We start from the raw sequence: 144,179 nt of genomic DNA on the forward strand, positions 1-144,179 counted from the left end.
ACTACATTGCCTCCTACTTCAGGTATTACCTGTTTCCAGGGAATTATATGTGTGAGTGTTTCTATTGCCTCTAGTTAGCAGTACTATTTAAATTCAGAAGTATGATATATTACTTAATAATTTACAGTCAGTGTGGAAGACTGCATCATATATTATTTATCGTGGCAAATGCTCAGGGACACAATACAGAATATAGTCATATTTCTTAAGCTCCCATTATTGCCTTTTAGGTTACTTCAGAGTAAAAACTATTTGAGTTCCTACTTAAGGAGTTCATACCAGACATCAAAAGAAACATTACTGATTCATTGCAATCTCTGGAATAAAGCAAAGAGCAAAAGTAGTGGGGTATGGGGCTGAGTGAAGATAGCCATTGATCTCATTAGCACTACTCTTGAGTCACTCAGATCTAAAAATACTTTTCAAGCATGGCTGAACATGAACCATTAAAAACCTAAGCCATCCATCTAGAGGCCAAGAAGCCAACCTCCCCCCCTCCCTGAAAAAAAATAAAATAAAAACAAAACAAAACAAAACTCTCATTCACTAATGATGTGGGGGAAGGTTCTACAAGCAGATCTTCATATGTTGGTTTACATATGTTGTGGGATGTTGTGAAGTGCTGCAGAGATGCCACTCCCCACTATAGAACTGAGATGCTCTTTCTCCAAGCATTTGCAAGTGTTGGCAACATAAAAATATCAACAAAGTCTTTGTTCAAATTGCCTTCTGCAGAAGAGAACTTGCCCAAAGTTTTGCCCCTTTTATGACATGCAGAGTACATCTGCCAAAAGAACAATACGGGGTTGAAGGGCTTTGTCCCTTGCTTTAGTGAATGATCAGGAAGAGTTCTACTCCAGAATTCCTGCGGAACTGGCTGAAGTCCTGGTGGTGATTGCATAGTAGTTCAGCAATGCCTCTGTCCCTCCTTCAACCTTCTACTTTTGTTGATCCCGGAGGGGCTCCTCATTTACACTTCTGTCCTCAAATCTCAGCATCAGATCTTTTTTTGAGGACATTGGCTTAAATAGTTGATGTTAAGAATGGTTGGAGGAGCCTACTTGAAAGTGAAAATTTAAAGCTGACTCACACACCAGCCAGGTGACTGTAAGCACTGCGTGAATGGTAGAAGGAAGAGCACTGTCCTGTATGTTCTGGCAGTGCAATTATTGAGATCTTTATCATCGTAAGCCAGAATTGGGTAAATATACTAGGGAGGACATACAGCCGAAGTTCAAGGAGTTCTGTGGAAGTAATGATTACTAAGACTGTAAGGTTTAATGGTTCTTACTAGGAGCTATGATGAAAAGGACAAAGAAAATGAAAATATATGTATAATCCCTGAATGAAAATTGAGAGTGAAATCTCTAAGTTCCTGTTGGTAGCATACAGTGCCATTCTCTTTCTGGAGCTACAGGGCAGAAAAACAGCATCAAGCATGTGATATCACTAAGAAGAATAGTAGTGGTGGCAAAACTATTGAGAACATTGAACTCTTAAACTAGAGTATCTGTTGTACTAAGGCCAGTGCCCTGATTAGGAGGAGTATGACTCAGGGGTGTGTAATAGTGGATGAATGCAATGTGAATATTAAATGCTGAAGTTCTCCTTAAGGATCTGTGTCTTTATAAATGGACCACTACTTACTGTTAATTGCTAGAGTGCCTCCCTTGCTTGATATCACTTCAGGGTAACTGCTTTACAAGCTAACGTGAAATACAATCAGCATTTATCCATACCACACCAGAAACCAGAAGATATGGGGGTACTTTCCAATAATACAGGACTTCTCATCTTGGCAAACTGCTGGGGAAAATGATGCTGACATACTGCTAAGACAGGCTTCTGAAGCTTGGAAAAGGTGATGGCCCACGCTGAGTGACAGAAAAATGCCAAAATGGATATGACAAAAATGGAAACACTGCATGTAGCCATGCTGGCATGGATAAACAACATGACTTACACTCACAAGCTGAGTACCTTCCAACAGAGGAACTAGAGAAGACTCACTTTACCCAAATGCTGGTGACAGAACACAACCACTGCTAAGAAATCAGTGGTCATCATCTGCATACCAGTGCTGCTGTTAAGTATTTGGATTGTAGCTAACAACAGAGATAATCGCATCAGAATAGGAAACCAGTGATGTATAGAAGACACAGTGATTCTAATTGTATATATGCTGTCTGAAACCATTTAGAGTTACTATCTTCTCTGGATTTGGACACATGTCTCAATAAAAACATGTTTCAAAAAGGGAAAATAAATATGAAAAATAAAAAATAATTATCTCTATTTGGCATCAACAGAACAACAAATTTTGCCTCTCATTATTTATACTTTTTTGGATGCCATCGTGTCATAACAATCTTACAGGTTGTTAAGAATTGTGGGGCCTGCACTGTGGTGCAGTGGGTTAAAGCCCTGGCTTGAAGCGCCGGCATCGCATATGGGCACGGGTTCTAGTCCTGGCTGCTCCTCTTGCAATCCAGCTCTCTACTATGGCCCAGGAAAGCAGTAGAAAATGGCTCAAGTCCTTGGGCCCTGCACCCATGTGGAGGACCTGGAAGAACCTCCTGGCTCCTGCCTTTGGATCAGTGCAGCTCCGGCTGTTGCAGCCATTTGGGGAGTGAACCAGCGGATGGAAGACCTCTCTCTCTCTCTCTCTCTCTGCCTCTGCCTCTCTGTCTTTCAAATAAATAAAATAAACCTTTAAGAAAAAGAACTGTGAAGTGCTGAGGATATGAACATACAAACAGACATACAAGCACACAAACTTATACACATCCTACTGTAAGGTTAAAAATTCAGAATTTAGGGCCTGACATTATGGGGCAGCAAGTAAAATTGTCACTTGCCATGCAGACAATCCCATAAGGGCACTAGTTCATGTCCCGCATACTTTACTTCCAATTCAGCTCTCTGCTAATGGATTGGGAAAAGCAGCATCCTGCCCTACACTGGCTCACTCTCTCGGGTTCCTGAGTATATGGAAGTTTTCAATTTATCTTGAATTTACTGTTTATTCCTTTCATTTCATTGACTACTAAATTTACCGGAAAAGTGATCAAACATCCTATCTAGTTTTGCTTTCCTTCTCTTACCATTCTCAACCTTCCTTAGCTAAAATCATCCAAAATCAAAATTTGAAGTGTCAACAACGGTTATTGCTCCAATAATTTTTTCTAGACATTTTCTGTCACTGCTTCTGACCTTGATTATTTTCTTTAATGTTTCCTTTCTTCCACCTACAATCATTTAACCCTCTTCTTCCTGCTGTGCCTAAAATTAATGTATTACTGAATAAGTCATGCTTTCCTGCTTGACAAAGTAGATACAAACATCTCATTCAGTAACAAGTACTGCAGGAGTTGACATCCTTTGTAGAGGCCAGGAGAGTACCTAGAATCCATATTAATGAAACACAAAGGGCAAATAATTGGGAATGAATACTTTAATCAATTTTCAACAAACTATTTCACTTTGAAGAGAACTAGAGTGTGGATGATGCAATATTAACTAACAGATCTTTCTCAACTATTGGAAAAATTGTTTCTGACAATGCTCTGTTGGTAAGACATCCTAATATAAAGAGCCTAAACAAATTTGTGAGCCACTTGATTAACAAAATGGTGACAATCTCTTTTATCTGCTACTTGGGGACTGAGAAATCTCAATATCCAGTGGTAAGTGGTATCCTCGCAGGTTCAATGACCATTCTCAGCAAAGTGGAATGGGGATGAAATTGCCTCCACACTTTGGGAGGCAAAGGTATGGATAAATTTACCCTGAAAGTAGAAATATTGGAGAGACAATAGGTGACTTTAATATACTTTGAAAGAGAAGGTAAATCTGTTCTATGGGACTTCTGTTATTAGCCTTTGATGCAATCAAAGGCAATAAAAAGGGGATAGGATGGTTCATGTACCAAATATATTGTTACCATTGCAGAAGATGTTATAAAGCACATCTGGATGAATGGAATGGGAGAGGGAGCAGGAGATGGGAGGGTTGTGGGTGGGAGGGAAGTTATGGGGGGGGAAAAGCCATTGTAATCCATAAACTGTACTTTGGAAATTTATATTTACTAAATAAAAGTTAAAAAATAAAGCACATCTGGAAAGGTATTATAAATTGAAAACTTCCATATACTCAGGAACCCGAGAGAGTGAGCCAGTGTAGGGAAGGATGCTGCTTTTCCCAATCCATTAGCAGAGAGCTGAATTGGAAGTAAAGCCTTTTTAAAATGTTCAATTATGTATCAATGTAATGTAATGCAGAAATTAAGATTTGGGGTTCTGATATCTAGAGCTTACGTTTAAATCTTTGATCCACTACTTTTATGTAGCTTTGAGCAAGTTGCTTGACCCAAACTCAACTTTCTTTGCTACAAAATTATAATCAAGAAAGAGTCTTTCACACAGAGCTGAGGTGGGGACTGCCTGAACATGTAAAATTACTGGCACACAAAAATGTGCAATAATTTTTCCAATTATCTATAATTAGTTTACTCCCCTCTTCCTTGGCTTTTCCCTGAGGAGCTTAGATTTACAGTCTTTAATGTAGACGCTGTCAATGTGTTTGTTTCTGATGCTATTATGAAAAGTGGTAACTAAGGAGATTATCTTTAACTCTGCCACCAGAATGTGTTCTGTTAAGGAAGTGGAAAGAAGACTAAATATGGGATGGTACCTTGCACCACAGAAGAGGGGCTGGCATTTGGCTTAGTGGTTAGGATACTAGTTGAGACACTGTGTACCACATCAGAGCGGCTGGGTTCAACAGTGGCCTCCAGTTTCTGAGGCCAGTTTCTTGCTAGTGCAGACCCAGGAAGTCCGTGATTATATTTTAGGTAGTTTTATCCCTGCCACCCACGTGAGAAATATGCCTTAGTGGTGGCTCAGGCTGTTGTAACCATTTAGGGAGTGAACCATGGGATGGGGGCACTCCCTCTGCTTTTCTCTCTCTCTCTTCCTCTCTCCCTATCTGTGTGACTCTGTGTCTCTGTATCTCTATCTCACTAACCTAGAAAGAGAGAAAAAGAGAGAGAGAGAGAGCGCGAGAGAAAGGAAGGGATGGAGGGAAGGAGGGAAGGGGGAAGGAAGAAAGAGACAGAGAAACCTGAGTAAACATCACTAAGTTGAAACACTATGAGATTTAGGGGCTTTTTTGAAATGGTAAAAAGGGTTAAGAGTAGTATCCTTTCTAACACTAGAACTGCAGAATCATGAATAATGAGCAAATGCTTTAAAAGTACTAAAGCTGTGTCATGTGATAACTAAACTGTTTAAACTATAACTCAATTTTTCATGCCAATGTATCTGATCTAAATCTTAGTTTTTGCTTTAGTTAGCTAACCTCTTAAACCTTAGCTACATATTCAATATGAAATTTGAATCTTCAAATTAAAAAAAATGCAAGTAACAATGCACATGAACTGTATAGAGCTCTAAAGCTTTTTGTCATTTTTTTTTCTGTTTTCAAACCTAATTTTGGCCTTGGCATGCAATATTTGTGAAAAATAATGCTTACATTTTTATGTTAATATACAGCTGGAAGAGAGTACATAGCAATTATGTGATGACTAAAAGGCCCAAAAGCATAATAGTGATGTTTTGAACAATTTAATCCATTAAAAGCTCAGTTAAGCGAATAAAGAAAATATTTTTAACATATGGTTGTAGTAAAGGAAACTGGTAAACATTTTAGCATAATGGGATATTTTGCGTAATTTCACCTCCTAAACCAATGTGTTTAGTAAATTGAATGAAAGGTTTTTTAATCATAATTAGTATTTTAACAGAATTTCATCTATTTTACATCATATAGTTTTTAAAAGTCTTGCTTCGTCTGACCTTCATATGCATATTATCTTCTACTCTCTCAAGCAATCTAGAAGGGCGTTATATCTATAATGTCTGTTATTATCATTTTTAAAATTTATTTATTTGACAGAGCTAGACAGTGAGAGCGAAAGACAGAGAGAAAGGTCTTCCTTCCGTTGGTTCACCTCCCAAATGGCCGCTGCGGCTGGCGCTGCCCAATCTGAAGCCAGGAGCCAGGTGCTTCCTCCTGGTCTCCCATGTGGGTGCAGGGGCCCAAGCACCTGGGCCATCCTCCACTGCCTTCCCGGGCCACAGCAGAGAGCTGGACTGGAAGAAGAGCAACCAGGACTAGAACCTGGCACCCATATGGGATGCTGGCGCCGCAAGGCGAAGGATTAACCAAGTGAGCCATGGAGCCGGCTCCCCGTTATTATCTTTCAAACCCAAAACTCGCACCTCTGCTTCCCTGTTTTTTTTTTTTTTTTTTTTTTTCAAGATTGCCCACTGGATGCTGCTTCTCTCTTCAAATCAAGCCTTCTTTCCCCTATTATCCAACTCCATCCTCGCTCACTCTTAATGCAAATTTATTAACTTCTCTGTTTAATATAATACCAAATATATAAATCCATGACAAAGATGTTGAGATTAATCTAATAATCTTGTAGGACAGTATTTTAAATGAGTAATTGAAATAAATTATGTTTGGAAATACATGCCTTTTAAAATATGTGTATAAAGGAAAGAATGATCTATGTGTAGGTCAAAGGATGTTGAAATTCCTGAAGTTAAAGTTTGACACTAGGGGTGACTGTGTGGAAAGTGGACCTCGATTCCCCAGAGAGAGGAAGATGGATATCAGAAAGCAGAAACAAGCTGAGCAATACCATGGAGGACTGAAGCAACCAAACAGAAATAGAAGCTAATATTCCATAGTACACGAAGGATAATGCATCAACTGGTATCTATTCAAACATGATTTGCTGAGCATTTCACAATGGCAGCAGAAAGGAATGGGGCACTTGTTAGAAAGTGTGGTTGGGGCCACATCATGAAGATCTGTGTCATCTACTGTCCATGGTAGAACGCTCGAATTTTATCCTATTATTGGCAGCTACTGCAGTCTGAGAAATGATTCTGTTTTGTGAAGGTCACTTCATAGTTCTCTGTCATATATGCAGTTTTGGGGTGAATAGTTGGGCTAAGAAGTGATCGAAGTGCCACATTTCTCTAGCAAACAGCTGATCTTGGATGAAGGCAACAAGCTGGATTCTCTACTTTATAACTAGGCGTCTGAGTATTTTATAAAACATCATTGTAGGGTTAATCTTATGTGTATAAAATTAATAGAACATAGATCTTAGAAAAAATGAGAATGGGGGGGCACTGTGGCATAGTAGGTTAAGCATCCACCTTTGGTGCTGGCATCCCATATGGGCACCCATTAGAGTCCCTGCTGCTCCACTTCCAAACCAGCTACCTGTTGATGGCCTGGGAAAGCAGTAGAAGATGGCCCAGGTGCTTGTGTCCCTGCAACCCTGTGGAAGACCCTGAAAAAGATCCTAGCCCCTGGTTTCAGACCAGCCCAGCTCTGGCTGTCGAGATCATTTGGGAAGTGAACCAGGGGATGGAAGACCTTTCTCTTTGTCTCTAGCTCGACCTCTCAAATAAATACATAATTCCCCAGCACCACAGCTCACTTGGCTAATTCTCCGCCTGTGGCGCCGGCACCCCGGTTCTAGTCCTGGTTGGGGTGCCGGATTCTGTCCCAGTTGCTCCTGTTCCAGTCCAGCTCTCTGCTGTGCCTGGTAAGGCAGTGGAAGATGGCCCAAACACTTGGGCCCTGCACCCACTTGGGAGACCAGGAGGAAGCACCTGGCTCCTGGCTTCAGATACGTGCAGTGTACCGGCTGCAGCGCGCCGGCCGTGGCGGCCATTTTGGGGGTGAACAAATGGAAAAAGGAAGACATTTCTCTCTGTCTCTGTCTCTCTCTCTCAGTGCCTAACTCTGCCTGTCAAAAAAAAAAAAAAAAAAAAAAAAAAAAAAAAAAAAACGGAATAGGAAAAGGAGGAGAAAGAAGGGTAGGAGTGTGGGTGGAAGGGAGGGAGGATGGGAAGAATCACTATGTTCCTAAATTTGTATTTATGAAATGCATGGTTTGTATACTTAAATAAAAGGTTTCTAGGTAAAAAAAAATATTTTGATTGATTATTGTAGAGATTTCAACACCACCTGCCAATTACTTTGTTTCCCTCTCTGAGCTCCTATTTGGAACTTATTCTCTTAAAGCCTCTTGTTTAAGCACATTCCCTACTTCTCAGAAGACAATCTTCTTTTTATTCCTTGTAGGGAGTTGGAGTTGGAGAACCCATGAATAATTTGTATAAACACTCTTCCCTCCACCAAGATAAAAACAGTTCTATATCCTTAACTATTTTTCTCTTTTTTTCTCAAAACTTAGAGAAAACACTATCCATTTCTCCTTTGTGCTTTTACAAAGCAGCTGTTTACTTACTTACTTTAATTTTATTTGAAAGAGGAGCAGAGAGAAATAGACACAGAGAGGACTTCTTTCCATTGATTCACTCCCCAAATGCTCACAACAGGTAGGGCTAGGCCATGGCCAAGGCAGGATCCGGGAACTAAGCCCAGGTATCTCGTGTTGATGATGGGGATCCAGGTACTTGAGCTATCCTCTGCTGCTTCTCAAGGCTCGCATCAGCAGAAGCTGAATCAGAAGAAGAGCAGCCAAGCTGTGAAGCCTGCACTGCAATGTGGTTTGTCGGAATCCCAGCAGGCAGTTAACTGCTGCACCGACACCCTACTCATCCACTCCTTTGTGAGGGCATCCCAGCCAGCTGTGTCCTGACCCACTCCCCTACCTCTTCAGGGCGTTTCTCTCACTCTCACTGTGTTGTCCACTATATTACTTTTTGTCTTTCTTTTTTACTTTAAAATACACTGTATATTATTTTCTCCAATTAGAAAAATAATACATGATCAAAACAAATAACTTGGAAATATAAACATCCACTAAGGAAAACACAAAAAAAATCCCCTGAATTGCACCTCTAAAGGAGAACCTCTATTGATCTTCAGGCTCTGAAGACACTATAAGTCAAATTGCCAGAGACTTCCTGAGATGTTGAGTGAAGTTGCAAATGAGGAACATACAACAGTCATACACATACTTACCACGGTTTTGGAGGATAAAGCCTTATTCATGTCCTTCAAAATCAAAAAGCCATTTTTCTCTTCCTCAGGGAGCTCTTGGGATGGACTATATGAGAGGTAGGAAAATGCCCATCATTGCAGTTCAAACAGCAATTCTTATTTCTTTCTCAACCACCAACTTCAGCAGTGTGGCACAATTCACCAAGATGTTTGAAAATGCTTTTGAAAGCTACAGCCGATTTGTGATAATTCCCTTAATAATTTCAGTCATTATTTTCAGATTTGCTGTCTTGAGGTGAAAGAGTGAGGAGAAACAGGCTGTGGGAACTTCAGGTCACCTTGGGGACAAACGGCCATCAGAAGGGGCACTAGCACATGCCCTCACTGTATCCACCTCAGTCACATAGGACTGATGGAACAATCTGCTTCACTCGTCTGCATCTCCTTGCACACAGATATGTATGATGCCTTTGAAGTACTGACAGAACACAAAAGAGCCCAGCACAGAAGGAAGACGGCAGTGTCTCAAACAAAAGGCTTCAAGAAATTTTGAACTTACAAAATAACAACACTAAATTTTGCTACAATTTTTTTTTCTTCCTTAAACATGTTTAATTCTGCTGCAAAGCTCATGTCCTACTTGGGGACAATATGAGGGACATGTCCGGATTCCCTTGGGATCCCACTGGCCTTTGCCTGAACTCAGATGCCCAGCAAACTGGCTACAGTGTGCCCCATGCAATTTGGAATGGAGGCAGGGATTCCCAGCTCCATAGGTGCCAAACTGCTCAATTCAGAGGAGGCATTACTTTGTGGTGTTGAGAGACATGGGCTTTGGAGCAGAAGTCTTAGCTCTGCTGCTCGACGCCTTTGGACCAGGCAATTCCTATGGGTCCCAGTTTCCCCTTCTGTAAATGGGAAAAATATTTACCATCTGGGCTATGAAGGAGATTAAATAAAGCACAGGAAGCACACAATGCAGAACCCAATGCATAATAAGGCTCACAAATGTCAAAGTATGCGACAGGAGGTTAGTGTGGCGGTCAAGACACTGATGAAGGTGACTGCATACCTGGAGTAAAACAAGAACCTGACTTCTGGCCACACATACCATGGGACACAGAGTGATGGCTCAAGTAGCTGGGTTCCTGACACCAATCTGGAGACCCACAGTGAGTTTCCAGCTCCTCCTTCAGCCTGCCCTGCCCTGGCCATTGTGAGCATTTGGGGAGTAAATCAACAGGTGGGAGTTCTCTATTTCTTTGCTTCTCAAATAAGAAATTAAAAATATATGTTAAAAATTCTGGCATGCCTTTCCATCAACCTGTTTCTCTTTTCTCTCATAAAAAATGCAATAAAAATTATCCTTCTGAACCTGGGCTGGGGTGGGGGATTGATCTCACCCAGAGGTTACCTCAGCCACAGTCTCAGGCCTGCATAGCCAGAGATCAACAGATACCACACTCCGCACCTGGAGCGACAGCCTGATGAGGGCTATGCTGAGGACTCAGATGGCAAAGCTGACAAGGCTCAAACAACCGGCTGGCTGTGTGTGTGTGGAGACCCTATGAAGGGCATTGAGGTTACACAGCCAGCAAAGTTCAGGAGGAAGAAAACCCTTATACTGGCCACACTGGAACCATCTTTTTTTTTTTTTTTTTTTTTTTTTTTTTTTTTTTTTTTTTTTTTTGACAGGCAGAGTGGACAGTGAGAGAGAGAGACAGAGAGAAAGGTCTTCCTTTTGCCATTGGTTCACCCTCCAATGGCCACCACGGCTGGCGCACTGCGGCCGTTGCACCGCGCTAATCTGATGGCAGGAGCCAGGTGCTTCTCCTGGTCTCCCATGGGGTGCAGGGCCCAAGTACTTGGGCCATCCTCCACTGCACTCCCTGGCCACAGCAGAGAGCTGGCCTGGAAGAGGGGCAACCAGGACAGAATCTGGCGCCCAGAACGGGACTAGAACCCGGTGTGCCGGCGCCGCAAGGCGGAGGATTAGCCTAGTGAGCCTAGGAACCATCCTTAAAAAGCAATGACAACCACGGCACTGTTTTGCCTTTAATCACATTTTAAAATGCTCGACACAGAGGCAGACAATGTCCTTTTTATATTTCATCTTTACTCATCTGCTAGTCTCAAAATGAAAGTGCAGAACTTTCTGGACCAACTTTAAAGTCTGGTTGAACACTGGGTATTGAGCAAAGCTGTTCAAACTTTCCTTTAATTTTTTTCTAAATCTTCAAGGCAAGTATCATAAACATGGTCATTGTTAAGGAATTTCCAAATCAACGATGCTGAGACCTTTATCTTTTTGCTGTATTTCTCAGTAGCACAACTGTGTAGGAATCATTTCCAAGCTAAAGGAAAACCCTGGGAGCATTCAATCTCAGATCAAGTCTTGGATCCATATAATGTAGCATACTGCCTTCCTTTTTTTGGAAAAAAAATCATTTTATTGATTTGAAAGGCAGGGTTACAGAGAGAGAGAGGGAGAGAGACAGAGAGAGATCCTGGCCTACTCCCCAAGTTGTCACAATGGCCAGGGCTGGGAAAGGCCAAAGGCACAAGCCAGGAACTTCTCCTGGGTCTGCCAGGTGGAGGCAAGGTCCGAAGCCCCTGAGCCATCATCCTCCACTGCTTCTCCCAGGCCATTAGCAGGGAGCTGGATTGGAAGTGGAGCATCCGGGACTTGAACTGGCACCCACATGGGACACCAGCATTGCTGGCAGAGGCTTAACCAACTATGCCACAGCACTGGCCTCAGCTTTCCTTTAATTATACTTAAATTTCTGCTTCTTCATGGTTGTCCTGATATTCTTCCACAGGAAAGTTCACATCTGCCATCACAATGGCATTGTTAAACCGAAACTCTTGGAAACAAAGGAACTCTGTAATGAAGAGTTTTATTGAGCCATTATAGATGCTAGCCAGAAAGAGAAAGGACGAGATCCGGAGACAAATTCTGCAACTAACAGAAGTAGGCCTAGGTAACAGGTGCAAAATATTCATGAAACTAGAGTTAACACAAACTTTTATGAACTTTGGGGAAGGAAAGTACTGTGATATATGTTAACTACAGGCCAGAGGTGAGGGATACCTCAAAGCAGGCAGAGGATTTGGGGTAAGGGAATAGTTTATAAGAAGTAGGTGTTGCTTCGGATTGGCTGAACCTCTGATTTGATGGCTGCACTTCAGGAGTTTTGAGTTAAGGATTTTATCATACACTTAGGGAGGTGAAACAATTTCTTGTTATTATTTAGCTTCATTTTTTATTGTTGGATTGGTCCAAAGTTATTAGCTGAATAGCTTCTCTTATCTCTTTTCTCCATTTTCTGGCATTGTAACTGAATTTAGGATAGCTCGGAATTTTCCTCTTACCAACATTGAAGATTTCCTGACTTCCAGCCATGGGGCAACCCAGCCTGCTCCTGCCCCTTGGGGTTCGTGCCACCCTGCAGACCCTCAGATAGCATCCTGACCATGTACTTACTCTTTTTACTCTCTAATACAATGAAGTTATGTTATACGGTATTTGATTAGTCAAAAGCCAACTTAAAAACATCTAACGTAGATCATGAATGATTCCACTTCACTCATTTTTACTGATTTACTAATTTTGATCAAGTCTTTTTCTTGAGTATGCGGGTTTGGTGGGGGCAGTGCTGTGGCATAGTAGGATAAGCCTCCACCTGCAACACAGGCATCCCATTCATGTCCCAGCTGCTCCTCTTCCCATTAAGCTCTCTGCTCATGGACTTGGAAAACAGTGGAATATATAAGATACTTATATATTGATAAAAATGTGTTTTGAGAGTATAGATTTTTCTAACTTATTTTTAAGATAAGTCAGGAGCATCCCTATTATATTAGAAATTTCGCATATGTTAAGGTAACTATCATTTCCAAATTTGAAGTATATTAACAGACTTTCTTAAAGTGTACTCTTATTTTATTAAATTAATATCATACTAAATTACTTTTTATCTTTTCTTTATGATTTTATGTTTTAAATCATTGTTCAATAATTTTGTCAACTGTTTTTAATATTTGTCATTTTTCAAGATTTTTATTTAACTGTCTGAGAGAGTCAGAGGGAGAGAAAGAATGAGATAAACAGAGAGAGAGAGGGAGAGCTCTTACCTACTCTTCCACTTCCCAAATGCCTCCAATGGTCAGAGCTACCCAGGCCAAGGCCAGGAGTCGGGGACTCAATTAAATTGTCTTATGTGAATGGACAAGGACCTAATTATTTCATTCATCACGACTGCCTTCCAGATTTGCAATGCTGTGAGACTGGAATCAGGAGTCAGACTCAAGAGCTGAAGCCAGGCACGCTGACGAAGTGCCGATGCCTCCCTGCACATCATAACTGCTAGACCAAACCATATATATATCTCCAAACGTAACATCAGATTAAAAATAGAAAAGTCCTGCCTCAGAAGGTAAATAGAGTATAAATTATTGGTGTCTTAAAATTAATTTCAAGACTTACTTGGGGAAATGGCTGATTTTAGGAGTAGATCATGTACTATATCAGATGAGCCTGGAGAAAACTTTTAATTCCAGAAAGAAAGTAAATGCTTGAAAAACTGAAGTGGGGGAGGATGCTTTTAGACGTGAAGTAACGTGGATCCATTGTTGTTTATTATACTTCAGACTTAGGGCCCTGGGTCTGGGTCAGCTTCCTCTCCTGACTCAGCTTCATGTTTACTTGTACCCGGGAGGCAGTGGTGATGGTTCAGGTGGTTGGCTGTCTGCATCCAGGTGAGAGACACCTGTATGTGAGTTCCTGGTTCCCAGCTTTGATCCTGACCAGCAGCCATTACAGGCATCTGAGGAAGAATCAGCACAGGGTAGCTTGCTCTCTCTCTCTCAAATAAATAATTCTTAAACATTAGACTTAGTGAATTGAGGTCACAGAACTTGGCCTTTAATATGTTTACATTTAAAAAGATATTTTTCCCTTTGAGACTTCTTTATTTTCTGTAAATACTCAACTGTTTCATATTATGTAATACTCTGTATTGAAGTTTTCTTAGAAGTCAAAGTTATACTTCTCCTTAATTAGTTCACTGATACTTTGAAAGATGAAGTTTTTGAAACATTACCAAAAAAACTGATATTTCAGTACTTTTGCAAAAATTTCTAGCTGCAGGAATTTAACAGTAAGTCCCCTTCCTTCTGGATATACATATTCACCACTGGTTTTATGCCTATTTTCCATATTAACTGTTTTCTCAGAGTTTTTTTCTCTTAATCGACTATAAAGGTAATGCTATTTGTAGGGTAATAAGTCCAAAATCACCATCCACAGAGAATAAGTAAGGCCAGTTAACTTTCAGATTTCAAGAGATGCAGGGATAGCTGGTGGGTGGAAAATATATGAAAGGCCTTCAAAAAGGCCATGGAAACGCATATTATAAAAACCTATGCAACGATTTCAAAATGTTTTCACACCATGGTAAACCTAGCTTTTATTTAATTTCTCCACAAACTTTTTGTAGTCCTCTCACATATTTGGAGTGATACAAGAATGTTACTCTCTTATTATGAGAGCAGTCTGAGCAGGCCAGGAGGTGACAGCTGAGCAAATTCATAATGGTTGTCATTACTGCAAACTGCTTCCATTTTTCTGTGTATTCCTGGGTGCCCTGGAAGGTCCCAGGGCTCAAATGATACTTCAAAGAGAATACTACTTCCGCTTGCTTAAAGTTGAATGCCTCTGATTTTTAACTTTTGCAATTAACATACTTGTATCATGAAATAAAGGGATCTTTGTGTCTACTCTCTGATAGTTTGGTAATTAGTTGCCTGAAAGAAATACTTCAATAAAAGAAAAGTCTTACAAATTTATGAACTTGCAAGCTCATGGGAGTTGCACAAAGTATGAATCTCAAAGGACGGTCTAACGGTTGAAACTTAAATAACTTCTTCCTAGGGACAAAGAAAGTGGAGTACTTAGGCAATTATAGAGGAACAGTGTTTTTGGGGGAGATGAATGGTCCCAAAGAACAGCCAAGAACCTGAAACAAAGTTTTTTCTAGGTTCTGGACATGGTGTTAATTCTGGTTTTCTCTTGCTAGTTCATCTTCCCTTCTTGATAGAATTATGATTGAGGGTGTTTCCAAGACAATTACATTCCTTCTGGGGGAATCTTCCTTTGGTCAGATAATGGGACTTTAGAAATATACTCTCCTTGCACTTTAGGAGAGTATCTCGGGGCCAGCGCTGTGGCATAGTGGGTAAAGCTACAACCTGCAGTGCCAGCTTCCCATATGGGCACCGGTTCAAGTCTTGGCTGCTCCACTTTGATCCAGCTCTGTGCTATGGCCTGGAAAAGCAATAGAGGATAGCTGAAGTGCTTGGACCCCTGGGTTTAGAACAATCTCCTAGCTCGTGGCTTCAGATGAGCACAGATGTGGCCGCTGTGGCCATCTGTGGAGTGAACTAGCATATGGAAGACCAATTCTCTCTCTCTCTCTTCCAAAAAAAAATCTTTAAAAAGAGAGAAATAAAAAGAGTGTATCCAGGGACAGAAGTTTGAAGGAAAGTCAACTGACTCTTTAAATATTCATCATGTCAAGTGCCATACTTTGGGAATTTACCTTCTACATGTGTTATTGCACTCTACATGTGTTATTGAAAATCATAAAGTCAATCTCACAGGTCTGGAAGGCCATTTGCATTTGTGTGTGGTATATATATGTGTACCTGTGAGTTCTGGTAACAATTAATTCCATATAGATCTTCATTTAGTTTTTTTTTTATGTGCACATTCAAAAAGAGACCTGCCTACCTGCTCTCCTACATCAATTACTAAACTTTTGCCTTACATTGTAATAGGTTTTAAAAGAAAAAAAAAAGAAGAGAAAATAGGAATATTAGCATAAACAGGTTCTATCATTCTTGTTACTCTATTTCTTAAGCATAGTTTTCTTTAGATGTTTGTTATTTTATTTTGCCTCTATTGCTCAAAGCTAATCTTGAACTTTAGCAAGACTGGACTCCTTAAAGCTAATCTTGAACTTTAGCAAGACTGGGTTCTTCTCTTTGCCAACAAACTAATGCAGAATCATTGCTAACCTCTACTTAGTAGTCCTAATCCTTAAATGTAGGAAAAACAAACATAAGCTTGTATTAGTGAATTCCAAATCAAAATGAAATACTACAGAAATTTAACTTCACCCTAAGTGTTTAGCGTCTCTTGTTCACAATAAAAATCTGAGAAGGAAGTCCCAAAGATAAACTTTTGAGCTTTAAAGTCATAGGCAAGGGATTGCCAAAACAGGAAAACTAAACTATAAGGAAGAATTTGGGTATAGAGTCAGACTGAAAGCTAGAAGTCAGATGTGAGAAATATTTACAAAAGAGTACAGTACTTAGAGACTCAGCAGTTTCTAAAGTAACAATGGAAACTGTCCGAAGATTGTTCATGACCTTAGAAGTGAATGGAAAGCCAACATTAGTTCATATAATAAAGTGAATCCTGTCTTTTTTCATAGCTGCTGAAAGCTAAAACTGTATAGCCACATTAAACTTCTTTATAAAACATTACTCAACTCGATCATAAATTCTGTAAAATAATGTGCAGTAAAGAGACAAAGACTTACAGCTTTCAAGAACTCATCTGAAGAATAAAGCACCTTGGAGATTTCTTCCTGACTGCTCACCAGCAAAAATAAATACCTATAAAAAAGAAGATGCAGAGAGTCTCAAAGAAACTCCAATATAAGGCTTCAGAATATGGCCATAATTGTTTTCATTGAAATGCTGACTCAGGAAAATGTGAACATAAATCTGCATAATTTATAGCATGTGTGAAAATGATTCCCAGCATTCAACTGGCAAGCACTCACTTCCACAAACACTCTATTACCCCAGTCTTGGGAATACTACCTTCTAAATGCTTTTCCCCATTGCTATCACCATTACAGTCCAAATCACCACCATTCCTCCCAAGATTTTTGCAATACTCTAGCTTGTCTTTTCAAGTCCTCATTTGTTCCAAATACATCTTAAGAATGAAGTCAGAATATAATAAATGTGACATCTTACTAACCTACTGAAACCTCTTCAATTATTTCGTGTTTTATTATCATGAAGTTTAATTTCTTGGATGTGCATGAGAAGCCTCTCCTTTATCTATCCCTAGTGTATATTTCTTGTGTCATTATTAATTTCATCAATCCATTCTGCTTTTAGATCTTTGCTTATTTTTATCGAGTCCATCATTGTTTACCAATAATTAGTGCAAAACTGATTTCTAAATAATTTATAAACAGGTGAAAGTAGCTTAAATTCTATTTGATGCATAGAAACTTCACATTAATACTAGCTATACTAATCAAGATGAAAATTTTTCTTTTGTTTTATTTGAAAGGTAAGGAGCAGAGAGAGTTCGTCTATCCTCTGGAACACCACCCAAATGCCAACAAGAGTCAGGACTGGGCCAAGAAAAAATCAGGAGCCAAGAACCTAATCCATGTCAACAATATGTGTGCCAGGGAGCATCCACAGTGGGAATTAACACAGGGATCTAGAATGGGAAGTAGCACAGAGATTCGAACATAGGTACTCGGATCCATATCCAGGCAGCTCAAGTATTGTCTTAATTTCTGTGCTAAATGCCTGCCTTAAGATGAGAAGTTTTACTTAAGAGGCAAGTAAGATATCTGCAGGCAGACTTTTGTGAATTATTTGTGACTTGATATCCAGAGACTGAAGCTTATGGCAAAAGAAAAGTGACTACATGCCGCTCTTTGAAAATAATCTTGATGTTCAAGTAGGACTTGAAGGATAAAAGCTTTTCAGTACACATAACTCAAAGAGTTATGAAAAGACATGCTCTGATGAGAAAGTATAAGACATTGGCTGTATTTTAACAACTATGACAGGAGTCACGGTGGAGAATAATTTGAAGAAAGGTTGCAGCCGTGCCATCAGAGATCCCGAGTGAACAGTGATTACTGGAGTCTGGGGCAGGTAGATGAAGGTTGGATAGAGTCTGGGGGATAGAGAAAGGCTGGATAACTGACACCAAAATATAGTTACACAGAAGGGACAAGCTGTAGTGCTCCTTAGCACAATGGAGTGAATGTAAATCACAGTATCCTATTAAGTATTTTATAAATAAATAGAAGAGCCCAAATACTACAAACATAAAGTAATGACGAGCCGGAAATTTAATTATCCTGAGTGGATCAGTACATATTGAAATATTTATTGAAATATCACACTGTATCCTATAAACACATGCAATTCTTATTTTAATCAAAAAATTTTAAATGGTCAGAGATGAGTAGGCAACCAATTAGAGGTAAAGAAAGATGATGACTGATATGAACGAATGGATTAGATTGCAATAGGTTATAATGTCTTAGAATTGATAAACAGTCTTACAGGGCTTTCTTATCAGCAGGTGTTAGCCACTGTAGTTCTCAGCACTCACCAGATAGCCACTCTTTCAGACCCCTCAACATATCTTGAGAAATCAACGTGCATGGTTTACTGTCAATGACAGTAGTCACATAATTACACATACTGAACAGAAAATCAATTTTATCAAAAAATTTGATAAAGACACATTAACCTGTTTCTAAATATATATATTTCTTACTTTAGATTGCAGCCACCAAGTTTATAATTTGATACAACTTTAACATTTGTAGTGGGAGTCATTATTTTGAAGTTTAAACCTTTCTCAAAAAAAAAAAAAAACGCAGTGTTTGTCTCACTAAGTGGGATTCTTTTACAACTCTAACTCATTATAATCTAAAGTTTATGTAAATGTATAATCCTATACTTGAAGCATAACTAATAATAACAACTAACATTTATAGATTCAATTACCATTCTAAGGGTTTTAAGTATGTTAATATATTTAGTCCTTGAAAAATCTTATAAAGGAGATTCTATTCTGATACTCATATCAAAGTTAAGAAAACTGAATCAGACAGGGGTGAGTAACCAGCTCAAAACACACAGCTGGGGAGCCAGTGTGTGGCACAGCAGATTAAGACATCCCACCGTGACAACAGCTGTGCCACTTCCAATCCAGCTCCCTGTTAATCAGCCTGAGAAGGCAGCAGAAGATGACCCAAGCACTTGGGTCCCTGCACCCACATGGGAGACCCTGATGAAGTTCCTTGCTCCTGGCTTCGGCCTGACCCAGCACTGGCCATTACAGCCATTTGGGAAGTGAACCAGCAGATAGAAGATAGTCTCTTTCGCTCTCCCTCTCGCTCTCCCCTTCTCCCTCTCCCTCTCCCTCTTTTCCTCCCTCCTCTTTCTGTAACTCTGTCTTTTATATAAATAAATAAACCTTAAAAAAAAAAAAAAAACTTCACACCTGGTGAATTGGAACCTTTAAAGTAAGGTTCCACAACTGAGACTCTTAAAGCTATATGACTTTTTTTTTTTTTTTTTTTTTTGACAGGCAGAGTGGACAGTGAGAGAAAGAGACAGAGAGAGAAAGGTCTTCCTTTTCTGTTGGTTCACCCCCCAATGGCCGCTGCGGCCGGTGTGCTGCGGTCAGCGCACTGCACTGATCTGAAGCCAGGAGCCAGGGGCTTCTCCTGGTCTCCCATGCAGGTGCAGGGCCCAAGGACTTGGGCCATCCTCCACTGCACTCCCGGGCCACAGCAGAGAGCTGGACTGGAAGAGGAGCAACCAGGACAGAATCCGGCACCCCGACCAGGACTAGAAACCAGGGTGCTGATGCCACAGGCGGAGGATTAGCCTAGTGAGCCGCAGCACCAGCCGCTATATGACATTTTAGTCTTGTTATCTGCCTTTGCAACAAAGAAATTTCAAAGTTCCCACGTGGCTAATACTTACCCAAATATACAATTCATATATTGAAAAGATCTTAAAAATTCAGAACTTATGACTTTGGGCTAGGGTTTTAGTTTATTTCTTTAGGTTCTTGTTGGTTATTTTTCCTTTTTTAAAAAAAAATTACCTTGTACCTTATTGCCTCATAACTTAAACTAGAGAGAAAAGCTGGGAGGTCAGAGTAGGTTGTTTATTCTCCATAAATTAATCAGCTGGTACCTCCTAATAAGCTGGATGTACAAAGAATAAAAGAGACAAAATTGACCTCTGCCTTGTGCAGCTTTACGCCCAGGAGCAGTGTCAAATGACTGTATATGCAAAGTGTAGGCTAATGCCTTGCCATCTCCCTTCTCTTGGTCAAGAACTAGTTTTCCCCATTTGAGACTAGGCTGGTGAGAGAGACTCAGTGACTCTCTTTCAAACAATAAAATTATGAAGTATAAATAGCAATCCCTCAAAATCTCAGCCTGGTAATCCCTACATTAGCCAAGAAATGCAGCGTATCATGAGCAGTCACAAACCCTAATATTCCATGCCTCTCAATGCAGGATGACAAGAGGGGACTTCACTTCAGTGGCAGTCTTCCCTCAAATCCCCCTCACATCCAGTTTAACCATGAGAAAACACGAAGGCCAAAAAGCCAAATGACATGTAAAATTAGATCAGTTCTCCGAGAAATATCAAGGTTATGAAAAATAAAGACTGAGAAAAAAAAATCACAAATTGGGGGAGACAAAGCAGCTATGATAACCAAATCGAATGTTTTGTTCTAGATGGATCCTGGAACTGAGAAAAAGACAGTCAGAGGCAAACTGCTCAATGGTGGATTGCAAATAAACTTTATAGTCTAGGGATCAATGCATTGCAGTGGGTTAAACTGCCACCTGTAGACACTAGCATCCCACATCAGAGCTCTGGTTCAAGTTCCTGGCTGCTCTGCTTCTGATCCAGCTCCCTACTAATGTACTTGAGGAAGTAGCGGAAGATGGCCCACGTACTTGGGCTCCTGCCACCCACCTGGGAGACTGAGATGGAGTTCCAGGCTCCTGGCTATGGACTGACCCAGCCCCAGCTATTTTGGGCATTTGGGGAATGAACCAATATACAGTGTTCTCTCTCTCTCTCTCTCTCTTTCTGCTTCCCTCCCTCTCTCTATCCCTCCTTCCCTGTCTCTGCCTCTCTGTCACTCTGCCCTTCAATATATAAAATGAATCTCTAAAATAATTTTATAGTCTAATTATTAGTGTTGTGCCAATTTGAATTTCTTAGTCTTAATAAATAAAGTATGGTTATAGAAGGTGTTAACATAAGGAAAAAATAGTAGCATTTGCACTATCTTTACAACTCTTATGTAATATAAAATCGCCTAAAGCAGGTTTTAAAAAATTTCAATGTTGATATGTGCTTTTTTAGAGAAAGGGCAAGCTGCTCTTGAGAACACATTATGAAGTAGTGTCAATGGCACATCAAATTATAGTCAAATCCTGCCCTGGCCAGATTTTGAATGTGTGAAAGTTAAGAATGCTTTTGGGACTTTTAAAGAGTTTTAGAAAAACAAAACAAAATGAAGATCATGTAACAGAAACATGGCCTTCTACTGAAAAATACTGCTGCCCCCTCACTGGGGAGATCCAAAAACAGCACCTGAAAGGGACAACTACTAATCTACAAACTGAAGAGTGGGAAAAAGTCAGACAAGGGAAGTAGGGAAGAGGCAGAATGGAAGGAAAAAAAAAATGCTAAAGGCAGGCAAACCTTCCAGTTCAGTAATGAAGCATGTGCAAAGGGTGGAAGGAATTTGAGATTCCAATTGGCTTAAAACTGGACAAGGAGGTAATGGCCACGTGATTGTAGTGCATGGTGCACATGGGGGCAGCAGATGCTGGAGACTTACACAAGGGCTGCCATCTGTGTGACAAATAAACGAATCATGAGTTTATTTAAAGTAACCCTAAACTTGTTGATGATATTAACCACCTTGTATTTTTTTAAGATGTATTTATTTGAAAGGCAGACTTACAGAGAGACAGAGGCAGAGACAGAGAGAGAGAGAAGTCTTCCATCTGCTGGTTCACTCTCCAAATGGCCACTATGGCCAGAGTTGGGCCAATCTGAAGCCAGGAGCCAGGAACCTCTTCTGGGTCTCCCACATGGGTGTAGGGACCCAAGAACTTGTGTCATCTTCTACTGCTTTCCCAGGCCATAGTAGAGAGCTGGATGGGAAGAGGAGCAGCCAGGACTAGAACCGGCACCCATATGGGACACCGACACTGCAGGCAGCTTTACCCGCTACCCACAGTACCAGTGCCACACCTCGTATTTCTTAACTGCAGAGAAAGGAAGAAAGAACAAGACTGGAGACAGATCACTTAGGTGTTTGTAGGATTCCATTAAAAAAAAAAGACTATTTGTCCTGAGATAGTGACCATGAGCTGAAGCCAGTTGAAAGAAATTCAATTTATGAGGTGGAATTGACAGTGTTGGGTATATACAGAAAAAGAGAGAGTTGACAAAAAAGGAGCACATGTTGCTCTCCTTCACCAGGAATATGAATATATGTGAGTGAGCACCTTTTGGAGAAAGAGAAGGAACAGGATTCAAAGACATTCAGTGCTGATAACCACTGGTGTCCTGAAGTTTAGGTTTTCAGTTGCATGGGCACTGAACCTTCAATGGGAAAACTGGCCCATGGTGCCCAAACTCCTCAAGTCACAAAAGCTGGGAGCATCTTGTAAATGTAAAAACTATCCAGTCAGATCCCAAACCTACCAGAGAACCGTCCTCAAAATCTGAAATAACTTCCACCCTTACTCCAAATAAACAGAGTCCCCTGACTTCAAAATGAGAGTGCAACATGGTGGGAAGTTTAATCAGCAAAGGGTCCCTAATGGCTCTGTTGCTTACAGCTCTGCTGCACCAAGAATTATTGAAAGCAGGCTGCCTGCAGGCTCTGCCCCCAGCCTCACCCTGCAATGTGGCTCCTTGCAGTGAGAATGATGACCAGCAACTGCCACAGGAGGCACACTCCTGCGTTATTGTGCTTTTCCCTGCCTCAAAGTGCTCCTCCTAGACACAGGTCATAGCTATTACCCAGGGCATCTATTCCAAAATAATACACCCCTAACTCTGGACAACTTTTCACCTCCAGGCCCAAACTGCAAATCAAGAGCTTACTGGGAAGCAGAGGAGAGATGTTAGTATAGTTCAACCATTCAACCTCAAACTTCGTTAAATTACACTGTTGATTACTTTTCAGCGAAACCTGTTATAACTCCAACCCAGACATTATTTTTAGTACCTCACACAGGGGTATCTGAAGTATTGTTTCAAATAAGAATACCCTATCATTCCAACTAAAATAGAATATTCATGAAAGCATGTAACTTAAAATTTTTCTTTTCTTTTGGACTTCATTCCTAATCTATCACGTGAAAAAGCATGACTTATTTAACTCAGCTAATCAACTGCGAGAGGCCTCATTTTGCATTAAAAAGTCATGAACAAGTTGCTACCACTCACCTGATGACTTTTACTTTAAGCATCACACTAATGGCATGAGGACTCAATAGGCAGCATGCAGCAGTCTCCGTGGCTGGCGAGAGCTCGCCTTTCCACCCCATACTTAAAAACAAAAGCCAACACTAAAACTCATAGCATGTAAAGGGATTTGCATATGAAGTCATGCTTTTAAAATGCTTTTTACTAAGGAATAAGTGGAAAATGTGAAAGGTTAAATAATTTACCTTAGTAATTTAATTTATAAATTTATATAAATTATATAATTATATAATTATAAATATATAAATTAATTTATATAATTGGTCCAGTTTCCATTTTTTTTTATCTCAAAAGCAGATTTCAAGTAACTTTAGGTGTATATATATATATACACACACATACATTTATATATACACATAGTTGAAGCTTACATGTATGTTGTTAACATATATTATAATAATAATATAATAATTATGAAATGATGAAACAGCCAACAAAATTAATTCTCTCAGCCATCAAAGGGTGATCAGAAAAAAATCAGACTTCATTGTAGGAAATTGTTCTAATCCCAGCAGAGGCAAATTATTGACAGTTCTGTTACGAATCTGACCAAACTTGAGTCCAGCAAGACCTCCATGTTAGCATTCTGAACACAAATTGTGAACACCCATTTATTGTAGAGTTAGGACGTAGCAAGAAGTTTTGTGAGATATTGTTCTTAGTAGGTCAAAATATTTTGTCTGAATTCATTAATGCATTGCCTTATTTTATTTATTTTCATCTATTTGAAAGGCAGAGCAAGATAGTCAGAGAGAAAGCTCTTCAACCCAATGGCTCATAACCAAATGCCCACAAGAACCAGAGATGGGCCAGGCCAAAGCCAGGAGACAGCAACTGCATCCAGGTCTCCACCCTGGGAAGCAGCATCCCAAGCACATTCTTGAGCCGTCATCTGCTGCTTCCCAGAATACATTAGCCAGAAGCTGGATTGGAAGCTGAAATGCCCGGACTCAAACCAGCATTCCAGATGTGGGGTACGCTACAATGCTGCGCCAATATTCTTTAATGTGAGTTAGTTTCAATCCAATGCTAATAAACATTTATCAAGCATTACTATTTTGTAAAGGATTTATTGTTACAGAGAAAATATTATGTGGTTTGATAAATATCACTGACCCAGGTAGTTTCAATAGTATTTTTTGCTTACATGAGAAATTTTGATGTATTTCATCTCTTGAAATTTGAGATCTAAAATAAAACTCCAAGACTAATGCATTCATGATCTAGCTATGACTGCACTCTTTTGAAGTTTATAGTGATAAAGGAACAGGAGGTTCAGCTATGTTTGATAAACTTTTGGAAAACAGATTTTTTTCATATAATGTGTAGCTGAGATTCAATTACCAAAAATCTACAGATAGGAATACAATGCACAATTAATTGGCACACAAAGTCACAACACATGACCACAATGATCTAAAAATAAAAATGAATTAAATTACAGTCACTTAAAATGCATAGGAAGCAAGCCCCAAAATTCAGAATTTTGATACTTCCCTGTCCATCCCTCTCTCCCTTCATCTCTTTCTTTCTCTCTGTTTATTTGAGAGGCATAAAGAGAAAGAGAGAAAGACTCTCCCATTCACTGATCACTCCCTGAGTACCCCCAGTGATTCATACTGGGGCAAGACAGAGCCAGAAGCTAGGAACTCAACCCAGGTCTCCTACATCAGTGGTATGATTCAGTTACTGAGTTGTCAGCATTGCCTCCCAGAATTCACATTTGCAGATGGCTGGAATTAGAAGCCATATCTAGTAATTGAACACATATACTCTTAGGTAGGACATGGACATCTTACATGTTATGTCAAACACCCACCTCTCTTTTTCTTTTTAAGAATAAGAGGTTAGAAGATATATAAAAGGGAACCTTGCTTCTCTATAAGGCACATCTTCCAGGACCCCAAGTAGCTGCCTGAATTCTTGTACAGCAAAAAAATCCAATATATACTATGTTTTTCCTATACATATGTACCTTGTAAAGTTTAATATATATTAGACACATTAAGAGCTTAATAACTAATAATAAAATATAACAATATTATACTATAATAAAATTTAGATACAGTCTCTCTCTCAAAATTTGCTACTGTGTTATACTCACCCTTGTTTTGATGATGTGAGATAAAATGCCTACACAATGGGAAAAAAAAATGAGATGAATGGCATAAACATTGTGACCTCAGTACACTAATTTCTTTCTCTAGGCTGATAATATGTACCTTTTCACTAAAAAAAGGCATTTTACAGCTTCTCTTTGGAACATCCAAATTGCCAGCATCACTGCTGTTTCACTTTGGGACATAATTAAGTAAAATCAGGGTTAGTTGAATGTGTTCACTCAATGGATCTGAATAATTCACATGGCTACTAAGTAACTAACACAATGCAGGGTCTCTGGCATCAATACATAGACAAAAGGAAAGCTCACATCCAGTGATGGATTATATGAGACAGTATAAGACTATATGCTGTTAAGAATGATATCAGGTCAGCGCTGCGGCTCACTAGGCTAATCCTCTGCCTGCTGCGCTGGCACCCCGGTTCTAGTCCCTGTTGGGGCGCCAGTTCTGTCTTGGTTGCTCCTCTTCCAGTCCACCTCTCTGCTGTGGCCTGGGAAGGTAGTGGAGGATGGCCCAAGTGCTTGGGCCCTGCACCTTCATGGGAGACCAGGAGGAAGCACCTGGCTCCTGGCTTTGGATTGGCACAGCACACTGGCCGTGGTGGCCATTTGGGGAGTGAACCAACAGAAGGAAGACCTTTCTCTCTGTTTCTCTCACTAACTCTGCCTGTCAAAAAAAAAAGAATATATATATATATATATATATATATATATAGTATCCTATTTAAAATACATGAGTTGTTTATTTCTGGAAGTTCCCATTTAATATTTTTGGGCTGTGGTTGACTGCTGGTAACTGAAATCACAGGAAGGTGAAATAGAGTCCCTACCCTTAATGTCTTTGATATAAAATTCATTAGGCCTCAGTATCTCTCCTACAGCTTGGCATTCCTCTGTCTTCCTCTGAAAAATTCCTTGCTAAAGATGAAATAAAGAAGAAATTAGAAAACTAAAAAACAGTATTAGAGATTTGTGGGATACTATCAAACTACCCAACATACAAGTTTGGGTAGTTTCTGAAGGTGTAGAGTGAGAGAATGGATTAGAAGGCATTTTGGGGAAATAATAACAGAAAACTTATGTAATTTATAGAAAGAAAGGGACGTACAGTAGAGGAAGCACATAGAACTCCTAATAGATATAACCAGAAAAGATCTTCACCGTGACACATTGTAGTCAAGCTTTCCACAGTAAAACAAAAAGAAAAGATTATAAAATGTACATGAGAGAAACTCCAGATTTCTTTCAGAGGATCTCCAATTAGACTAACAGCTGACTTCTCATCAGAAACTCTACAGGCTAAGAGAAAATGATGAGATATATTCTAAGTCTTAAGAGAAAAAAAAAAAAACATCAATCCAGAATACTGTACTCTGCAAAGCTCTCATATATGAAGGAAGCTGAAATAAAAACCTTCCATAACAAACAGAAATTAAAAGAATTTGTCACCACTAGTCCAGTCTTAAAACAAGATGCATCAGGATGTGCTACACACACAAACACAGAAACATGGTCATCACTGAGATAGAAAGTCAAGGCAGAAAATCTCCCAGTAAAAGTACAATGGAAATCCAAAGTAAACAATAGGAATATTTATGGAAAAATGGCAGGGCCATGTCATTACTTATCAATAGTCACCTTGAATGTAAATGGCCTCAAGTCTCCAGTTAAAAGATACAGATTGGCTGAATGGATTAAAAAATAAAACCCAGTTATTTGCTGCCTACAAGAAACATTTCACAATAAAGATATACACAGACTGAAAGTTTAAGCATGGAAAAAGATATTCCATGCTAACAGAAACCATAAAAGAGCTAGTGTGGTCATCCTAATATCAGGTAAAATAGACTTTAACACAAAAGTTATTAAAAGAGGCAAAAATGGCACTATGTGATGATTAAGAGATCAATTCAACAGAAAGATGTTACAATAACAAATGTATATGTACCCAATTCCAGGACTCCTGGCTATTTAACAGAAATCTTATTGTATCTAAAGGGAGACATAGACTCCCATACAATTATAATGGGGGATTTTAATACCACACTTTCAACAATGGACCTATCAACCAGACAGAAAATCAACAAAGAGACAATAGTTAATCAACACTATAGTTAATCAACAAAAGACCTAATGGATAGCAACAGAACTTTTTATCCTACACATTCTTCTCATCAGTCCATAGAACTTTCTCTAGGATAGACCACAGGCCAGGTCATAAAGGAAGTCTCATCAAATTCAAAAAAAAATTGAAATCATACCATGCATCTTCTTAGATCACAATGGAATGAAGCTGGAAATCAACAACTCAAGAATCTCTAGAACATATGCAAACACATGGAGACTGAACAACATGCTCCTGAATGAACAGTGGGTCATAGAAGAAATCAAAAGAGAAATCAAAAAACTGATCAGAAACAGTTTTTTATTTATTCTATTTGTTGAACTTTACTTAGTATACAGTTAGTCTTCTCTGCATTAAGTTAACCAAAAATATATTTTAGTAAACAATAGGAATGTGAATAGGAGAGGGAGGAGGAAGAAGGGTGGAGTGGCATAGAGGGTACAGTGGGAAGAATCACTCTCACTATGTTCATAAAATTGTATTTATGAAATGCATGGAGTTTGTATACCTTAAATAATAGGTTTCTGGTGGGAAAAGATGTCCCCAGCCATCAGACTTAAATCATAAAGAGTCACAATTATCGCCTCTGTAGTTAATATCCCAATGCTAGACAATATTATGAGTGTTGCAGGATCTCTTAGACCCTTATCAAACAACCTGATACCCAATCAACATGTAGACTCCAGACAAACAGGAGCCCCACTTTGTCATTATAACAGAAACACACTGGCCTCCATTGCTGACCAAAGGCAACCATCAGAACTGTGGCCAAACCAGGGACCTGCATGTGAGATAATCGGGTACTGCTCAATTTCAAGTTTTGCCTTGCTTTGTATTTTTTAAGATTTGGTTATTTAAATGGTATAATTGCCAAGAGAAAGGTAAAGAAAGAGAGAAAGAGGTCTTCTGTCTTCTGGTTCATTCTCCAAGTAGCCGCAACAGCCAGGGGTTGTGCCAGACTGAAGCAAGGAGCCTGGAACTCCATCTGAGCCTCCCACATGAATAGAGAGGCCCAAGTATATGGTTCATGTTTTATTTTCTTGGGCCTATCAGCAGGGACTAAATCACCCATGGAGCAGCTAGGGCTCAAACCAGAGCTCCTATGAGAGGTCAGCATTGTAAGCAGTGACTTAATAGGTGAACCACAATACTGATCCCAACTTCCAGTTTAAACTGATTGACCACCTTTAATCTCTCGGAGATCTTGGATATTGAGTGAGGGATAGCTGCCTTCCTCTTTGCTGCATACACTGAAAAATAAACTATATACATTCCCGCCACTCCAGTGTCCGTGACTGGCTTGCTACACCTTGGGCAAATAGATTCAGGTGTTGGAGGGTCTAGGACGAATACTTCCAAAGAGGATGTTCTATCACAACATGAAGCATCAAGTAAGGCAAGGCTACTGTATAGAACAAGAATAAGAAAGAGTGACCAAACTGTAGAAGAATATTGTATGGATGATATGCACAAAGACTAGGCTGTGGCTCATAGGGTATTTACATGTTAGGAAAGTGCTTCTTCAGGCAATGTTTTCAGTGGGAAGATAAATGGTAAAGAAGGTCAAAACTGCTCAAGGCACACACTATTATTTTATAGAAGTCAAAGAGAAATAAGCCTACTCCATTATAATTTTTCTTCTATTACTACCAGCAAGTAGAAAGCTTCTCCTTAATCTTAAGAGAAGGATAAAAAATATAAAGGATAAAAAATATAAAATATAAATGCTTGAGTCAGGTATTACAAACTTTAATGCCTTTAGGCACTAGACAGATAACATATATTAGAAATGCAGTTGAGATATAAAAAATAATGGGGAGAGCATAGAACAAAAAAAAATAAGCACATCCTTAACTGAAAAAATGTATATTCCTAAAAAATAATATTTCCTTATGTGGAAAAAATGCTATTTAGCTACTTCTTCCTTTTCTGCTATTTGTTACACCAAAATACCTAAAACGTTTGTCTAGACTTTCACATTTTAAAAAATGCAAGATTCATATACTTGTTTGAAAGATAGAATTACAGAGAGAGGGAGAGACAGAGCAAGAGAGATTTTCTATTCACTGCTTCAGTCACCAAATGGCTGCAATGGCCAGGGCTATGCCTGGCCAATCCCAGGAGCTTCTTCTGGGTCTTCCACATGGGTAGCAGGGGCCCAAGCACTAGGGCCATCTTTCAATGCCTTCCCAGGTGCCTTAGCAGGGAGCTGGATTGGATGTGAAGCCAGGACTTAAATAGGCTCCCAAGAGGGATACTGCTGCTGCAAACAGAGGTTTAACCCACTGTACCACAGTGTAGGCATCCTGCCTATTCTTTCAATTATGGTATCAGAGCATACAAAGTACTGCAGCAGAAGATCTTCCAAATACGTAATATCTATGAATTCTGAATATATTAAGTCAATATCTGATTTTGTTGGCTGGTTAGTTACAGTTTGTTAATTAGGATTGGCTTGGTTTTATCTTGAATTGCTCCTCAGTGCACAAGAAAATAAGGGAAATCTCCTTGTCACAGGTGAAAAAGGGAGAAACCTGAGAGAGGGGCTGGCATCCTGGCATAGCAGCTTAAGTTGCAACTTCCAATACTGGTGTCCAATCACAGAGCACCTCTTCAAGTTTTAGCAGCTCCGTTTCTAGTCCAGTTCCCCTGGCAAAGCAGCAGAATATGTCCCAGGTAGTTGGTCCCCTGCCAGTCATGTGGAGAAGGGGAGAGACCTCTGGGCTTCAGGCTTTGGCTTGACCTATAGCTGGCTATTGTGGACATTTGGTGAGTGAACCTGCGAATGGAAGATCTCTCTTGCTCTGTCTCTCCCTTTCTTTGTGTCACTCTACTTTTCAAATAAGTAAGTAAATCTTTTTTAAATAAGAAAACTAGAGAAATGAACCAGCGTGGATTTTAAGAACTCTGGAATCCATGTTGATGCTTAGAAATTAAGATTACTTAAGTGGTTGTTGGGGCATCAGGAAATGTGGCTGTGTGACCTGCAAAGGGAGAATTGGTTGGGATACATACCTGAAACTGGAACCCATAATATGAATTCATCAGGGAAAGAATAGGTGGAAAAGCCATTGTGTGGTCTAAGGAGACAATATTAATTTTTCTAAAATGGTTTTGATTTGCAAAAATTATCTTTTGAGAATTAAAAAGCACTTATCCATCTTCAAATATAATAGAAGGTGTTCTTATCCTCTTTGTGTAGTCACAGATGATCCCAGACAAATGCCAACTTGATGGGAGCAACAAAAAGAACATGAAGATCACTAAAAGCTTGAATCAAAGTGACTTAATAAAGATATTAGAAACAGACTCACATGATATTCTCTGACATTAGGGACCATGGGAAGTGAGATATACAGTAGACAGATAGAATAGCAGATGACCTAAACAGCACTCTGGCCTCAGAATCAGCCCTTAAGTCATGTGGATCCAGCTGAAAAGCCCATGAGAGTATTTCAGGCATGGAAAGCCAAGACACTCTAGGAAAAAAAAAAAAAAAAACAACTAAATGAAATATCTCCGCGAGTGAGATCCCAGCGGAAAGAACAGGTCATCAAAGAAGGAGGTACCTTTCTCTGCAGGGAGGAGAGAACTTCCACTTTGACCCTGGCCTTGTCTAAATATGATCAGAGTCGGTGAACTCAGGCGGCTTCAATAGCCTTGGCAGCTCATGACAAGAGCCTAGGGTGATTACTGATGCCATTAACAAGAGTGTCAATTTGTTAAGTCAACAACAGGAGTCACTGTGCACTTACTTCTCATGTAGGATCTCTGTCCTTAGTGTGCTGTACATTGAGATTTAATGCTATAACTAGTACTCAAACAGTATTTTTCACTTTATGTTTCTGTGTGGGAGCAAACTGTTGAAATCTTTACTTAATGTATGCTAAACTGATCTTCTGTATATAAAGAGAAATGAAAATGAATCTTGATGTGAATGGAATGGGAGAGGGAGTGGGTAAGGGGAGGGTTGCAGGTGGGAGGGCCGTTATGGGGGGGAAGCCATTGTAATCCATAAGCTGTACTTTGGAAATTTATATTCATTAAATAAAAGTTAAAAAAAGAATAACTTTCCCAAAAGGAATGCTTAGGTAATTAGAAAGGATTAAATATTAATAAAGTATATAATGCTGCTATATAATATGAGAATAGATACACTCTAAATCATAGGTATCAATATATTTGTTGACCAAGCTTTTCTTAATTAAAAAGGGTTTGCTGCTTCTGAATCAAATAAATTTGTAAACCTCTTGAGCAAGGTTTTCATTTAATTTCACTCTGATTTTGATGGTTCTCAGATGAAAGATACTGACACTATGAGAAACAGTGATTTGATCAGCTCTTGTGCAGACTGTTGATGTACAATGTAATATTTTATCCATTTTAGTATTTTTTTGTTCTAGTACTATTGGTTGAACTCTGTAATTAACACACAATTATTCTTAGGTATTTAAATTTTAACTGAAAAGTGATTCCTTTTAAATATAAAAGTGGGAATAAGAGAGGGAGGAGATGTACAATTTGGGACATGCTGAATCGGGCTTGCCACAAAGGGTGGAGTTAGAAACGTGCCAGGGGATTCCAATTCAATCCCATCAAGGTTGCATGTACCAATGCCATCTTACTAGTCCAAGTGATCAATTTCAGTTCACAACTGATCACACTGATAGGTCTAAGAATCAAAGGGATCACACAAACAAGACTAGTGTCTGCTAATACTAACTGATAGAATCAAAAAGGGAGAGAACGATCCAACATGGGAAGCGGGATACACAGCAGACTCATAGAAGGGCAGATGTCCTAAATAACACTCTGGCCTCAGAATCAGCCCTTAAGGCATTCAGATATGGCTGAAGAGCCCATGAGAGTATTTCAGGCATGGAAAGCCAAGACACTCTAGAAAAAAAAAAAAAAAAAAAAACCTAAATGAAAGATCTCTGCAAGTGAGATCACAGTGGAAAGACCGGGGCCATCAAAGAAGGAGGTACCTTTCTCTCAAGGGAGGAGAGAACTTCCACTTTGACTATGACCCTGTTGGAATAAGATCGAAGTTGGCAAACTCAAAAGACTTCCATAGCCTTGGCAACTCATGACTAGAGCCTAGGGAGATTTCTGACGCCATAAACAAGAGTGTCAATTTGTTAAGTCAACAACAGGAGTCACTGTGTACTTACTTCTCATGTGGGATCTGTCCTTACTGTGTTGTCCAATGTGAAGTAATGCTATAACTAGTACTGAAACAGTATTTTACACTTTGTGTTTCTGTGTGGGTTCAAACTGATGAAATCTTTACTTAATATATACTGAATTGATCTTCTGTATATAAAGATAATTGAAAATGAATCTTGATGTGAATGGAATGGGAGAGGGAGCAGGAGGTGGGAGCTGTGCGAGTGGGAGGGAAGTTATGGGGGGGAAGCCATTGTAATCCATAAACTGCACTTTGGAAATTTATATTTACTAAATAAAAAATGTGAAAAAGAAAAAAAAATTAGCGACTCTCACCTAAAAAAATAAATGCAAGGTACTGATACCATTGAGAAACCCCATAAGATTTTAGCAAGTAATATGCAGTATGAAGCTTACTTTTCAATTTTTAATTGATAGTTTAAAGAGTATTTAATTTTCTAAATTATTATTCAAAAATTTCATCACTAGGACTTGTTTTTTATCATAAGACTGATATTATAAATTTAACTGGATAATACCAGAAGATAGGTGATGAATAAGAAAGTATAGATTCAGGTTCCAGCAGTGTGGCACAGTTGGTTAAGCCACTGCCTTTCATGTTGGCATCCCATATCAGAACCCACGTTCAAGCCCTGGTTGCTGTGCTTCCACGCAGCTTCCTGCTAGTGTGCCTGGGAAAGGAGCAGAGGTGACCCAAGTACTTAGCCCCCCGCTACCCATGGGGGAGACATGAATGGCGTTCTGGGCTCCTAGCTTCATCCTGAATGTGTCTCGGCCACTGCAGCCATCTAGGGTAGTGAACCAGCAGATTGAAGCTCATGCTTTCTCTCTCTCTCTCTCTCTCTCACTCTCACTCTCACTCTCACTCTCACTCTCTCTGTTTCAAATGAATAGAGAGTTAAATACCAAAAGGAAGTATATACTCAAACTTGAACAAGGCTATAAATGTACTTCTCTTTAATGATGAAAATCACAACTAATGTTTATTGTAGCCCTGGATATGCCAGGAACTCTTCTCAGTCATTCACATGTTTGTGTTTTAATCCTTAAAACTTACCTTTGAAACAGTGCCTGTTTACAGATGTATTTTATTGGTGATGGAAAGAGATTCAGAAAGATTAATGATTTTTTCCCAAATAGGTGAAAAATCAGGATTGAAACCCGATAAGTTTCAAATGAGATGTTTTTAATAAACTAATTATCATCCTTCAACCACCACAACAGGAAGATTTTTATGAAATTTACCCTGATACCTTGTGCTTATATTCCCTATCAATAAATGAAGACTAGAGTAAACAAGGATGTCTACTCTTTTAGAAACAAATGCACAATCCAATGATCACATTTGGACTTCTTTTGTTTGATTTCAAAGTGAAGTCTTACTGTATTACATGGATGACAATTTAGGAATTTGCACTAGTTGCCCAGTATACTTATATTGTTTTTTGTGGATCTTAGAGGAAAAGGATATAATAAAGTCTTCAACTATGGTGGCAGTAGATTATAGAAATTTAAATGCATGTACTTTACTCATGCAAACAATTTGACCAAGTTTTTTTTCTTTATTTGAAAGACAGAATGACAGAGGGAGAGAAAGAGACAGACAGAGACAAGAGAGAGGATCTTTCATCCACTGGTTCAATTATTTCCAAATGGCTCCAACAGTCAAGGGGCTGTGCCAAGCAGGAGCCAGGAGCCAGGAACTCCATCTGAGTGGCAGGGATCCATGTTCTTGGGCCATCTTCTGCTGCCTTCCCTTTTGTATTACCAGGGAACTGACTCCCAACAAGCATTCCAAGACAATATGGGGGCTGCAGCTTAACTTGCTGTATAATAACATCAGCCCCTAAAGTGTTAAGAACTGATAATCTTTCCATTTGTAAGTATACTTTAAAGAGGGTATACAAAAATAAAATAAAATCATTCAAGATAAAAACATTTAGCCATGATAGTGAGCATCTAGATGAGCGAAATGATAACTATCAAACAATATTATTTGTCTATTTGGCAAATATATGAGATCTTTTATCATGCTAAAATCATTCATGCTTATTCTGCTCATTACTGGAGGTTCTATCATCCTTAAATACATATTTTTGAAGGTAATATTCTTATATTTATATTCTTATATAAATATTATATAAATATTCTTATATGTAAATGTTTATATATAATCATATATAAATATACAAATATATTTATATTTAGTACACTAGCATCTTAACATTTAGTATATTAGAATTGTTTTTCTTTAATTGATTGATAAAAACAATCAGGCTCTAGAATACTCATTCTGGGAAGATATTTAATGACAACTTTTTGTTCTTCAATACATATAAAGTATTCTCTTGCTCCCTCTCTTCCAGAGAAGTCTGGTCAGAGTCTTACCAATATTTGCAAAGTACAAACCTTTGTCTGGTTAGCTTTTCTTTATCATTTGTATTTTATTAATTCATAATTTGTTCTTCATTATTTAATTTCTCCTTATAATTTTATATTTAATTTCCTCCTTTTAAATTTATCCCAGTGGGAATTTAGGCCATAAGTTTGAGATTTTCTATGTTTATTCTAAAATAGGTTTTACAGCCATAGACTTTCCTCAAAGCATTGCTTTCCTTCCATGAATTTTTATATGTCTAGCCTTATTTGTGCCTTATTTACAGTTATTTCTAGTTCTCTTTTAAAATCTTATTATTAGAAGCATGCTGTTTAGTTTCTAAATAGTTTGGATTTTTTAATATCTATTATTAATCTGTAATTTAATTTCAACCCCATGTGATAATACTTAGGATATTATTTAATTCTTTTGAAATTTTTGAGGATTACTTTACAGTTTAATTTAGTGGTTTTCATGTCTTCTTCAGTACAATTACTAATATTCTCTCTACTTGTATCAATTATTGACAATAAAATATAAGAAGCTTGGATGAAATTGTAGATTTTTAAATTTCTTCATTTACTTCCCTCAATCAACAAATTTTTCTTTCATTTTTAAAAGATTTATTTAGTTATTTTGAAAGTCAAAGTTACAGAGAGAGAGAGAGAGAGAGAGAGAATGAGAGATCATAAATCTACTGGTTCACTCTTCAGATGGCCACAACAGCCAGTGCTGGGCCAGGTTGAAGCCAGGAGCCAGGAGATTCATGTGGGTCTCCCACATGGGAATCAGGGGCCCAAGCACTTAGGCCATTTTCCACTGCTTTTACCAGGCCATAGCAGGGATCAGGAAGTGGAGCAGCTGAGTAATGCATGAACCGGCATTAGAGGAGGCAGGATTATCCTCTACACTGTAACACTAGCCCCATGCTTTACATATTTTTAAGTGATGATAGTGTATAAATAAACTTTTGGGATTACTATATCTTCTCAATGCTATGATTCTATTATCAATTAGGAAAATTCCTCAACCCCAGGTTTGCTTCAATAGTTCATGTAAAGTTAAATTAAAATAATTATATTTGGCCGGCGCCACGGCTCACTAGGCTAATCCTCCACCTGCGGCGCCGGCATCCCAGGTTCTAGTCCCGATTGGGGTGCCGGATTCTGTCCTGGTTGCTCCTCTTCCAGTCCAGCTCTCTGCTGTGGCCCGGGAAGGAAGTGGAGGATGGCCCAAGTGCTTGGGCCCTGAACCCACATGGGAGACCAGGAGGAAACACCTGGCTCCTAGCTTCAGTTCGGCGCAGTACTCCCACCCTAGCGGCCATTTGGGGGGTGAATCAACGAAGGAAGACCTTTCTCTTTGTCTGTCTGTCTGTCTCTCTCTGTCTCTCTCACTGTTTAACTCTGCCTGTCAAAAAAAAAAATTGTATTTTGGGGCTGGTGCTATGGTGCAGTAGGTTAAAGCCCTGGCCTGCATTGCTTGCATCCCATATAAGCACCAGTTTGAGTCCCAGCTGCTCCACTTCTGATACAGCTCCCTGCTAATGTGCTTGGGAAAGCAGCAGAGTATGGCCCCAAGTGCTTAGGTCCCTGCTCTGCGTGGGAGACTAGGAAGCAGCTCCTGACTCCTGGCTTCAGATCAGCTCACCTCTGGCCATTGCAGACATCTGGGGAATGAACCAACAGACAGAATGCCTCTCTCTCTCTCTCTCTATTTCTCTATGCAACTTTGTCTTTCAAATAAATAACATAAATCAAAAAAAGCCCTGTATTTTGAGGCCAAAAATGTAAATCCATGCATGGGATTCCATGTCATAGAAAATGTGCGTTATGGCATAGCTATCTATGGATTTCAAACTATAGTTTGCTATGAAAATACATTTGTCTGACATATTTTAAGGCACCCTGTCTACCTTTTTATTCATATTTGTGTGGTATATATTTTTTCTACCTATTTCTGTTCTAATTGTAATATTATAACTAAGTAGACTGAATTTAAAAAGAATCTTGCATTTTATTTTGTCTAGTTATGATTTCATCTGAGTGTTTGAAGACATCTATTGATATGAAGGGACTTCAAAACATTCAAGAAAAAAGAATTAGAAGATAAGGATTTAAAAATTATGAACTTAATTTCTCAACATAAGCTCTCTGAACTTCAACATACTTTTGGAAATATTGAATCCCAAAAATAGTTTAAAGAACTGAGGGCATGGGGAATTTTGCAATGTGATTATAATCTTTATTAAAGTATTAGCTGAAGAAAAATGAGTGCCTTTTAAATATTTTTTATGTTTAGGAAACAAAATGAATTCAGAAGGAGCCAAATGAGTACCACAAAGTGAATGCCTAATATTTCCCATCAAAACTCTTGCAAAGGTGCCCTTGTTTGATGAGGGGAATGGGAAGGAGCATGGGCATGGTGGAGAAAGACTTTCTGGTGCAGGTTTACCAGGTTCTTCTTCAGCTCAGGCTTTGTCTCATTTTCTCACTCTCACCAGATCAGATGCTATTGTTCTTTGGCCCTCCAGAAAACAAACAAGAAGAATGCCTTGAGCATCACCAAAAACTTTTGCCATGAGCTTTGCTTTTGCTTTGACACACTTCTATCTCCTGGTATTCATGGCTTTGATTGTGCTGTGTCCTCCAGACAGCACAGGTAAAGTCATGCTTCCTCTCTTATCATAATTTTTCCAACAATGCTTCAGGTTTGGGATCCTACTCTGAGGTTGGGGCCAGCACTGTGGCACAGTGGGTAATGCCTTGGCCTGAAGTGCCGGCATCCCATATGGGCCCAGGTTCAAGACCCAGCTTCTCCACTTCCGATGCAGCTCTCTGCTATGACCTGGGAAAGCAGTAGAAGATGGCCCAAGTCCTTCGACCCCTGCACCTGCATGGGAGACCCAGAAGAAGCTCCTGGCTCCTGGCTTCGGATCGCCGCAGCTGTGGCCAATGAGGCCAACTGGGGAGTGACCCATCGGATGGAAGTCCACTCTCTCTGCCTCTCCTCTCTGTAACTCTAACTTTCAAATAAATAAATAAATCTTTAAAAAAATTTTAAAAAAGAAAGCTCTGAGGTTGATCTGAGTTCAATAGTTTTATCATCCATCAAACAGAGAGTTTTCTCCACTGGCTATTATATTTTAGTCAGAATCATTTAAATTGAAACAATTGAGATAAATGTGATGTTGGCTATTATTTTGGATGTTGTCAATTCTCTTCAATTAAAAAATGAAGAATTTTTTTTCTTACAAGTTTATGTAGATGGCTTGCCGCAGCAGGTTACATCCTTAACATCATCTCATCTCTTGTTAAAATAGGGCTTTGTCCCCATAAACTTTTCATAATGCATTAATTATTTTGCTATGCTTTCACTCAAGCTTCACTGTAAGTCTGATGTCCATTCTTTTTTTTTAAGATTTAGTTTATTTATTTGAAAAAGAGTTACAGAAAGAAGTAGAGCCAGAGAGAAAGAGAGAAGTCTTCCATCCGCTGGTTCATTCCCCAAATGCTGCAAATACAAGGCCAGAGTTGGGCTGATCTGAAGCCAGGAACTAGGAGCTTCTGCCACGTCTTCCACACAGGTGCAGGGGCTCAAGCACTTGGGCCATCTTCTACTGCTTTCCCAGGTGCATTAGTTGGGGGCTGGATTGGAAATGGAGCAGCTGGAACTAGAAACAGTACCCATATAGGATTCTGGTACTGCAGGCTGGGGCTTTACCTCACTGCACCACACCACCAGCCCCTGATGTCATTCTTGCTCAGTTTTAGCAAAATTCATGTTGCTGTGCTAAGGACTCTTTCAAAATAAAATGTTATGTTATCCTTCTTAGTGCTTCAAATTAGATACTACTTGAGCAGCCAGGACTCAACCAACATTCATATGGGATGCTGGCATTGAAGGCAGTGGCTTAACCCACTGTTCTACAATACCAAGACCTTTTTCAAGAATAATGACATACTATTGACATCTATTGGTTTCATATGCCATTGCCTATATATTTTTCTTTCTGCCATCAATAACTATATTTTATTTCCTTAGGAAATTTATAGCTGTAATTCATTTTATTAAATGGATACTTTACAATGTTTAGAATACACCTCTGTTATCGGAGTCTACTTTTAAGTAATGATATACTATTTCATGAGCAATGTAACCTCCTAACATCAGTGCAGTTCTCCTTTCTATCCCTTCATTTACTGTTGTTATGCACTTTACTGAAATTTACAACGCATTGTTACTTTTCTTGTTTCAAATAGTAATTTTATTGACATTCACAAACCAAGATCTAAGATATTGTATTTTGCCAGCGCCGTGGCTCACTTGGTTAATCCTCCGCCTGCGGTGCCAGCATCCCATATAGGCGCCGGGTTCTAGTCCCGGTTGCTCCTCTTCCAGTCCAGCTCTCTGCTGTGGCCCTGGAGGGCAGTGGAGGATGGCCCAAGTCCTTGGCCCCCTGCACCCTCATGGGAGACCAGGAGGAAGCACCTGGCTCCTGGCTTTGGATCGGTGCAGCACTGGCCGTAGCGGCCACCTGGGGGGTGAACCAATGGAAAAAGGAAGACCTTTCTCTCTGTCTCTCTCTCTCTCACTATCTACTCTGCCTGTCAAAAAAACAAACAAACAAACAAACAAACAAAAAACTAAGTGTGTTTTCTTTTTCATCCACTACTATATGAGATTTTTTTTTTTTTTTTTTTTTTTGGACAGGCTGAGTTAGACAGTGAGAGAGAGAGAGACAGAGAGAAAGGTCTTCCTTCTGTTGGTTCACCCCCAAAATGGCCGCTATGGCTGGTGCTCTGCACCGATTCAAAGCCAGGAGCCAGGCGCTTCCTCCTGGTCTCCCATGTGGGTGCAGGGCCCAAGCACTTGAGCCATTCTCCACTGCCTTCCCAGGCCACAGCAGAGAGCTGGACTGGAAGAGGAGCAGCTGGGACAGAATCCGTTGCCCCATCTGGGACTAAAACATGGGGTGCTGGTGCCACAGGCGGAGGATTAGCCTAGTGGGCCGCGGCACCAGCCTACAATATGAGATTTTGATGGTGAGGAAGAGAGAATAAAAATTGGTTGGCTGTTAGAGTCAATAGACTTTATTTTTCTATTCTTTCCTTTTTTTACTCTTTATTCTTACTGTTGTCTATATAGCTTTTACTTGAAGACTGCTTATGTAGATTGAGGACTTTTTTTAAAATATTAAACACGAGAACATGTAAAGTATAAGAAAACTCACTATTCTGAAATTTGTTAATATGCCTGACATGTTACAAAGATGGGTTAAAAAAACATGCAGAGAGATGTGAGCAGTTTCATAAAATAACTTTTGAAACAAAAAGTGGTTCTTTTGATAAACATTAAGTAGAGAGAGGAAGGAGAGAATAATTGAGGCACAGTGAAATCAGCAAAAGAAGTGAGATGGGGATAGGAAAGGATGTAAATGTGTGACAACAAACTCAGGTTGCTGTAGTGGAGCACCACAGTCAGCACATGCAACTTGACGGAAAGGCAGAAAACCAAACACCATGAAATCAGATTATTCAGATTGCAAGTCCTTAAGGATCTGAAACCAGCTTAATTAGTGCATTTAAAGCAATAATAGCATTTTTTATCCCAAGTGAAAAACAAAGCTAATGATGTTATTTTCTGTCTCTTGTTAGCAAGTTGGGTTTCATATCTTCAAACTGTCTATGAATATTACATGATTTTTTAAAAAAAGTCAGGGTAATTATAAAATAATTGGGCAAAGATAAATCTCTGAGAAAACAAATAATATGATGAAAAATTTGTTCAGGAACAAAGAAAATAGTAAAAAAAAAACACTAATTGGAGCTAAACAAGATAAAATAAAATCTGCAATTGTGATGTACTACACTTTATGTAGACTCTGTCCTGATGGTTAATTAACTGCCTACGAACTTTCAATGCAATTATCTGCACTGCTTCATAAAAAGACTTGGAATACTTACAGTTAATGTTTCATGTGCATAAGTACACACACACTTGAATATAAATTGCATGACCTAAAATTAATTGTGTGCTTGTGATATGAAAAAGACTACTTTCTTCTCTTTATAATTCCAGTATGATAGTTCACATTCATATTCAACATAGCACATTATGAACTATAAAAGATAAGGTTTTATTTAATATAAAAGCAAACACATTTGTGATTGATTCAAGCCTCTAGTAAGTGGATCCTTCTCTTTCTTTCTTCTTTTTTTCTTAAGATTCATTTATTTATCTGAAAATCAGAGAGAGAGAGAGAGAGAGAGAGTTCTCCATCTGCTGGTTTACATCCTAAGTGGCCATAACAGTCAGGACAGAGCCAGGACAAAGCCAGGAGCCAGGAGTTTAATTTGGATCTTCCAAATGTGTAGCAGGGGCCCAAGCACTTTGGCCATCTTCTGCTACTTTTCCCAGGCTTTTAGCAGCCATCAGGATCAGAAACAGAATAGCAGGGCTCAAACCAGCACTCATATGGAATGTCAGCATCGCAGGTGGCAGCTTTACCACAACACCGACCGCTAATCCTTTTTATGATTTTCTGCAAAACCTCAAATGAAAGAAATACTTAAATTTCATCATTCAATGAATGTGATAAAATGCAACATGATTTCCCACAAATTCTAAGTGGGTATTTTCTCCAGTATAAGTCAATCTATACCTTTTCTCCTTGTTGCCTATCTTGCAATGTATTCAAAATTAAAACAACATCCATCTTTAATAGTTCAGCTTAAAGACTGCCTCTCTGCAGGAAGACCCAAACCACTCACATATACCCATCTCTCCTCTACTTATACTGCAAGGTTAGATCACACGGTAAATCATTTACTAGCTATTTATTTCCTTATCTTTCTATTTAAGTTTTTAATTCCCAAGTAATTTGTATTTTTTGGAAACAACCATCATAGTTACTCTCTATTTTTCAAAGTGTGTAACAAAGGAACAAGCAAAGAGTAAATTTTCAAAATTTACTTGTTTTTGATTGATTTTTAATAGAGATATTTTTTTGATAGCCTCTTCCCTGTTTTTGTCTTCCATTTGTATGTTGAGGAGTTCTATGCGCCATACGCCCACTCCATTCGGAGCCTCTGTGTAACTGAATACTCTGTGATTTTGATCCTTCCAAGGAAACCTTCGACCTTTTTTCCAGACAGTGAAGTTGTTCATTTTAACACCTTTTGCAATCTTGATAGACAAAATAGCAATTTTTCAAATCATCACGTCCTATTACCTTTTTCCTTGCTGATTTTTTCCCTTTATTTATCTCACGTAATCAGCCATTTTAGTACAAGTAGGAAGCAAAATCCTTCTAACCTCCTTGGAAATCTCATCAGATAATTATTCAAGTCCACTGTTTTAAGTTGTGCTTTCCATGTATTTGTAGGGGACAAATGAACTAAGTTTCTGTGTTTATATAACAAGTATCTTTTTTTTCTCCATCTTGAGTACATACACTTCACTCTCCTTTTTAATGTCCATAAGACTAAAATTCTCTTTTAGTTGACTTACATATTCTCTAGGCCAATGTAGATGTTCAGATTGTGCTCCTCACTTTTGTTGTATCTTCACCAGCAGAACCATTAACATTCTTATTAATACTAACTATGTGCAAGAGGAACAAAGCAGCCCCAAGTGAACTCCTCACAATTCTTGCGGACTCTATTCTTGGTCCAATCCCAATGCCACTTTGACTTTTGAGATATTTCAGAACAGAAGAACCCCATGTTCAATCACTAAAAATCCATGAATCTCCTCGAGTGACTATAACAAATTAACCACAAAACTAGAGGTGTAAAACAACAAAGTTTTACTATCATAAAATTTTGAAGGTCAGAAGTCCAAAATGGGTTGGAAAGATTGTGTTTCTTCTGGGAGCTTAGGAAATAATGTTTCCTTGCCTCGCATCACTTTGAGAGGATGTTGCCTTCTTTGGTTTATGTTCCTGTGTTTCTTTACATCTGTTTCTGTATTCATATTGTCATATTAGCTTCTCTGCCTCTGACCTCACTCTCTCCCTTCTTGTGAGTAAATTGATCCTATGCAATGATTCAGGATAAATTCCCATTTGCAATATCTTTAACCTAATCACATCTGCAAAGACCCCTTTGCCATGAAAGGAAACATATTTACAATATTGGGGAATTTAGACATGCATATTGGGGGGGCACTACTATTCAGTCTAACACCAAGTACTAGAAAATATTTAATCTAATATGTGTAGAGTTATTTAAGGAAGTAAAATTATGTTAACAATGTTAGATACTTAAAGAACACCTGGCCATTTTAGGTGCCTAATAAGTAAAATGTTTATCTAAGTAATGATTAGTATAAAAATGGATTTGGGATGAAAGACACAGACTTGAATCTCAGCTCCGACACTTCGAATTAGATTATTTTGCCTCTTTGACTCATGATTTCCTGTCATTAAAGTCAAGGGGGTAACATTAAGTATCTCACAGAAGTTTTGTGAATATAATACAAAATAATTCATGTAAAGGGAATTAGCACAGGGTTTGCCAAATAGTAAGGGCTCAAGAAAGTTGAGGTATAAACATCATCAACATCACCACCAAATGAATCTTGTGTTTCCTTCTTCCAATTGAAATAAACACAGTGTACCTTAAGTATTCAGATTCATCCAAAAGAGATCCAAAATAGTTGAATAGGGTATAACCACACTAACTGAAGCTGCTCTGGGCTATGTAAAAAACAAAGGGGCCAGCGCCACGGCTCAATAGGTTAATCCTCTACCTAGCGGCGTCGGCACACCGGGTTCTAGTCCCAGTCTCCCAGTCGGGGCGCCGGATTCTGTCCCAGTTGCCCCTCTTCCAGGCCAGCTCTCTGTTGTGGCCTGGGAAGGCAGTGGAGGATGGCCCAAGTGCTTGGGCCCTGCACCGCATGGGAGACCAGGAGAAGCCCCTGGCTCCTGCCTTCGGATCGGCACAGTGTGCCGGCCGCAGTGCGCTGGCCGTGGCGGCCATTGGAGGGTGAACCAACGGCAAAAGGAAGACCTTTCTCTGTCTCTCTCTCTCACTGTCCACTCTGCCTGTTAATAAAAAAAAAAAAAAAAAAAAAAGGAACAAAGTAAGTGCTACATTTCCAGGCAGGGGTCTGACTGATGGAAATCTTGGTGAAGAAAAGAAAAAAAAAATGAAGATTTCATGGGACAAGAGGAAAGAAGGTGGAGCTACCACTGCAGCCAGCTGCCGGCTGGAAGATACCATTTCACCATCTTGGGTAGGAAGAGATTGCTGTGTGCCCTACCACTGTAGTGTTAGCTGAGAAGGAATTCCTCAGTCACTCACTGACTTTTACTTCAGCCTAGAGAGCGGACTGTGGTCTGAGCCACTCCTGGGGTCAGAGCAGGGAAGCCATGTTGCTTTCTTTCCTCCCATCACCGACCCTCCCAGAGCACCTTAGTTGGCAGCAGAAAGCCATGCATCATGCCTCTAAAAATCTGCTCCTACCATCATCGTAGTCAGAGCCTGGGCAACATGTGGGGCCAAGGACAGATTCTCTGCATCCTGCAACTGTGGACATTTTTGGGCATTGGCTCCAGAGCTACACTCACAAGTCAATGTTAGCAAGGAGGATTCACCCAACTTATTGGGTGCTAACACCATAAGAGCCCATACAAAAACCACTCCCACCCTGGGAGACCTAGGCAGTGACCCCATTATACCCTGCAACATGAGGACTGTAACAATTCAGTCTAATTCCTGGTGCCACTGGAATCTACCTGGTGGATGTGGAGAAGAACCTAGCTGCATTCCACCTCCACAGTAAAATCTCCAGTATACTTTGTAATCGCCCTGTAGGACCACTCTCCTAGCAGAACCTTAGGAAAAGCCCATCTGTATCACATAGTGCCAGAGCCACAGCAATTGATGTCATAAGCCCCAGTGTCACTCAGGCTTGCCAGCAGGACAAGGATGCAGCCAACGTTGTATCCCTTAGCACCAAGAACAAGGCCCTGGCTATCATATTCACCATGGAGATTATACTGAACTCTCTACAGGCCAAAGATACACACACAAGGACACTCATACTTATCTTTTTTAATATTTTTTTTGACAGGCAGTGGACAGTGAGAGAGAGACAGAGAGAAAGGTCTTCCTTTTACCATTGGTTCACCCTCCAATGGCCGCTGCGGCTGGCATGCTGCAGCTGGCACACCACGCTGATCTGAAGCCAGGAGCCAGGTGCTTCTCCTGGTCTCCCATGTGGGTGCAGGGCCCAAGGACTTGGGCCATCCTCCACTGCACTCCCGGGCCATAGCAGAGAGCTGGACTGGAAGAGGGGCAACCGGGACAGAATCTGGTGCCCCGACTGGCACTAGAACCCGGGCTGCCAGTGCCACAGGCAGAGGATTAGCCTATTGAGCTGCGGTGCCAGCCCATTCATACTTATCTCAAAGCCCCACACTGCTATTCCTATGAACTGCAGCAGACTAGTCCACTATGTCACTTAAAGACACAGCTGACATTAAGACAAAAGAAATTACTCAGAGACCATACAGGCTCACCTTTAACCAAAGCCAAAACAGCAATCCAAGTGATACCCTGCATTCCAGCTACACCATAAACTCTTTCCAAATAAAACGTACTCTATAAAGAAGAAAGGATGATGAGCCAGTGTTGTGGCATAGCAGGCTAAGCCCCCACCTGTGATGCTGGCATCCCATATGAGTACCAGGTTTGAGACCAGGTGCTCCACTTCCATTCCAATTCCCTGCTAATACCCCTGGGAAATCAACGGAAGATGGCCCAAGTGCTTGGGTCCTTGCACGGATGTAGGATAAGTAGAAGAACTCTTGGCTTCTGGCTTTGGCCTCGACTGGCCCCTATCATTATAGCCATTTGGGAATAAAATCTAGCTGTATATTTTCTAATGAATGGATTAATTTTATTTTTTGAAATGCAGAGAGAGAGCAAGAGAGAAGAAATATCCCCCATCTGCTGGACCACGTGCCAAATGCGTGCAAAAGCTAGGGCTTGTCTAGACTCAAGTCAGAAGTCCAGATCTCAACCCAGGTTCCCACATGGGTGGTGAGGACCCAACTACTTGAGCCGTCACCTCCTGCCTCCCTGGGTGGACATTCCCAAGAAACGTCAATCAGAAGTGGAGCCTGGACTCAAACACAGGCACTCGCTGTAATATACAATGCAGTTGTTCCAAGTGAAGTCTTAACTGCTATACCAAACGTCCTTTCCAAAGTCTAGGTGTCCCAATCAATTGGGACAGGAAAACTAATGCGTTAAATATGCCAAAAATTATGGTCTATAAATCCCTATATGTTTTATTCACTTCCCTCAAATATATCATACTCTTACTCTTTATTCGCTTCAATATAGAAAATACTATATTCCTTTAGATGTGATATAAAGGGTGTGGGCTTTTAGCTGGTGCCAAAAAAATTGTTCCTTTTGTTCTTGACATTTTTTTATAATCATTAGTATCCTCATCATAATTCATTGTATTTTTTCTTCATTCGAAAATGTGGTTTGTTTTGTTTAAGGAGTATTTCACATTTAAAGAGCCCTAAAAAGAGTGAAGAGCCCTAAAGACAACTGAAGTTTTACATTGAAAACGTTTCTCTGAACACCTGTGAATTGTTGAGTTTAATTGGGCTACAGCTGGAACAAGCTGTGGAGAGCAGGGAGCAGCCTGCCTTTTCTAAACAGGCATGCATTAGCATCATCCCGGCTCTCTTCTACCAGGCTCCAGGGCACGGTGGTCATACATGCAACACGCCACACGAGGCACACGGACTCTGGTGTCCAAGCTTTGCTCTACATCTGTTTTCAAGATAGGGTCACCGAAATGTTTAAATGATTGGCCAGAGTTAATAGGTTACCTCTCTCAGTGGTGTGATCACTTTACTAGAGACACTGCCCTTATTTGAATTCATGAGAAAGAAATTGTGGAATTCCAGCAGGCTGTCTGGAGTTAGGCCGCACATCATAGAAAGCATACTCAGTGCAGATGCCGGGCACATGTTAAGTGCTCAGTAATTATGCGCCAGGACCCTGTGTGACTGGACTTTTAAGACTGAGGTGTGTTATACAGTGTTACTGAAAATTGCTTCCATGGAGATTTTTGTGTCATAATTTGATGAGGAGGAAGAATGAGCAATAGACTAAAGAGAGAAATTTTTCAGAGAAAGAACCTTCCAGAACAAATCTTAGCATATGATCTGTGGTCACAAAGAAAGTCTTTGTTTTAAAAGCAAGGAGAGCAGTCAAGAGTCCTTTCCCCAGGATTCAGCTCTCACAGGCCAAACTCTTGGTTTTATACTCCTCATTTGAAAACTGGTAACAAAGACTCTTCCATACCCTACTTCTTAACAGAGTTGTAAGTATTAAATCAGATTTTGGAACTAACATCACAATATAATATCCGTTATAATGTGCAGGTTCCAGAGTTGTCGAAGTGGTAGTGTTGAACTCAGGATCCAAGGCTATCTCAGAACTAGTTCAGCCCCTCAGAGATCACAACAGTACCAACATTTTTGTTCACAAAAAGATGTTCTGACTTACTAAAATTAATTTACAATTTTTATGTCAATTTATTTTATATGAAATATTTGCTCCAGCTGGGCTGGTCTTTCTGTACATCCTAAAAAGTGCTTTGCTTCTTCCTTTCTCAGTTTATTTATCCTATTTTTTCTTTTTTTTCCTAAATTATTTGTGTTCTTTATAATATGCTAGCATTGGACTCAGAAAGAGCATTTATGTATTTGTTCATACAAATAAATGGGGAGGGAAAGAGGGAGAAAGGGAAAGAGAGAGAAAGGGAGAGAGAGAGAGAGAAACTCCCATACTCTGATTCACTCCCTCAAAGGCCCATAATGGCTTTGAACTGGGCTCAGTTAAAAGGCAGGACCTGGGAGCTCAACCTAGCTTTCCAATAAGAATGGTAGGAACCCAATGACAAGAGCCATCACTGCTACCTCTCAGGGGCTGCTGTGGCAGAATGATGGAGTCAGGGGCCAGAGCCAGATATTGGAACCAGGCACTCTGATATTGGATGTGGGTATTTTAAGTGACATCTAAACTAGTAGGCTAACTACCTGTGCTATTTTTTTTTTTTCAAAAAAATGGATTAGTGCCTAGTTTTAAAATACGTTTGCATATTCACTACACTGTGTTATGTATATGAGTATTTTGTGTTTTAAGGTGCTAACTTTATAGTAACTTGTCAAAATATTCCTTACCTAAATAAACCAGGATGGCAGTATAGAAGTGGTATGAAAACATGAAAGTCACCTGTGATACATTCTGAGAGATGACAGTCTCCTCACTGCTAACATATTTAGGCAGAATTCCCACATGTTTTACCTAGGTAAAATAACCACAACCATCATTCCCTGTGAGCTACTTAACTGCTGAGAACATCATCCCAACTACGTTTCGCGATCTTAACCATTGAATAGATAGATTCCAGTAGAAACGAGAGGTGATATTCGTGTAGTGGAGCAATAGATGGCAGATGGAATCATGTCAGATGTGCAATGCATATTCACGGAAGTGCCATGAGAGCATCCACCTCATCACCAGAAAGGCAACACGATTTTATTTCTACCTGGTGAAGGCATGGAGCTGGGAGCTTCATAACTTAGGAGTCACTTTAGTGAAACTATGTAAAGGATTCAGGAGCAATAGTGCTGAAATACTCAGCTGTTTAGTGAAAACGACAGACATTTCCACTAGGTAATCACCCAGAGTGTAAACATCTCAGTACAAAGAACATCTGTCTTCATCTGTTTTATGCTGTTTAACAGACTCCCTGGGATAGGATAATTTATAAAGAACAGGAAGGAGTGAACTTATTTCCATTAAGCCCAGTTCTTAGGAGAATTAATCCATTAAGCTCCTCCTCCAAACACTATTGCATTGGGAATTAAGTGTCTATGACAGGAATTTTGGAGGACAAAAGCATTCAAATCATAGAATCAACTGAAAAGCTGTATGCATATGAATGGACAATTATGACAAAGGTAATATCATGAGAAAGGACAGAGATTATATATGTAAAATTCATAAATAATATTACAGAAATGTTATTTTTAAAAGAAATATGCTAAATTATTCAATACTGTAAGCATTGCATTTGAAATAATGTCACTGAAAGGGTTGGAGATAAAAGATTCTCACCCAAGCAATTTTTGAAATTAGTTTAGAAAATAAGACTAAAGGCAACACAGATTGTACATAAGCACTGAACTATAGTTAGAAAAGGCATTTTCCAGGGTAGGGCTTAACAAACTTGAACTTTAGTACTTAGAATTCAATAGATACTCAGCAGCAAGTGAGGTACATGTTAACACAATAAAATATAATTAAAATTCCCTGAAATAAAGAAGAAACAAATTTGTGGGAATGATTACAGATGAAAATAATTCAGAAATATCTCCAGTGGTACATATTTTAAGATACTGATCTCAAAATTTGAGAAATTGCAACAGCATATAAAGAAAGAAATACACAAATGATGTAATTTCAACTGTCCTTGCTCTATGGACACCTTCAGACTAGATATGAAATAACCTCACTGAACAAAGCAGGAATAAAATTTCTCATCTAAGAAATGTGTAAGCAAGATTGGACAGTAAGAGTGAAGGCAAAAGGGCCTGTATCTAGGCAGTGTGCCACAGTTGGAAATGGTGTTTTCCAGTGCAGGGGTTAATAGCTACGAAAACATTATGCAAGTAACTCATGTATAGAATTTAGTACTGAGTAACTAGAATTGGTGGGTTGAGGGAAGGGTTTAGAATCCTAATTTCTCTGTGTTGGAGTGAAAGTTTACAACCAAATATGATAGGAAGTCCAGAGTGATTTGTGTGATACTAGAGAGTTGGACACATCCGCATTGTCAGCAGCATGAGGATGTGGCCTGATAGTACTGCTTTTGAAGAAAGGGATTTCTCTGGCAGTTCCCTCCTAATTAGTCTATAATAATGTGCTTCCGAAACTACGGCAACAAACTGTCATTTACAATTCTCAAACACATATACTCCAATACTCCAATATCAATAGATATTTTGTGACAAATGAAACACATGATACACCATAAAAATCAAGCTTTAATTCCCTGTAAAAAGAAGGAAAGAAATCCTGGAGAGATTACAGATAAAAATAATAGAGAAAATTTCCAGTGAAAAAGGTATGGGCACACACAGGCACACACACACACACACACACACACACACGTAGGGTCTTCCAAACTTCATGGAGAGTGGAATTATTAAAAAAAAAAAAAAACTGCACATGAATGTCAAAAATTTTATGCCAAAATAAATATATCTTAATTTATGGAAAGACAGAGATAGAGAGAGGCAGCTAGACACACCAATAAACAAGGAGTGACACAGAGCTCCTTTCTGCTGGTTTACTCCCCAGATGCCTGCAACAGGCAGGGCTTGGCCAGAGCAACATCTGGGTAGAAAACACTCTACAGCATGTTCAATGAGGCATTGGAAATGGGGCGCAGTGCTGACTGACCTCACCTCCATGTTAAAAGCACATCGTCTATCGTTTCTCCTCTACTAGTCCTTCTTTGAAGGTTACTTCTTCTTATCCTGATGGAAAGAGAGTAAGTGCTTGACTGAAAATACCTAGCCCTCTTGTGGTCCACCTGGGAATGAAGTCTCCTGATTCTATATTGTGCATTTCCCTGGCACACTGTATCTAGGGGTTGCAAGTAAACTTATGTGTTATTCTCTGCCATCAATGTCTTTTGTCCCAGGACACTCTGGGGAGAGGTAAAAAGGCCAGATTTATGACAAATAATGGAAGGTCAGAGGAATTCAGAATCAAAACCCAAAGAAAACAAAGTATGTGATTTCGAAGAGAGGGCATAGTGCAGAATTTGTCTTACAATACGTTTGGGACACAAAACATCATTCAGTCCAGAACCCTGAGAACCTCATCAACCAAGTGAGATTATATAGAAGGAATCCAATGATTGGAGCAGTGAATCGCTGTGGCCAAGATAAAACTTTCCACTTTCAAAACAGAATCAGAGGAGAAAATGCTCACTACCTTCTCAACTTCTTCATGAAAGAAATATGAAGTCACTGTTTTGTTTGTTTGTTTGTTTGTTTGTGCAGTGGATTAAGCCACCCCGTGCAACAGCAGGATCCCATATCAGAGAGCTGGTTCAGATCCAGCTGCTCTGCTTCTGATCCAGGATCACGTAACTGGGAAAGCTTGGTAAAATGACGCTAGTGCTTAGGCCCTTGCCCACTCATTTGGAAGACCTGGATAGAATTCCAGGCTCCTGACTTTGGCTCAGCCCAGGTCTAGCCATTGCGAAAATTTGGAGAGTGAACAAGCAGATGGAACATCTCTCTCTCTCATACACACACACACACACACACACACACACAATCCTCTCTGTCACTATCTTTCAAATAAATTAAATGTAACTAAATAAAAGAAATATTAGGAAAAACCTAAGAGAATAAGTATGGAAGGAAGGAGGAAAAAAGGGTAAAATACCCTATTCATTAAGAGGAGAAAGGCCCCAGATTCCTAAGAAGACACCACATAACACTGTCATGATGCAAAAGCAACCAACATCACCAACACTGAGAAGTTACTCTGATGGGAAACAAGTTGAAAAGAGGTAAATTAGATAGAAGCAAACTTGCAAAGCAATAGCTATGTTGATGTCACCAAATCAAACTCATAATGATTTCCTTGTAGAAACCCATTATACGGATGAGATCTCTACACAAAAGCAGTTTGAGGCTCACTGTTGAAGGACAAATGGCTCATTGGGCATTCAACACAGCAGTTAAGATGCTACTAGGGACAGCCATCTTCCTAACTCTGTTCAGGATTCTGTTTTCCTGCTGATGCATACTCAGGGGAGCAGTAGGTGATGTTTCAAATAGTTGGGCCCTTTTCAACCACATGGCAGACTTGGATAAAGTTGAGGGTTCCTGTCTTCTCCCTTATCCATAGTTTCTGTTGTAGGCATTTGGGAAGAGGATGAGCAGATAAATGATTCTCTCTCTCTCTCTCTCTCTCTCTCTCTCTCTCTCTGCCTCATTTTTTTAAAGGCTTAACTATTAGAGATAAGCTCTAAAATGTGGACCAGATTTACTTACACTTAACATTTGTTTCCTCATTAGCACAGCTTCAATCTAATAGAAACCTTCAAGCTAGTCCTGTGCTTAAATGCAGTAAGTCCTGTTCTACGACAAATTATTTGAGGAACAGCAAGAGACTTTCTTGTTAAATAACTGATGACCAGGGCCTGTGTTGTGGTACAGCAGGCTAAGCCACTGCTTGAAATTCTGGCAATCCATACCCATGTGCTGGTTCAAGTCCTGGCTCCTTCAACCGCAACCCAACTTTCTGCTAATGTGCCTGGGAAAGCAGCCAATGATGGCACAAATTGTTGGGTCCCTGCCACTCACATGGGAGACCTAAATAAAGTTCTAGGCTCCTTGCTTCAGCCTGGCCCACCCCCAGATGTTGTAGGCATTTGGGGACTGAGTCAACAGATGGAAGATACTTTTCTTTTTCTGCTCTCCCTCTCTGCTGTTCTGCCTTTCAAATAAATAATTTTTTCTAAGAATAGCTGATTATTGCTAAAAATTTAACATGTTCAATTTTAGGGCACTATTAACATATATTGCCATTTTTAATGCCACATATATTGCCATCTTTAAAGCTTTCGAAATTAAATAATATTATCTTCATTTTACAAAAAGGTAATTGAAGCAGATATACTAACTGGTATCCATGCCCCTATACCAGTTAAGGCAGAACTGTGAGTTGAAAGGCATCTGACTCTAGAATTCATGGTACTCAAGTGATCTGGTCTAAAGCCTGACACTTTTTTTTTTTTTTTGACAGGCAGAGTTAGACAGTGAGAGAGAGAGACAGAGAGAAAGGTCTTCCTTTTTCCATTGGTTCACGCCCCAGGTGGCCACTTGGCTGGCGTGTTGCGCTGATCCGAAGCCAGGAGCCAGGTGCCTCCTCCTGGTCTCCCATGCAGGTGCAGGACCCAAGGACCTGGGCCATCCTCCACTGCACTACCGGACCACAGCAGAGAGCTGGACAGGAAGAGGAGCAACCAGGACAGAATCCAGTGCCCCAACTGGGAATAGAACCCGGGGTGCTGGCGCCGCAGGCGGAGGATTAACCAGGTAAGCCACGGCACCGGCCTAAAGCCTGACACTTCTATACAATGCTGGTTCCTTTCACTTTGCCAATAAATATATTGATTGATTTACCTTTTCCTTGATTGTTTCACCATGGCAAGGATTCTGTGAACATTAAACCAATTCAGAGTACCTATTCTGACCCAAGTGCTGGGTGACATGTGTGAAAACATGGCATTGGCCGGCGCCGCGGCTCACTAGGCTAATCCTCCGCCTAGCGGCGCCGGCACACCGGATTCTGTCCCGGTTGCCCCTCTTCCAGGCCAGCTCTCTGCTGTGGCCAGGGAGTGCAGTGGAGGATGGCCCAGGTGCTTGGGCCCTGCACCCCATGGGAGACCAGGAAAAGCACCTGGCTCCTGGCTCCTGCCATCGGATCAGCGCGGTGCGCTGGCCGCAGCGCGCCGGCCGCAGCGGCCATTGGAGGGTGAACCAACGGCAAAAGGAAGACCTTTCTCTCTGTCTCTCTCTTTCACTGTCCACTCTGCCTGTAAAAAAAAAAAAAAAAAAAAAAAAAAAAAAAAAAAAAAAAAAAGTTTATAAAAACAAAAAAAAAACATGGCATTGACACTGTTCCTCCTACTAAGGTGTCTACATTCATTGGCACAAATCTCAGGGTTTCCTGCAAGAAGAGACGGATTGGGAGGTCTAAGTGATCTATAACTAAAATGACATAATTTAGCAAAAAAATTGCCAAGTCTCAGCTATTAGTTGCAGTCTCAATACAGAATTTTAGCTTCTCTTCTCTCAACTATTAATGTGATTGTTTCTCACCCCCTAAAATATTTGTTTTCTATATGTTTAACTTATTTACCTGAAAATTTGATTACAAAATAAAATATGAAAGCCTAAATCTTTTCTTCTCACAGAGAAATGCTTACCTTTCATAAAATAATGTTTCATGACCCAAAGTTAAGAGCAAATAATGCAGAACCAAATAAGGCAAGATGAAGCAAATCGGGACAAGTTTAATAATAAAGAAATATCTCTAAAGCCTTATGAACCAGAACAGTTTTTAATTTACTCAGTGCTTATTGCGTACAGCTGGTCATCTTTTATTGAGTATTTATTATGTTCCCTCGAGTGTGGCTAAGGTCAGTAGAATGTACAAAAAGAAGGTACTTCCTTCAAGGAATTTATGATATATAAGCATATACTCATACATAAGAAACAAGCATAAAATATTCACTGGAAGAGTGAGGATCTGCATTAATAAGAAAGTAATGCAATCATAAACTTCTAAAACTCTTTTATCTGAAATTCTACTGAGATCAGTTTATATTAGAGCCTCTCTAAGGGCATGCCAGCTCTAGCAATACAACAGCAATCTGATCATGAATGCACGTGATATGGAGTGAAGAAGAAAAGGGAAAGATTAGCTTTTTGCAATGCTCACTCATTTCTTTCCTCCATCCTTCTCCTTAGAGACCAAAGCCTATGGATCTCCCCCAGTGATCTGTAAAGCCTTGGCATCTTAGAGAGTGTCATTTTTCCCTGTTGCCTAAAAATGGAACCTGAAGAAAAGGGATACTCATCTCTTCACATTTTAGATGAAGGCAATTACCAGCAAGGAGAGAAATATTTTGCACGGTTTGGTGTTTACCAATTGTTGCCATGTCACCCCGTTATTCCTCAGTTTACATAAGAATGTTATTGAGAAAGAAGCCAAATATTTTTGCACAGGTGTGTGGATTCTGAGGTAAAGCATATTGCCTCTAAAATGTCTCCATTTGCAAATAAATGGCAGGGTTATTCCTCCTTGACAGGAAGGCAGAATCACTGGTTCTGTGTGTTTAGGGTAACAAATCAGGGATTTTCAAGGCTCTTCTCTGAACACCATCATCACTGCTGTAGCCCTGTCTTCACAGTGCCTTAGACTCCCAAGACACAGAGAGAGAGAGAAGAGGTGACAAAGTGTACACTAGTGGGGAAAGTGCAATTGTTCTTTAAAAATCTTTAAATACGGTTTCAATATAGATTTTCCCCATAGACAACTGTACACTGTTGGAAGTAGACGGACTTGAGTTACCTTCTTCTAATTTACAAAGAAAACTACACGTTGAATGAAAGAGACAATTGAAAAGAAGTTGAGCTATGTCTTCTCTGCTCACTTCTGTAGACACCCTTTGAATCTTTGCTCTGTGAAATGACACGCTTCCTTGTACAGGCTCTCTTCTCCTCTGGGCTCCAGTTGAGTTCCCCTCAGGAGAAACATCTACAGGTCATATGAAATTGGGATGAGAAAAGAAGGGTTGTTTATTCCCCCAGGGCTATGTCTACCACACCTGAATTGGTATTGATCTTGATCCCCTACCTATGTCACAGTTACTGTTCAGGAGCCTCTGCCCAACAACTAAATCCACAGCCCCTCCAGACAATCCCACCTCTCAGTACCTCTGTTTCCTCATCTTGTTCTTCAACATTAGAGTGGTAATGGTTTTCAGACATTGCTATTCCCTGGTTAGGTCATCAGCCTTTGTTGGTTCACTGACCCAACACACAACTGTGCAAATAATGTGCTCATTACATCTCTATAGTATTTCCTTAGAGCCTGTATACTCTATTCTGGGAACTGAATTGGTACAGATGTTTGCCTTTGTGGATTGGATTTATATTTAGTGCATGGGCCAAGAAAAACAAGAGGAGAATGAAATAGCCAAAGAGACAGAATCATAAGGCCCTTAAAACAATCACCAAGTACCCTTCCCTTATACAATATATTTATATAGTTCTTTTAAGACCTGAAAGCATGTGAATAGTATTTAGAATTCTGTTTCACTATATCTTCTTTGTTCCTAATAGCTGAGAAGCAGCAAGTAAATAGACTAGGCCAAGGCAGTCCTGCCCAACTTGACCGCATATTAGACTGAAAGCTGCTAAAGCCACATAGGTCTAGCCTGTGGAATCTAAGGAAGGCAGGAGTGTTTTACATGTGAACTGCAAATGGACAGGATTGGATCACTGGATCTTTTTGTGAAGAATTATTTATTTATTTCAAAGGCAGAGTCACAGAAAGAAAAGGGGGGTAGGGAGAAGGAGAGAAGGAGAGAGGGAGAGAGGGAGGGAAAGAGGGAGAGAGAGAGAGGGAGAGAGGGAGGGAAGGAGGGAGAGAGAGGGAGGGAAGGGGAAAGGGAGGGAGGGAGGGAGGGAGGGAGGGAGAGAGTTCATCTATCTGCTGGTTCATTCTCCAAATGGCCACAACAGCCAGAACTGGACCTGTCTGAAGCCAGGAGCCAGGAATTTCATCTGGGTCTCAAGCTCTTTGGCCATCTTCTACTGCTTTCCCAGGCCATCAACCAGGAGCCGGATCAGAGGCAGAGCAGCCGGAACACAAATCAGTGCCCATATGTGATGCCAGTGCCAATGCCTCAGCTTTACCCACTACACCACAATACTGGCCCAAGTGCCTGTAATGGCTAGGTCTGGGCCAGTCTAAAGTTGGAAGTGTGGACTTCAATCCAGGTTTCCCATGGGAGTGGTACAAATTTAGTCATTTCAGCCATGATTGTTGCTTCCCAGGTTCTGCATTAGCAGGAAACCCAAGTCAGCAACCAGAGCTGGAAATCTAAACCACATACTCTAAAGTGGAAGCCAGGTGTCCTGACATCTTAACAGCTAGACCAAACACTGGCACCAAAGATAGTTTTAATAAATTAAGTTTAGTAATGTACGTCTGGGATTCTCTCTGAATTTTATAGATATTTAAATTAACTCTTTCTCCCTCTTCTGTGTATATGTGTCTGCTATATTTATGCATTCTTCAGAAAAATATTCTAATATATTGTTGCACTTTTCTTGGAATGAGCAGATTCATATTTATACAGGATAGTTGTTTAAAGCTCGTCCTAAGTTCCAGGTGAGGAGCAGGATAAGCCCAATCCAAATTTCCAAATTTTTACCATTTTCTATTCTAAATCTTAATATGGCAAAGAGGATTCACAGGCACAAATTCTTGAATCTCCTTTGAATATTTTTCTGAATCTCAGCAGGAAACTGTATTTGCACGGTGTGGCAACTGAAGAATTTGACTTTGAAGGTTAAAGGGAGAACCCTAAAAGTGCCACACTCTCCCATACCAACTAATTGTGTAAACAAGAAAACCTGCAGTGTCTTTGCTCCTACAACTAATGAGTTTCACATTTCACATGAGCTTTACTGAACATGGGCATTTTTCTATTTTTATTTTTGATCAATGCATATTAGTTTTACAAATTTATGGGGTACAATCTGATGTTTTGATACATGTATATATTGTATAATGATCAAATTGAAAAATTAGTATATCCATCACCTTAAACATTTATTATTTTTTTGTGATGGCAACATTCAAAATTCTCTTTTCTAGCCGTTTGGAGATATACAGTACATTATTGTTAACTATATACACCTGCTGTGTAACAGACACCAGAACTTCTTCCTCCAATCTAACTGTATTGATTGCACATCTGTGGGGGTGCCAGAGCGGCATTGTGGTACTGTGTGCACTCCCTCCTTTGATATTTTTCTCATGTACCTTTTGTTCTCTGTGTTTTCTGCCAAGGGATTGGGAACAGTTTTCCAAACTCAGATTTAGCCTTTTCTGGCTATTTGCCATGATAAAAATTAATCTAACCCAAATCTGTAGGTAAGAAGATGTTATAAACTCAGGATGTTGAATCCAGTGTACCTTGATTATCACCTGGTGGTGTGGCCGGTAGCTACAGGAATAACAGAAACCCCACAGCTGGAGTAGGAGAAGGGCAAATGTCAATTGATCTAAATAAGCAGTTTGGCTGAATTGATTAGCCACTGATGAATAGTAAAGTAAGTTTACCTGTAAGTTTGTGAGTTGAATTGACCTGTGATCAAACTGGTCAGATGAGTCTGATCTACAGGGAAATGGATGGAGGTGGTGCATGTGCATATTTGTGTGTGTGCATGTGAGAAAGAGAGAGAGGGAGAGAATGTGAGTGTGTGTTAGGGAAAAGCAAATCAGTGGAGTGTCCAGGTCAGGAGGAAACATAGTGAAAATAGACAAGAAGCATGCACATTTTTCTATAAATTTTGATGCATTTTATGTTTCTTAATACTTGTCTCACTATATACTGTCCATAACATTAAAATAACTATTCATGTTTTTTCTCTCTGCTCAAGTGCTAGAGTATGCTTAATATTTTTGCATATTTGAGCTATGGACTAGACCAAGAAAAGATAGACACTAGGTATTTTTTCATCTTTGTAGCCTTGGTTCCATTATAAAATATCCAATCCCTGATATGAATTCAATCTAAGTTCTTTAAAAGGAAATGTGCATTAAATTCATTCATATTATGACTTTTGGTGTTTTAGAGACCATCCAAATTCATAATAATTACAAAGTAAATTGTTTAATATTAAGCCAATGGCATGTATGAAAAAAGTCAACTCGCATGGCTCTTAACTCCTTTCATGATCAAGACTCTTTTGAAGTGTAGCCAACACCTTGCTCGCCTCCTACTCTCTCACTTTCAGCAGAGATGAAAGGTAAAGAAAACAGCCACAGCCACAGCAATTCTTCAGGTGCAAGGGAACAAGGTAGCAGGTCTGCAGCCAACAAGGCAGTGACTGCTTTATGATCACCAAGAAATTGAGTATAAGACAAGGGGGCTTTGAAGATAAAAATGTCACTGGGCAGGGGAAAAATAGCAGATGATGATAGTCAGCATTTAGGAATAAAGCAGTCCAGTAAGAAAGAACTGGAAGTACCTGCTCAACAGAAATTACTGGGGTAAAAAAAGGACCTAAAGTGATTTTTTTTCTCAGTTAGTTGTAATTTGATATTTTAGCAATATCTTGAAAGTGTTAGCCCTAAGGGGTAAAGGTGAGGTTGACAACCACATCCTTCCAGTAAAAATCTCATTTTAAACAGTCTGTTTAGCATTTGTGGTGGTAGAGGACCAGAGATTGTCCCAAGAAAACAGTGTAAGCTGGCCATATGATAGGACAAATGTATGATGCCAAGGAAATCATCCCCTCTCTCGTCCTTATTTGAATTGACTTTAAAATGGAGAGAATCGTGTGTAATGATCTGGGACCTTCTTTTGGTTCTCAAATTAGATCCTAGTTTTTCTCTCTCCTGCTATGTATCAGTACATTCATCCAGTTTAGAATCGCCACATACTGGGGCCGGCACCGTGGCACAGTAGGTTAATCCTCCGTCTGCGGTGCCAGCATCCCATATGGGTGCTAGGTCTAGTCTGCTACTCCTCTTCCAGTCCAGCTCTCTGCTGTGGCCCGGGAAGGCACTGGAGGATGGCCCATGTCCTTGGGCCCCTGCACCCACATGAGACCCAGAAGAAGCTCCTAGCTCCTGGCTTTGGATCGCAATTCTGGTTGTTGCAGCCATTGGGGAGTGAACCAATGGAAGGAAGACCTTTCTCTCTGTCTCTCCCTCTCACTGTCTGTAACTCTACCTCTCAAAAAATAAGTAAAATCTTTTAGAAAAAAGATTTGCCACATACTGATGACAATAGTAAACTCACAATAATTAACAAATTATTATCATTTTATTTTAAAATAAGAGTCCACCGAAGATAGCAAAAAAAAAAAAAAAATAGGAAATGCTGGTGGTGTGATTTCTCAAACTACAGCAAAGAAGTTTTATTTATTTGTGAATGCATGTACTTGGAGGAGTCTTTCCTTGTATCCTTCAAACTGTACAATATAGACAGCTCCAACCAGGTACACTTGAAAACCTCATCAAGAAGCAAATGCTATCTAAACATTGTTTATTTTCACAGAGAATGAAATCAGTTTTCCTATTGTGAAATGCTTAAGCAATCTAGTTTCTGAGGAGTTGTAAGGGGCTATATATAAATACCAGTAGCATGAGAAATAAAATATCTTCAGCTATGGCAAATGGGGAAAATAAATATCAGTAAAGAATAAAATAATTCCCATATTTTCAAACTAAGTACACAATCAATTGAGAATAGAGATACAGGAGCCTTTATTATTTGCTTTATGTCAGTTTGTTTTACAGTTTTTCATAGCTAACCAGAGTGACACACAGCACAGAGGAGGGTCATGCAAGAAAAATTGAAGATGCTAAGAATCAAGGGTTTAAATACTAGGTGATAATTATAGAACAAAAGGATGGAAATAAAACAGAGATGGCAGAAAGATAAAAGAGGAACAATCCACTATAACAAGGTCTTTCTTGGGGAGGGAGGTGGAGGAGTGTGGATTAGGACCCTCTAGATATTTTATAGTCCATATTTCCCCTGCTGTGGCCATGGCCTCTTAGCAGTACCAATAAGCAATGGCTGTTTGTACCCATTGGTCAAGATCATGATATTAGCTGGTGTGATTTGCATATATAAATGATGTTATTTGCATATATGTAAATCCCACAGCCAAACTGGTGTGAGAAGCAGAACCACTAGGTACACTGTTTTCACATAAGACCAACATATTTGAGTTTTCTAAAAGTAAAGTCCTGGAACTGTCACAATTCTTTGACCTAATTCTCTTACTGAAGTGAGACACCCAAAATCCCCTAATGCTCTGGCAGGAGGGTCTGGATCTTGTTCTGAAGAGAGTTCAAGTGCTGGATGTAATCTGCAGATTAGAAGTCCTCATCTACTCCCTGGGAGAGTGAGCATCCCTGTCTACAGCACCTTCATGGACGCCACCTAGTGGTGAAAATACTATGTCCTCCTTCCTGAACCTCAATCTGTGATTTAGAGGAAGGTATATTAGAGATTAGGTCATTTTATATGGGACTGTGTTTTATTACAGCATGTAATTCTGAAGTAAATAAACAATTGGTTAAAACTACCTGTTATGTTATACTCTACAAAATGTAACATAACAGGTTTATGTAATTGTAGCTTTCATACACATATCTCAAATTGAATAACTGAATGAGAGCCTCTGCACATGTCCATCATTCCTCAATAAGTACAAGGTGAGTAAATGAAGGTTACTCACAAGGAACCGCAGCCAGTGTGTGTGTGTGTGTGTGTGTGTGTGTGTGAGGGAGAGAGAGAGAGAGAGAGAGAGAGAGGTGAGATTTTGATTTTTCACACTACAATAAGCTGGAAAGTTAGTCTATTTTGCCAGCTGAACTTCCTTCCCACAACTGTTAGACAAAGATCGAATTTTAAAATGAATTACAAAGCTATAATGATTAAAACTGAGTGATATTGGCATATTAACAGAAAGAAAGACCAAAAGAACAGAAGTAAACCACATAAATAGGTCAAAAGTGCTAAAAATTCACATTGGAAAAAAGACAGCCTTTTCAATATATAGTACAAGTAAAATTGGATATTTTTATGCAAAAGAATGAAACTAGATCCTTATCTCTCACCAAATACAAGATCAACTCAGAATGAGTTAAAATCTAAATGTAAAATCTGAAACTTTGACACTAGAAGAAATAAAAACTTCAGGAATTGGAATGGAGAAGAACTCTTGGAAGAGACCCCAAAGGCACAAGAAATAAAAACAAATATGGACAAAGAATTTCATCAAACTAGAGAGCTTCTGCACAGCAAAGGAGAATACTAAGAGGGAAGAGGAAACTTACAGAAATGGAGAGAATATTTGAATACTGAGAAACTATTACTAAATAAAATATATAAGGAACTCAAGTAATATAATAGCAAATAAGTCAAATAACCCAATTTAAAATGAGCAATAGACAGACATTTTCCACAGGAAGACATATAATGGCTGACAGGTACATGAAGATATGTTCAACACTACCAGTCATCAGGGAAAGGAAAATCAAAACCACCATGCGATATTACCTTACTGCAGTTACATTGGCTATTATTAAAAGGAAAAACTAAAAAAGAATGTGACAAGGATGCTGAGAAAAGGGACCTGCTGCACACTGTCAGTGGAAAAGTAAATTAACACAGCCACTGTGATAAACAGTGTGAGTGTTCCTCCAAAAGTTAAAACAAAATAATTACCAAGCAATCTCACTACTGAGCATATATCCAGAAAAATGAAACACTCTGTGAAAGAGCCATCTAGACATGTAGGTTTATTGCAGCAGTATTTATAAGCCAAGAAACAAATACTCTAAATGTCCCTCTATTGAAGAACAAATGTTGCACATATACACAACACTATATTGGCCAGGCATAACAAAGAGGAAATATTGTCATTTGTAAGAATGTAGATGAAGATCATTATGAAGTGAAATTAGCCAATCACAGGAAGACAAATACTGCATGGTTTGACTCTCAATTAGAATCTAAAAAAGTGCATCTCTCACAGAAGTTAGGAGTATAATGGTGGTGATTGGTTACTGGGAAGTGCAGAAGGAAAGGAGGGGACTAAGTGATAGATCCGATTATGAAGTTCTGGTGTTCTATTGCAGAGTAGGATGACTATAGATAATGATAATTCACTCTATATTTCTCAAAAAAAAAAAAAAGCCAGAAGAAAGGATTTTGAGTGTTTTCACCATAAGAATCTTAAATATTTGAGTAGATATGCTTAGCTCAGTTAGACATCATGTAATGTATACATGTGTTGAAATATTACATGGGATCCCATGAATATGTGCAAGTTTTATGTGTCAGTTAAAAATAAAAATATGAAAAATGGATCTTAAATATATTAATCAATGTTAGCATAATTTAGTGATCCTGAAGATTTGTCTTTAAGCAAATTTAACTAAATAATTGATTCTAAAATAAGTTTTTACTTATCAAGAAATGTTCTCCATGACGTATGCCTAAATGGTATTTAAGTCCCTCTTGGCTGCTATCACAAAATGTGATAGAGTGATGTATATATAACAAATATTTATTTCTTAAAATTTGGAGGCTGGGAATCCAAGATAAAGCTGCTGCCAGATCCAGTATTTGGCAAGTGCCAGTTCCTCACAGACAGTACCTCATATTTTCTTGCTGCAAACACACATGGTGTCTGGAGCAATGGCCTCTCTAATCAGGCATCTTTCTCTTCATGAGAGCTCTGTCTTCATGGCCTGATCTCTTCCCACTTATTCACTTTTTAATATTACCACGTTAGAAATTAGGTTTCAACATATGAGTTTTATGCGGATATAAACATAGCAAAGGGAAAACATAAGAGATGAGTTTTAAGAGAAAGTAAAAGTTAAATTAATAATATACCCTAATTATTAGACTATAATTAAAATTATAATTTATATTTAACCTCAACTGGTTTGAGAAAATGAGATAACAGCTGTATCTGTGACACTCCTACATAGTAGTGAACACACAGAGACTCACAGTCACCCAGAATCACTAGTGAGGTATATTTCCCCTGATTTTCACCACAGGAATTTATATCACCCTCCACTCCATGGGTATAAATAACAAGTGGAAATAGGAACCTCTGGGTACCCAAGAGTTCCACAGAGAGGAAATAGATCTTTGTGAGGTAATCATTGACGAGACACCCTAAAGTCCTTTACAAATCATTTACCACAAACAGAGAATCATGATTTTTCTGAATTGTGTCAATTTTGTGGTATTTAATTAAATATTTCCTGGAATGAACTATTATCCTGAATGTGATGTATATTTTTTGAGCCTAACAGAGGAGACATAGAACAGGACTTAGCTGATTAGAATAAAACCACACTTCATAGAATGGAAGATGCCCTAAACAGAACTCTGGCCTCAGAATCAGCCCTTAAGGCATTTGGATCCAGCTGAAGAACCCATGAGATTTCCTCAGGAAAGCCAAGACTCTGTGGCAAAAAAAAAAAAAAAAAAAAAAAAAAAATGGCCTAAAAGAAAGATCTCTGTGAGTGAGATCCCAGCAGAAAGAACAGGCCATCAAAGAAGGAGGTACCTTTCTCTGAAGGGAGACGATAACTTCCACTTTGATTATGGTCTTGTCTAAATAAGGTCAGAGATGGTGAACTCAAGAGGCTTCCATAGCCTTGGCAGCTCATGGCAAGAGCCTTGGGTGATTACTGACATCATAAATAAGAGTGTGGATTGTTAAATCAACAACAGAAGTCACTGTGCACTTACTCCCCATGTAGGATCTCTGTCCTTAATGTGCTGTACTATGTGAATTAATGGTAAAACTAGTATTCAAACAGTACTTTATACTTTGTGTGTCTGTGTGGGTGCAAACTGTTGAAATCTTAACTTAGTATAATACTAAGTTGATCTTATGTATATAAAGATAATTAAAAATGAATCTTAATGAAAAATGGATGGAAGAAGGAATAGGAGATGGGATGGTTTGCTTGTAGAGGGTGGTTATGGGGGAAGAACTGCTATAATCTAAAAGTTGTACTTTCAAATTTATATTTATTAAATAAAAATTTAAAAAACACACTTCTAGGGCCCTGTGCTGTGACATAGCAGGAAAACTGCCACCTGCATTGCCAGCATCCCATACAGACGACAGTTCGAGTCCTGACTGCTCCACTTCTGATCCAGCTCTCTGCTATGGCCTGGGAAAGCTGTGGAAGATAGCAAACTCCTGGGGTCCCTGCACCCACGTGGGAGACCTAGAGGAAGCTCCCGGTTCCTGGCTTTGGATAGACTCAGCTATCCATTTGGGGACATTTGGGGACCAATGGATGGAAGACCTCTCCCTATGCCTCTGCCACTCTGTAACTCTTCCTTTCAAATAAAATAAATAAATATTTAAAGCCATACTTCCACTGCCTGCCAGTCAATGTTGGTGAGTTCCCTAGGCACTCTAAAGCTCAGTTTCCCCATCTATAAATGGGATTGTAGTATATACTTAATAGGACATTGTAAATTTTTAGCTAATGTTAATTACTGTTATCTTTTTTAGGCTCTGTACTTAGATTTTAACACAAAATATCCATCAAGCACATGATAAGGTGAGGGTGATATAAAAATTACAAAAGACATTGACTTAACATGTTTTTGATTCATGATCAACACAATCATCTAAATCTATTTTCTAGACCAGCCTTATACAACAGAAATATACTGTGATCCACATGTATACTTAAATTTTTTCTAAAGTTGAAATTTTTAAGTATATAAGATATAATTCACTTTAAAATTGTTGCCGGCCAGCGCCACGGCTCACTAGGCTAATCCTCCACCTTGTGGCGCCAGCACACCGGGTTCTAGTCCCAGTCAGGGCGCCGGATTCTGTCCCAGTTGCCCCTCTTCCAGGCCAGCTCTCAGCTGTGGCCAGGGAGTACAGTGGAGGATGGCCCAAGTCCTTGGGCCCTGCACCCCATGGGAGACCAGGATAAGTACCTGGCTCCTGCCATCAGCGCAGTGTGACAGCCACAGCGCGCCGGCTGCGACGGCCATTGGAGGGTGAACCAACGGCAAAAGGAAGACCTTTCTCTCTGTCTCTCTCCCTCACTGTCCACTCTGCCTGTCAAAAAAAAAAAAATGTTGCCAAAATATTTTAAATGACTTTGTTATGAAGTCTTTGAAATATAATGTCTATTTCATTTACATAGCTAACCTCGATGTGGAGCAAATTTATTTTAAGTACCCAATCACTGCATAGTTAGTGATTACTTTATTGGGTAGGGCTGTACTGGAAAGCAGATCATAATTGCCTGGGTTGTGTGGTGCATTTCCTTTCCTATTTTTATTTCCTAAAGATTTACTTATTTAAATATTTGTTTGCAAAGCAGAATTACACAGATACACACACACACACACACACACACGCGCGCGCGCGCGCGCACATGCGCGCCATCTTGCATTTGCCATTTCACATCCCAATTGCCAACAGTAGCCAGGGCTGAGTTAGGCTGAAGTCAGGAGCCAGGAGCTATGTTTTTGTCTCCCTCAGGCATGACAGGAACCCAAGCACCTGGGCCATCATCACTATGTTCTGGCTGCATAATTAGGAGGCTGGATCAGAAGCACAGAATAGCCAGGGCTTCACCCAGGCACTCTGATACCGACTGCAGGTGCCCCAGGAAGGGCCGGAACCCTCTATGTCACAATGCCCCCCAGGCAATTCCTTCTCTTTCCGCAGAGACTACATCTCAGCTGTTTCTGCTGTGCCTTTCCTTGACCCCAGTCTCTTCAATGTAGCACCCAGCAGTCATTACCTGTTTTTGAGAGTAAGAAAGTTATTTGTGAATTTGAGCAAATGTCACAATATACAAATGTCATAACATCTAACCTGATGCTGAAAACTTTTCTTTGATCAAAGTTTTCTCCAATGGTTGCAATAGAGAATTATTAACCCTATAAATTGATTATTATGTATCAGTAGCTTCAGCAAAAGTAGATAAGGCTAGAATGCTAGTTTATGGAAAACCTCAAAGAAATAATATTTCACTTTATATGCAGCAAGGTATGCTTGTTTGTGAACATTTATTTGATCCTATTAGTACTCAAGGCTCAATATAATCTGAATATTTTCTGCACAAGCATATTTAAACCCAGATTAGAAGGCCAGCGCCGTGGCTCACTAGGCTAATCCTCTGCCTGTGGCGCCAGCACCCTGGGGTTCTAGTCCCAGCTGGGGCACTGGATTCTGTTCAGTTGCTTCTCTTCCAGTCCAGCTTTCTGCCTTGGCCTGGGAGTGCAGTGGAGGATGGCCCAAGTGCTTGGGCCCTGCACCTGCATGGGAGACCAGGAGGAGGCACTTGGCTCCTGGCGCAGTGCACCGGCCACAATGCATAGGCTGTAATGTGCAGGCTGTAGTGGCCACTTGGGGGGGGTGAACCAACGGAAAAAGGAAGACCTTTCTCTCTGTCTCTCTCTATCTCATTGTATAACTCTGCCTGTCAAAAAAAAAAAAGCCCAGATTAGAAAACCTTCAATTAAATTTATTACCTGATAAAGGAGAGAAAGGAGAGATTTTCTTTTCAGTTTTTCTCTGTATCTTCTACTTTCATTCCTGTCTCACAGACATATATTAAAGATAAACCAGTAACCCTTAGCACGTCTTGTATGCACAAAACCATAATTTCTCCATCATGTACCTGGTTCCTGTACATCATATGTAAATTTATAGCACTAATCAGAACCTGCCCAATTTTGAAGATGCCGTTTGGTAACACATTCTTCATGACTGTCAGGGTAGCTTCTGCAACACAGGGGAAGATCTAATCTCACGACCATGTGAACTTCTCTCTAAAGAATGGTAAATTAGAAAAATTCAGGAAGAGAACACACAGTTGCTGAAGTGGTCAAATCTGCTTTTCACACACTTGTCTGATGCTGACCCTTTCACTCTATAAAAACGACACATTCTTGGTGCTTCTTTCTGCTCTGGCGATTTCTTCTATTTTTTAAATCAGGAGAAGGCATTGTCCTTGTGGAAGAATGCCTTTACTCAAACTGAGCAACTCATTATCTGAGAAGCTTGCAGGTGGGTGTGCTCCAGGGCACCAACAGATGGTTTAATTGGGTACAAAATTCCAGAAGGCAATGTGCAAATTGACAGCATCTTTGTCCAAACACCAGGATGATGCTAACCTTATGTAGGGAAGTGAAGTACCACCTGAATTGAATATGTGATTTCAGAGAAAGTGGCCACAACCTCTATAACCCCAATTCTTCCTTCATTTGCTCACCAATGCTTCAGCTTGTAACACTATAGATAGGTTTCTTTGACTTTGTTGAAATGCAGTTTTCCCTGGAATTGTTAACAAATTAAATATGAATAATTATTTAGGTATTTTCCAATTAGTTAAAGGTGTAGCAGTTCATCCATTGACCCCAGATAGCTTCTTACTTAAACATTCTAACAACAAAAGACACGGAAAATGGAATAAAGAAGTATTCTAAAATTAAATATCAGCTCTTTTCTCAACCACTAGTTAGGACAGATTTCTTGCTGCATATTCAATTTGGTAATGGTGGTCTAGGACTCCCAACCCAAGGTTTTCCTGTTTATGACTATACCTTGGAAGTGGAGAGGAAGGGAGCTTGCACTGGGAGACAGAAATCAGTGCTCTTATTTGTTCAAAACTGTTTATAGAGTGGAACACATACACACAAATTGACTAGAACATTTTATTCTTGTAGAGGTATTGACCTTTGGAAAAGGATTCATATATTCTACCTTGGCTTAAGTTTTAGAGAAAATATTCAGGTAGTTTCCAATTCTGACACCTTCAGTTCAAGGTCTCAGAGCCAAAGTAGATTTGAAGTATTATTTATCCCTTTATAATTTATTATTCTTGAGTACCCTCTAATGGGCTTCATTGATTTGTTCATTGTGCTTTTTACAAGGCAGGCAGGCTATCTGTTTTTGTGTGTTGACATTCACATTGATTTTGAATAGCCTTCAATGTCTTTCTCCATTTGGTCAGGGTTGGTGAGCACATTTCCAAATAAGTAATTGAAAAGAGGATTCTTTCTATTTGTATCTAGTAATTTCAACACCAAACATGCACACACAATGATAGAGACAGGCAGCTGCTACCGAGGTAGAGATGTCTTAGGAAATATTATACGCAGGTGGGTCACAATGACAATTATTGATACTTTTGTAGTGTTATGAGGTGCTATGCATTGTTCTATTTTTGTAAGTATACGCTAAATTTACTACTTAAAATAACACTAAGAAGAAAATGCCACTATCATTCCCATTTTCCAAGAGAGCCAAAACAACTTGAAGTTCACATTCTGAGTTTTCAGTCATAAACTGAAGGACTCAGAAACACAAAATAGGTAGGTAATGAAGAACAATGAAAACTCATCTCCCATGCAGCTCATCTTTTGTAGAAACACTGTGAGGGAAACCTAGCAGTGCATGATCTGACACTGGGACTTTCATTGAAAACCAGGGAGTTTGTGAAACTTCTGATTGGTTGAGGATGATGGAATTGGTGCCAGGAAGGAGAAAAGCACAAACAGGCCTAGGAGACTGCATGTGTGCCTGCAATGGATGGATTCAGTGGAGATACCATGAGTAGCAATGAGGGTATTACTCTCAAAAATGGAGCAAGAATTGATAAGTTAAATAAAAAGCATTGATAAGCAAAGAATTGTGGCAGAAGGTTGAGGCTTGTCTAGGAAGTCCAACAAAAACAAATGGTGTCTAAATAAGCATGATATAGTTCTTGCTCTACAGATCACAGCACAAATTCTATAACATGGATCCTGAAACATACCCATGTGTACTTGGGATGAATGTATGAAAAAATCACCTCAATTACTTTAGATCAGCACATGGACTCAAGATTTGCTGAGTAATAATGTACGTTTTGCTTAGCATAACTCAAGTTATGCTAAGATATTTCCAACACACTAAAATGTAAAAACAAAATTTACCATCTCCTCATTGTGGTTTTGATTTGCATTTCTCTGATTGCTAGTGATCTTGAACATTTTTTCATGTGCCTGTTGGCCATTTGGATTTCCTCTTTTGTAAAATGTCTATTGAGGTCCTTGGCCCATCTCCTAAGTGGGTTGCTTTTTTTTTTTTTTTTTTTTTTGACAGGCAGAGTGGACAGTGAGAGAGAGACAGAGAGAGAAAGCTCTTCCTTTGCCGTTGGTTCACCCTCCAATGGCCGCCGCTGCAGCCGGCGCACCGTGCTGATCCGATGGCAGGAGCCAGGATCCAGGTGCTTTTCCTGGTCTCCCATGGGGTGCAGGGCCCAAGCACCTGGGCCATCCTCCACTGCACTCCCTGGCCATAGCAGAGAGCTGGCCTGGAAGAGGGGCAACCGGGACAGAATCCGGCGCCCCAACCGGGACTAGAACCCGGTGTGCTGGCGCCACAAGGTGGAGGATTAGCCTATTGAGCCACGGCGCCGGCTCGGTTGTTTGTTTTGATGTTGTGGAATTTCTTGATCTCTTTGTAGATTCTGGTTATCAACCCTTTATCAGTTGCATAGTTTGCAAATATATTTTCCCATTCTGTCAGTTGTCTCTTCACTTTCCTGACTATTTCTTTTGCAGGACAGAAACTTCTCAATTTGATGCAATCCCAAATGTTAATTTTGGCTTTGACTGTCTGTGCTTCTGGGGTGTTTTCCAAGAAGTCATTGCCGGTACCTATATCTTGCAGGGTTGTTCCAATGCTCTCTAATAATTTGATGGTGTCAGGTCGTAGATTTAAGTCTTTAATCCATGTTGAGTGAATTTTTGTGTAAGGTGAAAGGTAGGAGTCTTGCTTCATGATTCTGCATGTGGAAATCCAATTTTCCCAGCACCATTTATTGAATAGACTGTCCTTACTCCAGAGATTGGTTTTGGATCCTTGATCAAATATGAGTTGGCTGTAGATGTTTGGATTGATTTCTGGTGTTTCAATTCTGTTCCTTTGGTCTATCCATCTGCTTCTGTACCAGTACCATGCTGTTTTGATTACAACTGCCCTGTAGTATGTCCTGAAATCTGGTATTGTGATGCATCCAGCTTTGTTTTTGTTGTACAAGATTGCTTTAGCTATTCGAGGTCTCTTGTGTCTCCATAGGAATTTCAGCATCATTTTTTCCAGATCTGAGAAGAATGTCTTTGGTATTTTGATTGGTATTGCATTGAACCTATAAATTGCTTTTGGGAGAATGGACATTTTGATGATATTGATTCTTCCAATCCATGAGCATGGAAGGTTTCACCTCACCCCAGTTAGAATGGCTCACATTCAGAAATCTACCAACAATAGATGCTGGCGAGGATGTGGGGAAAAAGGGACACTAACCCACTGTTGGTGGGAATGCAAATTGGTTAAGCTGCTATGGAAGTCAGTTTGGAGATTCCTCAGAAACCTGAAGATAACCCTACCATTCAACCCAGCCATCCCACTCCTTGGAATTTACCCAAAGGAAATGAAATTGGCAAACAAAAAAGCTGTCTGCACATTAATGTTTATTGCAGCTCAATTCACAATAGCTAAGACCTGGAACCAATCCTAATGCCCATCAACAGTAGACTGGATAAAGAAATTATGGGACATGTACTCTATCGAATACTATACACAGTCAAAAACAACGAATCCCGGTCATTTGCAACAAGATGGAGGAATTTGGAAAACATCATGCTGAGTGAATTAAGCCAGTCCCAAAGGGACAAATATCATATGTTCTCCCTGATCGGCGACAACTAACCGACCACCAAAGGGGAAACTTCTTGAAATGAAATGGACACTATGAGAAACAGTGACTTGATCAGCTCTTGTCCTGACGGTTGATGTACAATGTAATACTTTATCCATTTTAGTATTTTTTTTGTTCTAGTACCATTGGTTGAACTCTGTAATTAACACACAATTATTCTTAGGGGTTTAAATTTTAACTGAAAAGTGATCCCTGTTAGGAATTTGGAAAACATGTTGAGTGAAATAAGCCAATCCCAAAGGGACAAATACCACTTGTTCTCCCTGATAGGTGACAACTAACTGAGCACCAAAAAGGAAACCTGTTAAAGTGAAATGAACACTAGGAGAAACAGTGACTTGATCACCCCTCACCCTGACTGTTGATGAACAATTCTTCTTAAGTGCTGAAACTTAACTGAAAAGTGATCACTGTTAAATATAAGAGTGGGAATAAGAGAGGGAAGAGATGTGCAATTCGGGACATGCTCAATTTGACTTGCCTCAAACGGTAGAGTTAGAAACATACCAGGGGATTCCAATTCAATCCCATCGAGGTGGCATGTACCAATGCCATCTCACTAGTCCCAGTGATCAATTTCTGTTCACAATTGATCATAATGATAGGACTAAGAACCAAAGGGATTGCATAAACAAGAATAGTGTCTGCAAATACTAGCTGATAGAATCAAAAAGGGAGAGAATGATCCAACATGGGAAGTGAGATACACAGCAGACCCATAGAATGGCAGATGACCTAACCAGCACTCTGGCCTCAGAATCAGCCCTTAAGGCATGCGGATCCGGCTGAAAAGCCCATGAGAGTATTTCAGGCATGGAAAGCCAAGACACTCTGGGGAACAAAAAAAAAAAAAAAAAAAGCCTAAATGAAAGATCTCTGCGAGTGAGATCCCAGTGGAAAGAACGGGTTATCAAACAAGTAGGTACCTTTCTCTGAAGGGAGGAGAGAACTTCCCACTATGACCTCATTTAAATAAGATCAAAGTCAGTGAACTCAGGGGGCTTCCATAGCCTTGGCAGCTCATGACAAGAGCCTAGGGTGATTACTGAGGCCACAAACAAGAGTGTCAATTTGTTAAGTCAACAACAAGAGTCACTGTGCACTGACTCCTCATGTAGGATCTTTGTCCTTAGTGTGCTGTACATTGAGATTTAATGCTATAACTAGTACTCAAACAGTATTTTTCACTTTATGTTTCTGTGTGGAAGCAAACTGTTGAAATTTTTACTTAATGTATGCTAAACTGATCTTCTGTATATAAGAGAAATGAAAATAAATCTTGATGTGAATGGAAGGGGGGAGGGAGTGGGAAAGGGGAGGGTTGCGGGTGGGAGGGCTGTTATGTGGGGAAGCCATTGTAATCCATAAGCTGTACTTTGGAAATTTATATTCATTAAATAAAAGCTTAAAAAAAATTTACCATCTCCGATATCCTACCCTTAATTCACCTATTAAACTGCACAGATATGATAGGCATTGATAACTCTGAGTTACCATTTCTGAGAACTTTAAGACCTTTGTAAAGTGCTTTCACGTAGATCATCTCATCATTGCTATCTCAAATTAAGGCAGCTATTATTTTCCTGATTTTGTAGGCTAATGTGAAGATTTGGAAGAGTTATTAATCTAATGCTAACCCTGCCAATAAGTAAAGAGGCATTTTTTAAGTTCCTGTACCACACAACAAATATGTTAAGGGTGGAAAATTATTCAAGGACATTGAGCCCCAGAATTTCCATCTTTAGCACACAATAGCTGACGACACAATATCTCGTCTGATCAGGGAATTTAAATTGATTCTAGCTTATACTCATAATTGCCTCGTTAGCAGACAATTTTACACCCTATAAGGTAGAACAAAATTGGGCTACTGCTGTCTTCTAAGAGTTGTGTTGGTGTAGCAATCACATTGAAAATATTAATATAATCAAATCCTTGGAAGTTCCAAATCACTAAGGCAGGTATCAATTGAAACTAACGTTTCTAATCCCCAGTTGTGGTTCTGCTATTTTTTCATTTCTAAAAGTATTTATTTATATATGGGGATGGGATAGGGAGAGAGAGAAAGAGAAAGAGAAAAAAAAAAGAGAAAGAGAGAGAGAGAGAGAGAGAGAGAGAGAGAATGAGAATGAATGAATGTTATCTTTAATCCACTGGGCCAAAGCTGGGAACCAGTAACTCAATCCAGGTAGCCAACATGGGTGGCAGGGACCCAGTCACTAGGACTGTCATTCGCTTAAATATATGCTTAAGATTTACCTAGTTTATTTGTAAACTGGCCAAGATTTGTGTCTTACTCATTTTTTAAAATTCCTTATGTAACATCACTAAACTTTACAGATTATATTATTTCAATACCACTTAGGTAGGTGTTAGTGATTACTATTTGGTATCTGGCACCACATTTGGCATTTGGCTCTCACAGTGCACTAGAGAGTGTTTGTCAGCATCCTCATGTGCAGTAGGGAGTTCAGAGGGATCAAATGCTATCTTACAGTTGGTGTCTTCAATCACAACAAATATTAGAGGTATAACTGAATCTGAATTAAAGTGCTCCTACCAATGTATCAGACAGCATTTTCACTGACTAGTCTATGAATGTCAGTTTTGTTCAGCAATTTACATTAGACTGCATACTGTTTCATAATTGGTTTCAAAATACAGAATAACCCAAGACTTTGTGTTACAGAATATTTAGCATCATTTGTTTTTAACACAGTAATAGCATGAGGAGCATTTTCCTTTACTGCATGGATTATGCATCATGTTTTCTTGCGGTTTGGTTGGAATAAGTTCCCCAAAATTCATGTGTCAGAAACTTAATACCAGTGGAACAGTGCTGAAATGTGGGACCCTTTAGAAGTGATAAGATCATGGCTACTGAAACAGCATAGATTAATGTCATCATCACAGGAATAAGTTTTTTTTTTTTTTTTAAAGCAACTTTGATTCTCTACTGCTCACGTAAGTCTCCTTCCCTTCCACCTTCCATCAAGAGGTATTGCAGCATGAAGGTCCCAAACTGCTGATGCCTTGAGCTTGTACTTCCCACGCTTGTGAATTATATATATATAAAAAAAAACTCTGTTCTTTATAAATTTCTCAGTCTCAGGTATGTTGCTACAGCAACATGCACACACACACACACACACACACGAGAGAGAGAGAGAGAGAGAGAGAGAGAGAGAGAGAGAAATACACACAATATTGGAAATCCTTTATTTGTTTGATGAAAGTATTTAATTCAACTCTGACCTTCTGGCCAAATCATCACTCTAGAAATCAAAGCATCCCTAGACCCTAATATCAGAAATTAGACCTGGGTGCCACTAGGACCAACAATGTGCATCTTGGGCCTCAATCTATCAGTCTCCTTTTTAATTGGATTTCTCACTCTTCAACTGCTGTTCTTTTTTAACCCGGTGGCTGCACACTATACTAAGGAAGCAGTTGTTTACGAAACATTTCAAGCCTTTGGCAAATCCCTCTGGTCTATTCTGCACATTTCCTAGACAATTTTATAACCCTTATATCACTCGTAACCCCTAGAAATCTTGTAATCAGGGCAAACCATTCATTGTATAATAAATAACAAATCACAAGTTAATGAATAGCCCAACATGTTATTATAACTTGATTCTAAATCATTCTTTTTGAGCAAATGGTAGACTTTTTTTGAGTCATTAAGCCCATCTGTGGCTCAATTTCCATTTCTATAAATTGCAGGAGTTGGAGCAGATGATATACATTCTAGTGCTGTGTGATACTCTGCGATAGTAAATCTTTAAAGCACAAAACACTGGGAAAACAGTGAACATATTAACAGCGGGTATGTAAGTATCTTGATAACACTGAACAAGTTCTTGTTGTAGTGGTTAAGAGGCCATTTGGGAAACTTGCACCCCACATCAGAATGCCTGGCATTTGAGTTCTGGTTCTGTTCCCCATTCTAGCTTCATGCTGATGTGCACGGCAGAAATCAGAAGGTGATGGCTCACATACCATAGTCTCTGCCTCTCACATGGGAGATCTGCATTGGGTTCCAGTTCCTGGCTTCTAACTGGGTGTTTTAGACATTTGGGAAGGCAACCAGCACAAAGGAGTGATATCTCTCTCTCTCTCTCCCCACCTCGCTCTCTCCCTCTCTCCCTCTCTCTCTCCTTCCCTCCTTCCCTGCCTTCCTCTGTCTCTCTCTCCCTTTCTCAGAAGAAAAAGAAAACTTATCCTACACCACTATTTTTGTTATAAGATACATAAAATAATATTTCTCTTTTAACAATTCTTAAGTGCAAAATTTGTTGGCACAAATTATATTCACACTGTGGTACAATCATCACCTGTATCTTTTTCCAAAACTTTTATCACTCCATAAAGAAACTTTGAAACCATTAAATAATAACTCCCTACTTCCCTTCCTCTTAGTTCCTGATAAACCTCTGATATGTATTCTGTCTCTATGATTTCTCTATGACTTGCCTATCCTGGATTTTTCATGTAAGTGGGATCTAGCAGTGTTTCATTTTTGTATGTGTTTGGCATTGTATATAGCATAATGTTGTCCAGTTTCATCCTTATTATAACATACGTATCAGAAGTTCACTACTCTCTCAATGAATAATAGTCCATTATATGTTTATACTATGCTTCTTTATCCATTCATCTGCTGATATATACTTGATTTGTTTCTGCTTTTGGCTATTACAGAAGATGCTACTGTGAACATTGATATATAACCATCTGTTTGAGTACATCATTTTAGTCCTTTCTGGATATATACCTAGTCGAAGAGAACTATGAAGCTGTATTCCATGGCTGCTTCTCTATTTTACACTGCCACCTGCAAAGCATAAGGGTTCATTTTTTTTCACACTCTCATTATACTTGCATTTTCCATAATTAAAAACATTACTGTACCCATCCTGTTTGGTATAAAGTGATATCATACTAGGATTTTGGTTGCAGTTCCCTAATATAATTGAGCCTCTATTCTATTACTTTTTGCAAATCTATATATCTTATTTTTAAAGATTACTTTATTTATTTGAAAGTCAAAATCACACAGAGGAGAGGCAGAGAGAGAGAGAGAGAGAGAGAGAGAGAGAGTCTTCCATTTGCTGGTTCACTCCCCAGATGGCTCCAATGGCTGGAGCTGCACCGCTCCAAAGCCAGGAGCCAGGAGCTTCCTCTGGGTCTCCCATATGAGTGCAGGGGCCCAAGGACTTGGGCCATCTTGTACTGCTTTCCCAGGCCATAGCAGAGAGCTGGATTGAAAGTGGAGCAGCCTGGTCTCAAATTGGTGCCCATATGGGATGCCGGCACTTCAGGCCAGGGCATTAACCCGCTGCACCACAGCACTAGCCAACATCTATATGTCTTGATTGGAAACACATTTATTTACATAATTTACCTACTTATAAAAATAATCTGTCTTTATTTATTAAATTGTTGAGAACCTATAATGAGGGGCCGGCACTGTGGCGCAACGGATTAAAGCCCTGGCCTGAAGCACCAGCATCCTGTTTGGGCACCGGTTCTAGTCCAGACTGCTCCTCTTCCGATCCAGCTCTATGTTATGGCCCAGGATAGCAGTAGAAGATGACCCAAGTCCTCAGGCCCCTGCACCTATGTGGGAGACCTGGAAGAAGCTCCTGGCTTCAGATCTGCCCATTGCGGCCATCTGGGGAGTGAACCAGCGGATGGAAGACCTCTCTGTCTGTACCTCTCTCTGAAACCCTTGTCTTTCAAATGAATAAAATAAATCTTTTTTACTAAAAAAATATTACGATGAAGTGTGCTGTCTGCCCCACCCTACCCCCGCCAGCCAAATGCATGTTAAAGCCCTAACTTCAATGGGATTGTAGGGCTCTTGAAAAGATAAAGTTTAATTGGGGTGACAGTGTGAGACTGTATTCCAATGTGACTAAATTCCTTCTGAGAAAAGGAAGAAGAAGGATGCACATACACAAAGTACAAACCATATGAAGACACTGCAAGAAGATAGCCAACTTACAAGCCAAAAAGCATGCCTCAGGTTAAACAAAAACCTACTGACTCCTTGATCTTCGATATCCAGGCTCCAAGCTATTTCGTAATAAAACTCTGTTTAGGCACCCAGCAGACCCTGGAAAGTAATAGAGATTTGTTGACGGTGTATATTGAATAAATAGGATACATGATTGTCAAATAATTCTATCTTGTGTTCATTCTCTACATTTTCTTCATAATTTGCTTGGATGCATGAAAGTTCTGAATTTTGATGCAGTCAATTTTTTTTCTTGTTTTACTCATGCTTTGGCGATTATATCTAAAATATAACCATACCTCAAGAAGTTCAGTAAAAATATAATTTAAAGATAAGTTTATTTTGGTGCAAGACAATTTTGAATTCCATGAAGTATTTTTCAAAACACACATTTTCCTTGAACTTTTTAAAGATCTCCTGTACATTATCAAGTCCATTGTCATGAAAATATACTCATGTGTTCTCCTAAGGGTTTCATAGCTATAGCTTTCATATTTAGGTCATTCATTCATTTTGTGCTCATGTTTGTATAGGTTGTAAGCTTCAACTTCATTCTTTGCACGTGGAAATCCAACTGTACTGGAGTATTTGTTGCTGAGACTATTATTTCCTATTAAAATTATTTGGCAATCTTGTCAAAATCAATTGATTACAGTCATATAAGTTTATTTCTGGACTTTCAATTGTATTTTACTTATTTACATGTTTATATTTTTTCCAGTTCTATACTCTTTTGGTACTACAGCATTGTAGTAAGTATTGAAATTGGTAAGTATGAGTCTGATTCTTTTTATTTTTCTAGATTGTTTTGTCTATTTGGCATCCTTTCCAGTTCCGTATGGATTGGGGGATTGGTGTTTCTGTTTCTGGAAAAAAAAGCATTGGAAGTTTCATAACAATTTGTATTAAACCTGTAAATTAATTAGATAGCATTGACTTTTTAACAATAGTTCAGCTCTCTAATACATGAATGTGAGATCTTCTCATTCATTTGGTTCTTTAGCTTTTTGGTAACATTCATAGTTTTCAATGTCCATATCTTTCAGCTCCTGTTTAAATTGATTCTTCTGTGTTTTATGCTTTTATGTTACACCATAAATACAATGTTTTTTCTTAATTTCCTTTTCAGATTTTCATTGTAGGTAAACACCATTGATTGTTGTTGTTAATCTTGTACCCTGTATTTTGCTGAATTTGTTTATTTGATCTAGTAATTTTCTTGTGTATTCTTAAGTTTTTCTACTTAAGAAACATAATCTAGGAGTAAGGTAACTTCAATTCTTTCTTTCCAGTTGGGATGCCTTTTAGTCCTTTTGTTGTTTAATTGTTTTCACCAGAATTTCTAGAACAATGTTTAATAACAGTGGAGCAGTGGTGATACCAGTTATCATCGTGCTAAGAACATAAGACAGAAGCTTTCAGTATTATACAACAGTTGAGTACTGAGTATGCTCTCAACTGATTTTTCATAAATATCTGAACCACTTGCTTGTATTAGTTTTTTATATTTTTAATTAAAAGTTGTTAAATTTTTTCAATGTTTTTAATTTCATTTTTCTATGAATCTAATGGATTATTCCGATGTACTGTATTATGTAGAACTACTCTAGCATTCCTCAGATAAATGTCACTTGTATGGCATATAATCCTTTTAATATAACATTGGATTTGCTTACTGTGACTTTGTTGAAGATTTTTGAATGTGTATTCATAAGATAGAATGATCTATAGTTTTCTTCTATTGTGATGTTAATATTCAACTTTTATATAAGAGTAATCCTGACCTCACAAGATAAAACAGAAAGTGTTCTCTTCTTTTCCATATTTTGGAAGAATTTTGTGAGAATCTATTATTCTTTTTTAAAATTTTTTTTCTATTTATTTGGAAGCTACCATGAGAGGAGGAGAGATAGAGAATCTTCCGTCCACTGATTCTCTCTCCAGATGGCCACAATGGCCGGGCCTGGGCCAGGCCAACGCCAAGAACCAGAGTTTTATCTGGGTCTCTCACATAGGTGCAAGGGGACCAGCATTTGGGCCATTTTCTGCCACTTTTCCAAGGCCATTAGCAGGAAGCTGGATCAGATATTATGAGTTTTCCCTGATCTATGGTAAATAGTAGAGTACCAAAAATGTAATGTATAGGAATGAAATTCCTATTTGGAGCTTCAATGACTGCTTATAGCCATTGTCTCCATGGTTAAGGGACAGTATTTTTTTCTTCTTAGTGTTTGTTGTTGAACTCTTTTCTTAGTGTAGGGTTAATCTTATGAGTATAAAATAAACTGAAGGCCTGCCTTGTGGCTCACTAGGCTAATCCTCCACCTTGCAGCACCGGCACACCGGGTTCTAGTCCCGGTCGGGGCGCCGGATTCTGTCCTGGTTGCCCCTCTTCCAGGCCAGCTCTCTGCTATGGCCAGGGAGTGCAGTGGAGGATGGCCCAAGTCCTTGGGCCCTGCACCCCATGGGAGACCAGGAGAAGCACCTGGCTCCTGCCATCTGATCAGCGCGGTGCGCCGGCCGCAGCGCGCCAGCCGCGGCGGCCATTGGAGGGTGAACCAAATGCAAAGGAAGACCTTTCTCTCTGTCTCTCTCTCTCACTGTCCACTCTGCCTGTCAAAATACATAAATAAATAAAAATAAATTAAAAAAATAAATAAAATAAACTAGATCACTGTAAAAACTATGAGTGGGAATAGGAGAGGGAGGAGGAGCAAGTGTAGGAGCGTGGGCAGGAAGGAGGGTGGGGTGGGAAGTATCTGTATGTTCCTAAATCTATATATATATAATACGCATGAAATTTGTATACGTTAAATAAAATTAAAAAAAAAAAGTGGAGCAGTCAGGACTCGAACGGGTGCCCTTATGGGATGTAGGTGTCACAGGCTGCAACTTAACTCACTAGGGCATAATGCCAGCACCAATATTTATTTTTCTTTAAATACAGGAGAATTCACACACAAGAAATATAGTCTTGGAATTTTCTTTTCTGGGATATTTAGTTTACCGAGTCAATATCGTTACTTATTATAGGTATGCTGAAATTTTCTTTTTGAGTTAGCTTTGATCATTTATATGTTTTTAGTATTAGTTATTTTGTCTACACAATCCAAACTGTTGGTACATAATTATCCATGGTGTCATTCTATAATCTTATTTTTCTTTAAGACCAGTATTGATATCTTCAGTTTTATATATGATTTTAATTATTTATATTTTCTCTTTTCTCACATTGTCACTCTAGCTAAATCGTTTTTCCCGTTTAGCTGACTTTTTTCAAGAAATTATTTTTGATTCATTTATTCTAATGTTTTTCTATACTATATTCAGTTGATCTACACCCTAACCTTTATATCTTCTTGTTTTGCTGGTTATAGATTAAATTTGTGTTAAATTTTATGCTTACATGTAAAGTTATTAATATGATTAACAGCTATAAATTCCTGAGTACTTCTTTCACATCATTATGTCCCATATGTTTTGATATATGATGTTTTCAATTCCATTTGTCTCCAAGTATTTTTAAATTATCTTGTGATTTAACTTTGACTTATTGGTTATTTAATCGGCACATCTCATTGATTTTTAGCTCCATTCCATTGTGAGTGCATAAACAGCTTTTATAATTTAAATCTTTTAAATTATTGAGACTGGTTTGTGGCTTAACACATTATTTCTCAGGGAAAGATTCTATGTTCACTGGAGAAGAATATATGTTCTGATGTTGGAGGAAATGTTCTACGTAATTCAGTTTAGTTGGGTTACATTCTGTTACAATTTCTATATTTCCTTATCGATCTTCTGCCAACACAGATGGTACTCAAGTTATAACGGGTTTACATCCAGATAAATCTAAGACAAGTTGAAAAACATTACAAGTCAAAAATGAATTTAATATCCACTGTAGAGGATGATTTTTTTAAGCATATAATGGCCTGGCTGACTGGAGTCATGGCTCACTGCTACTACCCAGCATCACAAGGTACTGTACCACACCTTGCTAGCCTGAGAAGAGATCAAAATTCAAAGAATTGCTTCTACTGAATGCATATTACTTTCACACCATTGCAGTGTTAAAAATTGCAATTTTTAAGTTTTTATTCATTTATTTGAAAGGTAGAATTACAGACAGTGAGTGGGAGAGACAGAAAGAAAGGTCTTCCATCCACTGGCTAACTCCCCAAATGGTTGCAACGGCTGAAGCTGTGCCAACCCAAAGCCAGTAGCCAGGACCCTCCTCCTGGTCTCTCATACAAATGCAGGGGCCCAAGAACTTGGGCCATCTTCCACTGTTTTCTTAGATCACAGCAGAGAGCTGGATTGGAAGTGGAGCAGCTGGAACTAGAACTGGTGCCCATATGGGATGCCAGTACCACAGGTGGAGGATTAACCTCCTGTGCCACAGCACCGGCTCCAAAAATTGCAATTTATACCATTATACAACTTAATTTAATCAACATGCTTTATCCATTATTAAAAGTGGTTTCTTGATATCTTTAGCTGTTATCATGGAAATATATTTTATTTCTTCAATTTTATCAATTTTAACATTTTTTGGCTATGTTTGGTGCATGCAAGTTTGTAATTGATTTCTCAATGCACTGACCGTTATTGTCCTTTGTGTGTCTTCCAATAATTTAAAGTCTTTTATTCTGATATTAGAAAGCCAACCCAGACCTCTTTTGTTAATAATTGCAAGGATTTTCTCTTTTCATATTGTTGCTCCCCCTCTTCATGGAGGAACGACACAGGACCCTGCGCTGTTCTTTTGTCTGCTCGGCCCTTCCCAGGTTTCGGCACCATTATGTCGCTCCCCCTCTTCGTGGAGGAAAGACACTAAACCCTGTCTAGGTTTCCTATCCGAGTCACAGCATCATTATGTCGCTCCCCCTCTTCAGGGAGGAACGACACAGGACCCTGCGCTGTTCTTTTTCTTTTTCTTTTTTTCTTTTTTTTTTTTTTTTGACAGGCAGAGTGGACAGTGAGAGAGAGAGACAGAGAGAAAGGTCTTCCTTTGCCGTTGGTTCACCCTCCAATGGCCACCACGGCCGGCGTGCTTCGGCTGGCGCACCATGCTGATCCGATGGCAGGAGCCAGGAGCCAGGTGCTTTTCCTGGTCTCCCATGGGGTGCAGGGCCCAAGCACCTGGGCCATCCTCCACTGCACTCCCTGACCACAGCAGAGAGCTGGCCTGGAAGAGGGGCAACCGGGACAGAATCCAGCGCCCCAACCGGGACTAGAACCCGGTGTGCCAGCGCCGCAAGGCAGAGGATTAGCCTAGTGAGCCGCGGCGCTGGCCCCTGCGCTGTTCTTTTTGTCTGCTTGGCCCTCCCCGGGTTTGCTGCTGGTTCTTCCCGGGTTGGCTGCCGTCCTTCCACCTCCGTGGAAGGGCGGTTCCCCCTGCCACTTTCCCCACTTCCGCGGGGGAGCGGCACACCACCGGCCGGCTCTCTCAGGGGCTGCACAGGTGTTCCTTCAGATAGATGTTCCTGGTGCATGTTGTCTCTCTCCTCCTTTATAGTCCTCTTCCACCAATCCCAACTCTGCTACCCACACGCCGAGTACACTGCTCTCCTCCAATCAGGAGCAGCTCCTGCAGCTTGTCAAGTTGGTGAGAGGCAGCTGTGTAGAAGCTGTTTACTCCTCTCCCAGCGCATATTGTGGGAGAGCAGATGCATAGAATAAGTCTTATTTCCAGTAACTTAGTCTAGTCTGAGTTGCTCCCCACACATATATTCATTCAAAAATTAAAAAAAATGCTTGTGAGGATTTTACAAAAGGGTACCCTAACACACTGTTGTGGGAATGTAAACTAGTACACCCATTATGGGACATAGTGTAGAGAGTCCTCAGAAATCTGAAAATAGAATTATCCAATATCATATGATCCAGTCATCCGACTCCCAGGAATTTTCCCAAGGGAATTGAAATCAGCATATGAAAGCATTTTTATACCCCCATTGTTTATAGCAGCTCAGTTCACTGTAGTTAGGATATGGCACCAACTGAAATGTCCATCAACTGATGACTGGATAAAGAAAATGGGCTGGGACTGGCATTCTGGGTAAGGATGCCTGCAATGCTGGCATGTCATTTGGGCACTGGTTCATGTCTCAGCTTCTCCACTTCTGATTCAACTCCCTGATAATGGCCTTGGACAAGCAGTGGGACATGGCACAAGTAATTGGGCCCCTCCCTTGTGAGAGACCTTGAAGATGTTCTTGGATCCTGTTGTACCAGACAATTCCTCCCTCTGAGGAATAAACAGTGGATGGAAAATCTCTCTCTCCATTTCTCTCTCTGTAACTCTGAATTTCAAAATAAATTGACTTAAAAGGAGGGGGAAAGGTAGTGTACATACATGATGGAATACTACTCAGTCACAAAAAAGAATGAAATCCTCACTTTTGCAATAAAATGGATACAACTGGAGTTCATTATACTTAAATAAGTCAGTCTCAAAAAGACAAATATCATGAATTCTCTGATATATAGTAATGAATATAGAATAAAAAAGTATAAGAATAAAACTATGTTTTGATTATTTTTATAACCCTTGTCTATATTCTTGTGGAACAGGGATTTTTTTTTTCTGCTTTTTACTTGTTGAACATTATGATTAGTGGTTCATTAAGTCTTTGATTATAAAGTAAATTGAAATTATGTTATGGCAAAAATTAAAGGGGGGAAAAAGGAATGAAGGAGAGGGTATAGGGGGGAAAGTATAATTATTGTATCAGAACTATATCCATAAAACACATGAAACTGCTCTCTTTAAACTGATAAAATAATAATATAATTCATGTCATTAGATTTCGACTGAGACTCTTGTTGATATAGCATAGGGTATTTCTCTTCTGTTTTATTCTTTTTTGTTAGCTTTTCTTTTAAATCCATTATGCCAATCCCTGACTTTTGATTAAAGTGTAACACACCCACATAAAAAAGTAAACACTGATGAAATATCTTAGTGCTCTTTGTTTTCTGTATGTCTTACATAGTTTTTGCCTCTCACTTAAAAAATTAACGCCCCCTTTGTGATCAGATGATTTAAAATAGCAAAGTATTAATACAATTTCATATTCCTTTCTCATTTTCTTTTCTGTATATTTTTAAGATATGTTCCGTTTTCTCACCATGGAGATTACATTTAACATTCTAAATTTATAACAATTTAATTAATTGGTACCAAGTTAACTTCACTATCATAAAAATATCTGTGAGAGAATCTCAAAATATCATGGAAAAATTGGATTAAAAATAAGCTTATTGTGGTATAAAAATGAAATTCATGCTTAAATTTTAAAAAAAATGCACTATTCATGATACTTCTGCAGTCCCTGAAGCTGCATCAGAGCCTTCTCCCACTCTGTGTTGTCACAAATTACAAATGCATACACTATGTTCCAAATCACACTGATTTTTAGATATATTTTATACATTTATCTTTTAAATCCTGTAAGAGACCTTAAACAGTATAGTTATAAACCAAAAATACAGTAACTCAGGCTTTTATATTAGCCCATGTAATTAGTTTTTATTGTAGATTTTATATCTCATATGACTTTAAGTTACTGTTTAATGTACTTTAATTTTGACTTGAAGCACTCCCTTTATAAAATTTTGTTGGACAGGTATAGTGCTAATGAACTACCTAAGCTATTGTTTATCTGGGGAAGTCTAAATTTATCCCTCATATTTGAAGAAAATTTGGTTGGATATTGAATTTTTGGTTAACAGTCTCTCTTTTCTTTCAGTACTTAAAATATATCATCCTACTACATTTGACAATCATAGTTTCCAATGAGAAATTTGCAGGTGCTTTTATTGAACCTCCCATATATATATATACACATTTTCTCCCTGGGGCTTTCAAAATTCTTTCCCTGCAGGCTGTGCTGTGGCTTGGCAGCAAAGCTGCCATTTGTAACACTGGCATCTCATACTGGAGTGTCAGCTCAAGTCCAACCAACATGCTTATTTTGGTACTTCAAAAAGGTTATGAAAGGGGAGCACATTGTGACATAAATCCAAGACCTGCAATGCTGGCACTCCATATGTGTGCTGATTTGGATCCTGGCTGTAGAAGTGGCCCAAAGGTTGTGCCCCTGCCATCCATGTGGGAGACCCAGATGGAGCTCTGGTTCCTGGCTGCAGCCTAGCCATTGAAGCCATATGGAGAACGAACCAATGGATGAAAGATATCTTTCTCTGTCTCTCCCTCTAACTCTTCTAAACCAATTAAATAATTTTTTAAAGTCCCTAAAATGCATATTGTATAAAAACTGTGCATTGGTTTAAAACATTTTGCATGAAATAACCATCATTTAATTAATTCCATTTTCTCACAGACTTTTGGAATCACCCTCATATTGCAGATACTTATCAATGCTAATATCATAAATAAAACCAAAAAACACTCAATACAATACACACAGAAAAGAATATTGAATAGCTTAATGTGTTTCATGTATTATTATTCCTTACTTGTCTATATGCACAACAAATTTGGGATCCAATGATTGATTATAGATTCATATATTTTGTCATGTAAGGATATGCACCCTGGTAAAAATTATGATAAACATGGTTTGAAAGGACTACAGAGTTTTCTTTCATACAATTGTACAATTATTTGCTGTTTTGTTCTTTTTATTGTGATAAGTATATTTTTCATAAACAGTTTTATAAAATCACATAAATTATATGAATTATTGTTAATGTAATTATTTGATCAGAGGAAATACTCAATATTTCAAAGTTTTTACAAATGTGTTTCCTTAATAGTATGAGTGTGCCTATAAGCTAATTTTTTATACTAGTAGCAATTTGCAATTGGAAAGTATTTGAAATTTAAAAATTATAATTATGTATTCAATCTTTCAAACATGCCTAGGGTAGGCATAAAATATCATTACCCTAATTTCATAAGTAAGGAAATTTAAATTCAGAGGTATTATATATTGTATACATTATAAAGTAGTAACTTTAATAGTCAAATTAAAGCCTTCCAAATTTATTTTAAATATTTCATGATGTATGTCTGAATCATACGGACAGAAAAGTTCTGAATGACTCAAAAATGGGGAGGATGCACATGAATAGCTGAGAAAGAGGATGACACAGCTATAAACTCCAATTTCATGGAATGAAAACACAAGAAAAGTGCTGGTTCTGTTTGAGACAAGTTAGTCACTGATTATAAGATACTGAGGTTTCCAAATATTCCCTTTTAAAATAATTATAATTGATACAAAATTATTCCTGAAGTCATATAACTGTTAAGACTTTGAAATTTTTGAATGGGTTACGTGGAGGAACCACACTTATGACACTCAGAACATTAGATTAATGTTCCAGTAAGATTTACTAAAGCTTCAGTGTGGAGAGAGTGGGTTTTGTGACACTGCTCTGGAATAATTGCCCATTATATTATCATTAGTGGCAAAATCACTGTTCAGAGTACTCTTTTTCCTAAGAGAACTCCATTTTTACAGAGAAGTAACAATGTAAATGTGGCAAAACTAATAATGTCTCCCATCCCCAAATTTCTAAATCTTAATCCCTGTAAGGTGTGAAGATACCAGTTTACAGGGTAAAAGGAACTCTGCAGATGGAATTAATTGAAGGATATTAATGTGGAAAGATCATTCTGGATTATGTGGGTGAGCCCAACCTAGTAACAAGAGTCCCTACAGGGGAGAAGAAAAATAATCTAAGAGAAAAAGAGAGGGGGGGAGAGAGAGAGGATTATGATGATAGAAAAGATAAGAAGAAAGCAAAGATCAGAAGAAGATAAGAAGCTATGTTACTGGCTTTGACAATGGAGGAAGGGGCCAAGAGATAAGAAATGTAAAACATGGAAACAAAAAAAATGGATTAATCAGCTTCGAGTTTAGCCTGGTGAAAGTGAGTTTGGGCTTCTGACCTCTAGAATTGAGTTAATAAGCTCAAGTTTTTGTTTGTTTAGTTTTGTTTGCTTATTTGAAAGGTTGAGTGGCAAAGAGAGGGAGGGAAAGAGGAAAAAATAATTTCCATCTGTTGGTTCACTCCTCAAGTGATTACAATAGCACAGGCTGGTCCAGGCCAAAGTTTTTGAGTGAAATTTTAAGTCAGCAAGTTGTGGGTAATTTGTTAAATCAGCAGTAGAGAACTAATGCTTTTTTATTTCTTAAAAATCTTTTTTTTTTCTTAATAAAATTTTAGGAGCACAGCAAAATTAAGAGGAAGACATGGAGATAACACATATGTTCCCTTATGCTATGCATAGATAACTTCTCTTATTATCAACATCTCCTACAAAGTGGTCTATTTGTAACAATTGATTAATCTATATTGAAATAGTCTTATCTCCAGAAGCCATGATTTACAGGTTTGCTCAGTGTAGCATGTTCCCTGTGTTCCAATAATTATACAGACATATACCCACCTTTAAAGTTTCATTATTCTAAAAACCTATATGCTCTCTTATTGATTTTTCCTACTTCCTAAAGCCTAGAAATCATTGATCTTCCAACTATTTCTTCGATTTGCTTTTTCTAGTATGTTACAAAATTATATCCTGTGGTAAGTAAACTTTTCAAACTGACATCCTTCATTTACTAACATGCATGTCATTCTATTCCAGGTCTTTTTTTTTTTTTTAATCTTTTATTTAATGAATATAAATTTCCAAAGTACGACTCATGTGTTACAATGGCTTCCCCCCCATACCGTCCCTCCCACCCACAACCCTCCCCTTTCCCACTCCCTCTCCCCTTCCATTCACATCAAGATTCATTTTCGATTATCTTAATATACAGAAGATCAGCTTAGTATACCTTAAGTAAGTATTTCAACAGTTTGCTCCCACACAGAAACATAAAGTGAAAAATAATAGATGATTTTTTTTTAAATGATGATGAAATCAGATCAGACCTATTGTCATGTTTAATCCCAGTGAGAGTCAAGTTGGGAATTGATAATTTCTTTCTTTTTTTTTTTTTTTTTTTTTACAGAAGATCAGTTTAGTGTACATTAAGTAAAGATTTCAGTCGTTTGCACCCCCATAGAAACACAAAGTGAAATATACTGTTTGAGTACTCGTTATAGCATTAAGCCTCAGTGTACAGCACGTTAAGGACAGAGATCCTACATGAGGAGTAAGTGCACAGTGACTCCTGTTGTTGACTTTACCAATTGACACTCCTGTTTATGGCATCAGTAATCTCCCTATGCACCAGTTATGAGTTTCCAAGGCTATGGAAGCCCCTTGAGTTCTCCGACTCTTATCTTGTTTAGACACGGTCATAGTCAAAGTGGAGGTTCTCTCCTCCCTTCAGAGAAAGGCACCTCCCTCTTTGAAGACCTGTTCTTTCCACTGGGATCTCACTCACAGAGATCTTTTTGCCAGAGTGTCTTGGCTTTCCATGCCTGAAATACTCTCATGGGCTTTTCAGCCAGATCCGAGTGCCTTTAGGGCTGATTCTGAGGCCAGAGTGCTATTTAGGACGTCCGCCATTCTATGAGTCTGCTGAGTATCTCACTTCCCATGTTGGATCACTCTCCCCTCTATTTATTCTATCGGTTGGTGTTAGCAGATACTAGACTTGTTTATGTGCTCCCTTTGACTCTTAGTCCTTTCATTATGATCAATTGTGAACTGAAATTGATCACTTGCAGTAGTGAGATGGCATTGGCACATGCCACCTTGATGGGATTGAATTGGAATCCCCTGGTATGTTTCCAACTCTACCAATTGGGGCAAGTCAGCCCGAGCATGCCCCAAATTATACATCTCTTCCCTCTCTTATTCCCACTCTTATGTTTAACAGGGATCAAATTTCAGTTAATTTTCAACACTTAAGAATAACTGTGTGATAATTACAGAATTAAACCAGTCATATTAAGTAGAACAGACAAAAAAAAAAATACTATGAGGGATAATGTATTAAGTTGTCCATTAGCAGTCAGGGCTATGCTGATCAAGTCACCATTTCTCATAGTGTCCATTTCACTTCAGGAGGTTTCCTTTTTGGTGTTCAGTCAGTTGTCACCGATCAGGGAGAACATATGGTATTTGTCCCTTTGGGACTGGCTTACTTCACTCAGCATGATGTGTTCCAGATTCCTCCATTTTGTTGCAAATGACTGGATTTCGTTGTTTCTTACTGCGGTATAGTACTCTAAAGAATACATATCCCATAATTTCTTTATCCAGTCTACCGTTGATGGGCATTTATTCCAGGTCTTTTCATGTCCTGGTAACACTTTTGTTTTTAGTGCTAAATAATAGTCCATTGTATAGATGTACTACAGCTTATCTATTATTTGTTGGAAAGTATCTTGATTGTGTCCAAGTTTCGTCAATCATAAATAAATATGCTGTAAATCTCTGTGTGCAGGTTTCGTGTAGACATATATTTTCTAATTCTTTGGATAAATAACCAAGAAGCACAATTACTAGATTTTGTAATGTGGGTATATTTTTGTAAAATGCTGCTAGACTGTTTTCCAAAATGACTGTATGGGATAAGATTGCATTCCTACTAGCAATGAATAAGAGTTCTTTTCCAACATTTGGTGCTGTCAGTTGTTTGGAATTTCATCATTCTCATAAGTATGTAGCAGTACTTCATATGTTTAAATTTACATTCTCTTGATATGTGATATTGAACATTTTTTCATATGTTTACTTGTCACCTGCATAAGATTATAATGGAGCTGAAAAAATCATACCATCTAGTGATATTGTAGCCATAGTTATATTACTGTGCATTCCTCATAGTGGTATAAACAAAACCTACTTCACTGTCAGTTGTAAAAATAAAGCAACACACAATTGTGTATAGTACATGAAAATTGATAATGATAATATACTATATTTATGGTTTATGTGGTTTAAGTATTTACTATGCTCTATTTTTATTATTATTTTAGAGTGTACTTCTACTTATAAAAATAAACTTTGATGTAAAACAGTATGCTATACTACACAGGCAGCAGCCTCAAACACCTTGCATTTACAGATTCTCTTTAATGCATCATTTTTTTCTTGAGCTTTATTTTAATCTCATGTTGTTTTGTTCATTATCACATCAATAGGCTACCCCATATAAACACACCAAGTAGCAGAGTAATATAGTAAGATAAAGCATTTGCTCTCCATAATTATACTATAAGATGTTCACACAGAACAAAATTCTCCTAACAATGCACTTCTCAGAATATATCCCTGTTAATAAGTGGAGCATTAATATAGTTGACCACAATCTACTATACTTGTTACTATTTTTATTTGTTATCCCTCATTTTTGTTTCTAATTTAGTCTTCCACTTCTGTTTGTCTTACCTTATATTTTAAAAAAATTAGTTTTATATGATTCCATTTTCTCTCTTTTTAGTATACAAATTATATATGTGTGTGTGCATATATATAAGTATATATATGCATATATAAATATATATATGCATATGTATATAGAAATATATAAAACCTGTTTAGTGGTTACCCTAGAATTTGCAAAGTATTTTTAACACTAATCCAATCTATTTTCAAATAACACTGTACCATTTCACCAATAATTTGAGTACCTTATATTAACAAAATAATTCCAATTCCTCATTCCCATGCTGCACTATTGCTGTCATTAATTTCCCTTATATATAAGTTAACATCAACATACGCTAGGTATTCATATATTGTATACATACACATAAGACATAGACATCCATAATATATCATTGCAAATTATCTGTTATGTCAATCAAAAAAAAGAAAAAACTTTAAAAAAAATTAGCTCCATATATTCCTTGTTATTCTTCCTTACTTAACATAGAACCAAGTTTCTGTCCTATATTATTTTGCTTCTCTCTAAAGAACTTCTAACATTTCTTGAAAAACAGGTCTACCAGAAAAAAAATTTTACTCAATATTTATTTGTCTGTAAAAGTCTATTTTTCCTTCATTTTTGTAAGATAATTTCACAAGATACCGAATTCTAGCTGGTTAGACTTTTTGTTTCTCTCAGCACTTTAAATATTTCATTTCACTTCCTTCTGCTAGCTTGCTTTCTGAAAAGTTGGATGTGATTCTTATATTTTCTCCTCTGTATGTAAAATGTTTCTTTTCCTCTGACTTAAGATTTTTTCAATTTCAACTTCTCATAGCTTAAAAATGATATTCTCCAGTGTCTTTTTTATTATTTTGCATTTCTCTATTTGACATTTTCTGAGTTTCCTTTAACTGTCCTTTGATATTTGACATTATTTTGAGGGGAATTTGATCATTATTGTTTCACGTATGTATTTTGTTCCTTTCTCTTTTTTTTCTCCTGTTATCTCTGTTATTCATATGTTTCCCCTCTTATTACGCAATCCTTATTTTGTTCTGCTTTTCTTTTTCAGTCATTATTCTTAGTACCTTTCAATTTTGGAGATTTCTATTTATACACCTTAAGTACAAAGCTTTATTCCCCACTCATGTCCAACCTACTAATGAGCCAATCAAAGGCATTCTTCATTTCTATTGCAAAAAAAAATTATTTATAAAAATTATTTTAATCACTAGAATATCCTTTTTATTCTTCCTTAGGCTTCTTATTTGCTTCTTATATCATTTTTTTGTTGGTGTATCATATCTATTTCATCCACTAGGACTCTTAGTATATTAATTATAGTGGTTTTCAAACTCCTGTTTGATAATTTTACATGCCTGACATGTATGGTTCTGGTACTTCTTCAGTCTTCTCAAATTTTGTTTTGTTTTTTACCTGTTAGTATACCTTGTAATTTTTGTTGATAGCTGGATATGACATTTGGGGGTATAAAAGAACTGCTCTAAGAAGACTTTTCACAATGTCTTGCTTAGGTACCAGAGGCCAGGGAAACATTCTATAATCGTATGATTATGTTTGATTTGTTTAATGTATTTTTGCCCCGGATGTTGAACTTCAAAGCATTCCTCAGTTTTTTCTCCCATCTTGGTGTAACTAGGTGGGTGCAGTAAGATGGAATTGGACATTTCTACTCTTCAACATGGAAGGATAGCTGGGGGTTGGTATTTCCCTCCTCCTTTCTCTCTCTCTCACTGTCTAACTCTGCCTGTCAAAAAATAAAATAAAATTCAAAAAAATAAAAATAAAAAAATCAATCTTGATGAAGAATGAGATGGGAGAGAGAGTGGGAGATGGGATGGTTGCGGGTGGGAGGATGGTTATGGGGGGGGAAAGCCACTATAATCCAAAAGTTGTACTTTGGAAATTTTTATGGAATCAAAAAACAAATTTATTGAGATAAAATATAACATAAAATCTGTACATTTGATGAGTTTTGACAAAGGCTTAAAACTGCATAACTATCAACATTATTGAGATTATATTGAGTATTTCTCTGAATTCAAATATATCTCCCTCTTGTACCTTCCAGTCAACATCAATCTATCCATGGCTCAAGAGAATTCTTGAAGTGCTTTCTCTTACTAAATATTAGATTGTCTTTTATTGGCTTTTTCTCAGTATAAAATAGTGTTCCCTTGGGGATGGCACTGTGGCATAGAAAGTTAAGTCTCTGCCTGTGGCACCAGCATATCAAATGTGCAGCCATTCATGTCTTAGCTGCCCCGCCTCCAATCCAGCTCTCTGCTTATGGCCTGGGAAACCAGTAGAAGATGATCTAAGTGTTTGTGTCCCTGCATCCACATGGGAGACTCAGAAGAAGCTCCTGACTCCTGACTTCGGATTAGCCCAGGTCTGGTTGTTGTGGCTATTTGGGGAGTGAATCAGCAGGTGGAACGCCTTTCTGACTGTAACTCTACCTTTCAAATAAACAAATAAAATCTTTAAAATAAAGTGTTTTGTCTTTAATGTATAATTTTTCTCACTCAGAAAAGGAGTACTGAGATTCATTTATGTGCCTTGTCTATCACTGTATCATTTATTTTTATTACTGAGTACAAGTTTATAGGGATATACAAAAATTTGTTTATACTTTCAACTATGTTACATCTGGAGATTTTATAGTAATTTTATATAAATATGCTATGAACATTAATGCCCAAGTCTCTGTGAGAGCATATTGCTTTTTTATTTATCTAATTTAAATCCATAAGAATAGAATTGCTAGATCATATAAGTGATGTTTAATTTCACAACAGACTGCAAAAATATTATCTAACATGATTTTATCTTCTATAACATCATGTGAAATTGTCAGTCTTTCAATTTATTCATTCTACTGTGAATATTCTCAAAACTCATATAGATTAATTTCTACTTCTTGAATAACTACATTTGAACAAGCATGGTTGTCATTTGTACTGCTAGATTTCATTTTCTAATGTTTTGTTAATTGTTTTAAATGTGAATTTATAAGTATTATCTTGAGTTTTGTTTGTTCTAGTTGTGGGTTTGCTTGAATTTACTTTTTTTCAAAAAACATTGTATTGAATACAATATACATACCAAGAAATGCACATTAGTAGACAAATAAGTTTTTTGTCATCCGATAACACTCAACCAACACTGAAATTAAGAACAAAACATTACTAGTATACCAGAAGTTTTCACTATCTCCTATACCTCGATTTCGTTTGGGTTAACTTGGAAAAGAACAGTATACTGTCATTTACATGGTATGATCAATGAAGTGATACTTACAACTATATCCCAAATTATATGACAAGCACACTATTTTTATCTCTCTCTACATTAACTACTATAAATAAGAGAAAACATGTATTCATCTTGTTGGATCTGGGCTTATTTCACCTACATAATGATCTAAGTTACATCTACTTTGTTGCAAATGTCAGGATTTCACTCTTTTTGTGGCTGTGTATGGTTATATCATGTATGTATACATATATATATATAATGATATAAATATACCTTTGTATATCACATTTTCTTGATCCAGTTATCAGTTAATGGGCATCTAGTTTAGTGGGATAGCTGCTTCATATGTATCTATTTTAGTTTTCTGAGGAAACTTCATATTATCTATAATTGTTAAACTACTTTGAATTTCCACCAACAGTGCATTAGGGTATGTTTTTCTCCACATCTTCACCAGCAAGTGTTAATTTTGGATTTTTGGATAATAGCGTTTCTAATGAGTTGAGGTACAACTTCACTGTGGTTTTTATTTGCATTTCCCTGATGATTAGTGATCCTCAGCATTTTTTTTTTCATGTATTTGTTGGCCATTTTTTTCACCCTTTGAAAACTGTTTGTTTATATCTTGTGCCCATTGCTTAACTGGATTTTTTTTTGTGTTGTTGTTGAGTTACTATAGCCCATTATACATTCTTCATACTAATCCTTTATCAAATGTATAGCTTTTAAACATTTAGTCCTATTCTCTGGGTTGCAACTTCACTTTGTTACTTATTTCCTTTGCTGCACAGAAGCTTCTTAGCTTGATGCAATCATTTCTCTATTTTTGCTTTTTTGCCAATGTTTCTGGTGTCTTATACAAAAAAAGTCTTTGCATTTACCAATGTCTGGCATTTCCCCTATGTTTTCCTTTGATAATTAGATGGTTTCACATCTGAGGTTTAGACAGTGGTTTTCAAGTTGCCCAGGAGATATGGACTTATCAAATTTGTGACCATATTACTCGTCATAGTATTCCTTTAAACATAGTATTTGTAAGACACTTAGCCTCTTTCATTTCTATTGTTAGTGAGTTTTAGTTTCTCTTTTCTTTACTTGATCAGTCTAGCATGAAGTTTATTAATTGCACTGACCTTTTCTAAGAATTAGTTTTTGAGCCACTGGTTCCTGTTATTGTATTATTTTTACTGAGTTATGCTTTTATCATTATTAATTCCTTAATTGTATTTACTTTGGTTTTAATTTGACTTTATTTTCAAGAATCTTAAGGTAGGAGCACAGACCATTCTATGTAATTCTTTCTTTTTAAAAAGAGTTTTTAAGGTTATAAATTTCATTCTCATTAGTGCTTTGTCATCACTGCAGATTATATTTTCTTTGATTTTCATTTTGCTTCTGCTATGTATATTTTAAAATTTGACATGTTGACAAACATAAAATTTCTTAAAGAATTCTGCCCATGATCCTGATCTTTTTTATTTTGTATGTAGTATTCTATAAACATCAATTAATTTTAATTAATAGATATTTTGATACAAGTCTACTTTCCTTCTTAAAGTTAATTGTACCAATTGTAATTAAATTTAATTATAATTGAAATAAGGTAATTAAAATTTTTAATGTAAATTGCATATTCAAATATCATTAATTTGCTTAATTATAATGCTAACTACTTGGAAATGTTGAAATTTAAAAATATAATTGTTAATGTTCTTCATTCCCTTTTCTGATAGGTTAGTATATGTTTCTTGGGTTTGGAACTGATCTACAACTGTATGCATACAGATTTGGATTTGTAATTTTCAAAAATTATTTTTTTTCATTAAAATATATTTCTTGGAGGTGGCACAACAGGTTAAGCTGCTGATTGCAATGCCAGCATCCCAAAGTTGTACCCATTCAAGTCCTGGCTGCTCCTCTTCTAATTCAGCTCACTGCTAAAGCACATGGGAAAGCAGCAGAAAATGGCCAAAGTCTTTAGACTGCTACACCCATATGAGAGACTCAGAGTTCAGACTCTTAGCTTGAACATAACCCAGCCCCACCCACTGCAACCATATGGGAAATGAACCAGTAGACAGAAAATGCATCTCTCTCCCTTCCTCCCATCTCTCTCTCTCCCTCTCCCTTCCTCCCTCTCCTTCTGTACCTCTGCCTTTCAAATAAATAAACTCCAAAAAATCTTTCTTTTACAAGTTATTCTTTCTTTCCCTGAATTCTAATGGATAATATTAAATATCAACCTTACTTTCTTTATAATGAACAGAGCAGGGTATATATTTTTACATTCATTTATTTTGTACATGTGATAGGCTAAATAATGCCCCCTGAAAATATATCCAATATATGGAACCTATTATTTTGCCTGATAAAAGGGACTTTGTATATGTGACTATATTAAGAATACAAAATTTGGGAAATCATCCTGAATTAAACCAATGTAATTTCAAAACTCTGTAAAAGAGACATAAAACGAAATTCAGAAAAATGTTTCATTATTAAATCACATATTGAATTGATGCACTTCAGTGAGGAATTAAAAGATGATTAAAAAGTAATAGAAAAAAGACACAGAAAATTGGAAACATCTTCCAGGTTTACAGATTGGAATACTTAATGTCATCAAAGTATACATACTACCCAAAGCAATTTACAGATTCAGTGCAATACCAGTCAAAATACCAATGACATTCTTTGCAGATCTAGAAAAGAAATACTAAAATTCATATGGAAAAACAAGATACCATGAATAGCTAAAGCAATCTCATACAACAAAAACAAAGCCGGAAGCATCACAATATCAGATTTCAAGTCATACTGCAAGTTATAATCAAAACAGACTGGTACTGACAAAACAGGAAGGAAGGAAGGGAGGGAGGGAGGAAGGAGGAAGGGGGGAGGAAGTGAGGGGGAGGGGAGGGGAAGATGAGGAAGAGGAAGAGAAAGAAAAGCAGAGGTGTAGACCAATGGAACAGAATTAAGAACTCCAGAAACCAATCCACACAATAACCACCAACTTATCTTTAACAAAGATAAGTTAATCCCTGGAATAAGGATAGTCTCTTTAACAAATAGTCCTTGGAAAACAATCTCCATATGCAGAAGTGTGAAGCAGGACCCCTACCTTGTACCTTACACGAAAATCCACTCAAAATGGATCAAGTACCTAAGTCTATGACCTGTTAGTAACAAATTATTAGAAAACATTGGGGAAATACTGCAAGACATTGGTATAGCAAAGACTTCTTGGAAAAGACTCCAGGAGCACAGGCAATCAAAGCCAAAATTAGCAATTGGATTAAATAAAGATGAGAAGGTTCTGCACTGCAAAGTCAAGAGGCAACCAAAAGAATGAGAGAAAATATCTGCAAACTATGCCACTGATAATATTCAGGATCTATAAAGAGCTCAAAAAACTCAACAACAACAAAACAATCCATGTAAGAAATGGGCAAAGAACTTGAAAAGTATTTTTTGAAAGAAAAAAATGAAATATCCAACAGACACATGAAAAAATGTTCAGGTTGACTAGCAACCAGGGAAATGCAAACCAAAACCACAGTGATATTTCATTTAACCCCAGTTAGTATGGCTCTCATATAGAAATCAAAAGACAATAAATACTGGTGAGGATGTTGGGGGAAAGGTACTGAAATCAACTTCTAATCAAGTGGAACCATAATCAAGTACAGCCATGGTGGAAGAGAGTATTGGGATAACTCAGAAATCTGAAAACAGATCTACCATACAACCCAGCAATCCCACTCCTGGGAATTTACCCAAGGGAAATGAAATCAGTAGCTGAAAAGTTTTCTATACCCCCATGGTCACTGTAGCTCAATTGACCTCAGATAAGATATGGAATCAATCCAGATGTTCATCAACTAATAACTGAATAAAGAAATTATATATATATATATATATATATATATATAAACGCACATATGTATGCTATGGAATAGTACTCAGTCATAAAGAAGAATTAAATCCAGGATACCACTAGCGATCACTATACTAAGTGAAATAAGCCAGTCCAAAAAAGATAGATACAGGGTGGTGCTGTGGCATAGCAGGCTGCAGCACTGACATCCCATATGGGTACTGGTTCAAGTCCTGGATGCTTCACTTCTGACTCAGCTCTCTGCAAATGGCCTGGGAAAACAGTGGAAGATAGTCCAAGTGATTGGGCCCCTGTACCTGTGTGGGAGACCTGGAGGAAGCTCCTGGCTCCTGACTTTGGATCAGCCCAGCTCCAGCCATTGCAGCCATTTGGGGAGTGAACCAATGACGGAAGACCTTTCTCTCTGTCTCTCCCTCCCTCTGTCTGTAGCTCTACCTCTCAAATAAATAAATAAATAAATAAATCTTCAAGAAAGATAGATGCCTATGTTTTCCCTGATATATGGTAACTAATAGAGTACTTAAAATGTAATGTATTGGAGTGAAACTGTTATTTTCAGATTCGATGACTGTTTAGAGCCCTTCTCTCTACTGTTGAGGAACAATATTGTTGTTTTATTTCTTCATACTGTTTGTTGAACACTTTAGTTAGCATAAGATTATATTAATGAGTATAAAGTAAATGGAAAATAGATCATTGCAAAAATTAAGAGTGAGAATAGGAGAGGAAGGATTAAGGAGGATGGGAGCACAAGTGGGAGGGACAGTGGGGTGGAAATTACCACCATTTTCCTAAATATTTATATATGAAATACAAGAAATTTGTATACCTTAATTTTTTTAAAAAAGCTAACTAATCATTTTTTTAAAAAATCACAATAATTCCAGTTTAAAGCTTTAAAAATATTTTTTCTTAATTTAAGGGGATGTTTTAAGTACTAATCTCACTGTGATAAAGAAATATTTATCTGAACATAATCCAAAAAAGAAAAAGGAATAGAGGTGGACTTTAGTAGTTTGATACAACAAAGGCCAAAAAGTTTCTTAAATGAAGCTCAAAAAATAAATTGGTGATTATATTTGGAAATACTTACATAATTGAAAATAGCTAAGAGAAAGAATTGAATGTTCTCATCACAAAGAAATGATAAATGTTTGACACAATATATAAATGCATCAAATCACCCTGTGTACTAAATAATGTATAATTTAATAATAATTAAAATTAAAGAAATTTGATGGCATTAGCATTAATTACTTTCATTCAATGTTTTGATAGTGTTAGTTCAAATTAAATTGTTTCATTTCATACAGTGAGCATATTAAAAGAAGTTGCAGAAAATATGTTTATATTTATTTTGTTTTAAAATTTATTTATTTATTTGAAAATTGAAATAGAGAATGAAGAGGAGAGGAGAGGGAGAGAGGGAGGGAGGAAGGGAGGGAGAGGGAGAGGGAGAGAGAGAGGGAGAGAGAGAGAGAGAGAGGGAGAGAGAGAGAGAGAGAGAAATCGATCTTCCTTTTGTAGGTTCTCTCCCAAAATGGCCACAACAGCCAAGGCTGTGCCAAGCAGAAGCCAGGAGCTAGGAACATCAATCAGGTCTCTTCCATGTGGCAGGGGCCCAAGGACTTGGGCCATCTTATTGTGCCTTTCTGGGCACAATAGTGGGGAGTTAGGTTAGAAGCCAGAGCAGCAAGGACTTGGACAGGCACTCTGATATGAGATGCTGGTGTCACATTTGATGGCTTAACCCACTGGTCCATACTACCAGTCCAGATTTACATTCCTTAGCCTGGCATATTGAAAACATCTGAAAACATAAAGATCTTCAAATGTGCCAGATGCTTGCCAGCGAGAGTCCAGCGTAGTAAAGACACCATTGCTACTTACTCGGTTCTCATGGAACTTTATTCATCCAGATGCAAGGCGAAAGAAAAGAAGCCAAGCCCCCCTACACAATACTATCCCCATTATATACCCAAGGTTCCCCTAGCAGGATGCTCCCAGCCAATGGCAAGTCTGTTCACATGCAGTCCATGCAGGCACAGTCCAATCAAGTTGAAGGGCACATAGTGCCTCAGGTCGAAAGTTCATCTTGCTCCATCGGGGTTGTTTGTGTGTCTTCAGGACATCCTGTGGTTAGCACTTCCTTGACTTGTTTTGCTCAGCAGCCAGCACTTCCTTAACTTGTTTTGCACAAGTTGTTACAACAGGCCATGCAAACAGCAAAGTGAGGAAGTTCCCACAGGTGGCCAGCCTGCGGTTCCCCACACAAATGAGAAAGCAAAATGAAAGAATATCAAAAGACAATATGGAACAGAAGGTAAAAACCTTAAGATATATGAAAAGTAACAAGGTTAAAGGGCATCTGAAAATGAGCACAGAACCAGGGTCAGGGGATGCTTCCATTACCAAGGCCTATGTTTCCTAATAAGGTCGTGTACTTTAGAAATCTGGTGTAGTCAAAAGGTGGCAGGAATATGTACAATAGAGTTCATAGGCAGTTTAGAATGTTTGTAAGTGTCACCATTCTGGAGAGCAACCTGGTACTAATTAGTCAAACATTTTGTGTCTGTATCTGCTTGCCAAAGAATTTCTCACAAGGCTCCAAAAGTGAATGTATGCAAGGACAGATACCAAGTTGGATTCTGCTCTGAAGGTGAGGGAATTTTGAATGCAACATAATGTGCAATTTGGATGTACATCATGGAATTTTAGTCAATGATTAGAATACTGGGCTGCATTACACACAGAAAAGCAGATTGATATCATAAGAACAATCTCAAATGTGAAAGTAAAACACAGAATACAGCACAAAAATCATTGAAATCAAATACATGCCAGTGCTGCAGTGTGGTGTATAAAGCCTCCACCTGCAGCACCAGCATGTTGGTTCAAGTCCCGGCTTCTCTACTTCTAACCCAGCTCTCTGCAAATGTGCCTAGGGAAATAGTACAGGAAGATGGCCTTAGTACTTGGGTCCCTTCGGAGACCTGGAAGAAAATCCTGGCTCCTGGTTTCAGATCGACCTAACTCTGGCTATTATGGCCATTTGAGGAATAAAGCAGCAGATTGAAGATTCTCTCTCTCTCTCTCTCTCTCTCTCTCTCTCACTTTTCTAATAAATTTTTAAATATATATATATATAGTTAATAACATTGTATGTTAATAAGCTATACAAAATTTTATATAAATTTAAAAACATTACAATAGTTGCCTTCACAATGAGATGAAGAAGGGAATGTGAATCAAATGCTACTATAAAGCAACATGTCTCCACAGCCTTTGTATCGAAGTTGATCACTTGTCCCACTTCTAACCAGTGAGGTCACTGGAAGAGCTTCTGAAAAAGAGGTAGAGTAAACTAATACTTATTGTTGTCAATCTCACAGACCAGAATGCAGATAAAATTCTTGGAGTTTAACAGTGATATATTTTTTTTCTCTTTACTTGGAAAATGATGAAGAAAATTGCAAAACCAAGTATTATCTTTGGGCAGCTGAACTAAAAGAAACAACTACCACCCTCCAAAAATCCTGTTGCTTTTTGACTATAGCAAACACAATCCTTTCTGGAAATAATGCTGAACCAGGATAGGCTGTGTTCCTTGTTATAGAGCATAAGCCCAGGATAAGGATATAGGAATAACTAGAACTGGTGATTTCTATTATTTCATTTCATCAAATGAATGTGCACTGTGGTGAAAAGCACATGACTTTTGATACATAAATCCTGATGTTAAGTCTCATCTGTCTTAATTACTAGCTGTGCAGCCCACTGATATAAACAATTTTTACTTCAATGTCTCTATCTGTAATACTGGAAAAAATTATAGATAAAATATTTAATAGAGATAATGCATATAAATATCCAGCATTTATTTTTGTGTTAAATTTTACTTTCTCTCCTTTTGGAGAAATAACTTTAGTTGTATCAGGGGACAATTAAAAAGCAAAAGCAACCATTTTCCTCTGCACCTGAAAAGGTAGCTCAGGTTAGGTATCTAAGTTAGGATTAGGGTTGATAGTGATGCACTATCAGTGGATCCTTTTGAAATCACGCTATAGATGTTAAATCACCATATGTCAACACAGATGGCAGACTAGCAGGAGGGAGCTATGATATTTCAGATGACAAAACAGAGTCAAAAACACTTTAAAAGGTTAACAAGAGGGCCATAAGATGCAATCCAACATGATTACACATAAAACATTTTGATTTGTGTTTTTAAAAGAAATCATATAGCATTGCAAAAAAGAAATTTATTTCAAAAGTTTTGACAGAAAAGGACAATTTTTTACTAAGCTCAACATTACTTTTTTAAAAGATTTATTTATTGATTTGAAAGCCAGAGTTACACAGAGAGAAATAGAGGCAGACAGAGAGAGAGAGGTTTTTCACCCACTGGTTCACTCCCCAATTGGCCGCAATGGCCAGAGCTGCACCAATCTGAAGCCAGGAGCCAGGAGCTTCTCCCAGGTCTCCCATGTGGGTGTAGGGGCCCAAGGACTTGGGCCATCTTCTACTGCTTTCCCATGCAATAGTAGAGAGCCAGATCGGAAGTGGAGCAGACAGAAATGGAACCAGTGCCCATATGGGATGCCAGCTCTGCAGGTGGCGGCTTTACCCGCTATGCCACAGTGCCAGCCCCTCAACATTACTTTAAAACAATAAAACCACGCAGAAGGTGACAATGAGTGCAAAGTGCATAATATAACTTACATGTCTGTCTTTTTCTTGGCTCCAGTGGTCTTATAAAATAACAATAAATTAAATGCATAAATACAAATGATGCAAGAGTAAGATTATGTGTGAATGAGGACTTTCTACCAATTTATGGACGAAGTAGGTCCAGGAAGCCAGAGCTTCGCCTCCACAGGTTATAACCACTTTAGATGGTTCAGCCTCTCTGGATTTGCCTAGAAAAATAAAAAAAAATGTTGCACAAGGGGAAGGAGGCAGAAGGGCAGCCATAACATGGGTTTGAGAGGCTGAATATTGAGTTACTCTGCCAGTTCCATCCCTACAATCTTACCTTACTGCCACCAATTCCCTTCTCATTCCTAAAAGTGATAAGACCAATGACATTTTAAAAAATTAATTTATTTGATAGAATTACAGAGAGGGAGGTGAGAGAGAAAGAGAAAGAGAAAGAGAGAAAGAGAGAGAGAGAAAGAGAAAGAGAGAGAGGCCGCCTATCTGCCATTTTGTCCCTCCAGATGGTCTCAATGGCCAGAGAGGGGCCAGGCCAAATTCAGGAGCCAGGAGCTTCATCCAAGTATCTCACATGGGTGCAGGGGCCCAATCACTTGGGCCATCTTCAGCTGATTTTACCAGGACATTATCAGGGAGCAGGATCAGAAGTGGAGCAACTGGGACACTAATAGGTATCCACGTGCAGTGACAGTGTTGCAGGCAATGGATTTATGCTTTGCTTAATGCCTTGCGATGCCACAATGCCAGCCCCATAGCCCACAACATTTTAACATCATACATGAGAAATTAAGGGCTAGTATTTAAGGACAATAACATATGCTGAAAATAAATAGAACTGGTCTGATGGTTTTCTGACACCTGAGAGTTAGGGCAGTGTTTGCATCCAGGGGCTGCTCTGGGTGTCTCTTAGAGTCACCATGCCACAAAATGAACATATTGAGTTACACAGTGTGTGTAATGGTATTGTTTGGATTACTATGAGAAAGAGAAAAGGAGAGTCTGGAGGCTCATAAACGTTCAAAGAAAGCAGAGAAGATGGTTGGTGTGAAGGCTAAACTTTACCATAAGCAGTGCCATGCTGAGAAAAATGCACATGGATAAGGCTAGCAAGCTGCAAGAGCTGAGAAACACCAAACAATGATGAAAAGATTCCCAAAGGAGCAGTACCTGCCTACGTGCTGGACAGAGAGGGACATCCCCAAGATAAATTACTTTCCAAGAAGGTTAAACAAAAATGAAAAGAGAAAGCTGGAAAATGGTGAAGTCTGTCTACCTAAAATTCATGTCCAGGGAGAAATAGAAGTATTAAAAGTTGTTTAAATCTGAAACAGAATAAAGAACACAAGGATGGTTTAAAAACTCTCCTTTGTTGGAAATGGCTTTACAAGAAAACTACTTAAGTATGAATGATTCATTAGGCCAATGGCCTTACATTTAAAAAAGGTCCATATGTAGTGTCCTGCACTGTGGTGTAGTGGCAAACCCACAACCTACACTGCCAGCATCCCATATGGACACTGGTTCGTATCCGAGCTGCTCCACTTTAGATCCAGCTCCCTACTGAGGTGCCTGGGAAAGCAATGGAATCCTTGGGCTCCTGCACCCATGTGAGAGACCCAAAAGAAGCTCCTGGCTTTGACCTGGCCCAGCTCCAGCCATTGAAGCCATTTGAGGAGTGAACCAGTGGAAGAAAGACCTTTCTCTCTCTCTCTCTCTCTCTCTCTCTCCCTCTGTCTCTGTCTCTGTCTCTGTCTCTGTCTCTGGCTTTCCTTCTCTGTAACTTCGAATTTCAAAAAAATAACTCCTTTTTTTAAGAGATTTATTTATTTACTTGAAAGGCAGAATTACAGAGAGGCAGAGACAGAGGCAGAGAGAGAGAGAGGTCTTCCGTCTGCTGGATCACTCCCCAGAGCTGTACCATTCCAAAGCCAGGAGCCAGGAACCAGGAGCTTCTTCTAGGTCTCCCACGTGTGTGCAAGGGTCCAAGGACTTGAGCCATCTTGTACTGCTTTCCCAGGTCTCAGCAGATAGCTGGATCGGGAGAGGAAAAGCCAGGATTTGAACTGGGTCCCATATGTGATGATAGCACTGCAGGCAGTGGCTTTACTTGCTATGCCACAGCGCCGACCCCCCACCCCCAATAAATAACTCTTTAAAAATAATAAAAGTATAAAAGGCCCATGTAGCACATCCATAACTGAAAGCCCCTTTTCATCTGCTGATAATTGGTGTATAAAAGAATCTATCACCCCATTATACAGAATTTCAGATGTTTGACCAGAGGTACTGTCATTGAATTGAATGTGAGTTCAGTTAGACCTTGTGACACAAGGAAGCAAGGTTCTATGGGGGAAATATGCCAAGGTTACTAACAACTCTGACAATGATGAGTGTATAAATGCAGTCTTGTTTGTCAGCAATTTCTATAAATAACTTCTAATCATTATTAAAGACTACAAACTAAATGTGAAAAATTATATTACTGTGATATTTCTATTACCAATAGTGTTACATATCTCAAGAACTATTTATTAATTTGTAAAATAATATTAAAATGGCTGACTTTTACAGACAAAAATAAAGGAGAACTGCTGTAGGGAGTTTTGTACTCCTAGACAAAGATATCCCCATGATAGAATATTATAGTTCTCAGTTTAAAGATGAAAATTCTGCTTTTGACTTTGAAATGAATCTTTCTAGCTTCAAATCTGATCCAATCCAAGAAAATATGGTAAAATTCCCCAGTGACGGAAGTGTTTTGAAAAAATATATAATTTTATGGAAAATATAATATAAACATGTAGTTATCCTATAATTAAGTCATGCCATATCAAAATTATGTTTTGTTAAAAATCTAATTGTGATTTATAAATTATGAAATTTAGAAAATATTTATATGTACTAAAAGTTATAATAATGAAGGAAAACTGACAAATCCCATGCTCATGATTAAAACAAACTAACAAAAAATACCAAAAAAACAGTACTAGAGTTCTGTCTCCAGTAATGGTAGACTAACTAAAACCACATTAGTATTTTTTTTTTTTTTTGACAGGCAAAGGGGACAGTGAGAGAGAGAGAGAGAGAGAGAGAGAGAAAGGTCTTCATTTACCATTGGTTCACTGTCCAATGGCCTTTCGTGGCCGGCGCACTGCAGCCGGTGCACGGCGCTGATCCAAAGCCAGGAGCCTGGTGCTTCTCCTGGTCTCCCATGTGGGTGCAGGGCACAAGGACCTGCCATCCTCCACTGCACTCCCGGGCCACAGCAGAGAGCTGGCCTGGAAGAGGGGCAACCGGGACAGAATCCGGTGCCCCAACCGGGATTAGAACCCGGGGTGCTGGCACCGCAGGCAAAGGATTAGCCTATTGAGCCATGGCGCCGGCCCCCACATTAGTATTTCTACAAAAAAAAAATTATGAAACCATGCAAAACATTAAAATTAGCACTTGGGAAACTTGTTAAAAGAGGGCAAAAATACCTACCCAAGGGGAAACAATGACTGTGGATTGTGTTCTGTGATTTTTCTCGCATAGCTACTCTCCAATCTACGTGGTTTGGGTGGCAAGAAATCAGTTATGTGTTTGCTGTCTACCTGCTCAATGAAATAGAGGCCATGCTGGAGCACCCAGATGACTTGGAAAGCAAAAGAAAATAATATTTCAGACAACAAAATGGTAAACAATATTTAGTCTCAAGATCTGTGTCTAAACTTTGCTGAAAAACCTATACACACATGGAAAAGATCCCCCACTTTTGAGAAACATGAAAACTAAAAAACTGTAAATACAAGTACTCCAGAGTAGAGAGAGAAATATTTCTAGATTAATTTCATACTAGTTTAAAATAGCAAAATCAAAAATTTCACAACTTGACATTCCTAATGTGAAGTGCACAATAAGAAAACATTAAGAATACATACAGACAAAAACTTGTGACCTATATTTAACAAAACAGTCAAAAGCCACTGACACAGGAATGACCAAGATATAATAGCAAAAATGTTAATGCTGGTGTCATTAATATTTTTCTAGTACTCAGAAGAGTATAGTAAACAAATCAATGAGTTAGTCATGAAAAAATGAAAATTATATTTCAATATAAATGTAATTCTAGAGTTATAATTTATAAAATGTGATTAAAAAACCACTGGCTTTTTAAGCATATGTAAACATCTGTTAAATAAAATATAAATAAGTAGCAATTATTCAATCTGCTGGATAAATAAAATGTGGTGTGTTGCGTGAGTGTATGAGTGTGTGTGTGTGTGTGTGTGTGATAGACTATTACTCAGCGGAAAAAAATAATGAAATTCTGTGTTTTGAAACACAATGGGGGGCCGGTGCTGAGGCTCAGCATCCCATGTGGGTACCAGTTCAAGACTGAGCTGCTCCACTTCCAATTCAGCTTTCTGCTATGGCCTGAGAAAGCAGGAGAAGATGGCCCAAGTCCTTGGGCCCCAGCACCCACATGGGAGAACAGGAAGAAGCCCCTGGCTCCTGGCTTCAGATTGGCGCAGCTCCCACCATTGTGGCCATCTGGGGAGTGAACCATCAGAGGGAAGACCTCTCTCTCTCTTTCTGCCTCTCTACTCTCTGTGTAACTCTGACTTTCAAATAAATAAATAAATCTTAAAAAAAAAAAAAAGAAACACAATGGATGCAATGGGAGACCACTATGCTTAGTGAAATAAGCCATATTCAAAATACAAAAACCAGATGTTTCCTCTAAAAAATAGAGTACAAGAATTTACAGTATATGAGTGAAATTAACATCATGGAATTTAAATATTTAAAGCACTTGTCTATATTCCTGCTGACCAGTGGTCTTTTACTTGTTAAAATTTAGAAATTTAATGTTTTTATTTTTTTAATTTATTTTTTATTTTTTGACAGGCAGAGTGGACATTGAGAGTGAGAGACAGAGAGAAAGGTCTTCCTTTGCCGTTGGTTCACCCTCCAATGGCCGCCATGGCTGGCGCGCTGCAGCCGGCGCACCGCGCTGATCCAATGGCAGGAGCCAGGTACTTATCCTGGTCTCCCATGGGGTGCAGGGCCCAAGCACTTGGGCCATCCTCCACTGCACTCCCGGGCCACAGCAGAGAGCTGGCCTGGAAGAGGGGCAACCGGGACAGAATCCGGCGCCCCGGCCTGGACTAGAACCCGGTGTGCCGGCTCCGCAAGGTGGAGGATTAGCCTATTGAGCCTCGGCACTGGCCGAAATTTAATGTTAATAAACAAATTAAAAAGAAATAATATGTATTCTATAGCCAATTAGTATGTGAACTAAGATGAGATACAGGGTTTAGATTAAAACAAATTTGTTATGTATTACTAGAGCTTCTTTATTTATGCTATCATTTTGTTCTGTTGTTCAATCAGTTTTTCATTGTGGATTTGTGTATTTTTTCTTTCCGTCTTGTGAGTCTCGGGTTACATCTATGAGCCTTTATTATTAGAAACATCTACATTTATAATTGTCAAATATCCAGGTGAATTGACTGTTTTACCTTTAATGAAAATGGCTTTTAGTCCTAAAAAAAGAAATCACTTAGTTTGAACAGCTGATAAATGTTTTCTAAATGAAAATATTCCCAGTCAACTCTAAGACCTAAAAACTCATTTAATAGAAGTTCAAATGAATTGAAATATAGAATAGAAAAAAATGGGGTAGACCTAAGAACCTCGACAAATCCCAATTTATAAATACAAAGAAAATGACAACAAAGCACAAGAGTCCATTTGCCCCTAAGCACCACTGAGGTATAATTGACAAACAAAACTTCTGTATTTGAAGCGCTATAATGTGATGTGTTGATGTACGTATGCATTGTAAAATAATACCACTATCAAGTTAATTAACACATCCAATATTTCACATAATTATCCTTTGGTGTTCATTCATTTGTGTGATTAGAACATTTAAAATCCACTCTCCTAATAACTTGCAAGTATATGAAAGAGTTGCTTCTTTGAAAGACTGAGTGTCACAAAGAAAGGCAGCCAGAGAAAGAGGGAGAGATCCTCCAACTGCTGATTCACTTTCCAAATGACCACAACAGGAAAATCTGGTCCAGACCAAAACCAGAAGCCAGGAAGCTTCATGCAGCTCTCCTGCCGGGGTGGCAGGTACCCAGAATTTGAACCATCACTCTGATATGGGAAGCCAGCGTCTCAAGCAGCAGCTCAGCTCTATGTACCACATGCCAGCCCCAACACAATATTAACCATATTGGAACGCTAGATCTTGTTCACCCTAAGTACCTGAAACTTTGTTCCTTTTTATCAATTTTCCCTAGCTTTTTAGAATAAAAGTTTTGAAATCTAGAATGAAGGAAATATTTTTGAAAGCATATAAAGGAAGGTAAGCACATTATATCCAGGAAAGCAAAAATGAAAACAGCAGCTGATTTAAAAAAAATATAAAAGACAGTATCACATGATATCACTCATAACTAATCTAAAATACAGTTTTCTTCATAGTAGTTTAAAACATATTGGTAGTTACCAAAGACTAGGGAGAAAGGTTTTAAGGGAAGATTGGGGAAAGGTTGATTGATGGGCATTAGGTTATAATCAGATAGGAGAAAGATGTTCTAGATTTCCACTGCACAGCACGGTGACTATAGATAAAGTTAATGCAATGTATAGTTTCCTACCAAAATAAAACACCCTAGAAGACAGGACATTAGATGTTTCTACCATAATGAAATGTTAAATACTTGAAAGGATAAATGAATTTATCTGATTGAACATGATGCATAAATGCAATGAAATATCACATACTATAACACAGATATGTACAATTTAAATAAACAGAATAAAAATATTACCTTATAACCAACAGAATGAAAAATTCTTTAGAGAGAAAAAATGAAACCATTTTTAACTCAAAATTCCAACTCAAACAAAACTATCTTTCATATGAGGAAAAAAAATGCATTCTTATTGACAAGCAAAATTAGTAAATTGTGCAACCAGAGGAACTGCATAGCAAATCAGAGTAAATTGGTGATTAAATCTAAAGAGAAAGAATAGCAGAACAAAATTTTTATATATGAATCGAAGAGGAGCACAATGAAAAATAAATACATATAATACGGTGTTCTGTGGTTTCTAATGCATGTAAATTTTACACATGAAAATACTTGTATAAAGAACAAACACAACTGATTCTATCTATATATTTTAAATATTTATTTTATTTATTTGAAACTCAGAGTTACAGAGAGAGGGAGAGACAGAGAGAGAGGTCTTCCATCTGCTGGTTCACTCCCCAGATGGCCACAACAGCCGGAGCTGCGCCGATCCGAAGCCAGGAGCCAGGAGCTTCTTCTGGGTCTTTCATATGGGTACAGGGGCCCAAGGACTTGGGCCATTTTCTACTACTTTCTCAGGCCATAGCAGAGAGCTGGATTGGAAGAGGAGCTGCCAGGACTAGAACCGGTGCCCATATGGAACGCTGGCACTGCAGGCCAGGGCTTTAACCAGGTGCACCACAGCATCGGCCCCCTGACTCTAGCTATATCACGGATCCTGTACTTTCTGGAATAGGTTATAAGTAATATGGTAAAAATTCATTTTAGATATCTAAAAATACAATGCATTTAAAAAACCCTAATACAGGGGCCAGCGCTATGGCGCAGTGGGTTAACACCCTGGCCTGAGGTGCTGGCATCCCATGTGGGCACTGGTTCGAGTCCCAGTTGCTCCACTTCCGATCCAGCTCTCTGCTGTGGCCTGGGAAAGCAGTGGAGGATGGTCCAAGTGCTTGGGCCCCTCATCCGCGAGGGAGTCCCGGAAGAAACTGCTGGCTCCTGCCTTCGGATGTGCGCAATTCCAGCTGTTGGAATCAACGGGGGAGTGAACCATCAGATGGAAGACCTCTCTCTCTCTCTGACTCTCCTCTCTCTTTGTGTAATTCTGACTTTCAAGTAAATAAATATATCTTAAAATAAATAAATAAATCTTTAAAAAAACCCTAAAACAGACAATAGAAGATATATACTGGAACAGTCAAAACAAGAGAAAATTAAACACTAATCTAAATGAATCAAGAATGAACTAAAAGGTAGGAGTACTGGGGAAACAGAAATCAATTGGTGAAACACTAGATCTCAATGCAACAATTTATATTTATCTTTAGAAACAATATTATTAAAAAACAAAAGGCAAAAATAGCAAAAGGCCAGATAAATATGTGTTGTCTGCAAGCTATACTTTGAGGTTATACCATAGATGGGATTAAAGAAACTGTTGAAAAAGAGTTTCAACCTGCTCACTTAGAAAATGCTATGATTATGAAATTAGAGGAATATATTATCATTCAATATAAGGAATGACAGCAGATGATTGTTTAGAAATTCAGAAGATAGGGGCTATCACTGTGGCATAGTAGGTAATCCTCCACCTGCAGCTCTGGCATCCCATTTAGGCACCAGTTCAGGTACCAGCTACTCCTCTTCTGATCCAGCTCCCTGTTATAGACTTGAAAAGCAGTAAAATACGGCCCAAGAGCTTGGGCCCTGCAGCCACATAGGACACCCAGAAGTTCCTGGCTTCTGGCTTTGGATCAGCCCAGCTCTGGCCGTTGCGACCATTTGGGGAGTAAGCCAGAAGATGGAAGAAATTTCTGTCTTTCCCTCTCTGTGTCTGTAACTCAACCTCTCAAATGAATCTAATCTTTTTAAAAAAATTTAGAAATTATAATTTTCTAGAGAATTTACCTGATAGCATGTCAAAGACTTAAACAAAACTCAGAACTAAATAATATTAGAGGTAAATCCAAAAATACATTTGAATATTTCAAAACACCTCACCAGAATCAACAATTAGATAATATGTAGTAAAAATATAAAAGACATAAACACTCTCAACATTACTCAATATTGTTGTGCAGAGTATTAAATTTAACCATTCCATAATATATTGTATTCTCAAGTGCTTGAATGGTATTAAGCAAAACAGATCATATACATGGTAAAATGACTCAATAATATCAAAGATAGAAATATTACAAAGCATTCTCTTTGAAAATAATGGTATTAAATTAGTAATCATAATAAAATATTGTGAAACATTTTACTTGAAAGTTTAATATCAAAAGCAAATAACTCATACCAAAAGTAATTATGTGAATCAATATTTTTAATCAAGTGATAAGTTTATAGCATGTTTCTGTGAAATGCAGTAATGAGAGAAATTTAAGGGTATAATGCTTACATAAGAAGAGAAATAAGGAACACTATATTATCATAAGAAACAGAGAGAAATCAAGAAAATTATGTCCAGCCTATTTAGAATTAAGCAGATAATATAAAGAGATGCTGCAAAAAAACTAAAGATAAAATGGAACAATAAAATGTAACAAAACAATTCACTTTTTGAGAAGACATACTAGCATATTGAGAGGACCAGAGAAAACTAACAATGCTATCAGTCATGAAAATTAAAGGGAAATATCGATACTGATGCTCGTACAGACAATAGGTAATGAATATTACAAAGGATTCTGCGGCAGGGCAGGTATTATGACACTGTAAGTGAAGCTACTGCCTCAGAAGCCCACATCCAATATCAGGGGCCTGGATGGAGTGCTGGCAATTCTGCTTCCAATCCAAGTCCTTACTCATGTGCCTGGGAGGCAGTGATGATGATCCAAGTGTTTGGGTTCCTGACGCTCACACAGGAGATCCAGATGGAGTTTCTGGCTCCTGACTTGGGCCTGACCCAATCTTGGCTGTTCTGGACACTTGGAAAATAAACCAGCTAAGGGAAGATCTCTCTGTCTTTCCTTTTCACTGTCACTCCATTTTTCAAATAAATTAATAAATCATTTTTTAAAGAAGGATTTCTAAAAAATGTGAAAATATACTTGAATAAATACAATTTAATAAAGCTAACAGAAAAATAGTCCTGTATCAATTAAAGAAATCAATTCTAGAAGCAGGCACTTAACCTAGTAGTTAATGTACTCATATCACTGTCCCTCAGTTTGATTTCCCATTTCAGCTTTTGATTCTAGCTTCCTGCCAAAGCAGATCCTGTGAGGAAGAATTGATGGCTCAGGTAATTTGTTTCCTACCCCATTGATCAGAGACCTGGATTGCATACTCTGCTCCTGCTTCTGGCCCTGGCCCAACTCTGGCTGTTTTGGGCTTTTAGAATGAATTGAGTCAACCAGTGAGTGGGGGGGGTCAGTCTATCTGTCTCCGCCCCCTCCATGAATTTTAGTAAATATCACAAATATTACCTCATACTCACATACACTCACATAAATGGTCAAGGTCTGTGTGATCTCATTGTCAAGTTCTTTCATTCATGAAAGATATGCTATCAATCTTATACCCTATCTTTCAGAACATAGAGAAGATTTCTCCATGCATTTTATGAAAACAGCATAACTATGATACGAACTCAGAGCAATATATTTAAAGCAAACAAAAAGTCATGAATGTAGATTCAAAGTTCTGAAGCCATAGCAAAATAAACTTGTGATATACACAAATAACATAGCTTACTAAAAGTGCAGTTTGTTCCAAAGTACAGAATTTATATTATTAAATCAAATAAAATGCATCATCAAATCAATATAAAAGTGAAAAATTATATGATCATTTTTATCCATTTGAGATTAAAAATTAAGTAGGGAAATTTCTGAATATGATAAAAGACATCTATGGCCGGCGCCGCGGCTCAATAGGCTAATCCTCTACCTTGCTGCACCGGCACACCGGGTTCTAGTCCCGGTCGGGGCGCCGGATTCTGTCCCGGTTGCCCCTCTTCCAGGCCAGCTCTCTTCTGTGGCCAGGGAGTGCAGTGGAGGATGGCCCAAGTGCTTGGGCCCTGCACCCCATGGAAGACCAGGAGAAGCACCTGGCTCCTGCCTTTGGATCAGTGCGATGCGCAGGCCGCAGCGCACCGGCCGCGGCGGCCATTGGAAGGTGAACCATCGGCAAATGGAAGACCTTTCTCTCTGTCTCTCTCTCTCTCACTGTCCACTCTGCCTGTCAAAAAAAAAATCTATATAGGGAAAGCAACTAGTGTAACTATGAAGATACCGCCTGGGATGCTTGTAGCTTATGTTGGAGTGTTCAGTCTCTTTCCAATTTCAGGTTCCTGCTAATATGCAACTTGGGAGGCAACCATGATAATTTGAGAACTTGAGTCCCCAACATCCACATGAGACATTCAGAAGTCTGGACTCTTGCCTTTGTCCTGGCTCAGCAATGACTTTAGTGGGAAGATACTTCTCTCTGTCTCCCTTACAAATAAAATGAATTATGATATTTTTATTTTTGAACTCTTTGTTTAGTGGCACATAAGTCTTTGACATCATATAAAATAGAAATATGGTATCTCAAAAATAAAGAAAGAACAGAAGAAAGAATAAAAGAAACAAAGAAAAAGAGAGAAGGGGGAAGGGAAGAAGAAAAGTATCATATCTTGGAATTGTATCTGTGAACTACATTGAATCTGTTCTCTGTATTACTATCACATTAATGTGAAAACTGTTATGTAATCGTGTTTGCTGTGACTCTGAGAATCTTATGCATTGATAAATTTGTTTAAAATGAAACTAAATTCATAATATTAATAAGTAAAAGCTATACATGTACAAAAAAACTTGTAGTTACTGTGATAGATAATACATTAAACAGCTTCTCACATGCTCAAAGCTTAAGTTCCTTTTTTCACAACTTCTTTGTAGCTTTTCACTGAGCATTCCAGTCACAGGGGAAATATAAATACCTAAATACACAAATAAATAAAATGCATGAAGCTGGGAAAAGAAGGCAATCCATCTCCATACATAGAGGATATGGCTTTCTTACAAAAAAGTCCTTAACAAATAATAAGAATTAAGAAATCAACTTACAAGAATGCAGGATAGATGGTCAGAAATTTGATGATGTACATCATCAAGAAGTCAGTTTTCTACTACTTGATCTAAAGACCTAATGTTATCCAAATCATAGTCTCAGTTGGCTATATGTACCTTATGATGAGGTGATTATAAACTAATATGGAATGAAAGTATAAAGGAGCTAGAAGAAACAGAAAATAATGTATGTGGCTCTGTGTGTTCTGGACATATGAGGGTCTTCAAAACATCTATGGAAAATTCATATTTTGAAAATGTATGAGTGGATATCAAAAATTTTTACACCAAATATTTCTTTACTTATAAATTTCATTTTCTCCAGAATTTTTGAGGTACCATCATATGTACAAACATACACATAGACTTACTGAGAACTAGCAGAAAATCATTTGGCACAAAATGTTCTCAGCTGCAGTAGTAGGTAAAGGGCATACAAAAATTTCATGTGTTATTCTTGTAACTATTTCTAAGTTTAAGGTTATTTAAAAATAAAAAATCATCAAAAGAGAAATAAATTCTGACTCTGCCTCAAGATGCTCTTCTTTCTACCAAATCTGGTTAACAGTTTTGATTTTTATAGACCAATTTTATAACGTGTCTAAATAACAAACTCCATGTTAATTTAGTGGTGATTATTTCTGAGCTTAATGAAAGTGATTTCGTATTGCACATTTATCACCTAGCAATCACGTTAACATAATTATTACTTTTTGGAAATTAAATTATTTCCCCCGAAATAAATTTTTTTAGAAAGTCTACCTATTTATGTTGACATTGTGCCTTATTTTCTTCATTTGGAAATGTGAAAAATCATATTTGCATTTGTTCTTCTCCTCTTAATCAATATTAGTTTTCCCATTCTTAGGATATTATAAGCAATGCTGCTATGTACTATCTTACATTTAATATTGTACCAATACAAGAAATTCTCCAGATAATAACTTTAGGAGAATATCTGTATCTTCCTCTCTCTCTAACTGTGCCTTTTAAATAAATGAAATAAATCTCTTTTTTAAAAGGGGAGTGTGACACAGCAAGGTTATGCTGCTTAGTTCAAGACTCAGCATGTCAGGGGGATTCCAGCATGGTTTAATAGGGAAAAGAAATGCTGATTCTGAAAAGGGAAATAGCAGAAAAAAAAGTAGATGAAGTGTATTCCACGGGGAGAGTTGGAGAGAAGCTTGCAGTGGACATTCTATACTAAGAAGAGGAATACTATGGAGTAGCGTAGAAAGTGTGGACATGCAGCCAGTGAGGTCACCACCCATGCATGACTCCCATAGTTCGAGGATGGAGGAGAAACCAGATTCTGAGAGTGAGGTGAGGGCAGAATGTGGCACCCAGCACCACCGGGGATATTGCCTAAGGGAAAGACTCACACACCACGCTGTCTTTGAGTCCTATCTAGAACCCGGGGTGGAGAAGGGTATCCCGTAATCCAGAAAAGCACACTTCTTTCTCTCTATCCACTTCAGAAGGCACCCAGTTTCTCCAGGGTAGAAAGCTCCATCTCAACACAAGTAGAGGTTGCAGTGAAAGGAGCCAAGAGCCACCATAAAAAAAAATGGGGCTCCAGAGACAAACCGTTCCAGAGACGGCCTTGGGAAATGGGGAGTAAACCGGTTCACAGAGAAAGCAGTCAGCTACTGACCAGAGATACACAGAACACCTGCCTTGTAGATAAGCCCCTTCCCTACGCTTGCTCAAGGTTAACAAAGAAAGCTGCAAGGCACGTAGCAACCTACTCCTCTCTCCTAGAGACCCCCTCCCCTAATGTATCCCTTTGACCTAGTACTTTTCCACCAACATTACCACTTTTAGACTGCCATACAAGGCCCGCTACTGAAAATTATCCAATGAACTTACGCCAGCCTATAATATGTTAATTTTGTGGTTTTGCCCTTTAAAAGCTGTGTGAGATAGCTGCTCGGGGCTCCTCTCACTTGCTTGCTGCTTGCAGCAGTAGGGGGCCCATTTGTACAAATGAAATAAATTACCTCCTGTTCTATTGCATCGTTTGGTCCGGAGTCTGTGTTTCTGGGGTCGTCACAAGAGGACACCGCTTTTGGGGTCCTACAGCAGTAGCTCTTGCAAAGGCAACCAGAGGATTTCAGCAGAGGAAAAATTTGTGTTTTCCATTGTCATTAAGTCTGGCTGGGAGGATTGACAGGAGGCTGGGTATCCACTTAGTAATATGAAGTGTACCCATCCTCTCAACCTATCGCAGACTCCAGAGCTGAAACTGCTAAGTCAGAGCACCCACCGGCAGCTGGCTCTTGAAACAACTCTACTCTCCCCATGGACAGGACAGGCTCACAGGGCAAAGGGGATGCTCTGCACCCTGTTACTTTAGGAGCACTGCACATTGTCACTGTGGAAATACTTTAAGTACATGTAACTACATGATAGGCCTTGGGGTTTGGCTGTGTTTGTGGGAAATCACTTTATCTGGTGTCAGAGGCTCAGAGCTCCATGACTGCTTGGGGTGGGTCATTACTGAATGTTCTGTGCTTACACTGAGGACTGCACAGATCCTTTGTATGTTTCATGTGCCATCAAGGGTGAGGTTTGTAACCACTGTGGAATAGCCCAAGGCATTGATCAACTTGGAAAAAGAAGGTTAGGGTGTGTTTATACCAACAAATGTGAACATACCCTCCAATCTGCTGACAACAGAGAGCTACCATGCCCAACTAGGGTGACCCCCTGGATTCTTTCCTCACCCTTGAGTACTGACAGAGTTCCTACCCAGTACCTACCTCTAGGTATTCACTGAAGAAGACACTGCACTAAGTCACAGATGTATAGTTCAAAGACAAAACACACAGTACAGAAAATCAACAAACGCATTGTTCAAAAGATGAAATTCAAATGGCCAATAGACAAATAAAGATACGCTCAGGATCACTAGCTATTAGGGAAATGCAAAACAAAACCACAATGAGGTTTTACCTTACTCCAGTTCAAATGGCTCTCAAACAGAGATCAACAAACAACTGCTGTCAAGGATGTGGGGGAAATGGTACCCTAATCCGCTGTAGGTGGGAATATAAACTAGTGTAATCATTCTGGAAGAAAGTTTGGAGATACTTCAGAAAGCTGAAAGTACATCTACCATATGACCCAGAAATCCCATTCCTGGGAATTTATCCATGGGGAATGAAATAAGCATATTAAAGAGTGAGCTGCACCCCATGTTTATTGCAGCTCTATTCACAATAACTAAAATATGGAATCAACCAAGATGCTCATCAACCAATGAGTGGATTACGAAAATATAGTACACACACACTATGGAATATTATTCATCCATAAAAAAGAATGAAAATCTGTCTTTTGCAACAAAGTGGATGAAACTGGAAACCATTATACTTACTGAAATAAGTCAAACCCTAAAGACAAAGATCATATATTTTCTCTGATTTGGGATAACTAGCAGTGTACAAAATTGTAATATATATATATATATATATATGTGTGTGTGTGTGCATTGCAGTCTGCATAAAATTAACCTTGTGCATAAACTTTTGAGACCAAATGGCTTAATGCCTAAATTAATTATAATCTTATAAGTACACAGGAAATATTTAGATGTTACATTCTAATGGGTTGTGCTTCATGGAAAGAAACCATGAAAGACCAATTGACCAAAAAAAAATCTGTATATGGATGAAATGGTTATTGAGGCATCTAATTTTTGTTTATAGTTGTTGCCTTTTTTTGAAAGGCAGAGTTAGACAGTAAGAGAGAGAGACAGAGAGAAAGGTCTTCCTTCTGTTGGTTCACCCCCCCACCCAAAGTGGCCGCTATGGCCGGTGCGCTGCACCAATCCAAAGCCAGGAGCCAGGTGCTTCCTCCTGGTCTCCCATGGGGTGCGGGACCCAAGCACTTGGGCCATTCTCCACTGCCTTCCTGGGCCACAGCAGGGAGCTGGACTGGAAAAGGAGCAACCAGGACAGAATCCAATGTCCCAACCAGGACTAGAAGCCGGAGTACTGGCGCTGCAGGTGGAGGATTAGCCTAGTGAGCCACGGCACCAGCCATTATAGTTGTCTATATTCCCACTAAACTCAAATCTTTTTTTTTAATTTTTACTGGTCAAACTCATTATTCAGTCAAGTATTAAGCTGTTTTACTGTAATATAAATTCAAAATATGTCATCTCAAAATTAAAAAGAAAGAAAATATAAAGAATGGTAGAAGGAAGGAAGATGGGAGGTGGAGAAAATACCACTAATGTTCTAGACTTGTATCTACAAATCTTATTGAATCTGTTAAAATTAATTAAAATTTAAATAAAAATGAAAAAATCAGTCATTTCTGAAGGGCCCTTAATTTATTTTCTTACAAAATGGAATTAGAAACTAAGATCTAGGTGTTCAATGCTCTCAATGTCATGAAAATATTGTTCCTTTTGGGCCTTCTCATATGATTGTGTAAAAGTGTGCGTGTGTGTGTGTGTGCAGTGTACTAATATAGTATAAACATAAATCTGCAAATATTAACATATATAGCCATCTGTACATGTGGCAAACTAAATGAATTCATGCTGCTGTCTTCTACTCTCTTTACTATGTGTGTGTGTGTGTTTCTAGCCACCACCCATTTCCAATATATTTGTATGAGTATCAGAACTGTTACTTTATATTCCTGTGGGTATGGACTATAAACTAGTGTATATCGCTTATGTGCAGTTCCTCTTTCAGTATTATTGAATCCAGTTGTTACCAGTGCTACTGTCAGTACTTTTTCTGCTTTTTTCTCCTCAGTTAGAAGTTTGTTGTCCCAATTGTTTGCAACAATCTTAGATTGCTTCATAATATTTTCCATTTTATCCCAGGATTTGTCATTATTTTAAATTACTGCTTAAATGTTTACTTATTTTATCTGAAAGGCACAGTGTCAGAGAGAGAGAGGGAGGGGAAGAGAGAGAGAGATCTTCCAATTATTGATTCACCCCACAACACATGCCCACAATAGCCCAGAACTCCCCAGGCCAAAGCTAGGAGCCAAGAATTCTATCTTTCAACTCCTAAGTGGGTGACAGGGGCCCAAGTACTTGAGCCACTATCTGTTGTTTTCCCAGACACAATAGCAGGAAGATGCAACATAATTGGGGATCTGCTCAGACTCAACTGACATTCTGTTATAGGGTGTAAGAGATATAGGCATTTCCAGGTGGTTTCTTAACCTGTTTTATGACAACATCATCCTATGTTAAATGCTTTTTATAGTTATGTATAACATGAAACAATAATGTACTGTATAGCTCTACTGGATTGAAAAATGAAGAACATAATATGTTCACTGCTGCAATAGCATACAGAATAGTTTTTCCCCTGTTCTCCATTTATTCAACCTATTTGATTGGTGTTATAGTTTGTCTTTTTTTAAGATAATTATTTTATTTGAAAGGCAGAGTTGCAGAGAGAGAGAGAGAGAGAGTGAGAGACAGAGAGAGAGAGAAATCTTCCATCCTCTGGTTCACTCCCCAGTTGGTCACAATGGCGGGAGTTGTGCCGACCTGAAGCCAAGAGCTTCTTCCAGGTCTCCCACTCAGATACAGGGGCCAAGGACTTGGGTCATCCTCTACTGTATTCCCAAGCCATATTAGGGAGCTGGATCGGAAGTGGAGCAGCCAATACTCGAACCAGCACCCATATGGGATGCTGGCACTGCAGGAGGCGGCTTTACCCACTAAGCCACAGCCACAGCCCCAGTTTGTCTCTTTCAAAATATCCTAAGCCGGCGCCACTGCTCACTAGGCTAATCCTCTGCCTGCAGCGCCAGCACACCGGGTTCTAGTCCCGGTCCGGGCACTGGATTCTGTCCCGGTTGCCCCTCTTCCAGGCCAGCTCTCTGCTGTGGCCCGGGAAGGCAGTGGGGGCTGGCCCAAGTGCTTGGGCCCTGCACCCACATAGGAGACCAGGAGAAGCACCTGGCTCCTGGCTTCAGATCAGCACAGGGTGCCAGCCATAGCGGCCATTTGTGGGGGTGAACCAATGGAAGGAAGACCTTTCTGTTTCTCTAACTTTGCCTTTCAAAAAAAATTCTAGAATTGGGTCTTAATGGTATATAGATTTTTTCAGACTGATTTATTTCCATTAGCAAATATATTTAAGATTTCTCCATGTCTTTTCATGGCCTGATAGCCCATTTCTTCTTACTGCTAAATAATACTCATTCATATTTGTGTACGGGCAACATTTTTTTAACCCATTATCTAATTAGAGGATTTCTTATTTGCGTCTAGTTCTTCATTGATTACGTATAAGGCTGCTCTAAACATTTGTATGCATGTGTAAGTTCATTTTAAAATCAGTTGAGTAAGTACCCAGTAGAAAATTGCTGAATTTTATGAAAAGACTAATATAATGTTTTAAGAAACTTCCAAATCCTATTTGTTTGCACCATTTCGCATTCCCTGAAGCATTCCTTGCAGCAATTAATGAGAGTTCTTATTACTGACATGCTTACCAGCAAGAGATAGCGTCAGATTTTTGGAACTTTTAATGCATTTGTGGTATCACCTCATTTTTAATTTACATTTTCTCAATCTCAAATTACATAGCAAGAATTTTTGATAAGCTTATTTTTCTTCAGCATTTTCTTCTGCTGATTTTCTTGGTAAATTATTGATTGCCTAGAGTTAAATAATTGTTTCTGTATTTTGGATATAGTCCTTTATTGGGTATGTTTTTCCATTCTGTTTTTCTTTTAAGATTTATTTGTTTATTTGAAAGGTAGAGTTACAGAAATCCAGAGACAGAGGCAGTTAGAGAGGTCTTCCATCCAGTGGTTCAATTCCCCAAATGGCTCCAACAGTTGGAGATGCACCAAAACGAAGCCAGGATCCAGGAGCTTCTTCCAGATCTCCCATGAGGGTTCAGAGGCCCTAGTACCGGGGCCATCTTCTACTGTTTTCTCAGGCCCTGGCAGAGATCTGGGCCAGAAGTGGAGCATCTGGGACAGGAAGCAGCACCCACATGGGATGCTGGCACTGCAGGCAGCAGCTTTACCCACTATGCCACAGCATCGGCCCCTGTGTTTTGTCTTTTCATTATAAAATTATTCCACACCACAGTGGTTTAAATTTAATAATTAAGCTTGATTTATCAATTTTGTGTTTCATAGATCATGCTTGTGTATTGTTTACAGGACTTAAACTCAACATTCTATAGAATTTCTCATATACTTTGTATTGATACATATATATATATATATATGTATATATATGTATAACAATGTTGTTTTTGTTTGGAATTTTTGTTATTTGTTTCAAGGGTTTTGTTGTTTTTTTTCTTCTTTTGTTGTAGGCATATGCAATTTTTTCAGCACCATTTGTTGAAGAGATTGTAATTTCTACATTGTGTTATATTTGGTGGTTAGTCAAAAAACATTTATTTTTATATTACTCTATAGATCTTTCTGGGCTCTCTGTTTTGTTCCATTAATCTACTGCTATATTAGTCCACCAATACCAGACAGACTTACAGTTTAGTAATAAGTCCTAAAGTTGGTTACTGTCAGCTACCTGATTTTGTTTCTCTTCTCTAATATTATATTGGCTATTCTGGATATCTTTCTTTTTCATATAAACTTTAGAATCAGTTTGTAGATGTTTAGGAGGTAATTTTCTATGATGTTCATCTGAGATTCCATTGACCCTATTGGTCAAACTGGGAAGAATTGATACCTTAACAACACTGAATCTTCCTATTGATGAACATGGAGAACCTCTTCATTTGTTCAAATATTACTTGATGCTCAAGTGTCTCATAGCTTTCCTCACATAGATCTTGCACATTTTTTCAGACTTATATGTAAATATTTCAGTTTTTTTTATAATAACATAGTTTAATTTGCTCCTTCACAATCTGTATATTGTTTAGTTTCCTTTGCTTTTCTCTGCATGAGTTTGAACTTAAAGTACACTGTTGAACAGGGGATAAGGGAAGGCATTTATACCTTGATTCCCATCTTTCTGTAAAAATTCTAGTTTCTAAAAATTAACTGTAATGTTAGCTAACGATATTTTGTATATCATCTTTTGCATGTCTAAGAGGTACAATATTACTCATTTACTGAGTTTGTTAATACTGAATTATTAATCTAAAAACAATTTATATTTAATTGAAAGGCAGAGTTACAGACACACACCCAGAGAAAGCGGGGGCAGGGGGAGAGAGAAGGGGAGGGGGAAGAGAGAGAGAGATATCTTCCATCTACTGGTATACTCTCCCAAAAGCTGCAATGTCTAGGGCTGTGCGAGGCTGAAGCTTGGAACTTGGAGCTTCAATTGGGTCTCACTCATGGGAGCAGGGGCCCAAGGACTTTGACTATCTTCCACTGCTTTCCAAGGAGCATTAGCGGGGACGCAAATCAGAGGTGGAGCAGCCAGTCTCAAATTGATGCCCAGATGGGATGTCTGTATTACAGGTGGCTTCTTACCCCCCTATAACACAACACTGGCCCCATGAATTGTTCTAAACATTGTTTTTTATATCAATGCATATAATTAAGTAATTTTTCTTCATTAGCTGTTGCTATGTTGAATTATTTTTTTTATTTTAGAATATAGAACCAATCTTCCCTTACAAATAAATTCCATATTGCTAAGGGGTATAATCTTATTCATTTGTAATATTTTGTTGAGGATATCTGCATGTGTTCATAGAGATTTTTATCTGTATCTTCCCTCTCTTGGAGTACCCTGATCATGTACTTGTATTTAGGATAATGTTGACGTTACAGAATGAATCAAATATTTTTGTCCTTCTATTTTCTTTAAGTTGTTTTTGAGAACTGATGTCATTTCTTCCTTTACTCCATTTTATAAGTAGATATTTCATATTACTTATAGATAAATCTAGTATTTTCATACTTTGACGTTTTTCTCCTAATTCACCTGTTGCACCTTTTTGGGGGGCAGGGCAGTTGTGATATTTTTATTGTGAGTATTTATTTCATGGAAATATATTGAAAATTGAAAGCTGAAATTTCCTCTTTATAATAATACTTTCTCCTGTTTCAATGGGTAAGCTTCCAGAAGACAATGTCCTTAACTTCTTCTGTAGTTATAATGGCCTTGGTATAGTGTAAATGTTAACACATTTGGGGGCCAGTGCCATGGCTCAATTGGTTAATCCTCCACCTGTGGCACCAGTATCCTATGTGGACACTGGATTCTAGTCCCGGTTGCTCCTCTTTCAGTCCAGCTCTCTGCTGTGGCCCGGGAGGGCAGTGGAGGATGGTCCAAGTGCTTGGGCCCCTGCACCCACATGGGAGACCAGGAAGAAGCATCTGGCTCCTGGCTTCGGGTCAGTGAAGCGCCGGCTGTGGTGGCCATTTAGGAAGTGAACCAATGGAGGGAAGACCTTTGTCCCTCTCTCACTGTCTATAACTCTACCTGTCAAATTAATAAAATAAAAAAAACACATCTAAATAAGTGCAGTTTTAAGACTGCATTCTTGGAAGTAACATCAATAATTATAAAATGATTATAATAATAATATAATAACGATGATATTAATGATATTAACAATATTACTTGATACCTAATCTCTGAAGTATCTATTGTTGATAACTATAAAATAATAGTAATGTAATTATAACAATTATATTAATGTTATTTGCTCCCCAAAATATTCAGACACACAGATTTCCTAGTAAGTGAATGCTTTGTGCAAGTGTCCCTTCAAGTCTTGTAAAATACTGAAACTTGTCTTTACCTTCACCAAAGATACAAGATTCCTTGGCAACAAGACTAAGTTTAAATAGGAAAGAAATGTACTAGACCAATGAAGAACAGCTTTAATGCCCAAAAGGTGCTTAAGAAGCTACGAAACATAAAGGCTCCCAATGGACATTCTTGTAGCATCAGTACAGTTATGTGTTCCTAACAAGGAGGCATTCTGAGAAATTAGTTTTTAGGCAATCTTCTCATTGTGTAAACATCTGAGAGTGTACTTAGTAGAATCTCAATGCTATAGGTAAATCAGGAAACACATAAACATGACATGCTTGTGGCTGCCACCAGCCTAACCCAACATAACATTTTACAGGAAGCATTTCTTTATAAGCAGTACAATTCACAGTAAAAATCAAAATACACTAAATCAATAAATCAGTAAGACAGCCATTTATAATCTTTATCCAGTGTTATGCATTATATGTAACTATATATGTATCCTTTTTATGCAACTTGAAATACAATAGGTTTCTTTAGAAGAGAATTACCACAAGTACATGAGTGATGCATTGATGATAATGTTACTATGTCTAGGGCATAACAAGATGAAAAGAGGGACTGGCGCTGTTGCGCAGCCGGTTAAAGCCCTGGCCTAAAGCATCAGCATACCATATTGGCACCCTTTTTAGTCCCAGCTGCTCCTCTTCTGCCCCTCTCTGCTATGGCCTGGGAAAGCAGTAGAAGATGGATCAAGCCTTTGGGCCCCTGCACCCACATGGGATATCTGGAAGAAGCTCCTGGCTCCTGACTTCAGATCGGTGCAGCTCCGGCCGTTGTGGCCATCTGGGGAGTGAACCTGCTGAAGGAAGACCTCTCCCTCTGTCTCTACCTCCCTCTGTAACTCTGTCTTTCAAATAAATAAAAAAATACATCTTTTGGGGCTGGCACCATGGCACATTTGGGTCAATCCTCCATCTACAGCACTGGCATTCCATATGGGTGCCGGTTGTAGTCCTGGGCTGCTCCTCTTCCTATCCAGCTCTTTGCTATGACCTGGGAAAGCAGTAGAAGATGGTCCAAGTCCTTGGGCCCCTGCACCCGTGTGGGAGACTCAGAGGAAGCTCCTGGCTCCCGGCTTTGGATCAGCGCAGCTCCGGCCATTGTGGCCATTTGGGGAGTGAACCAACGGAAGGAAGACCTTTCTCTCTGTTTCTCCATCTCACTGTCTGTAGCTCTACCTCTCAAATAAATAAATAAAATCTTTTAAAAAAAGAAGAAAAGAATTTTTTGGCCCTGCTACAATCAAATAAGATAAATATCCTAAATGAGCTCTGTGATTCACTGAAATATTATGTGGCACATGACTAATTAAAGTAAAACACTTATATATCAGTAAGAATCAGTAAGAATAATATTGAAAATTTACTAAATATCATCAAATATTCCCATATACATAAAAGCATTCATAAATATATATGTGTGTATGCACACAATATATTATATGTAAATATGTATAAAACATACAATACATGTAATCATAAATATACAAATACACAGAAATTCATGCACGTATTCAGTTACTTTTCATTTTTGGAGAATTGTTGTGAAATAATTCATAATTTTGGAAAACTGCAAATAATGAGAAAATATCAAACATCTCTCCTTTATTTATTACCAGTTTCCCTAATGTAACTAAATAATAAATGTATTTTCAATAGTTATATATAAACCGATAGGTAAGTAAAGTATGTAAAAATTTTAATAATACCCTCTTTAACTTATAACAATGTAAAGGATTTAAGAAATAATTATGCATTGCTTTATAATTGCTGTAGCAATTCTGCAGAACTCTTAAATAATTTAGAAGGCTCACAGTAGCCTGACATGGTATACTTAATGAAGACTTTAACATAGACAGCAGATTCAGTATAACAGGAGGGAGAAAATCGAAGTACAATAGGCAGGATTAGGTTTCAACTTCCTTTCAAAGCCATGCCAGGTGTACTCCTCCTTAGATCATGAGTCACCAAAGATATTTGTGAGAAACACTGGTCTCAGGGATGTTGGGTCATATGTTTACATAGGAATATTGTGAGAAAAAGCATTTAAGAGAGGAGAAGGACTCATACAAGTAGCATTGAGAAAACTGGATCATTGCCTACAGAAGTATGAAACAAGACCCTTACATTATACCATATACAAAAATCAACTCACAATGCATCAGACTTCTAAACTTCAGCATGAAAACACCAAATTTCTATGGAAAAGATAAGGGAAAACACTGAAGGGGAAACTACTACAACACAATGGCATAAGGAAAGCCTTCTTGGATAAGACACAAGAAGCAAAGGCAATAAAAATTAGACAAACTGGATTACAACAAGCTAAGAAACTTCTGCACATCTAAGTAAACATTCAATAAAGTGAAGAGGCAACTGGTAGAATGGAAGAAATATTTGTAAACTATACATCTGATAGAGGATTTTTAAGTTGTATGTAAAGGGAATAATTTCATGGATTTTATAAATACAGTATTAAGAACATAATGATGCTCCGTACCCTGCCTTCCCTTCCTCTATCTTCATGACTTTCTTATTTTTAACTTTTGCAATGACATATTAGTTTTTTATTTTATAATAAAAATCTTAACCCTCCACTAAATAAATAATTCAACAAGTAGTAAATAGAAAAATCACTGTTCCTCAGGAGTATAGATAAGGGCTGTAAATAATAATCTAATTTCAAAATGTCAATTTCATTCATATACCTCCCAATTTTTGCTCTGTATATTAATTACATAATTATCTTTTAGGATCTGGCTTATTCCACTATGTATAAGGTCTCAGATTGCATACATTTAATGTGAAAGACATGATTTCATTCTTATTTATGGCTGAGGGGTATTCTATGCTGTAAATGATACCACAACCTCTTTATCCAGTCATTAATTGATGGACATCAAGGTTGATTTCATATATTGGCTATTGTAAATTGAGCTGCTATAAACATGGGAGAACAGATAATTCTGTCATATGCTGATTTAATTTCCTCTGGATATATTCCCAGCAGTAGGATAGCTTGGTTTCATGGTAGATCTATTTTTAGATTTCTGAAGAATCTCCATATTCTCAAATGTTCAAGGGATATTGATAGCTGACCACCTAAAGGCCAAATAACAATATGTCTCTTTATTTTGAGAGTGTTCTGAGAAAGGTAGCGAGAGCTTTTGCAGAACATTTTTAGACAAAATTTACCAGAGACTCCTTTTTCACAATGACAATGTTGCTGTTCATTCCCCTCATCAAACAAGAAAAATTTTGTGAGTTTCAGATAGAATTCATTATGCATCCATGTTACAATCCTCATTTGTCTCCTTCTGCATTCTGTTTCTTAAATTAAAAAAAATCTTTAAAGGGCACCTTTTTATAGTTAACAATGTAAGAACAATCACACTACCATGGATAAATTCTCAGGATGCTCAGTTCTGTACTGATGGACTAAATGGTTAGCCTCATCACTTACAAAAAATGTCTTGAATGTGATGGAGCATGTGTTGAGAAATAAAGTGCTTTTTGCTTTCTTCCTTTAATTTTATTTCTCTATGAACTGTTTAAAGTCCCCTCAGACATGCAAATGCTATGAATCATCATGACCAGTTTATGCAAGTGTTGAAAAATAGAGGACAATTAATTTAATGATCCTGTGCTCTTTGCCAATATTGGTTGATTGAATTGTAGAAGAGTTTTATAAAAATTTGCTATTTTGTTAGGCACAAGTCAAGATTTTCTTAAAACAAGAAATGCTTGCCAAATAGTCAATAATCAGAGACAAACTATGGGGGTGTGATTTGTCTTCTCACTGACATATCATTGCATATGAATCAGTCAAATCTGAAGTTACAAGTAAAGAAAAAACGTATTTATGATTTAGCTAGACAGGAATGAGAATTTAAGTTGAAATAAAATATTTTCATAATCAAAATCAAAGATAACATGAATCAATTATAAAAAATTTAATTGCAATTGATACTATTATTTAATTGCAATTGACAGTATTATATAAATTGGCTGTAAAAACTGGAAGAAATATTTGAAGGACACTTTGCTGATATTGAAAACTTAAATTTTATGCCAATCAGACTAAGCTGACTAAAGAGTTAGTGAATTTACCTAACTTGGACAAAACTTGTTTTGAAATTAGTACACTTTTTCTCCAAAGTCAAATCAATTCTTAATAAGAATAGATTAATTATTTTGAATATTGCAAGAAAGCTATTTTTATTGCATTTTTTGTTGGAAAACTTTTAAGTGGGTTTGGAACACTTTGATTATGGGAATATTATGGGAATCCATTTTATTAAATAGGTTAAATATCCAGTATTTCTGATGAAAAGTTTGTTTTTAAATTGAGACTTGGTGTAAGAGTAAAATACATACAGGGGTTTGAAGATATAATACGAAAAAAAGATTACAGAAAAACTTACTAATGAATTTTTATGTTGATTGTCCATTGAAATAATATTTTGGATATAATAAAACATATCTTTAAAAATGAAATATCATGTCTTTCATGTATTTAATGTGGCTTCTAAACCATTTAAAATTACATATGTGGCTCTCATTATCCTTTTTCTTTTATGCTTCTAAGACATTCATGCATGATACTTCTCCAAGAAAGCTGGCATTGTCTCGATTCTTTAATTTTCTTTCTCCTCTGATGAATCCTTTGTGTCAGACTTGTGCTTAGCTCAATAAATGTTTGCTGAATGACCCAAAAAAATTTAAAAAGAAAAAAACTGAAGGAGACTCCCAGATGGTGGAATAGGGAATGGGTGGACTGCTTTAGAGTAGTAGAAAACTGCAAGAAACAAAATAAGTTGGAGACAGTGCTTTCTCAAGGGAGAGTTGGAGAGAAAACTATGGTGGAGATTCTGCAGGAGGAGGAGAGAGGCCATGGATCTCTGTGGAAGGTTCAGACGTGCAGCAATGAGCATGCATACTACACAATCCCAGCAGCCCAGAGCTGGAGAAATCATCAGCTTTGGAAAGTAAGGTGAAATCAGATTGCAATAGACTGGCCACTGGTGATATAGCCAGGGGGAAATCCCAGAGGACTACACTGTGTTTGAATTCAGCCCAGAGAACAGAGGAACAGGGTGCTTACCAACTCAGCAAAAAATAAAGGTACATTTTTCTCTATCAGCCAACAATGGGCCGGCACCATTTTCAACATAAGTAGGTAGCAGCTGTGGTAGCTCTTGTGTGTGTGCCCAGAAACTGGCATGGACAAGAGCTATCTTGTCAGCAAAGGCAACCACAGAGACTCGGGTGGATGCACCTGGCAATGTGTGGGGATAAGCAGTCATTCCAACATCTGTAGCAACTGCAGAGACTCTTGTACACTATTGGCAACTGGCAGAAAGAAGGTGAGATTGTGAAATGCCTAGTGCTGCAGTCGAGGAATATTGTGCCTGAGTATGATTCAGGGCTTTTGCAGGAGAGAAAAATCCATGTTCACCATTGATGTGCATCTGGCTGGGAATGAGCACCAAGGTATGACTATCAGGTTTCCCCTGAATCTCAATACATTACAGGCTCTGGGGTTCAAATCATGTGAGTGGGGTACCCACAAGGAGTTAGCTCTGGCAATATATTAGCCTCTCAGAGAATGGAAATGAGTGGTAGAGTGGTTCCTCTGCAACCTATGTCTGTGGGAGCAATATGTGCTGAGACTGTGGGAACTCTGTGACTGCAAGAGAAGGCACAGAGTACACTTGGATTTCTGGGCAATCACTGTGTTAGGTTCCACATGCTCAACAGAGCAACACTTAAATATACAGAATGTGAAGATGAAGAGATTGATGAAATGCCTGAAACAGAATTAAAAAGATTAATCATAAGATTACTCCAAAACAATGACAAGCAAACACATGAATTAAAGAAATCCATGACATGACTGAAAAATTTACCCATGAAATTGAGATTGTGAGAGACATGAAAATGAAATATTGTAAATTAATAATTAGATATATAAAATAAAAAAAAAAACAGTGGAAAGCCTTAACCACAGACTTGATGAGGTACAAGAAAGAATACATGAGCTAGAAGACAAAACTGGAAATCAGGCCCGTATCACGGCTCACTAGGCTAATCCTCTGCCTGCAGCGCTGGCACCCTGGGTTCTAGTCTGGGTTGGGGCACTAGGTTCTGTCCTGGTTGCTCCTCTTCCAGTCCAGCTCTCTGCTGTGGCCCAGGAAGGCAGTGGAGGATGGCCCAAGTTCTTGGGTCCTGCACCCACATGGGAGACCAGAAGGAAGCACCTGGCTCCTGGCTTCAGATGAGCACAGCACACTGGCCGTGAAGCAATGGAAGGAAGACCTTTCTCCCTGTCTCTCTCTCTCTCTCTCTCTCTCTCTCACTAACTCTGCCTGTCAAAAAAAAAAAAAAAAAAACTGGAAATTTTTCAGTCAGACCAAAAAAAAAAAAATAAGAAAAAAAAAGAGTGTTTGAGATTTGTGGGATTTTGAAGGCATGGAAAAAGATAATGGATTAGAAGACCTGTTTTGTGAAATAATTACAGAAAACTTACCCAGTTTAGAAAAAGAAAGGATGTCCAAGTACATAAGCACATAGAACTCCTAGTAGTCATGAATAGATGAATAGAAAAGATCTTCACACTGTAATCAAACTTTCAATAAAACACAAAAGATTCTAAAATGTGCATGAGAGAAATGCCAGATTAATTTCACAGAATCTCCAATAAGACCTACAGCTGACTCATTATTATAAACTCTACAGGCTAGGAGACAATGGAGAGACATAGTCCAAGTGTTAAGAAAAAAATGCAACCCATAATACTGTACTCTGTAAAGCTCTAATTTATGAATGCAGATGACATAGAGCTTCCATCACAAAACAAAAGATTAAAAGGATATATCAACACACATCCAGCCTTAGAAAATATACTTCAGTGTGTGCCACACAAAGAAACACTGAAAAACAGTCATCATTATGAAATAATGTGAAAGCTGATAGAATATATTAAAAAATAAGACCTATCTATTTGCTGACTACAAGAAACACATCTCACCAAGAAAGATATACTCAGACTGAAAGTGAAAGTATAGAAGATATCCCAGGGTAACAAAAAGTAAAAAAGAGCCAATATAGCCATCCTAATATCACACAAAATAGATTTTAACACAAAAACTGTTAAAAGAGGCAAAGAAAGACATTATGTAATGATTAAGGGAACAATGCAACAGGAAGATGTGACTATAGTAAATGTATACACAACCAACTACAGGGTTCCTGGCTATTCAAAACAAATGTTAATGGAACTAAGGAAATCCTAGACTCCAATACAATAGTAATGGGGTAGAAAAATATCCCACTTTCATCAATGGACAGATTAACCAGACAGAAATATCAGCAAAGAAACATTAGAGCTAATCTACACCATGGCCCAAATGGACCTAACTGGTGTCTACAGAACATTTCATCACAGAGTTGCAGAATACAGAATCTTCTCATAAGTGCATGAAACTTCATCTAGCATTGACTATATGCTAGACCAAAAAAAAAAAAATACCTCTCAAATTTAAAAGAATCAAAATGATACCAGGCAATGTCCCTGACCATAAAAGAATAAAACTGGAAATTAGCAACCCAAGAATCTACACTTCATATGTAAAAACATGGAGACATAACAACATGCTCCTGAATGGACAATGGTTCATAGAAGAAATCAGAGGGGAATACATAAAAATTCTGAAAATGAATGAAGCTGACAACACAACCTATCAAAGCACATGGGAAAAACCAAACAGTCTTAAGAGGGAAGTTTAAAGCATTTGGTGCCTACATCAAGAAATTGGAAAGGTACCAAATAAATGAGATATCAATGTGTCTGAAGGACCTAGAACATCAATAACAAATGAAACCCGAAATAAGGATATAAGGATATAAGAATAAAGGAACTTGAAACAAAAAATACAAAATATCAGTGAAAGGAAGAGCTAGCATTTTGAAAAAATAAACAATTGATACACAATTGGCCTAACTATGCAAAAAAAAAAAAAAGCATGAGAAGATACAAATGAATAAAATCAGAAATGAAAAAGGAAATGTTACAATAAGATACCACAGAAATAAAAAAGATTAATCAATGATTACTACAAAGTTCTCAGTGGGAAAAAAATGGAAAACCTAAAAGAAATGGATAGATTTCTGGACACATACATTCTATGAAAATTGAGTAATGAAGACATAGAACACGTGAACAAAATAACAACCAAGAGAGAGATTGAATCAATAATAAACTCTCCCAAAAAAGAAAAGCCCAGGACTGGACAGCTTCACTGATAAATTCTATCAGACAATTAAAGAACTAATTCCACTTCTTCCCAAGCTATTCAAAACAATTGAAAGAGAGGGAACCCCCACTAAACTCCTTCTATGAAACCTGAATCACCTTAATTCCTAAATACAACAGATAAAGACAACTATAGATCAAAATCCCTGATGAATATAGATGCAATATTCTTCAACAAAATACAAGCTAATTGAATCCAATAACATCAGAAACATCATGCATTCAGGTCAAGTGGGATTTATGATTGTATACAAATTAATTAATGTGATTGGTATACAAATTAATTAATGTGATACATCACATCAAGAAACTTAAGGAAAAAAGATATGATATCTCAATAGATAAAGAGAAATAATTTGATAAAACACAACACCCCTTCATGATGAAAACCTAAAGCAAATTAGGTGTAGAAGAACATTCCTCAAAACAACCAAGGCAACTTATGGCAAATACAGAGCCAGCATCTTACTGAAAGGGGATATGTCAGGAGCATTCCCACCAACATCCAGAACCAGATGAGGACACCCATTCTTACCATCGCTATTCAATATAGTCCTGGAAGTTTTAGCCAGACCCAGTAGGCAAAAAAAAAAAAAAAAAAAAAAAAGGAACCAAAGGGATACAAATTTGAAAGGGGAAAGTCAAACTATCTTTATTTGCAGATTGCATGATTCTATATGTAGGGGAACCAAAAGATTCTACTAAGAGTCTAATGGAATTCTCTATAAAAGTGTTTGATAAAATAGCAAGATATAAAATTAACATATAAAAATCAATAGCCTTTGTATACACAGACAATGCCAAGACTGAGAAAGAACTCCTAATGTCAACCCCACTCCCAATAGATATAAAACTTAAATATGCTGAAATAAATTTAACCAAGGATGAAAGAGATCTCTAGAGTGAAAATTACGAATGTTTAAAGAAATAAATAAGATACAAAAATAGAAAAATCTTCTATGTTGGTGGATAAGAAGAATTAACAGCACCAAAATGTCCATACTACCAAAAACAATTTACAAATTTAACGTGATCCCAATCAAAATACCAATGACATTCTCAGATCTAGAAAAAAAGATGATAAAATTAATATGTAAACACAAGACTTCAAATAGCTAAAGCAATCTTAAACAACAATAAAAAAAAGGCAAAAGGCAAAGGCAAAGGCAAAGTCAGAGATAATATATTACCAGATGTCAAAACATACTGCATGGTAGTTATAATGAAAACAGCCTGGTATTTGCCAAAAAATTATAGACATATAGACCAATGGAACAGAATAGATATTCCAGAAATCAATCCACACATCTACAGCCAATTCATCTTTAACAAAGGAGCTAAAATTGATCCCTGGAGCCAGGATAGCCTTTTCACCAAATGGTGCTGGGAAAATGATCTCCATGTACAGAAATATGAAACTAGACCCCTATGTTACACTTTACACAAAAATTAACTCAAACTGCATCAAAGACCTATATCTACAGCCTGACACTATCAAATCATTAGAAAATATTGAGGAAATTCTAAAAGACATTGGCATAGGCAAACACTTCTTAGAGAAGACCCCAGAAGCACAGACAATCATAACCAAAACTGACAAGTGGGGTTAATTCAAGCTGAGAAGCTTCTGCACTACAAAGGAAATGCTCAGCAAAGTGAAGGGGCAACTGATAGAATGGAAGAAAATACCTGCAAACTATGCAACTGATAAAGGAGTATTATCCAGAATCTATAAAGAGCTGAAAAGACTCAAAAGCAACAAAACAAACCATTTAGTTAAGAAGTGGGCAAAGAGTTTGAACACATATTTTTCAAGAAAGCAAATTTAAATATGCAACAAACACATGACAAAATGTTCAGGATCACTTGCCAACAGGTAAATGCAAATCAGAGCCACAATGAGGCTCCACCTCACTCCAGTCAGAATGGTTTTTATACAGAAATCAACAAACAATAAATTCTGGCATGGACATGGGGGAAAAGTTACCCTAATCCATTGTGGGTGGGAATGTGAACTGGCGCAGCCATGGTGGAAGACAGTATAGAGAAACCTCAGAAATCTGAATATTGACTTACCATATGATCCAGTCAGCACAATCCTGGTAATCTACGCAGACAAACTGAAATCAGTATATGACAGAGTGATTTGTAATCCTATGTTTATATTGCAACTCAATTCACAATAGCTAACATATAGAATCAACTCAGAAGTCCATCAATTGAAGACTGGATAAAGAATTTATAAGGTATACATTATATATATTATATATATATATACAATTTATTGTGTGTATATATATACAATTTATGGTGTATACATATATATACACATATATACATACTATGGAATACTACACAGTGGTAAAAAAAAGGAATCCTGTCATTTGCAACACAATGGATATAACTGGAAACTGTTTCTACTTAGTAAAATAAGCCATTTCCAAAAAGAAAATACCATAAGGTTTTCCTGATCTATGGTAATTATCATAAGGTAATCTATAGGAGTAAAATTGACATTTTGAGAATTGGTGACTATTTACAGCACTTGTCTCAACTGTTAAAAAACAGTAGTTTTTCTTCATATTATATGCTGAATTCTACTTACTATAGGGCTAATCTTATGAGAATAAATTAAACTGAAAATAGATCTTTGTAAAAATTAAGAATGGGAATAAGAGAGAGAGTAGAAAGAAGGGTGGGAGCTTGGGTGATAGGGGGGGTAGGGTGGGAAACTTCACTATATTTCTGAATCTATATATAAGAAACATGCGAAATTTGTATATCTTAAAAGGAGAATTCAATGTGATTAAAAGAAAGAGGAAAGGAGGAGAGGCAAGGGGGGTGGAGGAAAGGTGAAGGGAACAGAAGAGGCCAAATCTAATGAAAACTCTGAATCTAAGCACCAGTTTACATGAAATACAGAGAACATGGATATCATCAACACTATCTAGAATGCGAGATATTCTAGAGACCAAATTGTCCAAAGTTTTTAAACAAAATTAAAAGAAAAAAGTAGGTAGAGAAACACAAATTAAAATCAATTAAGGGAGATATAACCAGTTGCAATACACAAGATGTACATTGACCCTGGCTCACATTAGCAAAGTATAAAAATATGAAACATTTGGGCTAATTTTGACACTACTGGTTATATATTATAGTAAGCAATCTTTACTTGTTATTATATTAATGGCATGCTTGGTATTTTTGAATTTCTTTTAAAATAGACATAAAACATCATATTTGGGATTATAAAGCAATAATACAGTGGCATTCTCAGAACACATGGAAGCTTTTCGGCATTGAGGTCCACATACTTTGTAATCTGATACAGAAGATTTTTTAAAGAGAAATGAGGAACTTTAGGAGTGTTTGAGGGAAATGTCCTTGACAAAACTGGAAGTACGATGGCCCTTCACTATACACCCACGTGGCAGGACATAAACATAGCATCTCACATGTTACAGAATGAATTGATATTGTCTAGTCTGGATTTATTTACATCATCTGTGACTGGGGAAAAAGTGAAGTTACATTTGAGGGAATATGAGAAACGGTATGATGATGACTGCTTTCAAGAGACCAATTAATAAATAGAAATGTATTATTTTTATACTGATATTATGATCATCATTCAATGTATTCATCTGTGCTTAGAAACAAATCTGTGCTCTGTGACTACCTCATTAAGTTTCATACTATTCTCCTAGAAAGCCATTATTGCTTAGAAATGTCATTTATTAGTTCATTTAGTATATTGACTCCCTTTAGGAGTCTAATCAAATTTTTTAACATTTTGTTATTTAATCATCCTGGAATAAGAAATCCTACTGGATTCCTTTTGGGAATTGCAAAGTAAAATAAATGATTTTTTAAATAAATGATATCTTGTAGGATACACACTCCAGCAGAGAGAATATTTGAAGCTCCTTTTCAGGTCTTTGATGAGAATGCCAGGCAGCTAAGAAAAGCATTCAGATTGGATAGTGCTGCTCCATGTAAATGTACACTCATTGCTGTTGCCCATATTATTCATTTTGTTGCATTATGTCTAAAGTCATACCAAAATTCTATGTGATCATTCTTACGTGAATGAAATGCCTTAAGTTTACTAATATAAATGTAATCTGAAGAGTTAATAAAAACATTAGGCCCCTTTATATTTTAATGAATACTATCGTATTCACTATACTGCTAAAGTGTTCCTCGTCATATTTTCCAATAGTTTCCATTTCAAAGAATTCAAAATGAAATTTTATAAGCAACAATGCATTGCAATTATAACAATATGTTCACATATCAAAATATCTTTTTATAACTTTAATTTCTATCTATTACATTTATGGGGATGGCTCATCCCCAGCTATTTTAGTCATTTGGAGAGTGTACAAAAGATAGAGGATCTCACTCTCTTTTTAAAGATTTATTTATTTGAAAGAGTTAAAGAGAGGCAGAGGCAGAGGGGGTGGGGAGTGAGGGAAGTCTTCCATCCGATGGTTCACTCCTCAGGTGGCTGCAACAGCAGGAATTGTGCCCATCCGAAGCCAGGAGCCCAGACCTGCTTCTAGGTCCCCCACGCAGCTGCAGTGGCCCAAGGACTTGGGTAATCTGCTTTCCCAGGCTATTGCAGGGCGATGGATCAAAAGTGGAGCAGCCAGGTCTTGAATCGCGCCCATAAGGGATGCCGGCACTGCAGGTGGCAGCCTGACCTGCTATGCTGCAGTACTGGCCCCAGGATCTCTCTTTATTGTTCTGTCTCATTCTCTCTCTGCAGCTCTGCCTTTGAAATAAATAAATAAATAAGTCTTTGGAAATGAATTTATAAAGAAAGGAAATTGTTAACCTATAAATATTGTACCATAATCAACATCAGTTTTATCACTGAAAGAATGTGAATTTCTTTCAAATACCTATCAATTTCAATAGTTAATAAAATGTTGGTTTAAATTTTTATATGCAATTTTAATAATCTCTGATATCTGCTTAATATAATGATCAGATAGAGGAAGCCTGGGTCACTTTCTGGGCAGACTTCTAGGGCACATTTTTGTACACATGATTCTACAAATCCCAGAAATTTTCATTGCATGTTGAATCATCAGGCAACGTTCCCCAGTGTTAGACATATCAAAAGTAACTTCCTTACAAAGTTTTCCTTTTCCTAAGGCTTATGACTTTGAATAATTAAAAGTTCACAGGTGTGGGTGAGACCTGTGATTATGTCAAAGTTGATGCGACATCACTCTTGTAATTATGTTGTCTTATATAAAACTCTGTCTTATTCATCAGAGTCTCCGTGATGACAAACTGTAGTGTCCACACTGGGAAAATTCTACATGGTACAAAACATTCAGAAACCTCTACAAGGTGAGGACACATTTTAGCCAATAGCCAGAAAGAAGCCATGACTCTGAGTCATATAGTCACAAGAAAATAAAGTTTATCAACAACCAGAGTGAACTTAGAAGTGGATTCTTCATGAATTGAATGACCAGTTAGGAACATAAACTACAGGACCTGGTAGATATGTACATGTTGTTTTAATCTTTTAAATTTTTGGTAATACTGTTGCTCAGCAATAGATAAATTCATGTATAATATGAGATCATCTTGAATACTAAGCAAGTGAAGAAACTTGATAATTAAAACATTAACTTTTTGACTTTTAACATTAGAAGTAAATTTGCAGATATTTTAAAAGAATCTTTGCATACAAAGTAAATAACTTCCTTATACAATAGGTATGATAACAAAATTGTAAGATCAACTTCAGTGAGCCATACAAGTATTAAATTTTATGCTTTAATTTATTTGAAAGGAAAAAAGAGTAAGATAGAGAGTACTGTAATAACCAGGAAAATATAAGGCTGTTTCATCTATATTGAAACTTACTTTAGTTTTACCACTTTCATCAGTGATCTTAAGATTTTCTGAATAGATTGATCCATTTTCTCCATCACCACTTGCTGCTTCAACTTGGCAATTATGATTGTTTTAGATGGCCCCTTTTAATGAAACCTCATGAACCAACATGCCTTCCTAAGTCTATTTGTATATTCTGATTTAAAGTGAGAGACATAAGGGCAGGTATTTGCCACAGAACTTAGCTTGCTGTGTATCCCATATCAGAGTGCCTGGTTTTAGTCCCAGCCTCTCCATTTCCAATCCAGCATGCTGCTAAAATATCCTCTTGTATGAAGCAGATAACAGCTCAAGTAGTTGGGTCCTAGTGACCCACACCGGAGACTGGGATAGAATTCTAGGCTCCTTGCTTTCTTTTGGTTCAGCCTCAGCTATTGTAGACATTTGGGGAGTGAACCATCTGATAGAAGACCTCTCTCTCTTTCTGCCTTTGAAATAAAATGAAAATAATTTTTAATAAAGTAAAAAATAAGGTGAACCTTGTGGAACTCTTCGTTTTACTTGAACACTTAGAGGCCAGTGTAGGATCAACTGTTAAGTGACCTAATTTCAATATTCTTGTGTCTCAGGGAATAGAGAATCCCACAGAGGAAAAGAAAAAAGGTACTGTCCAATAAGTGGAGCAGTACGAATACACACTATTTATCAATTAGGTTCACCACCTTAGAAAGGTATGGCTTATGGCACATCAAAACATTTATAATAGTAACATCAGAGATAACTAATCATAGGTTGTTATGATACTTATACACATGAAAGAATGTAAAATATTAGGAGACATACCGAAATGTGACACGGACATACAAACTGAACATATACTGTAATATTTGTTCAATGAAGGGTTGCCACAGACCTTTAATTTATAAAAAAAACATAGCACATTGTTAATCATCAGGAAATATTCCATAATATAAATATGACAAGAGTCAAGTAGACCTGAAGGAAAAATCAGGATGCTACTTTGGCGCCAGTATTGGCTTAGATATGCTTATATTTTAAATAGAAAAATAAAAATTAATTTAATACCTCATCACTTACTGATTGGGTGAATTAGTTTGTGCACATCAACTAAATTCTGCTATTTTTCTATTTGTAAAGTGTATTAATAATCCATTCATGTTAACCTTCACAGGTCTAAAATGAGAATGGCCTATAAAAATGTTTAAGTGCTATGAAAACCAAACCATGCAAAATAGGAGTCTGTACTTGCTTCCCAGAGGATACGAAAGCGTATCCCTGAGTAGTATGTGTTCAAGATCACCAAAATGTCCTCCTTTGCATATCAACATCAAATTGATGTAATCAACTAGCAATCACTTTTCCAGAAAATAATATTTCATGGAGAAATATCACATTCTCTCCCTCTTTCTCTCTTTTTTTTCTCTCTCTCTCTCTCACACACATACACACACATACACACACATTTACACAGAGAGTTGTAGATATAAATGTTCAGAATGCCATAAAAAAGGACTAGAATAGAAGACATTACACCAGTGTGAACCATGAGTCAAAACTCCCAAGATCTAGGAACATATTTCCAGCATCAGCAAGATGGTTTCAGAAAAGTGAAATGGGCAATGAAAACATATGTTGTCTGAAGCTGGAAAAGACAAAAGGAAGAAGATTTCATTTAATCTCACCATCTGGAAAGACTGGCTCACCACAACATCAGAGAGCTATCAAAAGAAGATCCCCACTGGTATAACATTTCTACTTTCCTGAAGCATCAGAAAATGGGAAAGTAGAGGAGTATGTTGGTATAACTGTACAGTTCCTCCCTCTGAGAGAGGGGTCTAACTCTCCTCCCCACTCTTTTGTCTTTGCTTTCCCCAAACTTTCTATTTTCCTATGTGGAACAGTGTTCTCAGAACTCAAGTTACAATTGCTTTGAATTTCTGTGCTTCTGAGATCTTTTCCAAAAAGGCTTTGCTTATGCCAATATTTTTCAGAATATCTCTGCTGTTGCGCCCTATTAATTTGATGGTATCAGGTTGTAGATTTAGATCCTTGATCAAGTTTAATTTTTGTATAATGTGTAAGTAGAGGTCTTGGTTCATACTTCTGCATCTGGAGATCCAATTTCCCAGTACCATTTTTGAAAAAACTGTGCTTGCTACAAGGATTGATTGATTTTAGCTCCTTTATCAAAGATTAGATTGTTTTAGATGTGTGGATTGATTTCTGGAGTTCCTATTGTGTTCTACTGGTCTACTTTTCTACTTTTGTCCCAGTACCAGACTGTTTTTGATTATAACTATCATGTAGTAAGTCTTGAAATCTGGTATTTTGATGCCTCAGGCTTAATTTATTTTTTTTTATCTTTTTTTTCCTCTTTAATTTTTTTAAACTTTTATTTAGTAAATATAAATTTCCAAAGTACAGCTTATGGATTACAATGGCTTCTCCCACCATAACTTCCCTCCCACTCGCACCCCTCCCATCTCCCGCTCCCTCTCCCATTCCATTCATATCAAGATTTATTTTCAATTCTCTTTATATACAGAAGCTCGATTTAGTATATATTAAGTAAAGATTTCATCAGTTTGCACCCACACAGAAACATAAAGTGTAAAATACTGTTTGAGTACTAGTTATAGCATTACTTCACATTGGACAACACATTAAGGACAGATCCCACATGATGCTTTACCTATTTAGGATCTCTTGTGGTTCCTTATGAATTTTTAGAGATTTATTTATTTATTTATTTGAAAGGTAGAGTTACAGACAGTGAAAAGGAGAGACAGAGAGAAAGGTCTTCCTTCCGTTGGTTCACTCCCCAAATGGCCACAACGGCTGGAGCTGCGCCAATTTGAAGCCAGGAGCCAGGAGCTTCTTCCAGGTCTCCGACGTGGTTTCAGGGGCCCAAGGACTTGGGCCACTTCTGCTGCTTTCCCAGGCCACAGCAGAAAGCTGGACTGGAAGAGGAGCAGCCGGGACTAGTACCGGTGCCCATATAGGATTTGGCGCCACAGGCAGAGGATTAACCTACTGTGCCACAGCGCTGGCCCCTCCATATGAACTTTAGCATCATATTTTCTAGCTCTGCTTTCAGTAGTAAGGTCATTTTGATGATACTAATTCCTCCAATCCATGAACATGAAATATTTTTTCCATTTTTGTGTCTTCTTCTATTTCTTTGTTTTGTACATCAGATTGTTTTTACATTTTACTCTAGAATAAATTTATAAAAAAAAATTGAGTCATAAAAAGAGTATGCCCCTCACCATATGCCCCCTCCTCATTTCTCTCATTGATGTCTCCTATTCATACCTCTTTATTTATTTTTTTTAACAGGCAGAGTGGACAGTGAGAGAGAGAGAGAGAGAGAGAGAGAAAGGTCTTCCTTTACCGTTGGTTCACCCTCCAATGGACGCCGCAGCTGGCACGCTGCGGCCGGTGCACCGCGCTGATACGAAGCCAGGAGCCAGGTGCTTCTCCTGGTCTCCCATGCGGGTGCAGGGCCCAAGCACTTGGGCCATCCTCCACTGCACTCCCGGGCCACAGCAAAGAGCTGGCCTGGAAGAGGAGCAACCGGGACAGAATCCGGTGCCCCGACTGGGACTAGAACCCTGGGTGCCGGCACTGCAGGTGGAGGATTAGCCTATTGAGCCATGACGCTGGCCTGTTCGTAACTTTGTCACAATTAAAATACCACACCAAGCCCCTCTGATTTTTTTATCCAAAATTCTTTTATCTGTCCCTCCTTGTAGTCTATTTTCAGATTGAGGGATTTTAAAAAAAATGTTAGCTGCCAAATATAAGGGAGAATATAATACATTTGGTTTTCTGCATCTGGATTATTTCTAATAATAACCATCCATTTTGTTTAAAAAGATATGATTTCACTCATATATTTAAATATATACACACATATATATGAACAGTTTATTGTGTATATTTGCCATATTTTCTTTATCCATAAATCTGACTATGAATACTTTGGTTGACTGTCAAGTATGGACTCAATTCCAACATAAGATGACCAATACCATTTAATATAAAAACCATACCATTTTCCATGTTCATTGTCAGCACCTTTTTTAAAAGATCTTGTTTGTATTATGTGTATTAATTTCTGATCTTTCTGTTCTGTTCTATGGATGTTCAGGATTTTATGCCAGCATCATGGTATTTTAATGACTATAGTTTTATAGCATACTTTGAAATCAGGTATTGCGATGCCTCCGGCTTGATCACGATACCTGATCACTCGGGCTATTCTGGATCTTCTGTGATTCCAAACTAATTTTACTGATGTTTTTCTATTTTTGTAAAGATTGTCATTGGTAGTTTGATAAGGATCGCATTGAATTATAGATTCCTTTGGGCAGTATAGACATTTCAGTGATAGTAATTCTTCCAACCTATTAGCAAAGAATAGATTTCCATTTTTTTATGTTCTTGATGATTTTTCCCATCAGGGTTTTAGAATATTTATTGTAGAGATATTTTACTTATTTGGTTAAATATTTTATTTTTTTAGCTAGTATGAATGGTATTGCACATTTGGAAAAAGGGAAATATGGGAGGAATGAATTCAGTTATTTTAGTAGTGAGTGAAACATAAAATATTTGAAAAAAGATTTAACAATATTTATTATTTATTTGAAAGGAAGAATGTTAGAGAAGGTGACATACACACACACACACATATACATACACACATATGGGGTGGGGAAGAAGAAATGTGGTGGAGAAAGAGAGAGAGACCTTCCATCACTGGCTTACTCTCCAAATGTCTGTGACATCCAGGAGACCATCCTGGTCTCCGACGTGGGTTTCAGAGGCCTATATACATGAGTCATCTTCTGCTGCCTTCCCAGGTGCATTAGCAAGGAGCTGGATCACAAACAGAGCAGCTGGGAATCAGACCTGCTCTCCAATATGGGATGGCAGCATTGTGGTACCACAACACTGGTCCCATAATTTGAAATTTTTAAATCAGAGAAGCTGAATAAAAATTAAATATAGTATCATGTTGAACTGTCCTCGATTATTTTAATTCAAATCACAAGTACTCTTGATAGCAATCTAGAATTCATGCCCTCAAATTTCATAACAGACTTAGAATGCATTTAACCTGGTTTGTTTTAACAAATATGTTCATTACCTGAACATAATTGATTCATGTCTGAAATCATTGGAAGATCCATTTTTCTAATCTTTCCCTTTCTAATGACTATTAAACGTTAGATAATGTTGACTAGAAACTTAATTGTATGATAGTTTACTTTAGAACTTGTAAGATTCAGGAAAATTTATGCCCTTGACTCTTATACTGAGTATTTCCACCCAAGACATACTGAAAACTACAGCACTCTGTCTAAATCATTTTACAGATATCTCAGCAGATAATAATCTTTGTTTCATCATTTTCCTAAAAACTTCCCAATTTTTCAGATCTAATAGAGTAGAACTGAAGTTTTGAAACACAATCTGTCAATGACATGGTAAAATTAACATAATGATGACACTGGTAGACTGATTCAATGTGACTTTAGGAAAAGAAAAGTTAAAAGAAGAAAAAAAAAAAGCTTAAAAGTGCACTGGCTCTTGAAGGCACAATTTCCCACAAATTGAGCGAATCTTGTTTGACATCAAGGTCAGATCAATCTGTAAAACTGATTTAATTCAAATTGATTTGATTTGAATCTAAAAGTTCAGCTGGGCTCTACCTGATAGAGACTTCTAGTTTTA

General features: G+C 38.1%; 1 pseudogene; it reads left to right on the top strand.

The window, feature by feature from the left end:
- Positions 1-37,778: 37,778 nt before the first annotated feature.
- Positions 37,779-105,042, top strand: LOC100343285 (ribosome biogenesis protein NSA2 homolog pseudogene; annotated as a pseudogene).
- The last annotated feature ends 39,137 nt before the right edge of the window (positions 105,043-144,179 follow it).

The sequence above is a fragment of the Oryctolagus cuniculus genome, chromosome 2, assembly GCF_051225735.1.
Source record: "Oryctolagus cuniculus isolate XC-2025 breed Fujian yellow rabbit chromosome 2, ASM5122573v1, whole genome shotgun sequence".
Lineage (NCBI taxonomy): Eukaryota > Metazoa > Chordata > Mammalia > Lagomorpha > Leporidae > Oryctolagus > Oryctolagus cuniculus.